The sequence below is a fragment of the Bubalus kerabau genome, chromosome 2, assembly GCF_029407905.1.
Source record: "Bubalus kerabau isolate K-KA32 ecotype Philippines breed swamp buffalo chromosome 2, PCC_UOA_SB_1v2, whole genome shotgun sequence".
In the NCBI taxonomy this organism is placed as follows: domain Eukaryota; kingdom Metazoa; phylum Chordata; class Mammalia; order Artiodactyla; family Bovidae; genus Bubalus; species Bubalus kerabau.
Window position 1 is genome coordinate 133,944,930 of NC_073625.1, and position 121,757 is coordinate 134,066,686.

The following is a 121,757-nucleotide window of genomic DNA, read 5'->3' on the forward strand; positions in this document are numbered from 1 at the left end:
AGGATTAGAGCCAACCAAATGACTTCATTTTAACTTAATTTCTTTAAAGACCCTATTTCCAAATATAGTCATATTTTGAGAGGCTGGAAGTTAGGATTTCAGCATATGATTTTTTTTTGTGGGGAGCACAGTTCAACCAATTTGTATGTGTGTATATATATATATAAACACACAAATATCTGAACCTAATTAGATGTAGGGCATGCTAAGTTGCTTGAGTCGTGTCTGACTCTTGCAACCCCATGGACTGTAGCCCACCACACTCCTTGAATGTCATGATGAACACACCGAGGAAACCAGAACTGAAGGAGACATGTGTACCCCAATGTTCATCGCAGCACTGTTTATAATAGCCAGGACATGGAAGCAACCTAGATGTCCATCAGCAGACGAATGGATAAAAAAGCTGTGGTACATATACACAATGGAGTATTACTCAGCCATTAAAAAAATACATTTGAATCAGTTCTAATGAGGTGGGTGAAACTGGAGCCTATTATACAAAGTGAAGTAAGTCAGAAAAAAACATGAATACAGTATACTGCTGCCACTGCTGCTAAGTCGCTTCAGTCGTGTCCGACTCTGTGCGACCCCATAGACGGCAGCCCATCAGGCTCCACCGTCCCTGGGATTCTCCAGGCAAGAACACTGGAGTGGGTTGCCATTTCCTTCTCCAATGCATGAAAGTGAAAAGTGAAAGTGAAGTTGCTCAGTCGTGTCCGACTCTTAGTGACTCCATGGACTGCAGCCTACCAGGCTCCTCCGTCCATGGGATTTTCCAGGCAAGGGTACTGGAGTGGGGTGCCATTGCCTTCTCCGTGAATACAGTGTACTAACACATATATATGGAATTTAGAAAGATGGTAACAATAACCCTATATGCGAGACAGCAAAAGAGACACAGATGTATAGAACAGTCTTTTGGACTCTGTGGGAGAAGGCCAGGGTGGGATGATCTGAGAGAAGAGCATTGAAACATGTATATTATCACATGTGAAACAGATCACCAGTCCAAGTTCAATGCATGAGACAGGGTGCTCAGGGCTGGTGCATTGGGATGACCAAGGGGTGGGATGGGGAGGGAAGTGGGAGGGGGGTTCAGGATGGGGAACACACGTAAACCCAAGGCTGATTCATGTCAACGTACGGCAAAAACCACTAAAATGCTGTAAAGTAATTAGCCTCCAATTAAAATAAATACATTTTTAAAAATAAATAAAAAAAAATAAATGTCATGATGAGTGATTTGAAAAACAAAAATGTGATTAAGGTTAATTATAATCCATAATTAGAGGATAATTTCCAATGTCAATGGCTGCTGCTGCTGCTGCTAAGTCGCTTCAGTCGTGTCCGACTCTGTGCGACCCCATAGACGGCAGCCCAACAGGTTCCCCCGTCCCTGGGATTCTCCAGGCAAGAACACTGGAGTGGGTTGCCATTTCCTTCTCCAATGCATGAAAGTGAAAAGTGAAAGTGAAGTCTCTCAGTCGTGTCCGACTCTTAGCAAACCCATGGACTGCAGCCCATTAGGCTCCTCCGCCCATGGGATTTTCCAGGCAAGAGTACTGGAGTGGGGTGCCATTGCCTTCTCCGATGTCAATGGCACTCCTATCTTAATGCAATATACAAGAAATGTCCAAATTCTGGGCATGTACCTGGAGAATATATTAATAATTCATCCCATCATGACCAAATTATTGCCTTTTTAATTCTCCATTTGATTTTATAAAGGAAAGTTTCCATTTGGTACTAATGTTTTTGACACCACTAACCTTTTAAAATTGTCCCTCTTAACAGAGAGCCAGGCCTTAGGCAACAAAATCTAGGTAGAATATAATCCATAGTTATACCTGTGATTGCCATTTAATTGACAAAGGACTTACTTTCTATTCATAGTCATAACATTTTTTTAAAATGTAAGTTTGAAAAGGTCAAATTAAAGAAGATATTAAGTATATATTATATGTGAAAGTAAAAACAGAGACAGATGAAAGTGAGGACTGCAATTTGGAAATAATTATGAGAGAAGAGATTGAGCCCAGGGAATTTATTGCTATACTGCTAACTCCTTGTGATCTCCAGCAGAGAGTATTTGTTTCTAATAAAAACAGTGGTGAATTTACATTGTAGAATTTTATACATTTGACTTTTCTGTAACCTGGAAATAATTTTAAAAACATTGCTCATTGGCTGTAGTCTAACTGTAATCCCATTACTCTTTAAAGTCAACAGGACTGAAGCCGAGATAGTGTGTGTTATTCAGCAATTTTCTTGAAAAAGGATGCAGCATCTCAATCTTTAGTTGACCAAGGTCTGTATCACCTATTACTTAAGTTTGAAAAGGTGTGTAGTAGGCTGTTGTCCCCTTCTCTTCCCACCTTCAATCTCTCCCAGCATCAGGGTCTTTTCAAATGAGTCAGTTCTTCACATCAGGTGGCCAAAGTATTGGAGTTTCAGCTTCAGCATCAGTCCTTCCAATGAATATTCAGGACTGATTTCCTTTAGGATGGACTGGCTGATCTCCTTGCAGTCCAAGGGACTTTCAAGAGTCTTCTCCAACACCACAGTTCAAAAGCATCAGTTCTTTGGCACTCAGCTTTCTTTATGGGCCAACTCTCACATCCATACATGACTACCGGAAAAACCATAGCTTTGACTAGACAGACCTTTGTTGGCAAAGTAATGTCTCTGCTTTTTAATATGATGTCTAGGTTGGTCACAACTTTTCTTCCAAGAAGCAAGCATCTTTTAATTTCATGGCTGAAGTCATCATCTGCAGTGATTTTGGAGCCAAAAAAAAAAAAGTCTGACACTGTTTCCACTGTTTCCCCATCTATTTGCCATGAAGTGACGGGACCAGATGCCATGATCTTAGTTTTCTGAATGTTGAGTTTAGCCAACTTTTTCACTCTCGTCTTTCACTTTCATCAAGAGGTTCTTTAGTTCTTCTTCACTTTCTGCCATAAGGGTGGTATCATCCGTGTATCTGAGGTTATTGATAATTCTCCCGGCAATCTTGATTCCAGCTTGTGCTTTATCCAGTCTAGTATTTCTCATGATGTACTCTGCATTTAAGTTAAATAAGCAGGGTATGGCATCACCGACTCAATGGACATAAGTTTGAGTAAACTCCGGGAGCTGGTGATGGACAGGGAGGGCTGGTGTGCTGCAGTCCATCAGGCTGTAGAGTTGGACATAACTGAGCAATGGAACTGTAACTTAGGTGCTTTACATGCGTCATCCAGTGATCCTCACAACAGTATTGTAGGATGAAGAATTCACATTTTAGAGATAGGGCTTAGAGCAGTGAAGGAATTTTTGCAGTATGAGATAGAGGGAAGATTAAATATAAAGCTTCTGGTGTCTGGCTGGTGCAGCAGATAGCAAATAGATTAGTCATGATTATTGTCACAGTGTTTGGCAAGCTCAGGACTTAGTCTTAAGTCTGTTTAGTTCAAGCCCACGTCTTTATATACCACCACAATGGGCCCTATAGAAACACAGGAAAAGAAAAAACGTAATTTAAGATTCATGTTAAAGCTATGAATCATTCACTAAGTAGATCTTTGTCCCTGTCTACTATGTTCCAGATGCTATGGAAAGAGCTTCCAACCATCCCTTGTCTCCGTGGACTAGCTCAGGATGCCACGAGTTGCTATAGTGCCCTTTCTCCCCAATGCATGTAATTTCCTATTTAATGCCTATTGCCGGTGCTGAAGAGTAAACTCTTTGGAGGAAAATGTCGACTGTGATGACCACTTTATCTCCAGTGGGTATCTTCGTGACCCACTGGAGATAATAAAAAAAGTTTTATTAACGTTTTCCTCCAAGAACACTTTCAAACTGCTTTTAAAAAATCTCTCCATTATATCTGTATATGACCCCAGCTATGCTAAAAAAAAAAAAAGATTCAAGAAAATTTCTCAGATTTCTTTATGGATGGTGGGATTATCAGTATTTCTTGTAACACTTTCTATATCTTCTAGAAGTTTTTGTATATAATAATAGAAAGGAGAAAATAAAAGTTATTAGTGTTGAAAAATAACATGTGAAGTCTAAAAATACTGAACGTAAAGGTACGTAGGTGTAGCATCATGAACAATGTCCTCTGACAAGACTTATCTGCTTCCATGCTCCTTCCCCTCCTACAAAACTGAATGGTTCCTGCAAGCAGGGGCTCAGGGATAGGACATCCTTCTCCCAAATACTCTGGCAGAATTATGAGGTGGTAATTCGATTGCTTCAGGAATCCTCATCAAAATCTGCAAGTAAAAAAAAAATCTGCAAGTAGCTGGGTGAGGCAGCCCTCTTCTGGGGAAATAAGAAAATGCAACCACACCAAAGGATGATGGCTGGATTGTAAACGGCCCTTAGGGCACAAGGTTATTCAAAAGCTATTCACTGAACATGAATTTTGGAAGCTAAAAGTTCATTTTGGAAGTTGAAGCATTAAGTATGTGTCTAAAGTCTCTGAGCTTCAATTTCTCATCTGTAAAATGCAGAAAGTAATAGTACCTCCTAAGGTCATTTTGAAAATAATGTGAGTAAATTCAGTTATTCAGCACAGTGCTCAGCAGACAGTAAATGCTTAATAAATGACGGCCATTATTTTAGCTTTTACTCATTTCACAATTTTTGCAGTGATAATTTTACCTTGTGGAACCCCTCCAGTGTTTACAAAAAAAGACCCTAAGGAATATTGCATATTGCATCTTAAAAAGAAATGAACACGTGTATACATTTAAAAAGAACAATTTATGGCTAAAAACCATGAAAACATTAAACTTTGAGATGTGTTCACTGAAAAATTGTTTATTAAGGTGTTAATGTTTTATACAGTTGATTCAACATTTGTATAACTTAAAATTCTGAGTTGCCCTTGAGTAATCTAGGTATCTACAACACTCACATGTATGTAAATTGCATATTTCCTGATATTCAACATAGGTTTCTCTAACTTCCATTTATCAGACAAGTAAAACATTACACCTTTATAAGTTCACAAATTCCGATTTCTCTGAATTTTTTTTATCATATTCAAACCTTCTTAAAAGAGGAAACTGAAAGCCCCAAACCAGAAACCTGAATCTGCCTTTCACAATATATATCAAGTCATCATGATATACGCTTTAAACATCTTACAACTTCATCAGTTACACCTCAGTAAAGCTGAGGAAAAAAATGAAATCGCACACAAAACAGCCTTAATCTGAACCAATATTGAGAAACAGAGCATTGAAAATGATCTTTCATTTATCACACAGAAAAAATACAGAATATATTTAGTAATTTATTTTCACCTAAAGACAATATACTTTGTACTTAGAGAAACGAAAGATTAGTTGTCAGGGGTTGCTTTTGGAGAACGATCAATAAGTTCCTTATCGATGGTTGGATAGTGAAACCAGGGGCCATCACCTCTTGCTCTCATTAATCTTCGTACTTCCAGCTCCTTTAATCTGTAAGAAATAGAATAGTGATGTTGTGATTACAGCATTTCCAATTATAAATTTAATGAATTATCTCTGTAAAGAACAACCACTTGAGAGTCTTGCTTTTGTGTAAAATATAATGTCCCTCCACAGACCCATGTGTATGCATATATCTGATACACACCTATAAGCAAAATTTGGGACTTATTTTGGCTTTTATTATCTTGCTTATGTAGTTAGCCAATGAATATTATTTTTAATCCCTCAAGCATCACTTGAAATGATAATGAATTCTCTCCTCCTCTCCCTGTTGCTTGTCTGGGCAAATCACTTTCACTTGAACAACGGTAATGCATTTCCTGTCTTCTTGCCTTTTAAATTTTAGGAGACTCATTTACATAATGTCTACTATTATGACTATCTGTTGTGCCAAATGCTAGGAATTAAAAGAGGAACAGGCCTTCCTGAGGAGCGCACATGCCGTCTACACTGGCTGCCCATCACTATTAGGACAGAAGACCTTTTAAGAGCAGGGACGGTGTCTCATTCACTAGCCACCAACATCACACTGAGCCTGGTCAACACTGGACAGACCATCAATACTGGTAAAGAAAAGGAAAACCAGGATAAAGAAAAACGTTCTCCAACTCTAAGATCTACTTATCCGTCCTCCGCCTTCTTTACAAACTGAATAATCTCTGCTCTAGAAAGATAGGTTTTTTTTCACAGCCAAGCCTTTGTGTAAACTACCACACATTCCTGGAATAATCCCTTTTCAATCAGGCCTTTTACTTTCCATTTTTATAGACTACATAGATACTAACTTTTTATATCACTGGAAATTTATCATAGTTATTTATTAACTTTATTAACCTTAACCAGCTTACCAACCCAATCTATGACAGATAATGTATCTTTGCGGTGGTATAAGATAATATATTTATATTTATTAAGAAAATATATTTCTCTTTTGGGGGGATTAAATACAATCTTTTTTACTCTTTAGAATGTAATTATTCAAAATGAAAGTAATTAAAATATTCATCACAGAGACTGGTTAAACAAATTATGGTTCACCCATATAATCGACAGCCTATGCACCTGTTAAAAAGAATGAGGGAAATCTACGTAAATAGTAACATGGAAAGGAGGGGCCAGATATACTGTTAGGTTAAAAAAGCAAGGTATAAAATGAATATGTGCACCATCTTCCCATTTCATTAAAAAACAGAAAAAAGCATTTGTGACTGTGTATATATACACATGAAGAAAGTATTAAAAATTGTGGAGGGTTGAAACTAACAGTTATCTCCCTATGGAAGACAGTCCCTTCCTATTTTATGCCTTTCATTTACGCTTCAGTTTGCTATACACCTAAACATGTATTTTTTAAAAAACTGTAGATACTCCCCATTCCATGCTCACACTGGCATTTTTATTTTAGGGGTAAAAGTCAGGGTCCTGCTTTTATTTTTACTTTGTTTTGAAATTATTCACAATCTCCATATGTCTAAGAAATTTTAGAATCTTGTGTTTTACCAAAGGTATATGTCTGAAGTTCAAAAATGTCCAAAGTTAACCAAATATGAGGCATAATGCTGAACACACTCTTAAATACTTAATAACAGTTCTATATGGTAACTACATATACATGTAATTTTACATCCAGAAAACAAGCTAATCATATGTTCATTTAATCATTTAAATATTCTTCAATATCATAGCAATGTTTGTAAACTACAAAGTTAAAACAGAACAAATGGGAAGTAGATCGGTGTAGCCTGGGGTCAAGAGTTGAGGAAGGGGGTTGACTGAAGGGACAGGAAAGGGACTCACTAGGTGATCGAAATGGCCTGATTGTGGTGATTTCAGTTTATTTTTGTCAAAACTCACTGAACTTAATGGGTACATTTGATTGTATGTAAACCTCACTCCAAACAGCAAAATAAATCTCAAATAAGATCATATTTAAAAGTAGCCAAAGGAAATATGAGCAAACATTAAAAAAATAATTTGGCACTTGTATATTTACTTATTTTATTACTCACAAAGACATATACATGACATAAAATTCTGGAAGCTAAAGAAAAAGACTGACAAACCTAACGATAATTAAACAAGTAATTTATATAAAGTAATTAAAGTATCAGTATCTAGTAAGTGTTCAAAATATATTAGGTATTACTGCACTTTTTTAATCTGAAACATAAAAACACTATGTTGCAAAAAAATTCTATACTGTCAGAAGACAAATGACAAGCCAGAGAAAACAAATCTGCAACAAAAACAAAAGGGGTTATTTTAATCAATGCACAAGTTAGTAGAAAAATGGGCAATTTATAAAAAAGAAATACAAATAGCCAATAGATGATGAAAATATGCACAACTCTGCCAAAAAATACAGAATTGAAATGATGAGATAACATTTTCAATGACCTTATGAGCAAAAATACTTAGGTTTGATAAATTCCTTTACTGGGAAAGGTATGGAGAAACAGAATTAATTACTATGTATTGATGACAGAAAAGACAACTGGTACAACTTTTTAAAGAGGAATCTGACAAGAGCTATCTGAAATGTAAAGCATGGGCTTCCCTGGTGGCTCAGTGGTAGAGAATCTGCCTGCCAGTGCAGGAGATAAAGGTTCAATCCCTGGTCTGGGAAGATCCCACATGCCTTGGAGCAACTAGGCCTGTGTGCCACAACTATTGGACCACTGCTCTGGAGCCCGCATGCCCCAGCTACTGGAGCCCACGCACCCTAGAGCCCATGCTTTACAAGAGAGGCTACCACAATGAGAAGCCCATGCACCACAACTGGGGAGTGGCCCTGCTTGTCACCAACCAGAGAAAAGCCTGTACAGCAAAGAAGACCCAGCACAGCCAAAAATAAACAAATACATTTTTTAAAAATGTAAAGCATAACATGTGGTTAACAGAGCCACTGCCAGGAATTTATATTCCAGATATACTGAATAAATATGCAAAATATATATGTAAGGATATTCAGCACAGCACAATCTACAATATCAAAAAACTTGAAAAGAACCTAAAAACCAACAAGAGGTCCCCTACTGGTTAAAAAAATTAAGGCACATCCATGCAGTGCACTATTGGAAAGAATGGAGTATATGCTATTACAGAAGATCATCAAGATAGAGTAGGCCCTCCCTATCCTCGGAGGGCTGACTGTTCTACACCATTTTATACAGAGACTGGAGCATCCTCAGATTTCTGATATCTGCTGGAGGTGCTGGAACCAATCTCTCACAGATACCAAGGGATGACTATGTATTTACATGAAATGAAAAAACACACAGAACAGTGTTGATAACAGGATTCCATTTGTGTTAATACATTTTGTAAATGATATATACAATATATATTTTTAATGTAAAAACTTTTTCCTAGGAATGTATACAAGAAATCATTATTAAATAGTGGTCACCTTGAAGGATCATATTGGGTGCAGAAGAAAAGGGAATTGCAGGGAGAAGGGGAAGGAGAGGGCTGCTTTGCACTTAAAAGAGTCAGGACATTTCAAAAAAAGAATTCCTTGTAATAATGTGACAGATATTATCCCAAATAGTCTCCTAGTCTCCAATGCATCATCTCCACTCTAAAGATGGTGAAGATCCTCTCGCCATCTTCACCCTTTTACACAGAGCATCTTACAGTGTTGAAGAAATTGTTTTATTAAATTTCTTCCAGTGGTTTGCAACTGTAGCAAAGGATTTTCTTCCCTGCACTCCACCCCCCACCCTTCTTTTACCGTAATTCAGCCTTTTCAGCTTCAATTTGTAGGATAGCCATTGTTCTTTCATAATTCTTTTCAGGACCATCAAAGAAAGTTCGGGCAATCCATCTTGATATAGGATGCTACAAGAGAAAATTTGTTTTAAGATTAGTGTCTAAAAAGTACATCGCTTTTCCAGTGTACTGTTTTCCTAAAAGGACCATCTCAGGTTAATCAGTAATACTTTTATGTAATCCGTTCTGTAGATACTGTATTTGTCTTCATTTACAGGTGAGCAAATTCTACAAGACTGTACAGTTACTAGGTTGCAGTGTCTGGACTCAGGCCAGTCTGACTCCAAAACTTGTGCTCGTTCTTATTACACTTTGCTCTGAGTATCATAAGTGGCAGATTTCAGCGTGAAAGCTGGGGTTTGGTGATCCCAAAATGGAGCTGTTTTTACCAGTGAGCAAAGATAAGCTAATTGTATGGCTTTACCTTAAGATTTAATAATGAAATATTTCTTTTCTAAAATGTAATTCATTCAGATAACAAAACATGGAAACACACTGTAATCAAGGCCATCTTACTACAACACTTATAAAGACAAGTAACAGAATTAATCTGGGACTTTAGTAGCAATGACAGTATGGTAAAATGATTAATTCATAGTGCAGGTGCTGCAGTCAAGACCCTCTAGGTTCCAATACTGACCCTATCCCTGAAACAGGTCACCTACCTCCTTTTAAGATTGAGCTTCCTCAGCTTTAAAGTGGGAAAAATAATAGTACTATTTACGTGGAATGAGATAATATTTGTAAAACGCTATCAAAATGCCTGCTACACAGTGAGTATTCAACAAATCACAGCCAGCATTAGTATCAGGACAATTTTTCCTATGGTGTAGAACACAGGATAAATTTTGTTACTATGCTAGGTTAATAACATAGTACAGAGTCGGTCTTTAAAAAATCATGAAACTTAAGGTAATATAACAATGCAGATAATTACCCAAAGAAATTGCTTATAAAAAGTGAATACAAAATGCATCATCTATTTGATATAAAAAACTGAATTTAAAACTGTATCACAATTGCTAAATTAAGCTATTAACCAGTACACTGACAAGGCACCTAACCCTGCAAATAACTCTTAATGACCTATACCAACCTTGAAATATTCCCAGTGTTCTGGGACGTAGCCTTCTGGAATTTCTGCCAACTCAGCTTCACCTAGTAAGAGAAAACACTGATGTTCAACTTTAGTAACAGGAGTTTATGTTAATTTTTCACCATTTAAATAAAAAACCTATCTCTTGTGGTTTTAAAGAACCTTTTGTTTTGTAGCAATGAAGATGTCTAATATTTTAAATTCACTTCAATCTGGTGGAAAATCATTCACTATATATTTTTTTAGATGTCTTCTATGTGTAAGGCTTTGCATATAGGCATTATACAAGAGTTCTCATTTTGTTTTTATTTAGTGTAACGATATAATAAAAAACAAATTATTCCTCTGAGTTTCCCTAAAACTCCTAAACAAAATATTCAAGGATTCAAGTTTTAGAAGTACTTCGAGCAGAATTTCCCAGGAAAACCTAGTATTTACTGTCATTCACAAATCCATTCTTTTAAGAAGATTATAACTTTCTATATTCCAGGATGGATAAAAAAATTTGTTCTATCCCTCAGCTTGTTTTCCACCTGTATTTCTGTTTTCCTCATTCAGACTTATCAAAGCTGGTTTGAGAAGGAGGAAGAAGTCAGGTCTTTAATGTGGTCTATAAAGTCAGTGACCTTAAAGGTTTTTGGGGGAAAAAAGTTAGAAGAAGAACCACCATACATTACTGCAGATTAAGATTTGGTTGACATGAATTCTCATGCGTAAGTTTTTTATTTAAAGAACCATCTCTTCAATATCCATAATTTCTTTTTTATATTAATGTACACAGGTCTTAAAAACTTACTAGTCTAGTTGGAGGGGAAGATACTCACCAATGAATACATTTATCAAAGTTATGCCAATTGCTACTGGAATCCCAGTCAATAAAATGTAGAATCTCTGTTAAGATTAAAAAAGAAAAAAAAAGTTTTCACATAACCGTTTCCTATCTTTCCTCACACTCAAACTACCCTCATTACATGATTTCCTTATATTTCTTATAAAATAAACTTGCCAAATTGGAGATGTGATATAAAGCGATATATTTCTATAATTTCCTTTTGCTCTAGTTTTTAGATGCCTACATTTAGCATCAAAAATTAAAGGAAAAAGTCAGATTTCACAAGTATAATGCAATATATATTTAAGTGATTTTTCAATTTCTAGTTAAAGCAATGTATTAAAGGACATTGATTTATTTAGCTGTGTTTGTCCAGTCTTAGCAGTGGCATACTGGATCTTCCTTGAGTCATACAGGACCTTGTTGCAGAGCATGGACTCTCTAGTTGTGGCTTGCAGGTTTAGCTGCTCTGCTTCACATGAGAGATCTTAGTTCCCTGACTAGGGATGGAATGCTCATTCCCTACATTGCAAGATGGATTCTTAACCACTGGACCACCAGGGAAGTCCCAGAAATTTTTATATTAAGAATAAAAATATAAGAAGATGAAGATGATTTCTAGAGTTTGAGTTGGTCATCACAAAAAAAGGGGGAGGTCAACCACCGGCAAGAAGAAGGGCATTACGTACAATAGGAGGCAGGGGAGGGTCTAAGGGGCAGCCAGTGGGTCATAGCTTTAGGAACAGTGGCAGAGTCCAGACAATCTTCCACCTTCTAAGTCTTTACTTTTCCTTATAGAGTCTTGAGATACAAATATATGGTTAATACCCTGCTTCACTCTCTGAGATCAATGTTCTTAAACAACAAAGAATTAAAAAATCATCTCAAAATAATGGAGTTACATATTTAAAGAAGTCCTTCAATGAGTTCTTTGCTAATTTAAAGAATATTTTAGTAATATAAATAATTATTACCAAATGAATCCATTTTCAGTTTTAAAATTTATAGACTTGGAGGGGGGCAGAGAACACAGCTGATTATTTCAAAACCCCATAATCTTGAGAAGAGAGAAATAGCTCAATTTATACCTCCAATATGTCTGAATTTTTCTTGAAAAAAGGAAAGTCTCACTAATTTAAAAATAAATTCAATAACAAACCAGACCTTACTACAAAACCTTGGTATTTTCTGAGAAAAGGAATATGCATTTACAAAACAGAATCTTTTGTAAAAGAAAGATGTTTACTGAATAGGAAAAAAAAAAATTCCTATTTATACGTAGAGTTTAGTTCAATAAAAGTTTTAACTCACCAGTAATTTCAAAAAACGTTTGTCATAGAATCCGGAAGGCTTGATAATAAACAGTCTTTTCCCATGGTCTCCACTGTGTCGCACAGGAGCTAAAAATATTAAGTTACCCTGTTATATACAAGGCTTATATGGATATATTGTTATATTTGGAGATAAAAATCAGATTATAAGAAAATGTACGTGCATAAATGTTTAATATGAATCATGATAAAGCATCCCTTCTCTGCCAAAATATATATGTGTGTGTTTAAGATGTACTGTTCTAAACTTTAACTCTCCTCATTTTTATTCAACATTGTCATTTTTATTCATCAATATTCAAGACATTTATTGAAAAAATATCTAAATGATTATTAGAATTTGTTCCAGTAGCAGGTAGGAAGATCAGAGACTCTTGGTGGATCACAGAACTCTTTACTTATCTCTGCAATAAATATTTGCTAATGCTGCAAAAGAATTTAAATTGTCTGATATGATGAGGCAATATACATTAGGGACTTGATGCAAAATAAATGGAAAGATAATTATTCAATCCAGCAGGAATTTGAACTATTAAAGGAATTTCAGTCATAATAGATGTCGGAAAGATTGTACCCACTGCTCAAACTTAAATGTCAGGGACGACCTCCACCCTCCTGAAATCTACTGTTTAGACCCAGATGACATCTTATCCTCCAAAAAACCAAACGCTTCCCAGCTAAGACGAGAGCTCTCCTACCTTTGAACTGCTGTATACTCTACTGGTGTGCAAACCTGCTTTAATTGCCCCACTGAAATCTAAGTACCTTGAAAACAAGAACTGCCTTTTAAAATTTGCTATTACCTGCAGCAGCTTGCAATGAACTTAGAAGGTTAATTCACAAGAGAATTAGAAGCTAGCATGAATTTACTAAGTATAAATCACACTACTAAGGCCTCTAAAATAACAAGAGAATTTGACAAGGTAAGTATGTAGTTCGATAAATCATTCGAAAGATACAACAGAAATTTTTGTGGAGGAGATTAAAAAAATGGGCTGGATAATAGTACAAACCACTCACTAATTCAATAAATATTTAAGTGCCCACTATGTACAGGTCTTTGCTAGGTATATAGCATAAAAGGTATATAGATCCTGCTGGGAGAGAAAAAGTAGATAACAAAATTACAAATCTATAAGGACAACAAAGGAAAGAAAGGAATACAGTATCAGAAAAGAACAGGCCCCAATTAAAGTTCCTCTTTAGACAGGTTGGTGGGGTCTTAGGGGAGTACAAGGAAGGTACATTATAAACCCAGAGAAGTAGCAAGTTAGATAAAACTGGTAATGGGTAACTGGCTGATCATACCCAAAAGCTACAGATTACTCATGCAGTAACCTGCCAGAGGGTTCTCTCACGATTTCTATGAATGGCCTAGATGAGGTGGAGATGGTATTCCTGACATTACAGAGCTACTGCTATAAGAGTGGCTACCACACCAGTGATGAAATAGGATCCTCCCCAAATCCCTCCTACTGCATTTACAAAAGGCTGAATCTAAAAGGATTAAGTATAGTAAGTGGGAAGTCCTGCCTGAACCATCCAGAAATTTAGTTGCTCACAAACTTAAGAAAAGTCATTGGTGGAAGTTCTCTGATGGTCCAGTGGTGAGGATTCTGGGCTTTCACTGCTGTGGCCCAGGTTCAGTCCCTGGTCCGGGAACTGAGATCTGGCAAGCCCTGTGGTGCGAGCAAAAAGAAAGAAAGGAAAAGAAAAGTCACTGGTGTCACGTGGTTACCAAAAAAAGGTAATCCAATCTTAATCTGATGTACCAGAAATACAGGGTCAAAACAGAAGGAGCCCTCAACCCATCTCTTAACTAGACCTGCTGAAGCGTGTCCATCCTCGAGTACACTGTTTTAGAGGGACAGTCTGGAGCATGCCCCAAGTTAGGCAACTAGGATGGCAAACACGCTGGAAACTGACCTGCTGAAAACATGGAAGCTTACTGGTCTACAAAAAAGAAGTCAGGGCGGAGACCAGACAAGTGTCTCTAAATAGCTGAGGGTTGTCAACTGACAAGGGCTGTGCTGAACTGAAAGGAAGAACTAGGATCAATGTGTGAAAGAGCATTTTTAGCTTAATACAAGAAAGAAGTTTCTGACAATTTTAGCAGTGGAAAATAAAACTGAACTGCCTCTCCAACCCCCACTCTGAAGTTATTTGAGTGTCAATAATGGAATATAACAATGCATACTACAGGGGGTTGGCCTAGAAGATTTCTAAGATCTTTTCTCTCAAAGAATCTGACAGATGGCTCCTCTTAGAATAAAAAGACATATCTTTCCTACTGGTCAATCTGAATGATTTCCTTCCATCATTAAGAACTCCTTCCTGCCTTCATGTTTTTGCTCTTACTTTCTCCTTTGCCTGAAAGCTTTTCCTTAGGCTCTTTGAATGGCCACCTCCTCATCCCATCCTTCAGAGATAAGATCAAATGTCACCTCTTCAAAGAAGTCTTCTCTGACTACCCTATCCAAAGCTGGTCGCCTACTTATTCTCCTTAATGTCATCTGGTTATTTCCTTTAGAACAATAAGCGCTAAGCTGAATTATTCAGTACTGTATCTCCAGTGCTCTTTGGTGTCTGCAAGTGGCAGGAGCTCCCTATCATCGAATTTACATTTCTTAAGTAAATAAAAAGTTGGGAGGGAATCTTTTTTGGGCCCTGAAAGTAAATTCAGAAGAGACAGTATAGTCTCAACTTTCCCTTTCAGACAGAAACATATACACACAAACATACATACAAGGATTAAACTCTATGTGGGGTTTTAGGGACAACTGTTTATGAATGCAAGTATTAACAAATACAGAAACTATAACAGAAAAAAAATTATGGAGGAAAGTTTGGACTGGCTGCATTCTAGCAATATTAAACAGTAATGTAAACTTCTTGCTTTCATCACATATAATTAACTCTACTGTTGAACAACAAATATTCATGTCATTAAAATGTACCAGATAACTGTTATACTATTAACTGTTCTAAAAGATACCTTATAGTACTAAATTCTTTTCATGATTTGTTGTTGTATTAACAGTAGGACCATCTGCTTACAGTCTAAAATCATTAGCGTGAACACTGCTTACAACCAGCTGGCTGGCAGGATTTCTGGAACTCAGATCCTTCTGCCACAAAAACAGGCATTTCCTACCACTCTCTAAAGCCTGGAATTTCTCAATTAGGTATTCATTAATTATGTGAAAGTAAGGTTTCAATAACCATTTTTTTTTAATGTAAATAACTTCAGGAAAGTTATGTTGTGGACAACTGTGATACTTGTGAGGATCAAATAGTTCAATGTAAGATTTTTGTGTGTGTCTCTAAGACAACCCCCAAAACTAATTTTCTTTCCCTCATTCTCTGACTATTCCCAGTTAATTGTACCACCAACTCAATTACCCAGACTAAAAATCTCATTTGTCTTCCTACACCTCATCCATCAGTTGTCAAGGCCTCTTGACTCTAAAATTCAAACTTTCCATTCTCTCCATGCCCATTTCACCTCACTGGCTAAGTAATCAACACGCTTGATAAGTCAACCACATATTCAGATGCATCTTCCTAAAACATACGACTGATGCTGCTCTTCTGCTAAATACTCTCGGCTGCCTACCAAATTGTTAAGATACTTTGGCTTTGTATTCAGCGTGTATGTGCTAAGTCGCTTCAGTCATTCATATCTGAATCTTTGCAACCCCATGGACTGTAGCCTGCCAGGCTCCTCTGTCCATGGGATTCTCCAGGCAAGAATACTGGAGTGGGTTGCCGTGCCCTCCTTCAGGGATCTTCCAACCTCCTTCAGGGATCTTCCTAACCAGTGATCGAACCAGCGTCTCTTATATCTCCTGTATCAGCAGGCAGGTTTTTTATTTTTACCACTAGCGCCATCTGGGAAGCCCTTTTGTATTCACCCGCTCCCCTAATGTGGTCCTGACTTCCCTTTTTGCAGCCTTCTCTCTCAGCACCTACCAATTCCAAGAGCCCCATTTTCAGATGTATCAGAAAACACATCCTTTACCTTTCTGACAATTACACCTCTTAAAACTGTCCCTAGAACCTATTAACATGCCCCATCATCCATGTCTGAACTAAGTCCACACTGCTTTGTTTATAAAATCATTTTAATACTCTTCTCAGGTTTTCAAGTCATAATATACCAACATCAGCCTTCAACACAAAAAGTTCTCTGCAGCTGAGGAGAGAACTTAAGCTCATTTCTAGAAACTTAATAATTTAATTAAATAGAATACTTTATGGCACCCCACTCCAGTACTCTTGCCTGGAAAATCCCATGGACGGAGGAGCCTGGAAGGCTGCAGTCTATGGGGTCACTTAGGGTCGGACATGACTGAGCGACTTCACTTTCACTTTTCACTTTCATGCATTGGAGAAGGAAATGGCAACCCACTCCAGTGTTCTTGCCTGGAGAATCCCAGGGACAGCAGAGCCTGGTGGGCTGCCATCTATGGGGTTGCACAGAGTCGGACACGACTGAAGCGACTTAGCAGCAGCAATCTGTGCTGAGGGTGATGATAACATGGCAGCACTAAATGTTTAAGAAAGTTGCGGCCACGGGGCCTTGAAGAAGGTAATGCTCGGGGCTGCAGACCCTCCCCACTCACTCTTTACCACTACCTTTGAGGTAAGTTAAAATTATCACTCTTTTTTTTAAAACAGTTCTTATGGTAAGAGATGTTTACTTCAAAATAACATTTCTAGAAAGATGCAAAATTATGCAGAAGCACATCTCAGGGTTATAAATACTTGTCAGTGAGAATGAGACTGGTTTTATTTCCCTGTCAAGTCAACAGAATATAAGCACATTTGTAGTAAAAATCCTCTTAAAAATAAAATCCTCCATTTTTAAAGATGAAGAACTGTAGGTTCTGAGTAATTAAGAGCCTTTTACTTAATTTCCAAGATGTGATGACCCAAATTCACAAAATTATTGAATTCTGGAGCCAGAATTGAAACCTAGGCAGTCCAGCTCCAGAGGAAACAAAAGCAGCAAAGGCTGTCTACTCTGCTGGATCTTACATTCTCAGAGAGGCAGAGAATGTGTGCAGGTGTGCCTGCATGCACTCAATTGCTTAGTCGTATCCAACTCTTTGTGACCCCATGGACTGCAGCCGGCCAGGCTTCTCTGTTCATGGGATTTCCCAGGCAGGAACACTGAAGTGGGTTGCTATTTCCTTCTCCAGGGGATCTTCCTGACCCAGGGATCAAACCCACATCTCTTGCATCTCCTGTACTGGCAGGCAGATTATTTACTACTGTGCCACCTTGGAAGCCCAGAGGCAGGCATAAACAATATAAAGCAGATTATGAACTTTTATTCCACAGTGACAGATTAGGCTTCACACGCAAGATACTTTTGAAAGCAGGTACACAGCTAAAACACAGTAACACTCACTACAGCTATTATATCCTTTTCTGCTCTCAGTGGAAAGGGTGTAGATTACCTGCAAGGATCCTTCCAGAACTTCAAGAACAGGGAGTAGCGTATAAACAGAATCTAGGAGTGAAATTTTACCTCTGTTTAGGGAAATAGATGGGGAAACAGTGTCAGACTTTATTTTTGGGGGCTCCAAAATCACTGCAGATGGTGACTGCAGCCATGAAATTAAAAGACGCTTACTCCTTGGAAGGAAAGTTATGAGCAACCTAGATAGCATATTGAAAAGCAGAGACATTACTTTGCCAACAAAGGTCCGTCTAGTCAAGGCTATGGTTTTTCCAGCGGTCATGTATGGATGTGCAAGTTGGACTGTGAAGAAAGCTGAGCGCCGAAGAACTGATGCTTTTGAACTGTGGTGTTGGAGAAGACTCTTGAGAGTCCATGGACTGCAAGGAGATCCAACCAATCCATTCTAAAGGAGATCAGTCCTGGGTGTTCTTCGGAAGGACTGATGCTGACGCTGAAACTCCAGTACTTTGGCCACCTCATGTGAAGAGTTGACTCATTGGAAAAGACTCTGATGCTGGTAGGGATTGGGGGCAGGAGGAGAAGGGGACGACAGAGGATGAGATGGCTGGATGGCATCACCGACTCGATGGACAAGAGTATGGGTGAACTCCGGGAGTTGGTGATGGACAGGGAGGCCTGGTGTGTTGCAATTCATGGGGCGCAAAGAGTCGGAGACGACTGAGCGACTGAACTGAACCGAATCTCCAGATAGGCATGATCAAACACTATGGGGCAGCAGCGGGTATGTGAAGAGGGTATGTGTAATCAGAAAAGACTTACAAAGGACTTTTATCAAGGAATGTGAGCACACGTGGCTTTGTAGCAGGTTCAAATTTCTGCTGGAAATTCATTGAATACCATTGGTCCTTTCCATCATTTTTCCATTAAGTCTCTATGTATAATGCCTCTTCATGTGAAATGACATAACTCAAATTAAATTGGGAGAAGAGCAGTAAACAGAAAAAGATATTTTTAAGTTGGAGAGGAACCTTTCTGCCTTTAAATTTCACTTCTGTATCTACATCTATTGTATAGGACAAATAGCTTACAGCACATTTTCGATCAAGAGGATTAAATGAATATCATTAATATCTATATGATGTCCAGCACATAATACATGCTCAATAAGTGTTAGCTGTCATTATTATTATTAAGTTTAATACAGTAGTGAATTATTTTTGTAATAATTGAGTTACAGTTTCCTCATCTGTAAAATGGGGATAACATTGTATTCACTTTGCAGAAACCAAGAGGGAATCAGACTGAATGCAAAGCATTTGATGCTTTGCTATTAATATTATGATTATTCATTCCCCTTGAGTTCAATCCACAGTCTCCAAGAGGCTCCAAAAACCCTTCCACGACTGCCCTGACTTTCCTAGGACCTAGGAAAAGACCTAAGATCTTCATATAGGTCCCTTCCTCTCTAACCAAACATTAAGAATAATTATTTTGTGACTGCATTGATATAAAACGAATACAATTCAGGCTAGATTTACCATCACATACGCATTAACATTACAGTCCTTTACCTTCTGATTTTAAAATAAATGTAAATGAAAATATTTTCGTGGACACCTGAAAGTATTATGAAGACGGATCACTGTGCCTAGAGAAGGAATTAGCTCCGAGCTCTTCACATGACCATATATTAGAATTAGCATCGGCAGGATCCTCAGCAACATGACTTCCCACCTTGTGAGAGTAAAATCTAGCGCAGGTGCAAAATACAAAGAATCGTGTGCCTGAGAAACAGAGGTCTTAGTTCTTTGCTTTCTAACCTCTTTCTAACCTCAGCTTCATCCACAGATTAGCAACAGGATAGGTGAATGACAAAGCGTCTCAAAAATTCTAATTAATTACTTAAATACGATCGACCTGATTACTTCAGGAAAGCCCTCAGTTTCCTCATGCTCCTTCTCACAAACCCCAAGTCCTCAATTTATTCCCGGCTCCCTCCGGATTCCACCAAGGTCACCCGGGAAGAGCCCTCCATCTCTCCTCCCGCGTTCCCTAATCTCGCTTTCTCCCAGAGCTAGTACTCACCGACAGTCTTCGGAAAGTCACGGGTGAGGAAGCCTCCGAATCCAAGTCGAGTGCCAAGACGGCGGCCAGACAGAGCGGCCACTGCAGAAACCGAAGCCCGATGCAAAAGACTCATGGCCGCCATGGCTACTACGGGCAAGAGAACACGGGGGAGAGTAACGGAGGCCGAGAGAGCCAATCTTCCAAAGAGGGCGAACCCGGAAAAGAGCCATGTTGACTGAGGGCAAAGTCAATTCCCGTTCTCGCCTTCCGGTCGGCGTGAGACTCCGGAAGTGACACCGTTTTGGCGGAAATGCGGTGCGCTTGCTGATGCGAAAAGATGGCTGCTGCCAGTTTGGCTGTTTTCTGCAGAAGAGTCTCAGCCGCTCTGAAGGCTTCTACGTCGTTAATAAGTTCTCAGGCCCTTGCTAGCACAGGGTAAGTTATTTGAGGAGTAGGTCTGTCCACTTCCCCAACTTTGGATCTTGTTTGGTTGTTGACATGCTGAAAACGCTTTGGGCTGGGAAGGCGGCTTTGATGGCTGGACGCGAGCCCACCATCGTGAGGAGTCAGTGACCTTGGAGAAGTCTCTCACCTGCGACATGTCCGTGTCTTCCTCAAACATTTTGTTGCCACTTACTGTAGACCAGGCAGTTCTCAGGGTCTGTAGAAACCCAGTATTTGTTTAATTAAATGTGGAGGTGCGGAAGCATCCTGCTTGACTGAGTTTTCAAAAAAAATTCACTGAAGAGCTTTTGGCTATGGAACTGAGCGCTCTGTCAGGTTTCAGTAGATTAAAAAGTGGGGAACGGGATGTGTACTCCCAGAGCCTGTCAAAAAGAGGTGTTCAGTAAGTTTTGAGTAAATAAATGAAAGCCGAGTGAACTGAAAGTCGCCTTCCAGGTGTGAGAAAAGAATATACTGCGCACGGTGGTTATTACTAGAAAGACCGCTTGTCTTCTGGACAGAGAGATCACGTTTGACGTTAAGCTGTACGATTACCTTCCTGTTATTAGCTTTTGTTTTTAATGAGTTGAATTTTACAAATTATTGGGGGGTTTTTTTCCCCAAAAGGAAGTAATGTGTGTGCTCTTGAATCCAGCACAGTTATTGGGCATCTCTCAGCTATAATGTAATTCCTTACATTAGCCTCAGAGATAAGCAGTGGTTTGGGTTTGTTTTTTTTTATTTGCAGAGATTCAGGGGTTGTAACTTGAAAAGTAGCAGACTTGAACCTATTGTCTTTTCCATCTCATCATCCTTTTTCCTTAAAAATAAGTTTAGATTTTTATCATTACTATTAAGTTGTCCGTTCAGTTACAGACACTTTGGAAAATAAGGGCTTCCCTGATGGCTCAGACGGTAAAGCGTCTGTTTACGACATGAGAGACCAGGTTCGATCCCTGGGCTGGGAAGATCCTTTGGAGAAGGAAATGGCAATCCACTCCAGTACTATTGCCTGGAAAATCCCATGGACAGAGGAGGCCGGTAGGCTACAGTCCATGGGGTCGCAAAGAGTCGGACACGACTGAGCGACTTCACGTTCACGTTCTGTTGGCCCAGATGGTAAAGCGTCTGCCTGCAATGCAGGAGACCCGGATTCGATTCCTGGGTCAGGAAGATCCCCTGGAGAAGGAAATGGCAATCCACTCCAGCACTCTTGCCTGGAAAATCCCATGGACGGAGGAGCCTGATAGGCTACAGTCCATGGGGTTGCAAAGAGTCGGACACGACTGAGTGACTTCACTTTCACTTTCACTTGGAAAATAAGGTAAAGTGTTTTGAAAAGAAAGTAAATATCAACTGTTGTTTTACCATCCAGAGATAAACAGGTTTTCTTCTTTTTCACTTTCAGAATATACACATACATGTAATTTTTAAATAAAGTCATGATCATATTTACATGCATTTTTATATTCTACCCTTGTTTTGCCAACTTTTTTTTTTTCAATTTCCAACCAGAAGTAAAGTTGTAGAAGTAGTACAAAGAATAACCATATACTCTTCACTTATATTAATCACTCCCCACTATTTTGTCACATTTTTTATACTTTTTATATCCGTGCTTTTATTCTTCTGACATATTTGAGGCATGTCAGAGTTGCAAGCATCGTGACGTTTCAGCATGAATTTCCTGAAAACAAGAAATGTCTTGACCACAATACTACAATGATCACACTGGGAATATTTTTTCTTTCTTACTTTTTTTATTCATGGTCCAATCAGTGATCATTTATCATGTTAATTGTCATATCTTTTTAGTCTAATCCAAAAGTTTCTTTTTTTCTCTTTCATGTTATTAATATTTCTTTAATAAGGTCAACCTTTTTAGAATATTCCTTCATTTGGATTTGTCTGCTTGTTTGTTCATGATTAGATTCAGGTTAGATTTTTTTTTTTTGGTAGGAATACAGCGCTTGTGATACATTTCATTATTGTATTTTAAATTATTTCTCCAGGTCATTAAATATTGTTTATAAGTATGACTTTTAGATTGCTACATAATAAATTTTCATGCAGATGCACAATAATTATTTTAACCATTTCCAAGTTGCACATTTACATTATTGTCAGCTTTTTGTTCTCATATATAATGCTTTAGTAGACTTTTTAAAAGTGTAGTTGACATATATTAGTTTCAGGTGTACAACAAATGATTTAATATTTTCATACATTTCAAAATGATCACCACAATAGACATTTTGATTTATCAATTCCCATATGTGATCATTTTCTTTAGTTGAAATTTCTAAATCCAGTGAAATTACTGGCTTAAAGGAGGAGTCACTGGGCCTCAGATGTGTTGCAAAATTAAACTTCAGAATACTTTTATCTACTTATATGCCCACCAGCAGCATATGAAGGAGCTAAAAATGTTACGGTAAAATATAATTAGTCAATATATTATCTCTGAAATTATGTTCTAAATTACAGGATAGCAGCATCTATACTGGGGATATTAAAAATAATTTTTAAAGCATTTTATGAGTTTATTGTTTCTTGTGCAGAAACCCTAAGTTGGTTTTTGACATTGTAAATGAGGAAATGATTCCCTTTATTGCCTATAAAATCCAGATGTCATGAAACTTTAATCACTTGTTCATATATGTTCAGTTGCAGGTTTTCTCTGAGTCTATTGACTAAGAATACACCAAATGTCACATCTTTTCACCAGTGTAGATTACTTCAGACCACATTGTCTAGGAGAGGACTGGAAGAATTTTTTGACGACCCAAAGAATTGGGGGGAAGAAAAGGTGAAATCTGGTGAGATATTTGGGTTGACCAGTATTAAATATATTTATTAAACCTTCTATCATATTTGTATTATTTATCCAGTTTGGGAATTACTTATGTTATGTTCTTTTTTCAGTTCCTTTGGGAATGTCTGTTAGAGAAAAATAGAGGGACAGTATAATAGTAAACTATTCCTTGGCAGGTTGACAAAAGGTTTAGAAGAGAAGTGGGTTGATACATTAACTGAAGTGAAGTTTGGGGTTTGTTTTAGATTTCACTCTTTTAGAGATAATTGAATATTAATTTATAAGAATAGTATTTTGACATTAGACTGAAAATATATTTTATACTAATACTGACATGTTTTGAATGCTATTGCCAGTCACATTACTAATATCTAATTTAATCACAATTAAGTCCTAATTATATATTGTACTATAGTATAGAAAGCTATTATATATTTTATAGATAAGGAAACAGGTTTAGAGAGATTAAGTAATTTGTCAAAGGACACGTAACTAGAAAATTATTTCACGTTATGAGTTTATCACTTTAATAGGAGCTTCATGGACCTGTCAGCAGTTAAGGAACAAAAGTAATGAAGATTTACATAAACTTTGGTAAGTATTCTGAGTGCATTAACATCTAAGAGTTTGAGGCAGTTATAGTATAATAATGAGATATAAACTTGATCTGATGTAAGAAATTAAGTGAAATGATTTATAGTACCATTGGTGATATATAAGATCATTGAAATTTTTATAAGTACTCCAGAGGTTAAGTTACATTATGAGAGACGTGTCAGAGTGAGTTGGGAGTTCAGAAGTTTTACTGTAACTGCTACCAGTCATACTACCAATTCCAGGGAACTAATGAGGCAGAATGGGGATGAATTGGCCACATGTCGGTCTTCTTCCTTTTAATTATTTTGCATGGCCTGGAAGCTTTAGCTTAATTGCTTTGAGAAAGTGTGTAGGAGGATGCACTTAACTAGAAATGTAGGTAGGTTTTGCTGGCAGGTTCTCCTGATGAATTAGAGTTGAGAGGATTTAAGACAGTTGGTTTGTATATATACATATATTGAATATAAATTGAGGTATGATTGACATAACATTATTTTAGTTTTGGATGTGCAGTGTAATGCTTCAGTATTGGTATATATTGCAAAATGATCACAATAAGTCCAGTTAATACTGTCACTGTACATAGTTACAGCAATTTTTTTTCTTTGTGGTGAGGATTTTCAGGATCCATTCTCTGAGGTACTTTCAGTTATGCAATATAGTATTACTAACTATAGTCACCATGCTGTACCTTACATCCCCATGACTTTTTCCTTTTATAACTGGAAATTTGTACCTTTTGACCCCACCCCCACCCTCTGCATTCATTGACTATATTTAGCCCAAAGATACATTTGTTTGGACTGTACTGTGTTTTAAAAATTGGGAAGTTTAACACCAAAATAAGGACTTCTGGCTCTTCTTGTAAAATCAGACCTGTGGTGTTGCAGCACTGAACCTACATTCCTACATGTAGGTCACCGACATGGGGACACTTGGCTGGTCTGAATGGAGCGGTGCCTGCCACTTCTTAGCCATCTTGTTCTCTCACCACGCCCCGTTCACTCAGCGCTGCTGCTTGTCCAGGCACTGTAGTAGGCGGTTAAAGTTTTATCCCTTGATTTAAAGGGTGGTTTATCTTTCATGGCAGATTAAAGACCTGTAAAATGCTTATAAGATCACTAATACTACAGGCTTGTTCTTGTGATACAATAAGAAATAATATACTTTGTCTTTTGTCTCTGATGGCTTAACACATAGCTCCTTAATTCCTTGTAATTGCCTGAGTGATGTAAGTGTCTTTTGTTCCAATTAAACAACTCTCAGAGGTGAAGTGGGCAGGGAGGGCGTTGTGCACAGCTTCAGGAAAGACCAAGGCATGATTAGAGGGTGAAGAATTCAGCCTCACTACCATGCCCACCTCTGGGAGGAGTTGGGAGAGGGAGGGTCTAGAGATTGAGTTCAGTCACCAGTGGCCAATGATTTAATCAGTCATGCCCGCATGATTAAAAGACCCTAAACAACTAGGTTTGTAGACCTTCTAAGCTGGTAAATACATGGAAGTTCTGGGAGGGTGTTGTGCCCTGAGAAGGCAGGGTAGCTTTGCACCCCTTGTCTGTTTCTTGTCCTGTGCGTCTCTTCCACCTGGCTGTTTCTGAGTTGTATCCTTTATAATAAACCAGAGAGTAAAGTGCTTTCCTCAGTTCTGTGAGCTGTTCTATCAAATTATCAAACCCAAGGAGAGGGTTTTTGGAACCCCTAACTTAGAGCAGGTCTGTCAGATATATGCAAGACCTAGAAATCATTATTGGCATCTAAAGTGGGGCAGTCTTTCTTGTGGGACTGAATCCTTACATTTGTGGAATCTGGCACTAACTTCAGGTAGTTAGTATCAGAGGAGTTGCAAAAGTTGTGTTAGAAAAGACAATATAAGAAGGAAAAACCCTCATTTGGTGTCAGATATGTTACATGTAACAGCACAGATTCATTATAAAAACTGTGTTGTCTTACAGCATGTTTACTGCCGCTTATTGGTAAAGAGTTAAGGCAGTTTCAATCCATCCTGGCTAAAACCAAATCATTTATCTTCTGCCACTTTTCCCCTCCAAATTGTCTTCTTCCACACCAAAAAGTAGCCCAGTTCCTTTGTGTCGTGTTCTCTGCCCCCCATGTTTATTTCCTTTCTTCCAGCTCTACTTCTCAGTCAAACATAATTTATTCACAAAACTCACTCCCATTCAAGCTTTGCCACTTCATGTTTTGATCTCAGTATTTGTGTTTGCTTTGGTTTTCTTTCCAGCCTAACTTATCCCATCTCTTTGATGCTTTCCCTGACCATCTTGGCCAGAAGGAATGTCTCATCTCTCCCACTTAATTCTCTGGTACTTGTTGTCTATACCACTTAATACACCACAGCACATTACAGTTGTGGAGGGGGCATACGGGCTAAAAATAGAATGGATTTATACACAAGGAGTTCACGATTTGATTTAGCTGAATTAGCTACATGCCCCCCAAATACCTTACTTGTCTTAGCTTTAGTTTCTTCATTTAGAAAGTGGAAATGATTCCAACCTCAGAATTATTGTGAGAATTCAGTGAAATAAATGTATGCTATGCTATGCTAAGTCACTTCAGTTGTGTCCGACTCTGTGCGACCCCATAGACGGCGCCCACCAGGCTCCCCCGTCCCTGGGATTCTCCAGGCAAGAACACTGGAGTGGGCTGCCATTTCCTTCTCCAATGCATGAAAGTGAAAAGTGAAAGTGAAGTCGCTCAGTCGTGTCCGACTCTTAGCGACCCCATGGATTGCAGCCTAACAGGCTCCTCTGTCCATGGGATTTTCCAAGCAAGAGTACTGGAGTGGGGTGCCATTGCCTTCTCTGGAAATAAATGTATATAATATGCTTAAAATAGGAATTGAACAGGTGTTAGTTGCCTTCCATCTGCTCTTTCCGCTTGGAATGTGGGGACTATATTGTATGCTTGTTTGTAACTCTTCTGGTACTTCCTTAATACAGTATGTGGCACTTGGAAAATTTAGTGAACAAATGAGTGAGACTAGATATAGCTCTGTTTAAAGGATTATTCTAAAGGACTTTTGAGTACAGATTATTAATTTTGATGTCAAAATCCACAATTTTATTAATATAACTACAGAATAGCATTACTAGTTCTGTTTTTGATATAGGTATGTTCTCCTGAAAGAAAGAAACATGCTTCTAACTCTAGAGCAGGAAGCTAAGCGGCAGAGGCTGCCAATGCCAAGCCCGGAGCGCTTAGAAAAGGTGAGAGTTGTGGGAGTCTGGAGACTGCTGATTGTGGGGTAAAAGCTAAAAGGTGTGAGCATATGGTTCCTACAATTCTTGGCAAGTAGGTTTCTTTCAATTTTTGCTTGATTTTTAAGAAATCTACATTCTTAAGCAACTATTACTACTATCTAATTTAGAACATTTCCATCCTCCCAAAAGGAAATCTCAGACCCATCTTCAGTCATTCCCGTTTCTACCTATAACCCCCAAATGTGCATGGACCTATCTTAGGTAGATCCCTAGGAGTCAAATTGCTGTGTTGTGTGCTAAATCAGTGTTTAACATTTTAGAAAACAGTCCAGCTGTTTTCTGAAGTACCTGCACCATCTTAGATTTCTAATTCTGGTTTAACTACTTCTGCACCCACTAGGTCAAATTTGTTTAATGCTTTTTTAATAATTGGTATAAAAAACCTACAACAGAAGTGTTATTATCTTAACCATTTTAAAAAAATATTTACTTATTTTTGCCTGTTCTGGGTCTTTGTTGCTATGCAGGGACTTTCTCTAGTTGCAGTACATGGGCTTCTCTTTGCTGCAGCTTCTCTCGTTGCAGAGCACGGGCTCTTGGGCCCGTGGGATTCAGTAGCTGTGGCGCATGGGCTTAGCTGCTGTGCAGCATGTGGGATCTTCCCCGACCAGGAATCAGACCAGTGTCCATTGCATTGTTGCAGGGCAGACTCTTAACCACTAAACCACCAGGGGAGCCCCATCTTAACCATTTTAATTAAGTTTTTAATTGAAGTATAGTTAATTTATAAAATTGTTTCAGGTGTACACCATAGTGATTCAGTTTTATATATATATTTTTCTTTTTCCACATTGCTTCCCATTGTTATTATAGAAATTGAACATAATTTCCTGTGCAAGACAGTAAATCCTTGTTGCTTATCTATTTTATGTATAGTAGTTTTTGTCTGTTAATTCCATATTCCTTATTTACTTTTCTCCCCACGCCCTCTCCTCTTTGGTAACCATAAGCTTGTTTTCTGTGTCTGTGAGTGTGTTTCTGTTTCATATTAGAGAGTAATTTGTATTATTTTTTAGATTCCACAGGTAAGGGATACCATAATTGTCTTTTTCTAACTTCACTAAGTATATTTCCTAGGTTCACCTGTGTTGCTGTAAATGACAGTATTTTGTTCTTATTGTGTCTGAGTAATAACTCCATTGTGTCGTTGTGTGTGTATACATGTATATCGCATCTTCCTAGGCCAGTTGTCTGTTGGTGGGCACTCCAGTTGCTGCCATGTCCTGGCTGTTGCAAATAGTGCTGCTGTGAACATTGGGGTGCATGTATCTTTTCAAATTACAGTTCTTTTTTCCAGAAATATGCCCAGGAGTGGGATTGCTGGGTCATACGGTAGTGCTGTTTTTAGTTTTTTTTTAAGGAAAAGTATTTTCCATAGTGGCTGCACCAGTTTACATTCCCACCAAGAGTTTTGAAGGGTTCCCTTTTCTCTACACCCTCTCCAGCATTTATTATTTGCAGACATTTTGATGGTAGCCATTCTGGCCAACTTGAAGTGATACCTCACTGTGGTTTAGATTTGCTTCTCTTTAGTCATTAGGGATGTTGATCGTCTTTTCATGTGACTGTTGGTCATCTCTTTGTCTTTGGAGAAATGTCTATTTAGGTTTTCTGCCCCATATTTTGATTGGGTTGTTTGTTTTTTCGATATTGAGTTGTGTGAGCTCTTTTGTATTTTGGATATTAACCTCTTGTCAGTCCCATCATTTACAAATATTTTCTCCGGTTCCATATGTTGTCTTTTCATTTTGTTGATGGTTAAAAGCATTTACATTTGATTATGTTCCATTTGTTTAGTTTTGCTTTTATTTCCTTTGCCTTGGGAGACTGACCTAAGAATATATTGCTACAATTTATGTCTGAGAACATTTTGCCTGTGATCTCTTCGAGGGGTTTTATGATGGCATGTCTTTTATTTAGGCCTTTAAACCATTTTGAGTTCATTTTTTTTTATACAGTGTATTTTTTATATGGTGTATGAGTTATTTTAGTTTTTGCTACTCTTCTGAGAAATTCCTTCTCTTTCTATTCTAAATCATAATCTTGCAGGGTGGAATACCTGGGTTGTAGGATTTTCACCTTTCAGGGCTTGAGTATATTGTGGCACTCCCTTCTGGTGTTAGGGGAGCTCCATGAATTTTTGAGTAACTGACTTTTCTCTTGCTGCCTTTAAAATTCTTTTAAGTTTTGTCATTTTAATTATGGTATGTCTTAGTTTGGGTGTGTTTGGGTTCATCTTGTTTAGGACCCTCTCTGTGCTTCCTGTACCTTGATATCTGTTTCCTTCTTTGAGTTTAGGAATTTCATTGGTAATTTCTTCAAATAATATTTTTTGATTCCCTTCTCCCTCTCTGTTTTCAGAATCCCAATCTGTTAAGGATTCAGAATCCCTGTTATGCACAAGTTGGAACACTTTGTGATCATCCCATAGACCTCATAGATTGCTTTCATTTTTTTCATTTGTCTGTCTGCTGTTTTGATTGGGTGTTTTCCATTATTCTGTCTTTGCAGATTATCCAGCAGGCTAGAGGGCTTGACTCCTCATGTAGGACCCTAGGACTGGCATGGGAGTGCCCAAATTATAGGTTGATCCACTCCCTCTCCAGGTTGAAGGTCTGCCCATGTGGACCTGCTCTTCCTTATAGATCCCTCCCAGGGGCACAGATACTGGACCTGATGCCTTCTCTCTGGTTACGTGGAGATCTTCCATGCAGCTTTGGTGGTACAGGAGATCTGCAGTTGCCAGTTAGTTTTCTTTGAGAATTGTTCCACATTGTGTGTGGGGGGGTGGGGAGATGAGCTCCACTTCCTCCTCCTCCACCATCGTTTCCCTCCTGTATTCAGCAGTTTGAGTACTTTCCCATTACTGTGAAAAGGTCACTGTTACTTAAGTTAGGTTTTCTTCATCATTAACAAGAAATCACTTGGTGTCTTTATTTCCATTCCTTTATTTCCATTGAGGTAATCAATCCTGTGTATTTCCTATATATCCATCAGAATTTTTCTCTGCATATAGAAATGTGCCTGATTATTTTTATTTACATACATTTATTTATATTGTATATACTCTTCTGAGACTTACATTCTCTACTAATATATTTTAGAAATTTTCCCACATCAGTAAATGCAGATCTGCAATTATTTCTTCCATTTAGAGGTTTTGTTTTATTTAGTTAGATTTGTTTGTTTATCCGTAAAGCGCTTTCAAGGTCAGCTCTTTATTGGTGTTTTTTCCATTCCATAGTAAGGCAGTGAGATTGGAACCCAGCTTTTTGTAATTGCTTCAGTCTTGCTTCCTAACCTCAACTGCTTCAGGTTTCTTTCCCCACACTGCTCACCACTGTTAGGATCTGGGTATCCCTGCAGAGGGTCAAAGAAGGGGTGGGATAAAATCTCAGTTATTTACCCTAATTATGGGGAAGTTTAATCTGCCTTTATAAAAATTGAGTTGCATCATATTTGGATTTTTTTAACTTTATTTTGATAAAATATGAGACTGACAGAAAAATTATGAGAACAATACAAAAAGGCCTCCTTCAGCCAGATTCCGTGTGGATACTTAACCAAGTTTGCTTTATCCTTCTCTGCCTCCTCTCTACAAAAATACATTTTTCCTCAGCTGTTTAAGAATAAGTTCTATATGTGATATCCCTTTACCTGTAGGTATTTAAATGTATATTGCCCTGCCCCCCAAAAAAGATCTTATTGAAATTTCATGTTATCCCAATATATCCTTTATAGCAAAGAAAATCCTGACTGATATGTTTTCAGTTTTGTCTCTTGACTCTCCTTTAATCTGATTACTCAGTCTTTCTTTGTGTTTCGTGACATTGACATTGTTGAAGAGAATGGGCCAATTTGGGCTTGTGTGATATTTCTCATGATAATAATCATGATTGGCAGGAATGTCATAGATGTGATGCTGTATTCTTCGCAGTGCATCAGGTGAGGAGGCATGCAGTGTTGATACATTCTGTTATTGAAGTTCTTAGCATTAGTAGGTTGGTTATTGTGGTGTCAGGTTTCTTCACTGTATAGTTACTAACTTTTCTTTATTTTGAGAACATGTAAATCCTCAAACTTGTAACTCATTGGTTTTAGCATCCATCCATTGAGGCTTGATGATTCATGCCTCAATCAGTTATTACTGTGATGTTTGCTAAATGGTGATTGTCTAATTTCATTGTTCATTCTACTTATTAGTTAGCTTTCTTCTGTAAGGAAGGGCTTTTCCTTTTCTCCATTTCTTCTATCTTCCTTTCCCTTTTTTTTCTTGATTCATGGATTCCAACCTGATTCAGTGAGTTAAAATCCTTTAGTATTGTCATTCCAGATTTGGCCATTGTGGGTTATTGCAGCTGGCCTCTGTGTTCTCATCAGTCTTTGATGAGGAATAGCAGGATATGCTGGATTCATCTTGTACTTTTTCTGCCTCAGCCCTGGAATCAGCCATTTTACAGAGGAACCCTGCTTCCTTTGAATGGAAAATGGTATATTTAGAAACTAAGGTCTGAGTTGTGGTACATGTTTTCATTGCTGCAAAACATTTGTAAAGTAATGTGATTTTATTTTTAGGTATGTTTGCCAACTCTGCTTTTAAGGAAAGTTATGCTTCAGAGACTCTTTTAAGTGGATTGGCTGTTTATAACTAGCTCATTGTTTGTTTGATGAAAAAACTCTTGCTAGAATGGTGCTGTTCTAAGACTTTTATTAAACTTCAATAGTAGATGATTCCCTCTCCTTGCTTTCAAAGATGTATTTTAGAGGTGAACTTCAGCCCAGTAGATCATATGTACAGTATTTTCTTAATTAGAATTTAAAATATAAAAGTTTTCTCCAGATAAACTGAAAGTGATTATAATTTTTAACATCAAATATATGCAATTTTCTCAGCACTTTTGTGACATACTACTAATGAAAATTTATCAAGAAAAATTTTAAAAGAATTATGCTCAATTTAAGATATAAGCTGAAACTTTGGGAACTATACAAGGACACTCTTGCCTCTGGGAAAGTTATAAACTAGAAAAGAAAGCTCTTTGAGAGTGACTTTTTTGAAAGAGGTGTATCTAATTGATACTTCTGATTTTCTTTCTTATCTGTTAGCAGTAACATGAATAACTGGATGTTAGCTCTGTGTTCTTAGTAACCATTTATTTTCTGTCCGTGTGAGCTAACATTAGATTTCAGTTAGGAGCCTTAGCTCTGACCTTGGGCAGACTCTTTAATGTAGTCAGTCAGCAGCCAGGTTTACTGAGTTCCTGAGGGTCAGAGACTTTGTATTAGGCTCTGATCACTGTGATCCCTTCGCTCCTCTAAGTTTGTCCTCAAAATAGGATTTGTTGTTCTTACTCATCTTATTTCTCATGAATTTTCATGTGGTTGAAAGGAAGTAGCATGTGGATTCAGCTGTTCAGTGTGGCTGTGAGTTAAGCAGGTCAAAATATCCGTGTCAGTGTTTGGGACACACTAAGGCCAGAACACAGGTTTACTATCTGAAAGGCACCAATTGTTAGCATTTGTAATAGCTCATTGAGTTTTGAAATGATGAGTCAAATTGGGTCTCCAAAGGAATCTGGGCAAGTGTATCCTACTCAAAAAAAGTAACATACGGAAATTTGAGCTCAATAATTTTTAATTAAACTTTAAAAAAAGTTACAGAAAGTGATACTACAGACACCTATGTATATGCATACCTAAGCCAAAAATATTTTTAGAAAATATTTGACAGAATGGTTCTTTGACAAAAACATTCATCATAGATTTTCTGTAGCATAGTCCTTATGTGTTCTCTTTCTTTGGAATGCTGTCATGGATGATTGTTGAAACTGTATTTCTGTATTCTTTTCTCAGGTAGTAGACTCCATGGATGCATTAGATAAAGTTGTCCAGGAAAGGGAAGATGCCCTCAGACTTCTTCAGACTGGTCAAGAAAAGCCTAGACCCGGTGCTTGGAGAAGAGACATCTTTGGAAGAATCATCTGGTACATAGTAGCTCTTCTGAGATGAGAGTGAAGTCCCATGCCTCATCCTCTGTCCAGTATCTTTTAAGAATATCTGGATACATTATAGAGATGTAGCTAATATAAACAGAGGTCCCCAGATCCCTTTGGAACTTCAGGATGTGAATGAAGGTAGCTTTGTCTGGTATCCCTTGGCATCCCCATGGCATTCCCATGGTTCAGTTATTTATAGGTTCTTCATAGGAGTGGTTCTTAATCTTAAGTGAATCATATGACCTTTTGAGAATCTGATGAAAATTATAGATCCTTTCCCCAGAAAACTTTACATATGCACGTGTAATTTCAGAGGGTTATAAATCCCATGAAGCTCATTGTAGGACACACCTATCCTCTTCACCCATTGAGAACCTGAAACTATTTGAAGAAGTTCTCGAGGAATAAGACCATGTGGACCAGTCTCAAGTTTGCCCCATTGCCCTTAGGATAGGCCCTAGTCCAAATGTTGAAACAATTTATTTTCATTACATCTTTCCACTTCTGTGACATCTTGTCTCCTGGGTCCATTTCCAAAGTCCTGTCAGACTTTGGGAAAGAATCTGGTAATAAACATTCACACTGAGCTATGAGAAATTGAGAAGACCCAGTGTATTCTGTCTTCCAGGGGCTTATTTGCATTTGGGTTGAACTGCCGAAAGGAAGCATCATTAGAAATTTAAACATCAGTCAAGATGAGGAAGGAATTTTGGTGGTTGGAGACCTTCTCTGTACTCTTGAAATTACACTGCATAATAGTGCTTATGCATTTGGTAGATTATTTTGTTTTTAATTAATTTTATTTTTGGCTGAGCTGGGTCTTCTATTGCTTCACATGGACTTTTCTCTAGTTGTGACGAGTCGGGGCTACTCTTCGTTGCAGCGTGTGGGCTTCTCGTTGTGGCGGCTTCTCTTGTTGCAGGGCACAGGCTCTAGGCACCGGGGCTTCTGTAGTTGCAGCATGGGGGCTCAGCAGTTGAAGCTCACAGGCTCTTGAGTGCGGGCTCAGTAGTTGTGCTGCACAGGCTTAGTTCTGCAGCATGAGGAATCCTCCTGGACCAGGGATCAAGCCCGTGTCCCCTGCATTGGAAAGTCCGGTAGATTCTTTTAACTCCATGTAATTCTTTTAATGGAGTTTGTGGTAACGGGGTAGCTTGGAGCCAAATTTAGGTGAGTGGCTGTGTAGTCTGTAACTGTGTGATTCAGTGCAGAAAAGAGAGGAATTGCCAAAATATCTGCCTAAGAACTTTGATCTATTTTCTACAAAAATGTATTGAGATTAATCCAAGCTGAGGTTAGATAGAAAGGGTGAGGATAGGGGATAGAAAGTGTCAATTTTAGAGTCTGTAAGAGTGCTAATCTTGTTAAAGTTTAAAAATTCTTGCTTTTTAACTTTTCTGGAGTTAAAGTAGTAAACAAAGCAGTTACGTCATCTTATTAACCAATGTAGCTTATTAAAATCAAACATTACAATTCCAAAAGATTGGTTAAATGCCCTGAAATTAATCCTTCTGTTACTTTTTTAATTGAAATATTTTCCAATGTTATAGTATGAATTCACAATTTCCTTTTTTCCCACTTAGCATTATTTTTTAGGTTTTGTTATGTTGAGGCATACATAGGTAGATACTTAAATCACTTGGTGAAATTTATTACATTTTAAAAACATAAAATGTATACATGTGAGTATCAGTGTTTCAAATTGTATGTGTATATACACGTGTATGTGTAAATATATAAAGTTAGTACACACATGTATGTATGTAGGAAAATTACAGAATATATCTGGTAATGATACACTCCAGTTTATGACTGGAAGCTATTGTGAAAGTAGAGAACTTTTGTGTTTCTAAACTTATTATATATGTATTTTTAAAAGAGTGATCTGAAGCAAGCATTGCAAAATATTAATGTTTGCAGTTTTATAGTGGCTTCATGAGTGTCTGATACTTAGTTTAGAATATTTCATAATGTGAACTGTATAAAAATTTTAAAATCTTTAAAAAGCCAATTACAATTTATTGAAAACATATCTAGTCCAAAGAAGGCTAAATCTGTAAAAAGTGAAAATCTGTTACATGTTTTCTGTAGAGTGATACCTTTTTGTTTTCGTGGCAGGCACAAGTTCAAGCAGTGGCCTATACCTTGGTACCTAAATAAAAGATACAATAGAAAACGATTCTTTGCAATGCCCTACGTGGAACGTTTTGTCAGGTGAGCACAAGTACCCTTAGCGCTAAAACACGTCTTTACATCAGACAGTGTGTGTTAAGCTTTTATATGACTAATACATGTTTGTTGTGGAAAAACTAGAAAAATAGGTTAAAAAGTCTTACATAATTTCACCATCCAGGAATAGCTGCTAACATTTTAATGTATATCCTTTCAGAAGTTTTACTTTCTCTTCATCAATATATGTAAGTAGTTGTTTAAATCTTTTTGTAATGTTAAAGTTCCATACACTTCAGCTGCATAGAATGTGAGCTCATGTTATTGCAGGAATGATGAAATGAGAGGGTGCTTGGGTGAGGAAAGGAGCCGATTGTAGTATATCTGAATTCATGTTATCCTGCAAAATGGTGATTTCCAGATACTTTGCATAGCAGGTTTGTTATTGAAGAGGGAGAAATAGGGCTTCTGTTGCAGTAGAGTGCAGTGGTTACCTGGGTGATGAGTGAAATGGTTACAAGCTGAGAACTATAAAAACAAGATTTTTAGAAACAGCTATTTGAAAACACTGGATCCACATCCAAAAACAGACAGAAGCCTGAGAAGAGTTTTAATCCCCAGAATTGCAATTGAACAGGAAAATAATCGCCAGTGTCTGCTTTCTGGGGTGAGAGTGCCACTTAACATCCAGGACTGTGGCTGCAGAAACAAGGTGGGGAAAATTGCCTGGTTACTGGCTAAAGGTGCTACAGATCAGAATTCAAGGCAGAAAAGCAGCTGGAAATTTAAGGGGAAAATCCTAGCAGAACAAGAACCACAGCTTTTAACAACTGCCTTAGATAATGCAGCCACCTTTCAGCATTAATTCTTTTAAAGATTAATTTTTTCCTCTCAAAGCTTGTTTCCATAATGAAAAAACAAAAGGACCTTTAAAAGCATAACCTTGCATGTGAGATGAGCACAATTATACGGTAGTTTGAACATTCTCTGGTATTGCCCTTCTTCAAGATCGGAATGAAAACTGTCCTTTTCCAATCCTGTGGCCACTGCTGAGTTTTCCAAATTTGCTGGCATATTGAGTGCAGCACTTTAACAGCATCAACCTTTAGGATTTTAAATCGCTTATCTGGAATTCTGTTACCTCCATTAGTTCCTAGAAATGCTTTATATTCAGTGATTTAACTTCCTGCAAGAGTGTCTCCAGAATTTGTCCTTTCTACTCTCAGTTTCTGCCCTAGTGCAATCTGTCTTCATCAAATTGAATTATTGAACATTCTCAAGAATAGTAAACCTTGCGTAGGAGTCTCAAGAGGGCAGGGATATGTATAGTTGTGGCTGCTTTTCATTGTTGTATGGCAGTTGAAATTCAATACCTTAACTGCATTGTTATATTTCAGTTTAAATACAGTAGAGGCCTGGCATCCATGAATTTATTATTTGCAATTTTGATGATTTCAAAATGACTCTAGAGGTCAGCATTTTAGCTGAGGCATGAAGGCCTAATGTCCCAGGATGCTGATAGGTAGAGGCCAACTCAGTGGCAAGTCCAACAAGCACTAAGCATCATCTCTTAGCATGGTTTTATTCTCTCAGCATAGGGGAAATGATGCTGGACTGGGTGCTATTTGAAATTAGGAAATTTCTAAATGTCTCAGGATGTAGGACATAAAAAAAATCTAATGTATTCAATAAAATTACATTATTTCTAAAATAAAGGAGAAAGCCCTGTTTGTTGCAGACTCATGAGATCTGTTCTTACTTTCCAGTTATAAAGTAGCAAAGAGAACTGGTGCAGGGTTATAGATGCAATCAGTTTCTGTGGCCGCACCAAATGGCATTTGGGATCTTAGTTCCCCAAATCGAACCTGCAGTGGAAGCACAGTCTTAACCACTAGACCTCATGCTTATCTTTGACTTGTGTAGGTTTACAGTGGTTATTCAAGTTTAATAATAAACATGGCACACCTAATACAGAGACTGGCATGATTGAGGTCTTTAAGTAATTGATTTGGACATGTTGACAGTACTGAGTAACAGGGAAATCATTTTGTATAAACTGCTGTTATGCTTTTATTTTCCTAGATTGAGAATTGAGAAGCAAGCCCGCATCAAAGCAAGGAAGATAAGTTTAGCACGAAAGAAGGAAAAGTTTCTTCAGAAAAAGTTTCCACATCTTTCTGAAGCCCAGAAGTCAAGTGCTGCCTAAGACATCTTAACCATAATTTACCATTTTGTTTTTCTTGGATTACATACAAAAGTAAATACTAAGTGGTTTATAAATAACTTGTGTTTTTAGTCAAAGGACTGTCGATTGTTTTAAGAGTTATTATGGCATGCTAATTTTGGAAGTGGTCAAAATCAGATATAAAGTTCAGATTAAATTTCCATTTTATAAATGCTGTGTCTAAGCAGACTTTTAATTAATTGCCTGCATCTTAGAGTGGGAAAGTGATACCAGCTGCTATAACAAATAGGCAAAATGGTAATTTTGGAATTCAGGTAACCTTAACTACTATTGTTACTAGATATGAAGGAGCTATGAATTCTGTTTAAATAAACAGTGGGTACAATGATAAACACATTTAGTATTTAAAGTAGCAAGTTACAACACAACAGTCCAAAAAAATATTTCTGGAATGGCTAGTAATTTTTATTTAATTTTAAAAGCCTAATGTAAAAAGCATAGGCAATAAGTTTTACTAGTCAATAAAAAGCAATTCTACCAATCCACTGGTAATATACTAAACAGAGTTGGAAAGCATTTTACTGAAAGCAAAATATTTAGAGAAAATAGACATTTATACAAAATTATAAAATGCTTGTAATAAGAATAAGTCCATTTCAAGGAAAGCACAAACTTATTTTAATTTATAGAACCAGTTAAAGCCTTAAAAAATTTAAGTGGAATTGAAATATGCAAAAATGTATAAACATTCTACAAAAGATGGTGGTTCTTTTCCTGAGTATACTAAAGCTATGAAACGTAAGGTGACACAGAAGGTAGAGGTTTGGGAACTTATCAAGGGCATTTCCTTTCTACACACTGCTTCCCTCCTTCTTCATATTCTTGTTTGGAAATCCACATCTGCTGAAAGGTGCCCTGTGAAAGGAAAGAAAAATTACATATATGTACTTTTCTATTGGGAAATAAATATTTCCCAAATAAATATTGGGAAATAAATAAAGATATTTTTTTAATATCTTCATTTTCACAATTCTGAATCTTTTAAGAGCTCTTATACCTCTCCCCAAATAGTACTCAGATTACACCCTTCTTATTTCTGCCCTCCTCTAGAATACCCAAAGACACTATTTAGCCTTACCTAAGTTTACATAGGATATTAAATCTTTCTATACGGTCTTGAGGACTTAGAAAATGCCGGGAAAGGAAGATGAAGGAAGAGTTTAGCTATGATGGCTTGGTTAATGGCAACAACAGAAATTGTTGGAAGGCTTGATCCTGGTACAGTGTTTATGCAATGTTCTAGCATTTGATTAACGGTAACATTTAGAACTCAGACTAGGATAGTGTTTTGCAAGTACACAAACAACAGTATACATGCACTATACAAAATAAACAGAAGGTGAAAGGAAAATGACCAAAGGGGGAAGATCCTGGACTACGTTACTATTCAGACGTGTAAGCAGGAGAAATCCGTTCCCTGTGACTATTCAAGTGGATTCGTACGTATTCAGTTTTGTACTAAGAGACTAGAAATAAAACATAGACCAGAAATATATAAATGGGCAGTTAAAAACATTTAATAGTTAATCGCTTTTAAAAATATTTAGCGTAAGTACTCATTTACTTTGGCTGCTCTGAGGTGAAGGGGAAATTTTCTAAATTTAGGATACAGGTAAGTGCAAGAATTTCCTCCTGATTTCAAGGGTAGGAAGCCAGTCCAAGCAACATGCAAACCTCAATAGCATGACTTCACCATCTGCCCCAGGCACCAATTCCTGACTTCTACCTCAGCAACAGGCCAGGGAGCAACCAGAATCTAAGAAGAATGATTTAATTTTAAGTGGGCTGCAGATAAGTCCTGACCAGTGCTAATGTGAGTAGTGTTAGAAGAGGCATGGATAAGTTAACAGATTCCTACCTTGGAGAGGGAAACTGTAATCAGACTGACAATACCCACTAATAAGGCAATGAGGCATTTTTGTCATTTCAGAATAGGTAAGACTAGCATCAGGTCCTCTACAAATGTGATAGATTTAAAATGCAAAGATAAATGATGCATAGGAATTATTTTAGTCTTTTTACTAAATTTAGTATTTTAAGTGATACATTCAAGTTAAATAAGAATCTTAAACTATTTTGCAAAGTAGATAAACTAACCAAAGAAGCTAGAATGGAGCCACCAATCCATGAACTAAACCTCCGTTCCACTGTCGTATTATTTGCAATCAGTTTCAACCGCATACTCTAAAACAGAAAAGGAAGAATAAGTATTAGTGTGATCAAATAGAACAAGGGCCTCAACTTAGGAAATTCAATTTTGATGACTTATTAGTGGCTCTGGTTCAAGCACTAATTATACATGATTATTTTGTAGTAGCTAGGTTAATAATAGGCATATGTTGAACTACTGTATAGGATTTTAAAGTACTTTGTCTTGTGTAATTTAATAAATTATATAAACCTTAGAAAACTGCATGCTAGAGTATAGTACTCAGAATTTCATCTTAAAACAGCAAATATGTACTTGAACACTTACCATATATCAAGTAGTGTGCTAAGTGCTTCATAATATTATTTCATTTTATCAACACCGAGTGTAATTACTACCCCAACTAGCTGCCCTTTCTGCAGTCCTCAACTTTCTAACTTATTCTTTGGGCCTCTGTACTATCTTGGTTCACCCCCTCCTCACATTCCTTCCTGCCCCCATCCAAATCAAAATGCCGACGTCAGACTCAGGGAAGTTTATTCACACTGTTTTCTTTTCAGATTAGTGTTTCTGTTACGCTTGAATACCCTCTCCATAAACATGGTTTTATGGCTCAGCACTACCCCTATCTCACTTCCTGTATGGAGAGAACTCCAGATTGTTGATACTTACAGTTACTCTATATATGAACATTCAGTTTGAGTCTGTGCATGCAGCAGGGGTGGAGTATGTAGGATGGCAAGGAGGGGTGCTGGGAACAGAAGAGATGAGCACGGGGTTTTGTAGGTGAGGAACTGCTCAAATCCTATTACAATGGATTTCATTAAATTTTAATTGCCTCCTGAAAGACAAGGATAGCATCTACCTGGTCTTGATCAGACCTTGGACAGCCCATGTCTATATTCATCATTCTGGGACTTTCTATGAAATCTAAAGTACTATAATCAAGGTATATTCCAGATCAGTCTGTATCTCCAAAAATGTAAGGAGGTGTCAATCTTGTGCCTGTATCAATACTTAAATATAAAGATTGTGGCACATGTAAAACATTCAAATACACAGATTCTATAGATTCTGTTAGGGCCTATGTAACCTCTAGTAAATTTTTTAAAATGTATTTATTGCAGAATACCTTACAAAAAACTACTTGATGGATGTTTAAAAATCTAAAAATTCCTCTGCTACTAATGTACCATGTACACTACCTTCTCTCTAAACCAGATTCTTCTATCCCTTTGAAAGTTATCATAGTGTACCAAGGGATGTTTTTAATAAAACATAAAAGCTCTTCAGTCCTCTGCCAGATTTTACCCTGTAAATTTTCTATGTAAGCGATATGACTGGTACCTATCTTTCTGGGTTGAACTGTATCTTCCAAAGAGGTATGTTGATACTCCCCAGTTCCTGTGAATGTAACCTAATTTAGAAATAGTCTCCAAGAAGAGGACAGACCCACAAGGGAGAATGCCATATGAAGATGGAGATAGACATTAAAGTGCTATAACTGCAACCCAAGAAACGCCAAGGATTGTTGGCAAATCATCAGATGACGGAAAGAGGGAAGGAAAAATTCTCTTCTGTAGGTTTCAGAGAGCACGGCCCTGGTAACATGTTGATTTCAGAATTCTAGCTTCCAGACAGAGGTAATAAATTTCTGTTGTTTTGAACCATCTACTTTGTGGCACTTTGTTACAGCAGCCCTAGGACATAATACACCATTGCATTCATCTTTTCAGCCATATAGCATGCCCCGCTTCTATACAGACTACAAGCCAACTACTTCAACATGTTAGAATATACCCTCTTCCCTTCATATTTTTGCACATATTTCACCTAGATGTTTCATAAACTGTCAACCAACTGAACTCATTCATTGAAACAGCTCTTCAGGAGGATTTCCCCTGACACTCCAAAGTGCCTGGCTGACGACATACTGAACCACTTAGCACATTACAGGTTTTCTTTTTTGCAGGTTTAGTCCTAGCTGACTAAGCCCTTGGTGGGAAGGGACTATATTTTCTATCCCTAGTGCCTAGCAGACTGTAGGCACTTAAGTATGGAATCAATGAATAAAGTAAGATTCAAATAGTAATGGAGAGTAATGGGAGTAACTAATAGATGTCATCTAGAAAAACGTTATTAATAAGGAGTATTAATACTATACCAGGCACACACAAATACCATCAATCTACTGAAAAACAAACTATCTACATAGATTTTCCACCAGTAGGAGGATAATGACTGAAAAATACCACTGAAGAACACACACAACTTACTGGGGGTGTTTTCTGAGAGAGTTCTCTGTTCAACCTGTCGGTAAAGCTCTGTATTAGCGTGTTTCCTCCTGCCACTATCACGCTGCCATAGAGACCCTGGAATGAAACAAAAATAAATGAGCTCCAAATGTTTCCAACCATTTTAAACACAACTACAGATAAAACCATGTGTTCCACTACAGTTTTCGCTTTTTAAATTTTTTACTTCTATACACACCAAGTAGTTTAATCCAGTGGTTTTCAATCCTGGCTGCACATTTGACTCGTTTAGGGAGCATTTAAAACACCAGTGCTGGGGGCAATTAAATACAAATTTCTGGGGATGGAGTCTAGGAAAAGTTTTGTGTTGGTTTGTATAAAACTCTCCAGATGATTCATGTATTAAAGTTTAAGAATCACTAATTTAAGGCAACTATTCTAAAATCCAATCATAATTTTTTGGCAGATAGCAGCCAGTATTTAACAAGTTTATTTCCTAATTACATCATCTCAAAGTTCTCATCTAGAAGCTATGGCATTTAAAATTGGACAGATTATGGTGGACAATACATACTCTGACAATAGTCCTGGCCAAAATGACTGCTACCTTTCTCTTCTGCAGGGATGACCTTTTTCAAAATCCATATGCTGAGGCTTCCTCCATCAAAAACAAATTCCTAGTAGTAAGGAGTATGTGTGCTAAGTAGCTTCAGGCGTGTCTGACTCTGCGATCCCAGAAACAGTAGCCCACCAGGCTCCTCTGTCCATGGGATTCTCCAGGCAAGAATAATGGAGTGGGTTGCTATGATCTCTTTCCAGCCCAGTGACTGAATGTCTCCTGCATTGGCAGGTGAGGTTCTTTACCACTAGCATCACCCGGGAAGCCCAAATAAGGACTATATTTTACCTCTAATTTGCATGTATGCATCAGAAAGTTAAATATCAGCCTGCCTTTTTAGTGGCTAAGCTCATATTTAAAAAATTTAGTCCATGTTTAAAAAAATGTATTCCAAATGTCTATATAACCTTAGCTATTAGCACTAAGCTCTAAGCAAATGAAGGAACTAAAAAACTGAGGTAACACGTTGGCTACAAATTAAAATCTAGGGTTTAAATAAGATATGGTCTATCTAATAGCATGGTATAGAATATAGAGTTGTGTCCAACTCTTTGTGACCCCACAGACTATACAGCCCACCAGGCTCCTGTGTCCATGGGACTTCCTAGGCAAGAATACTGGAGTGGGTTGCCATTTCCTCCTCCAGGGGATCTTCCCGACTCAGGGATTGAACCTGGGTCTCCTGCATTGGTAGGCAGATTCTTTACCATCTGAGCCACCAGGGAAGAGGTACAGAATATGGACTCAGTCCTTAAAACTTGGCAAGAAATAAACTGATGAAAAAAAAAAAAACCTTGGCAAAGTAAAAAAAATACGAAGTTTATATCTAAACTCCATGTGAACGTTACATAATTTAAACCACACCTTCTTAAAAAGTAAAACTGTACTACATACACTAAAACCACTAATATAGTTTGGTTTGTCACATTTTAGGAAATCTCTAGACCAGCACAGTCCAAAAGAACTTTCCATGCTGATGAAAATGTTCTAGCTACATTTATAATGTGGCTCGTGCAACTGAAGAATTGAAATGTATATTTCTATTTATTTTAGTTGAACTGCCATACGTGGCCAAAAGCTAACTACACTGGACACGACAGCTTTTGAGTTTTGCATTTTCCCTTTTCTAGTAGAACTTCATTTTTTTACATATTCTTTCTTTATTAAAATGGACTTTAGAGTCAGTGGCCAAAGTTGCCAACTTAAAAAAAATGACGGCCATAAATACCGGGGGCACTGGTTTGCCCTAAAAGATACCCTTATGCCATAAACAAGAGTGGCACTTACTGGTCTGATATCAATATCACACATTCCAACACTTGTTGTGACAACATGACTGACGCCCAGCATTGTATTTCCTGATAAGCCCTACAACAAAACAGAAACCAGCAGTCACACAGAAGACCTTCAAACCATAAAGCACATCGAAAAAAGTTTATAGTCTTATTTAGCTTTTGTAATTACAAGAGATCTTTAAAGGAAAAAACCAGGCTGATTATGAAATAAACTTTTATACCTTTACATTGGAAGGGTCAAATAATCCTTCAGGAATCTTTAACCGTTCTGCTCCAAAATCACAGTTGTAGCCATTGGGGAATTCATAATGAACAGTTGGCATCTGTGCAGCTACTCTGAAAGTGTATCAGACAATATTAAACAGAGACAAACATCCTCTTCAGAATTACAAACTATTATAAACAATATTGAGGAATTATCAGCTTGTAAGAAAGCAGAGTGGTAAAATCTTATTTTCTTTCAAAATGTTATTCAGTATTTAACCTTTTATCTTTAGACCAGTTAAGCATATTCTACAAATTTTTAACTAAACAAATCAATTTCTCTCCTCATTTATGAAATACAGTTTTTTTAAAAAATTGAAGCATAGTTGACTTACAATGTTGTGTTAGTTTCTGGTGTAGAGCAAATTGATTCAGTTTTATATATATATATGAAGTATACAGTTTAAGTTTTAAGTCTTGTACAAAAAAAACAAAAAAACGTACTGTTCATCGTAAGTTGAATCTGATACTTGAAGTACTGAGGCTTGAAAATCCTGGATAACACACTATGAATTTAAAAAAAAAAGGTTAAGAAACAAGATTATTGAGATCTGTCTTTATAATCTATACTTTCATAAGATTATTTTCAAAACATTTTTCTTTTTTTTTTCTTCCCTTTCCCATCCAAAATATTTTTCTTAATGAAACTGGACCACATTCCTGGATGGCTAACCCATTTCAAGGGTATAAATCTACCCAGCCAAGGACTCTGAGCATCAAGAAACCTAATTCTTAACACCTGTATTATGAACTAAATTATATAACACTTAAATTACAACTGTTATGGAAAAAAAAATGATGAGATAAAAATAAGTGGAAACCCTTGTATCACAGTTCTGCATAATAAAACTTTTTTTTACTTAAAAAAATTTTTTATTGGAATATAGTTGATTTACTGTTTTTCCCTTTAAAATAAGCTTAAAAACAAGACTTCATTAACTGAATATACATACATAAAATGCATATACATTGTATCTTACGGAACTTTTAATGACTGACATAGTATAAAACAGTTACAAAACATGCAGGGAAATACATAGGACCTCTGAGCTGCTAAGGAAAAATCTTAAGGTCTAGGTACAACTATTAATCATCTTCACAATTTTTCCCTGTATCAAACACCCACAAAAAATCTTTATCCTTGGGTGTAAAAAACTTGTCAAATATGTTATATCACTGCCATATGAGGCTTCCCTGGTGGCTCAGTGGTAAAGAATCTGTCTGCTAATGTAGAAGACGCAGGTTCGATCCCTGATCTGGGAAGATCTCACATGCATCAAAGCAGCTAAACCCGTGCAACTACCAAGCCTGTGCTCTAGAACCTTCAAGCCGCGACTACTGAAGCCACCACGCCCTAGAGCCCGTGCTCCACAACAGGACAGGCCACTGCAATGAGAAGCCCACACATCCAGTGAAGAGAGCCCCTGCTCGCCACAACTGTGTGCAGCAGCAAAGACCCAGTACAGCCATAAGTAAATATTAAAAAAAAAAAAAATGCATATTGTGGTGTGAGAGGTTGTTTTACTAACCTCTCCCCCATCACTAAGTCATTCATGGTCAGAGATGGATTTTCAGTAAAGAAAACCTTTCACTGGCTCCTTGCTATGAACAATAATACATTTTTTTATGTAACTGACTCAAGTTTAAGAAAGAAAATGTTAACGGAGCCACACTAGTTTGTTTTTACCCCAAAGCTCCTTTCAGGTCTCACCACAGTAGTCCAAATGAATACAGAGTAGTTTGTTGATATCTGACAAGCATGAAAAGCATACCCTTCCCCCAGCTCCTGACAAAAGCTATTAATTTTGTTTGCAAATATCATTAAAAATACAAGTTTGAAAATATAAAATGCTCATACTCTGTTCAAAGACTTACAGCCTATATAATGCTTTTGTGACGAAAACAGGATTACTTACGTTACACATGTAATTGTGCCAAGACCTGGTAACCTGAGGCAGCTTCTCTTTTCTTTTCCAGTTTGCTGGAGACCCTTCACGAACAGCTTCCTAAGTGCCAAGAACAAGTGCTAGGTTAAGAGTTCACAACATGGGGGTGCGGAGTTGAAGGTAAGCTCCAGAAATAAAATTCACTCATCACTTACTTTTGATGCAATCATATATGGAGGAATCAGTTCTATATTCATTTCTTGGAAGAGTTCCCTGCACTGCATAGTGATAAAGTCTCCAGCAAGAGGGGACTTCACAATGCCTATGAAACAGATTACACAAGACTCAGTAAGAAAGCATTCCATCCAAGCTCTTTGGGATGAATTTCCTGTGTTTTTACACGATTAAGTTTTTTCAAGTAGAATTGACGGAAGTATCCTCCAAGCATGAATGAAGCCATGCATCAGTTTTAAATATACGCTATATACTACAGATTTAAAAAAAAAAACATGACTTGGAAATGACTTTGATAGCCCAAGTCATTGCTTTATTTCATGATCTCTGTCCTCAGTGAACCCTGGTTAAAAACTTACCTTGCTGAAGAACATAGCCATCGTGAACAGGAATTGCAGTGGTGTGAGTGGCTCCACTGTCCAAAATAAGCCCAGTAGAACGACCATTAGCAAATCTAGTTTAAAGCATTAAGGAAAAGAAAGTATCAAAGTTCCTAAAATAATGTTTATTTGTAAAGGGAAGGTTTTTATTATGGCATTTTTAAAACATGCATCATGGCTTAAAAATGTGTTAAAGTAAACACAGGGATGAAAGTTGATATCAAATAATAACTCTGGTTTAAAAAAAAAAATGACAACAGGCAGGACTTTCAGAATGGTGGTATGAGAAAGTCAGAGAAACCTTTATCCCAGAGACAGACATCTGTTAAGCTGGTCAAAATTAGCACAATTATTCAAAGTCTCTGGCACAGATCAAAAGGGCGTCCAACAAATTGAGAAGCATTTAACAAAATCTACAGAAACTTGATAAGAGCAGTGGGAGGCTGTGCCATCTGAGCTAAAAACTGAAACCATTCTCACATAGGATTAAAGAACCATTTCAGCAGTTTGGCAGCTGAGTGGCAGTTATCATCTCTCCCAGCTCAATACGAAGAGCTATTCCAGGTATGATTCAACAGCCAGTGAATATCAGCAGACAGAATTTATCCCATTTTCCACAGTTCTGTGCTGCAGAAGGCCTACATGACATGAACATCACAAACGACATTTAGGAGTGCAGCCATTCATTGGGTCATCCAACATTTACTGAGCTGTGTGCCTAGTGATGAGTCTGGTGCTCAATAAAGAAGGGAAGCAGTCTCTTACTAGCATTCCTTAAGCACAGAAGAACAAAGGGGTGAACCAAAGCTGTCTGTGCCCTGAAGGATATCCTGTTTAGTGAAGAGGAGATCAATAAAGCTATACAAAGAACAGTTCAGGATGCCCTGGGAGAGTATAAAGGAGTATAACCCGTCCCTAGGAAACCCAAGTGAAAGCTGAGGAGGGGGGCATGGCGAAGAGTTGAAACGTGTGGGAAGGCCAGGAGGCAAGAGCCTGGGAAGAGGTCTGGGAAATGCAGAACAGTTCAGCAGAGCCTGAAAGAATAAGAAAGGCAAGACTGTGGGAAATGATTAGGGCTTAAATCAGCAGGTTGGCAATTAACAAAGATGATTAGAGCTGCAGTGTGAATAATGGGCAAGAGGAAGGGCTACACCTAATATAATGGCAGTGCACAGAGAAATAAATGGATTTGTGGGTTTGGATTGGAGTCAGGGGAGGCTGGATTACACAGGGCTTGATTACTACTTAATCTGAAGGATTAATGAGAAAGATTTCTGGTCTAGACAACTGGGAGTAAGATAAGACACAAAGGAGAAGGAATAAATTTGACGGGAGAGAAGATGAATTCAATTTTGGATATATTGAGTTTAAAGTGCTTAAACAAATAACTAATAGAAAAAGTTCTAGCAGGCAGCTGGACATGGGCCTGGAGCTCACAAGAAAGATCTGGGATACAGATATGATTTGGAATTGGTCAGTGTATAACTGGTATCTGAAGTCAAGGAAATAGTTAAATCAGAAAGAACATGTCAAAATCAGAAAGAACATGTCAAGAGAGATGAAAGACTAAGAGCAGAAAACCAAAGCATGGGCAGGAATGAACAGAGAAAAGAGATCTGAGAATAAATGGCCAGAAAGGTAGGTTAATAATTTATCTTTGCTATTACTGCTACTTCATTATCTCTGGTGGACTATATATATAAACACTAATTTTATCTCTATTAGTACAAAGTGATACAGTAACACCAGACTAAAAGTATGTAAGCCCTCCTACAGATGACAATTCTAAAATCTGGACAAATTATTTTCAGTGACCATTTCAAAACACTGCAAAGTATTTAAAAGTAGTCAAAATTCAGCCAAAACTAATTCTCATGAAACTGCAACTTGAAGGAGTAAGAACTGCAAGTCTGCAGCCTCCTCTCCTGAAAGTGCTTCCCAGCTTCCAGGCTACAGCTCAAGAAAACAGTAAAGAACTACAGCCTTACCACCTAAGTCTACACAGAGAGTTCAGAGCTGGAAGAAAAGCTGGACATTAAAGGTAGAAACTCTGGAAGCAAGAGAACCACAGAATGGGCAAAACACAAAACCTGAGTATAGAATCTACCCGAATGTTTGGTTGACAACTGAACTATTCAAATGCAGGACTTCAGGGGAACCAATAAAATGCAAAGAGAACAGGAGAATAATGCATTCTTGAAAAATGAGGGGCACCAATGATTTTGCTACCTTTGTAACTAAGTGAATTTTCCACAAGTATGCAGCTCCGCCAGCAGACAGCTAGCTGAAGCCTGCCTCTCAAACTGAGGTGTCAGGAGGGCAGAGCCTGAGGCTGGCAGATGAGAAGCCAGCTATCAGTTAAGTCAGATAAAACGAACATTAATCTTTTCACTAATGTTTTTGTTTTGGAAAAACAAAAGTTGAAAAAAGTTATTTTTTTCATAAAACTGTTACTTGTGTTGACATTAATATATCTATCCTTTTTTTTTTAAACTAATAAGAAAATGTTAAAAAGAAGTCTTAGTTTTAAATTCTTAAACAGTAATATTGATAGCTATAACCTATAAAAACAAAAGCTCTATGGCATCCTTAGTATTTTTTCTTGCACTTTTCCAGTGTCTTGTTTTTTAATAATTTTATTTATATATTTATTTTTCGTTGAGCTGGGTCTTTGTTGCTGCGCTCAGGCTTTCTCCAGTTGTGGTGAGCGGGGGCTATTCTTCATGGTGCTGTGGTGGCTTCTCTTGTTGCGGACCATGAGCTCTAGGGCAGACGGGTTTCAGTAGCTGCAGCACATGGGCTCAGTAGTTGTGGCACACAGGCTTAATTGCTTTGTGCCATGTAGGATCTTTCTGGACTGGAGATCAAACCTGCGTCCCCTGCATTGGCAGGCAGATTCTCAACCATTGGACCACCAGGGAAGTCCCCCAGTAATTTTTTAAAGTGTAAAAGAATCCCAAGACCATGCTTGAGAAGTCAAAACAATCTTTAGAATAATACTAAAATGTTATTTGCCCTTTTCACTGTCATTCTCTCATGAATGTACAAGAGAGTTTTCCAGAGGCTATGTCATATATGATACACAGCAGACTGAATCTAAAGGCTAGATATGAGAATCCAACTTCTGCTATTAAGTCCAACGTTAAAGAGATTTGAAAAATTGCAAAACGAAGCCACTCTTCTTATTAATGCCTTTGGTTTTGGAAAACAGTTATTTGTCATTAAAATATTTTATTTATATTAACATGCAATTGGCTTATTATTAATTTACTTAAAATAAGCAAATATAATTTTTTTAAGCTTAATTACTAATATGGCAAATATATCCCAATATGATCCACATAAATAAAAGCTCTAGGTATAAAAGTTTGAGAACCACTGGGCTAGAAGAACATAGTAAAAACACCAGTCAACAAAAGCCAGAAATGTTATGAATTCTACAGGACAATCTACTTCCTTTACCAGATAATTACAAGATGGAAAAAAGCAGGGGGTGAGGCAGTGGTTACAATCTAGACCAGCGACCCAAGGGACACATCAAACAAATACAGTTTATGATCCTTGTTGTTTGGGTACCGATTCAAATATGTTTTTTGTTTGTTTGTTTTTAAATAAATTGTGGCTGTATCTTTAAAAAAAAAAAAGACATGGTGAAATCTTTTAGAGAGACATGCTTAATGTCTGGGATTTATTTCAAAACCATGGAAGGAGGGGGGAGTGGATATGGTTATATAGCTAATACAACTTAGCTTTGTGTTGAAAATGATTGAACCTGGGTGATGGGCACATGGCAGTTCAATATAATGTTCTATCTTCTTTTATATAAGAAATTTTCTATAATAAAAAGTTAAAAAATAATGCCAATTCCATTTACATACTCCTTGTAAGGAAGCAGCCAAACATATCTTATGTTCAAATTCATAACTGCCATTTTGAAGCTGTGGACTGGGACCAGTTTGCTTATCTTGACTCTGACTCCTGACAGGGTTATTATGAAAATTAAGTGAGATAATGCACACAGAGAGTCTGCTAGTGCTCTCCATCCTCTACTCAAAACCTGCAATGGTTCTCTCAAGTCTAAAGTTCACATTTTTAAAATACAACATGCAAGGCTTCCACAGTCTGACCTAAACCTATTTTTACAACTCTCACTAAAGCTGAATATAAATCTTCAACTCTAAACTCACTGTGAGGAATGCTTACCCTTTCCACCTCCACACTTTTGCTCAAGTCATCTCCAAGACACAGCACGACAGACAAATGTTAGATTAGAGCTACCACAGTGATTCTCACACATGTAAAATCCACTTGGCTATTATAGCAATCCAGGGAGGTACACAGCATAAATGTGTAAAAGGTGAGGCTGATTTTAAGTACCTAATTCAAGATCAGTTTATAAGCACTTTTACTTGAACTCTAAATACAGGTCTCCTTCTCCTTCACCTTGCAACTAAATTCCCTCACTTTTTTGGGGGAGGGGGAGGGGGAGGGGGGGGCGGGCGGGCACGCTACATGGCGTGCAGGATGTTAGTTCCCCAATCAAGGATTGAACTCATGTCCCCTGCACTGGAAGTGCGAAGTCTTTAACCACTGACTGCCAGGGAAGTCTCAAAATTCTCTTTCCTTTACAAGGTCTGTAAGGCTTCAATCTTCCCCCACTGAACTATAATTGCTATTTTAAAATTTCAAATGAATCATGTACTTCTTTATGACTTTTGCCCATGCTATTTTGAAATATTATTTAAATCTGTTATTTAGTTTTCAACAAGAATATTACATTATTCTTTGAGGTCAGGACATAATATTTCCTTGTCTGTCCCTTAATATGCTCATAAAAAATATTTGGTGATTAAATCTTAAATGAATTTACAGACAACTTCCACTTTTCTCAGGTATTGGTGAGGAGGAAAGAAATGACACTCTTTGAACTCATCTAGGCCTTCTCTTCACATTCCCCTTCTAAAAACAGAATTTTTTAAAAACTTTGTTAAATTAACGAGCTGAATTTGAGTGTTTCTTTCCCATCTCCCTCTCACACTTTCGTGCACATCAGTTCCAGTAAGAAATACTGAAAGACAGGTATCTAAAAAGCAATAGGGACAACCTCCTCAACTTCTGACAAGCAAGAACTGACTCCTGTCTTCCTGCTGAGCACATCACCTTTAGCAACACCACAGTTATTCATGAAGAGAAGCTGAGTATTACTCTTTCAAGGATACGCTGTCAAAACGGCAGTTTTGCAAAGGAAGAATGCAGGAATGTTGTAGTGTTCAAACATTAGCTCTGTCAGTTTCTCTCTCTTTGCTCTGGTATTCCACTTGAGAGGAGGGAAAAAGAAATCCAAATTACTTATTGTTTAAGATGCTGATTTATCTTAAAATTCATTTCAGTACTGTATTAACAAAAATGTAAAACATTAAATTACCATGGAAAATCTTCATAATATCTTTACAACATTTATCTCTATGTATTTGTAATAAACTTAATAAAGTTTATTATTTGAAAAGTAAAATTGCTGCTATGAATTCTAGAAACATAGACTTTTCAAAATATAGAGTAATCAGGATTCTTATAAACATGAAGTATTAAATCTTAAGAGTGAATCTAGTCACTCCTAAGATTGAGTATAAAAGCAGATATACACTGCCCTTGAGGGATAAGGGACAATTCATGAACCAAAATGGGAAGCAGTCAAGGGAAATTAGATATTCAATTCCTGGAAAAAAATAGATAAATAACCACTAGAACCCACAGGGTGCTTTACTGTTGTTCTTTGAGTATTTTTATTATTGAAATAATAAAAGTTGTAAGAGTATTTAAAAAAGAATCCCCCTTTCCCTCATTTTCAAAATACGAATTTCTATACTTCTTTAAAGAAAAAGAGTAAAATGAATAAAAAAACAACCTAGAAAACTTGAAAAAGTTTGTCTTACCGGTGCTTCTGACATGAGAACAGGATGCAGACTGGCTTCTGATTTGACATGCATTTTGTAGGTATGATCCAAAATAGCCTGGAAACTATCCCAATCTTCAACTAGAATATAAGATAAATACCTTGAAAACAATACTTAGTTGAAGATGAATACAGCATCTTCTGAGAGACTGTTTCTAATGGTTTAGCACTAATACTTTAATATACAGAATTGACTTATTTTACAGCTCTACCTCATAAAACAGTACTTCATATAGACATTAGCTTTGTCTTCTAGATATGGCTCCTCCGGCCCCAACAGTACCATAACCCCTAGACCTGACCCAGATAAAATTAAGGTATCTAACCGACCTAAAATACCAAATAAATAGTATTCAGTTAAGTACTAACTATAAAGCCCAAAACACAATTCAAATTGTAAGAGGAAACAGAATTGCATGATTTGGAGCTAACAGCTACAATCTGTATGAAAAAAGACTCTAAAAACATCATAAAAAATTTAAAGAAGAATATGTTTTCAATTTGCTTTCCATTAAAACATTACACTGAAACTGCTCGCATAAGTCACTGATGATCTTCTAACAGGTAAATCCAGTGGATCCTTTGCATCTGTAATCTCATCTAACCTCTCTAAATTACTGATACCATTCATTTAAGAGTTTACAGACTTTTTCTGCCACAGACCAACAAAGAAATGGCATCATTTGTACATCATATTAATATTTTTATAGGCCTATCAGGATGAGTTTTTTTAATTCACTGTTTTGTTTTTTGGGCTGTGTTAGGTCTTCGTTGCTACCCATGGGCTTCCTCTATTTTTGGTGAGCAGGGGCTGTTCTCTAGTTGCAGCGCTCAGGCTTCTCACTGTGGTGGTGGCTTCTCCTGTTGCAGAGCACAGGCTCTAGGGTGCACGGGCTTCAGTAGCTGCACCACATGAGCTTAGCTGCCCTGCAGCATGTGCAATCTTCCTGGACCAGGGATTGAACCCACGTCCCCTGCGTTGGCAGGCAGACCAGGGTAAGTCCAGAATGGGACATTTTGCTCAAGGCACTTCCTCTATAGCTTTAACTTCTCTTTCCCCTTCTTAGCATAAATCTCAATGCCACAGTTAAGAACAATGAGACTCACTGGACTTCTTTACTTCTCGAAGTTTTTCTTTTCTTGGTGTTCTCCTGAGTTTTCTCCTACTTCTCTAATTGTTCATCTCACTCCCGTTCATAGGCACCTCTACTGGTTAAATACAGAGTAAGTTTCCATAAGGAATCTCACCCTCAATCCTGTTTTCACATCCCAAACTCTGGGTGGAAAAAAAAATCAATTCCATGTCTTAAAATCATTCTCACTTGCTTATTAAACCAGCATCTATACTCAAACACTTTGAACTAATAAACTCACTTGCTATGCAGAACGAGTTAACTTAGCAAACCTGAGAAATGCCTGCTTGCAAGGCTGACCGACCCTTGGCTGGCATCTGGGAACTTCTCTGGTAAACAGTTTCCTACACTGATATAAAACTTTCCCCAAATAAAAGTAGATCACTGTGCCTAAACCATTTATACAAACAGTGTGGTTTATACTGGGAGTCTGGGGTTTTGGAACATGTTGGGCACAAGGTACCTACATGACCAGTCACCAATAAAAACCATGGGTACTGAGTCCTTTTTTTTCTGAATCCAAAAGATAGTTATTTATTCCAAGTATCAGGATAATATAAGAAATAAAATATTTGTAACAAAAAATATCCGTCTAGTTCTTTAGCAGTTCTACAGAGATATAATGAATTTTATGTGTACAATGAAGAGATTTTCTTCTGTAAAGCTACACAGTTGTGTGACTCTTATTACAACATAATTTTAGAATAGTTCCATCACCTCAAAAAGAAACTGTATGCTCTTTAACAGTCACTTCTCATAATATCCACAGCCCCAAGCAACCACTACTTTACTTTCTGTCTGTATAAATTAGCTTTTCCTGGTCATTCCATATTAGAGTAAGTGATTCCACATTATGTGGAATTTTGCATCTGATTTCCTCCATCTGGCATAAGGCTTTTGGGGTTCATCAAAACCCAACTGATACTTTGGCTTGCATCAGTTATTTTGTTTCTTTTATTGTCAAATAGTATTAACACTTCATTTTACGGATGCAGCACACTGTGTACACCCATCATCCAATGACGCACCTTTGGACTATATCCACTTTTCAGTTAATACGGATAATGCTGCTATGAACGTTTGCATTTAAGTATTTGTGTGGACATAGGTTTCAGTTCTCTTGTACTGACACCTAGGAGTGAACTGTTTGGATTATAAGGTGAATTTATATTTAACCTATTAAGAAACTGTCAAACTATTTTTCAAAGCTGCTGTACTATTTTATGTTCTCTCCCAGAAATAGATATGGAGGTTTCAGTTTCTCTATATCCTCATCACACTTGCTATTGTCTGTCTTTATAATATAGCTATCCTGTGAGTGTGAAGCAGGGTGCTGAGTCGTTAATGTCTCCCCTAGTAGACCATGGATTTCCCAGGTGGCTCAGTCATAAAGAAACCATCTGCCAATGCAGGAGACTCAGGGGACACAGGTTCGATGCCTGGGTCGGGAAGAGCCTCTGGAGAAAGAAATGGTAACCCACTCCAGTATTCTTGCCTGGGAAATTCAAAGGACAAAGGAGCCTGGGAGGCTACAGTCCATGGGGTCACAAAGAGTTGGATATAACTGAGCACGTATAATAGAACACACACACATGTTCCTCGCTGCTGGAAGGTTTAAGCACATCCTTTATGACTACACTGTAAGCACTTGGAAGCTTGCGCTGGTTTCCTTTGGACTTCACTGCATGCCCTTTTCTTCCTTTTGCCAATTCTGCTATGTATCCTTTTGGCATAATAAATCTTAGCTATGGGTACCATTACATGCTGAATCTTGTGAATCCTTTTTAGTAAATAACTGGACCTATTTCCAGTAGTCATGTATGGATGTGGGAGTTGGACTGTGAAGAAAGCTGAGTGCCGAAGAATTGATGCTTTTGAACTGTGGTGTTGGAGAAGACTCTTGAGAGTCCCTTGGACTGCAAGGAGATCCAACCAGACCATTCTGAAGGAGATCACCCCTGGGTGTTCTTTGGAAGGAATGATGCTAAAGCTGAAACTCCAGTACTTTGGCCACCTCATGCGAAGAGTTGACTCATTGGAAAAGGCTCTGATGCTGGCAGGGATTGGGGGCAGGAGGAAAAGGGGACGACAGAGGATGAGATGGCTGGATGGCATCACCAACTCAATGGACATGAGTCTGAGTGAACTCCAGGAGTTGGTGATGGACAGGGAGGCCTGGCGTGCTGTGATGCATGGGGTTGCAAAGAGTCGGACACGACTGAGCGACTGAACTGAACTGAAGAGTGACAGTGGACATTTGCTTTTTAAGACCATAAAGCTTGCCCCTTCCCTAGTGCATGGTACCCCTTATTCAGTAACTCCAAAAATCTAGGAAACTTTTTTTTAAACTTTTCAAAGTTTAAATTCTTAGCACCATTTGTCCTGGATATCTCAGACAGCCACCTCAGGATCTTTGCCATCAGTGTTAAAATTTAAAACCTCTTCATTTCTCATTTGGACTCACCTCCCTAATTATCTTCCTGTTTCTAGTATCTCCCTACAATCACGCCTATGTATTACTGTTAGAATAATCTTTCCATTTGGCATATATGAGCGTTTCACATCTCTGTTTAAAAATTCCTTTAGGGTAATATTTCAGTTACCTGCTTAATATACTCCTGGCATTCCAAGCCCTTTTAAGCTCTCTGCCTGCCTTTCCTGCAACCAGCCCTAATGCACCTCCTGTTATAGCCATACGTAACTGATGACATTTCCAAACATGCAAGTTTCTCCCACAATACCATCTCTTCACACATGCTGGTTGCTCTGCTTTACCCAGACTTGTCAGTCAGGCTAATTCTTATTCCGTGATCAAGATTCAGCACAGTTACCTCCTTTGTGAAAACCATCTCCGACCCCCATAGAATTAAATATCTCTCCTCTGTAACCCCAGTGCTTATCAAACACAGTTATATTTATATACACAAATCTACCTTCTATACCTATAAGTTTCTTAGGAAAAGAAACACGTTTTATGCATCTTTGTATTCTTAGTGCCTGGAACATCAGTTCATGGAATAAAAACAAGAAGATAGCTGATATTCAACTTATAAGCAGCCACTGCTTTATATCTGAAATATACTATACATACTCTACATTTATAATAAAATCCATAGGAAAAAATATCGTACCCATCCCATTTTTCAGTGGTGAGATGGCCTCTGTGTTCTCCCTCGGAACTCGCAGGGCATTAGTATCTATGTAATAGGTGGGACCGCCTTGTTTGCCTTTATCACCATCGATTTCCATCAGTGTGCTTCCATCATCTCTTTCTACCACCATACCAATAGCCGTAGGGAAGTCCACCTGGAAGAGTCAAAAACATGATTTGCAAGTTTTACATGCTCTTGTCAAGGAGTCATTCCCACCAACTAATGTCTTTTACCATATTTGAGTCAGACTTTCTGCGTGAATTTAACTCTGCATGAATGGCTCCTGTATATCCGATTAACTCTAACATTACACTGACCTTGGGACAGTCTTCACCAGCATAACCAGCTCTCACAGTATAGGATCCAATGTCAAAAACAAGGGCTCCAACTTCATCTGAAAAGATGGAAAGATAACTAACATAAACAACTTACAAGTACCATATGAAAATTAAAGAGTACTTAATGTGCTTATATTCATGTTACTACTACTTTGAACCTAGTTTTAAATATGCCTTAAAGATTTATTTAATTAAAATATAGCAAGTCAAATATAGTATATTAGTAGAGGTTCAATCAGCAAAGAGACGATATGTTAAAATTAGGTAATTTAAGGAGAGTTTTTCTCCAAGCCAGGCTTCAGCAACATGTGAACCGTGAACTTCCAGATGTTCAAGCTGGTTTTAGAAAAGGCAGAGGAACCAGAGATCAAATTGCCAACATCCGCCAGATCATGGAAAAAGCAAGAGAGTTCCAGAAAAGCATCTATTTCTGCTTTACTGACTATGCCAAAGCCTTTGACTGTGTGGATCACAATAAACTGTGGAAATATGCAGGTCAGGAAACAACAGTTAGAACTGGACATGGAACAAAAGACTGGTTCCAAATAGGAAAAGGAGTACATCAAGGCTGTATATTGTCACCCTGTTTATTTAACCTGTATGCAGAGTACATCATGAGAAACGCTGGGCTGGAAGAAGCACAGGCTGGAATCCAGATTGCCGGGAGAAATATCAATAACCTCAGATATGCACATGACACCGCCCTTATGGCAGAAAGTGAAGAGGAACTAAAAAGCCTCTTGATGAAAGTGAAAGTGGAGAGTGAAAAAGTTGGCTTAAAGCTCAACATTCAGAAAACGAAGATCATGGCATCCAGTCCCATCACTCCATGGGAAATAGATGGGGAAACAGTGGAAACAGTGTCAGACTTTATTTTTTGGGCTCCAAAATCACTGCAGATGGTGATTGCAGCCATGATATTAAAAGATGCTTATTCCCTGGAAGGAAAGTTATGACCAACCTAGACAGCATATTCAAAAGCAGAGACATTACTTTGCCAACAAAGGCCCATCTAGTCAAGGCTATGGTTTTTCCAGTGGTCATGTATGGATGTGAGAGTTGGACTGTGAAGAAAGCTGAGTGCCGAAGAATTGATGCTTTTGAACTGTGGTGTTGGAGAAGACTCTTGAGAGTCCCTTGGATTGCAAGGAGATCCAACCAGTCTATGCTAAAGGAGATCACCCCTGGGTGTTTTTTGGAAGGAATGATGCTAAAGCTGCAACTCCAGTACTTTGGCCACCTCATGTGAAGAGTTGACTCATTGGAAAAGACTCTGATGCTGGGAGAGATTGGGGGCAGGAGGAAAAGGGGACGACAGAGGATGAGATGGCTGGATGGCATCACCGACTCGATGGAGGTGAGTCTGAGTGAACTCCGGGAGTTGGTGATAGACAGGGAGGCCTGGCGTGCTGCAATTCATGGGGTCGCAAAGAGTTGGACATGACTGAGCAACTGAACTGAACTGAACTAAAGGAGAGTTTACTTATTAAAGGGTCTACTTACAAAGATACAAGAACAATACAGGAAAACCAGAAAGGACAGTATGATATCCTAGGACGAGTGATAAGAGAAATCTGTTGCCACACTTAGAACTGAATAATCACGAGGGAAGAACTGTTACTAGAACCGGGAGAGAGACCTGTGTTGGGAGTGTACCTGACAAGAGCTGCGATCTTCAGTTGAAGATGGAGTCAGCCTAACACATCTGCCAACCTCTCCCCACTGGCTAGGGTGATCATATCATTTCTCATCCAAACGGAGCTACTTCTAAACGTGGTAGAAGCCGCTGTAAACAATCAAACTAGGACAAGAGGCACAAAGCAGGAAGCCCCGTTACCATGTGTGTGCTCAGTCATGTCCGCCTCTGTGCGACCCCATGGACTGTAGCCCACTAGGCCTCTCTGTACCACGGGCCAAACCAAAGGTTAATAGTCCACAGATAGACTACCAGGGTCAACCTTTAAGGGACAGAGCGGGCGGACATAGGAGTAAAGTGGATCTGGAAGGGCCAAGGAGAGATATCCAGTACACAGAGGTACACCATTTTTTTCATACGTTAAACAACATTATATTTCATGGAATTTGGGAAGAAATTTAGCAAAACCCCAAGAAAAATAAGGAATCAGAGGTAAGGTATAACGTTATAAGGTATAACGTGGGCCATGAAAATGAAGGTACCAAAGTTTACACATTTCACAGATTTGTAGGAGATAAAAGTTTAATGCTGAGAGAGAAAACTGTCTTTTTTTTCATATTCAAATTCAGAGAAAAGCCTCTAATTATACTTTAAAAATGTGTGTGCATATATGCGTGCTCAGTCACTTCAGTCATGTTTGATTCTCTGCAACCCTACGGATTGGAACCTGTCAGGCTCCTCTGTCTATGGGATTCTCCAGGCCAGAATACAGGAGTAGATTGCCATTTCCTTCTCCAGGGAATCTTCCCCACCTAGGGATCCAATCTCCTGCACTGCAGGTGGGTTCTATACCACTAAGCCACCAGAGAAGTGCCATACTTTAAAAATACTTCACTCAAAACAGCACACCTCCTAAAAGAAAGCACTTGGGTTTTCTAGGTATTGATTTTTGAAAGAAGGAATTTTTCACTGAATTATTAAAAATAAATATTGCTTAGCTCGATTAAATTGACAAGGTCAAGTCCGGTAAGACCAAGTATTGTCAAAGAAGTAGAAAAAAAGGAGCTCTTACATATTTACCAGCAAAAGTTGTAAACTGATACAAACACTCTGGGGAATTTAGTCATATCTACTAAAGTTGAAAATGTGCATACATAGCAATTACACTTATTATCTTCTCTAGAGAAACCCTCTCATGTATATCACGAGCAGACATGTACAGGAACCCTCACTAGCTATATATGTGACCTCAGGTGATTTACTAACCTCTCTGCCTCAGTTTCCTCATATGTAAAATGTGCGCTAACAGTTCCTATCTCAGTGGATGCTCGAGTATGGAAGCACTTAGGACAATGCCTGGTACCTGATAAGCACATAAGTGTACTGGGTTATAATTATCATCACACTGCTTGCTGCAGGAAAAGGTAGATTAAACGGTCTCTCACCAGGGAAGTAAACTACAGCTTATTCATACAGTGAAATATTTACTATTGCTACACAGCAGTTAAAAGTGAATAGTCCAAATCTGCATGTATCAACATGGATAAATCTCAAAAGAATTCCTTTAAAAACCTAGTTACTATGCACACATATTTTAATACTATTTAATTCATTATGGATTCACACACACTTAATGAAAGTATAAAAATATGTATAGGGTTGGGGAATATTACATTCCAACTTCAGCTCACTGGTTACCTCTAAGGAAGCAGAGAGGAGGAATCTATACCAACAACATCTTATTTCATAAAATATCTGAGGCAAATATGACAAAATATTACATTTATTTAATCTCGGCAGTGAATACAGAAGTATCATACAAACTTACATAAATTTTATTTTTAATATTATTCAAAAACTAAAATAATAAGTTTTAAAATAAAGATTATTACACTGCAATGATCACAGTTGAGAGATGGTTTCTTTACAGCACAGTAACCTCATTTTTGTTGAAATAAAATGAAGAGGCACTTATGTTTATTTATAATTTGAAAGGAATCTTCGGCATTTGTTACATTTCCCAAAGTAATCAACTTTTCTCTACACAATCTCTGATCCAAATTATTTTGTCTTAAAGAAAAGGCCCTTAAAAGCAGTACACTGCAATTGTTTTCACCACAGCATGTAAACTTAAGTATAAAGTAGGTAAAGCAGTATTCCAATGAACATGAATTGGTAAACTCTAAGACTGTAATTAACCAGAATACTCTTGGGTAAAGAAATATCCTAACTAAATGAATTAATCGCTTGGTTAACCAAAACTTTCTACTCCTGCTCTCAAGGATCAACCTTTTACCTTGCACCAGGGCTTTTGACCTCTTATGTGTCATGGACCCTTGAACAATGAGAGAGGCTGTTTCATCCTAAAATTCATATGCTTAAGTCCTGCTGTTGTTCAGTCATATGGGCTGCAGCATGCCAGGTTTCCTTGTCCTTCACTACCTCCCAGGGTTTGCTCAAACTCATGTCCTTCGAGTCGGTGATGCCATCCAATCATCTCATCCTCCGTCACCCCCTTCTCCTCCTGCCTTCAACCTTTCCCAGCATCAAGGTCTTTTCCAATGAGTCAGCTCTTCACATCAGGTGGTCAAAGTATTGGAGTTTCAGCTTCAGCATCAGTCCTTCCAATGAACATTCAGGATGGATTTCCTCTAGGATGGACTGATTTGATCTCCTTGCTGTCCAAGGGACTCTCAAGAGTCTTCAACTCCACAGTATGAAAGCATCAATTCTTCCGCGCTCAGTCTTCTCCATTAAAGGTCCAACTCTCACATCCGTACGTGACTACTGGAAAAACCATAGCTTTGACTATATGGATCTTTGTCAGCCAAGTGATGTCTCTGTTTTTTAATATGCTATCTAGGTTTGTCACAGCTTTTCTTCGAAGAAGCAAGCATCTTTTAATGTTTGGGTGCAGTAAACATCTGCAGTGATTTTGGAGTCTTAACCCCAAGTAACTGAATGTTTGGAGATAAGGTATTTAAGAGATGACTAAGTTAAAATGAGATCATTAGGGCAGACTCTAATCCAGTATGACTAATATCCTCACAAGAAGAAGAAACCTGGACACGTGTATGTACAGAGGGAAGACCATGTAGACACCAGGAATGGCCACTGTAAGCCAAGGAAAAAGGTCTACAAGGAAAATAACCCTGGCAACACCTGATCTCAGACTTGTACCCGCAAAAACTGTGAAAAAATTAATTTTTGTTGTTTAAGTCACTCATTCTTTGTTATGGCAGCAAACTAATACACACAGCTCAGGACACTTATGAATGTCTTCTTAGAATGTTCTCAGATAGACTATTAAAAAAATAAAAAGATGAATATAGATAGTTATATCCATCGACTCCTTAGGGAGGGCAAGGACCCCCTATCAGGGGCCCCTCCTCTAACTCGGCCTTTGTAATCTGCTCCACTCCTACAGCCTCAACTTCTACCTAGTGATGCTTCCAATCTCAAATTTACCCCTCAAGCCCTCACACCTTCACCTAATCCATATCTCAAACTTCTTACTGTACATTACTTCCACCTGATGTCCCTTGGGTCCCTCAAATTCAATATACCTGAAGTATTGTCTCCTTTCCCCCACCCTGCCTAATTTAATCTCAGCGGTGCTTATCACAGTTAGTGGTCCCAGTCATTAGAGGCAACAACTTTCCTGAACACCTTCTTATTTCATATCCCTCATCCAATTCCGGAAAAGGCAATGGCACCCCACTCCAGTACTCTTGCCTGGAAAATCCCATGGACGGAGGAGCCTGGTAGGCTGTAGTCCATGGGATTGCTAAGAGTCAGACACGACTGAGCAACTTCCCTTTCACTTTTCACTTTCACGCATTGGAGAAGGAAATGGCAACCCACTGCAGTGTTCTTGCCTTGAGAATCCCAGGGACAGGGGAGTCTGGTGGGCTGCCATCTATAGGGTCACACAGAGTCAGACATGACTGAAGCAACATAGCAGCAGCAGCAGCAGCAGCATCCAATTCTGCCAATGATTTCTGCCAACCATTTTTCAAATCCCTTCTTCTTTAATGCCATTGCCACTGCCTGAGTCAAGTTCTTATTGCAACTGGGAATTACCATAATTCCCTATGGTACTGTGCTTCCCTCTTTACCTTCTGGCTCCACTTTTCCTTTCAAAACTGTAACTCTGAACATTTTGGTACATAAATCCTTCAATGAAAAGAAAGGGGAGAATCATGCAGTGCTTTATCATCATCTGCAAGATAAAATTCAAATCATTCCACCCAAGTGATATACAAGACCTAGCATAATCTGGCAGCAGTCTCTCCTCCCACTTCATACACCTGCATTACTGAAGATTATGTTGTCTTCTAAACACACCATTTACTCCTCATATGCTGTCCCTCTCTATTCCTCTTTCATCATCCTCATAACCTCCCTTGTAAGGTCCCTTGACTCCTCCACATTAAGAACTTTCTAGTCTGTGCTATCTTTGTACCTGCTATATACTGTCATTACTGAACATACTCCACTGAAATAGTCAATATCCTTTATCATCAATAAAAGACTTTTCACGTACCACTAAGAAAAAAAACATGCTGCCAATTAAACTCTGCCATGCCACCAATATTATTCCAACTTCAGCTCTTTAAATGTATGCGGGGTGGGGTGGTTGTACAACTAAAACTACATGAAATACAGTGTCTGTTTATTTGACTGACTTACCTATAAGACTTCGAGCTTCTTGAAGACAGAAGCTATACTCTGCATATAACCAAGCACTCAAAAAATTTTTGTGAAAAGAAAAATCTAACAAGTCAGTTATACCTGTGTTTAGGGAAAGGAGTACATCAAGGCTGTATATTATCACCCTGCTTATTTAACTTATATGCAGAGTACATCATGAGAAATGCTGGGCTGGATGAAGCACAAGCTAGAATCAAGATTCCAGGCAGAAATATCAATAACCTCAGATATGCAGATGACACCACCCTTATGGCAGAAAGTGAAAAACTAAAGAGACTCTTGAAAGTGAAAGAGGAGAGTGAAAAAGTTGGCTTAAAACTCAACATTCAGAAAACTAAGATCATGGCATCTGGTCCCATCACTTCATGGCAAATACATGGAGAAACAGTGGAAACAGTGACACACTTTTTTTTTTTTTGGCTCCAAAATCACTGCAGATAGTGACTGTAGCCATGAAATTAAAAGATGCTTACTCCTTGGAAGAAAAGTTATGACCAACCTAGACAGCATATTAAAAAGTAGAGACATTATTTTGCCAACAAAGTATGGTTTTTCACATCACTTCCATGGATGTGAGAGCTGAACTATAAAGAAGGCTGAGTGCCAAAGAACTGATGCTTTTGAACTGAGGTGTTAGAGAAGACTTTTGGGAGTCCCTTGGACTAAAAGGAGATCCAACCAGTCCATCCTAAAGGAAATCTGTCCTGAATGTTCACTGGATGGACTGATGCTGAAGCTGAAACTCCAATACTTTGACCACCTGATGCTAAGAACTGACTCATTGGAAAAGACCCTGATGCTGGGAAAGATCGAAGGAAGGAGGAGAAGGGGACGACAGAGGATGAGATGATCAGATGGCATCACTGACTTGATGGACATGAGTTTGAGCAAGCTCCGGAAGTTGGTGATGGATAGGGAAGCCTGGTGTGCTGCATTCCATGGGGTCGCAAAGAGTAGGACACGACTGAGCAACTGAACTTAATTGAATTAGTGTGGTAAACTGGACATAGTAGAATTTTAATTTGAGGAAGACTCTCTTGATTCTTGGAAATTTTCCATATGTTCATTTTCCTTTTTTTAGGGATGAGAGGTAAGTCTATTTCCTGTAGTTCTATTAAGTCTATCAGTTATGTCTATTCTGTAATCCTGTATAGGTCTATTCTGTTAAAAACTAAGGCTTCCTTCATGGTTCAGTGGTAAAGAATCTGCCTGCCAATGCAGAAGACTTGGGTTTGATCCTTGGGTCGGGAAGATCCCCTAGAGAAGGAAATGGCAACCCATTCCAGTACTCTTGCCTGGAAAAATCCCATGGACAGAGAAACCTGGTGGGCTACAGTCCATGGAGTCACAAAGAATTGGACACGACTGAGCATACACACGTTTTACTCCTGAGTAAATGGCTTCCAAGTTTAGGGGTGAAGTAATATTTCTGAGAAAACATGGAGCAATGAGGGCCATTTTCTAACCTGGTTTTAAAAACATTTCAACACGATACTGGAAGCTAATGACTGCGAGGAGGTGAGAAAGTTGTTTTACTTTTTTGTTTGGACAAGGGTGCCCAATTCACAGGGAAGATGATTTTGAGAAATTTTTAAGATTAGAGATGGGGAGGGGGGCGGTGGAGTGATAAAGTAATGAAGTATCAAAGATGGACCTGTAGTATACCTGTTTATTTCTGTCAAGGAAAGGAGACTGAAGCAGAGGAGTACCATGTAAGACAAACACAGGAGCAATGAGTAGGCCCAGAAACCAATTATGGAAAGTATGAAAATCTGGATGAACTGTGCATTACATCTAAAGCTGAGTGTTAGATCTGATCAGAAATAAACATTGGAATAAGAGAGCTACCAATTTTAAAAATTAAACTACAAACATTGATTTTATAAGCAAGTTTAAGTTAAAAATACAGTTTACTAAGTTAATTACACACAAAATGTGGGTGGGAGGTTTCGTTGCCTTTCACAGTAAACCGTTTGGAAAATGTGACCCACTATAAATACTGGTCATACAGTAGTAGCTCAAACACAAAATCATACACTTATTTTTGTCAGTTTTAAATACTTTATATGTGAAACAGGCTTTAAGATATACTCCTCTACATGAACAAAGGGACATTCATTCTGAATATCTAAATCATACATGAATATGCTATGGTTATATACTTGAAAAATGACTTAAAATTTTTTTAATGAGAAAAGGTTTTACTGAAATGCCTTTTCTTTATCCCAGAAGTTCCTGCTGCCCACTTGCTAGAAAGTTAATGATGCTGTGAAAGTGCTGCACTCAACATGCCAGCAAATTTGGAAAACTCAGCAGTGGCCACAGGACTGGAAAAGGTCAGTTTTCATTCCAATCCCAAAGAAAGGCAATGCCAAAGAATGCTCAAACTACCCCACAATTGCACTCATCTCACACGTGTGTAAAGTAATGCTCAAAATTCTCCAAGCCAGGCTTCAGCAATACGTGAACCGTGAACTTCCTGATGTTCAAGCTGGTTTTAGAAAAGGCAGAGGAACCAGAGATCAAATTGCCAACATCCACTGGATCATGGAAAAAGCAAGAGAGTTCCAGAAAAACATCTATTTCTGCTTTATTGACTATGCCAAAGCCTTTGACTGTGTGCATCACAATAAACTGTGGAAAATTCTGAAAGAGATGGGAATACCAGACCACCTGACCTGCCTCTTGAGAAATTTGTATGCAGGTCAGGAGGCAACAGTTAGAACTGGACATGGAACAACAGACTGGTTCCAAATAGGAAAAGGAGTACGTCAAGGCTGTATCTTGTCACCCTGTTTATTTAACCTATATGCAGAGTACATCATGAGAAACGCTGGACTGGAAGAAACACAAGCTGGAATCCAGATTGCCGAGAGAAATATCAATAACCTCAGATATGCAGATGACACCACCCTTATGGCAGAAAGTGAAGAGGAACTCAAAAGCCTCTTGATGAAAGTGAAAGTGGAGAGTGAAAAAGTTGGCTTAAAGCTCAACATTCAGAAAACGAAGATCATGGCATCCAGTCCCACCACTTCATGGGAAATAGATGGGGAAACAGTGGAAACAGTGTCAGACTTTATTTTTCTGGGCTCCAAAATCACTACAGATGGTGACTGCAGCCATGAAATTAAAAGACGCTTACTCCTTGGAAGGAAAGTTATGACCAACCTAGACAGCATATTCAAAAGCAGAGACATTACTTTGCCAACAAAGGTTCGTCTAGTCAAGGCTATGGTTTTTCCAATTGTCATGTATGGATGTGAGAGTTGACCATGAAGAAGGCTGAATGCCGAAGAACTGATGCTTTTGAACTGTGGTGTTGGAGAAGACTCTTGAGAGTCCCTTGGACTGCAAGGAGATCCAACCAGTCCATTCTGAAGGAGATCAGCCCTGGGATTTCTTTGGAAGGAATGATACTTAAGCTGAAACTCCAATACTTTGGCCACCTCATGCGCAGAGTTGACTCATTGGAAAAGACTCTGATGCTGGGAGGGATTGGGGGCAGGAGGAGAAGGGGACGACAGAGGATGAGATGGCTGGATGGCATCACTGACTCGATGGACTTGAGTCTCAGTGGACTCCGGGAGTTGGTGATGGACAGGGAGGCCTGGCGTGCTGCGATTCATGGGGTCGCAAAGAGTCGGACACGAATGGGCAACTGATCTGATCTGATCTATGTAACTCTAAGCTGGTTAATCTTTTCTATGTCTTATTTTCTTCTTTAATAATATGGGGAAAAGTAGAACCACCTCCCATGTCTGTTGTGGATTAACTGACAATGCATGTATTAAATACAATGCATTACAAGCCTCTGTCATGAAGAACAGTTCCTGGTACACAGGATGCACTCAATAAATGTTAACTGTTGGAATTATTAGTATCCATTTCTACCTTAGTCACATTAAACAATGCCTTGTAAGGGAATACTCAGTGGACAACCTTTAGGTCCTTGGATGAGTGAACCTGAGAGTCAAAACAATCAGCAGGGTCTTCCCTGCTGCTGCTGCTAAGTCACATTAGTCGTGTCCGACTCTGTGCGACCCCATAGACGGAAGCCCACCAGGCTCCGCCATCCCTGGGGTTCTCCAGGCAGGAACACTGGAGTGGGTTGCCATTTCCTTCTCCAATGCATGAAAGTGAAAACTGAAAGTGAAGTCGCGCATCGTGTCTGACTCTTAGCGACCCCATGGACTGTAGCCTACCAGGCTCCTCCGTCCATGGGATTTCCCAGGCAAGAGTGCGGGAGTGGGATGCCATTGCCTTCTCCAAGGGACTTCCCTAGTGGTCCAGTAATTAAGACTCTGTGGTTCCCATGCAGGGGGCTTGGTTCTGTCCCTGATCTGGGAACTAAGATCCCACAGGCTGCATGGTGAGGCCAAAAACAAAACAAAACAAAAAACAGAGTCTGCAGCCTCCATGAGCACGTATACTCAGCTTTTTTGTCAGAATTACATCTTCAGATGGGGAAAAAGTAAATCATGAAGATCCACTAGGCTTTCTCCAAAGTAAAAATGAAAAGCTGATTCTCACACTTCAGAAATCAAAACCAAAAACATATATGGAGAAGGAGAGGGTGAGGGCCAGCGTGTCACCTGAGCAGAAACTCAAGCTTCACTTCAAAACTACTAAAAACTTTGAAAAGTTTATTTTCATCTCCTATCTATAATATTCCATCCGTTCAGAAAACAGTATCCTTACTAAACACAATAACAAAAGCACGACTTTAGGTTTCTTTCTCCTCTAATTCATCAAACACAAAACATGAATCATATACATCAATGCTTCATCTAGGCATCTCGAAAAAACGGAGGCTCCGATTCGGTAGATTTAGAGTGGGGCTTGCACTCCAGTGTTCTTGCCTGGAGAATCCCAGGGACGAGGGAGCCTGGTGGGCTGCCATCTATGGGGTCGCACAGAGTAGGACGCGACTGAAGCGACTTAGCAGCAGCAGCAGCAGAGTGGTGCTTGAGATTTTACATTTCTAAACAGCTTGCAGGTGCTGCTGCGGCTGCTGCTCCTTGGATCATACTTTTAGTAATAAGTGTAGCATTACCCCCGTTGAATCGTCACAACCACCCCAATGGGTAGGAATTATCATTCTACAAACGACGAACCTGAAGTTGGCAGAAGTTAAGTAACTTGCCGAAGGCCAATGAGCTTACTAAGTGGTGAGGCTGATATTACAACCCAGGCCCGTGATAATCTTTCACTACACCGGATCCCACCCATCTTTAAGCAACCTTAAATTGCATATGTTCCTAAATTATGCCGGAGCAGAGTCGCCCACAAATAACTCCGGATCATCCACAGTCAACAAATAGGGAGAAGTTATTGAAAGGCGTGAGGCTGCGTGAGCGCGGATAGAGAAGGAGGCTGTGTCCTGAGTGGCCACGACTCCTCCAATCAGTTCCACTCCTCGCGGCTCGCTGTGCCACCTCCAAGACGCCGCAGAAACCCTCCAGCCACGCCGACGAACTGCTGGGACCTCCCAACTTTAAACGGACGCGCACACCGCGACAGAGCCGGCTGGGAGAGAGGTGACCCCGAGGCCAGTCACTCCAGCCGCGGCTCACCGGGCCCGCTGCCCCGCCAGCCCGGGACCGCGCGCAGCCCCAAAAGCCGGCTCCTCCGCGGCCCGAGGCTGGAAGGGGCCGTAGGGGGCGGCGACTCCAGGCGCCGGTAGCCATCGCCGAGCCGGGTGGGCTCCGGAGGCGGGCAGAGCGCGGGGCGGGGATAGGGCGGGGAGGCCGGGGTCCCCAGGGGGAGACCGGAAGGGCCGCCGGGAAGGGGAGGGCTGGGGGCGGCGGTTACAAACCCCACAAGCTAAAAAGGCGCGCTCTCCCGACCGACCGCACTCACCTCCCCCGTATACCCCGCCGCTCATGGTTGCTGTCGACGAGACTTCTACTCGTAAAGGCCACCTGGCGAAGTGACTGCAACGGCTGCGACTGCGGGTCTGCAGAAGCGCTAGCCCCCGACTCCCTTAACTTCCACCACCACCCCCCTCAGGCAACAAAGCGGCGGCCACACACACCCGGAGCGCAGTCACACTTGCTGTCTCCTTCTATCGGCCAATCACAAGAGGCCCGGCTACACTTCAACCAATAAAAATAAGGCTGTGCTGCATCCTTGTCGCGGCACAGCCAGTTTAGCCAATCGAAGGCAGCCATAGGGGCGGGGAGAGAGGAAAGCGACGGAAGGAGGGAAGGAGTTGGGTTGCGGAACCGAGGAGGCGGGGCTTCTCCAGTGGGAGGGAAAGTGGGGCGGAGGGAGCTGCAAGGAGAGAAGGAAGCCTGGAGGCAAGAGTCGGGCTGGCTTACGGTGTAGCGGGGCGCGGAGGAGAGGTGGGAATCCGGTAGAGCAAGATAAGCCTCTGAAAAAAAAGTCTGGAATTTGAGACAGTGTCTCCACCAGGAGTACCCATGGTTTGGGCTTGTAGTGAATGAGGGTTGGTGTTTTTTTTGTTTTTGTTTTTTTCAGAAAAAGTATTTTCAACTAACTGAAAAACTTGAATGTTATGCTCCACTTTGGGGTAGAGGGCATCAGTAAACCAGACAAACCGATAAAACCCTGAAATTTTAAAAGTGGTTACTAATAATTAAAAGGAGATGATATAGTATCCCAGTTAACTTTAGTAGCGCTTTAAAATGTGTCATCAATTCCTTTTATCCTGTGAGGCAGGTGTAATGCAATGTAATCAATCAGTCCTCACCTGAGCGAGCACCTCATCCTAAATACGTCTCGGAACGGTCTGTTCTTAGTCCCCTGCGTCTACCAACCCAGCCAGATCACCGTTGTCCCTCCCCCAGGATTACTACAATTTGTCCCTTTGCCTTTTGGCAGGCAGCTTGATCTATAAAAACTCCCAAATCACGGTCATGTCACTCTGACTAAAACTCTTCAGATGGGTTGTAAATCCTTGAGGTTAATAGCCGTCCTTAAATTAGTTTGTCTAGAGTCTAGACATATAAGTAGTTTTTAACCTTAAGAACAATTGAATAACTCCATCAATTTCAGTGCCAGCAGGGTGGCAGAAAGTGATTATAGGATAGGGAACAAGGCTAGTGAGAAAACCCTTTACTATTCACTTAGTATAATCTTGGTTGTTCACTCACTAAGTTGTGTTTGACTCTTTGTAACTGCATGGACTGCTCGCACTAGGCTTCCCTGTCCCTCAGCATCTCCTAGAGTTTGCTCAAACTCATGTTCATCCAGTCGGTGAAGTGAAATGAAGTTGCTCAGTTGTGTCCGACTCTCTGCGACCCCATGGACTGTACCCTACCAGACTCCTCCGTCCATGGGATTTTCCAGGCAAGAGCACTGGAGTGGGTTGCCATTTCCTTCTCCATCACTAGATGGTGATGCCATCCAGCCATCTCATTCTCTGGCCTTCCCCTTCTCCTCCTGCCTTCAATCTTTCCTAGCACCAGGGTATCCCAATCATTTAGAAACATCGTTTACCCAATGAGATAATGCATAAGTCAGCAAAGTATGGTCACAGGACCAAATTACCCTGCCTTGTCTTTGTTTGTTTTAATGTTAATTTAAAAAAAATTTTAATTGAAATATGGTGGTTTATAATGTGTCAGTTTCAGGTGTGCAGCAAAGTGGTTCAGTAACATACACATAAAAATATTCCTTTTTACATACTCTTCCATTATGTTATTACAAGATAATGACTATACTTTCCTGCAATCTGCTTTGTTTTTGTATAGCCAGTGCAGTGAGTTAAGAACAATTATTCCATTAACATTTTAAAAAATTATTTTTCTGTGGCAGATTCATTATGATATTTGGCATAACTAATACAATTTTGTAAAGTTTAAAAATAAAATAATATTTAAAAAAATTATTTTTAAGAAAAACATTTTGTGACATATGAAAATTATATGAAATTCACATTTCTGTGATGATAAACCAAGTTTTACCGGAACACAGTGGAGCTTATTCATTTATGGCTGCTTTTGCTGTGTAAGGGCAGATTGAGTTTTACTACAGAGGCTGTGTGGCACACTAAGCTGGAGGATATATTTACTATGGGATCCCTTATAGAAAGAGTTTACTGAGACAGTGCATGTAACACACATACCACATGCACCAGGTACTATGTGTTAACTGTGGTCCCTGTGACTGCAACTCTCACTGTGGATACATAGAAAACCCCCCAAATAATTTCATTTGGATCGAACTCAGGTCTCCTGCACTGCAGGCAGACTCTACCATCTAAGCCACTGGGGACTTACCATTTCCACTCTATGTTTTTATATTGTGTTAGACTAATAAATGGCACCCCACTCCAGTACTCTTGCCTGGAAAATCCCATGGACGGAGGAGCCTGGTAGGCTGCAGTCCATGGGGTCACAAAGAGTCGGACACAACTAGGCGACTTCACTTTCACTTTTCACTTTCATGCATTGGAGAAGGAAATGGCAACCCACTCCAGTGTTCTTGCCTGGAGAATCCCAGGGACGGGGGAGCCTGGTAGGCTACCGTCTATGGGGTCACACAGATTTGGACACGACTGAAGTGACTTAGCATAGCATAGACTAATAAAGCTGATGAGTTGTAAAAATGAATAAAATATAAAAACTCTTCCTTTGGTAGTTAAATATTGAAGAGATACTATATGTGTTTATCAGTTCAGTTCAGTCACTCAGTCGTGTCCGACTCATTGCGACCCCATGAATCACAGCACGCCAGGCCTCCCTGTCCATCACCAACTCCCGGAGTTCACTCAAACTCATGTCCATTGAGTCGGTGATGCCATCCAGCCATCTCATCCTCTGTCGTCCCCTTCTCCTCCTGCCCCCAATCCCTCCCAGCATCAGGGTCTTTTCCAATGAGTCAACTCTTCTCATGAGGTGGCCAAAGTATTGGAGTTTCAGCCTCAGCATCAGTCCTTCCAATGAACACCCAGGACTGGTCTCCTTTAGGATGGACTGGTTGGATCTTCTTGCAGTCCAAGGGACTCTCAAGAGTCTTCTCCAACACCACAGTTCAAAAGCATCAATTCTTTGGCGCTCAGCTTTCTTCACAGTCCAACTCTCACATCCATACATGACCACAGGAAAAACCATAGCCTTGACTAGATGGACCTTTGTTGACAAAGTAATGTCTCTGCTTTTGAATATGCTATCTAGGTTGGTCATAACTTTCCTTCCAAGGAGTGAGCTGCTTTTGATTTCATGGCTACAGTCACCATCTGCAGTGATTTTGGAGCCCCAAAAAATAAAGTCTGACACTGTTTCCACTGTATTTATAGTGCACAATAATCCATTTTTATCAATTTACCATTTAAATGAAGAGTAATTCATATAGCGCAATATCAATAGATTATACTGATACCTCAGTATTGTCTCTAACATTTCCCATGGAATTAAGATACCATCTGGGTTGAAAAAGACTGAAATATTTGTCCCACTAGTTGAGAGTCCATCAGAAAACAAAAGAGTTCTTAGGGTTACAAAGGACCACATCACTAGCCTCCAGGGAGGCTTGAGATGCAGTTTCTGTCTCCTCCTACAGATAACACACTGGAGTGCTGGGGACTCTTCAATCTGACAGCACAAAGAGATTGCTTGAGAAAATACTGAAAAGTCACAGTTAGATGTTTTTACTTAAAGTAAGGGTTCTGCTTCATTTGTTAATTTGGAAAGTTATTGGAAAACAGATAAAAGCAAGGACCAGCCAACATTTTATGGTAACTTTAAATGGACTATAATCTATGAAAATTTTTTGAATCACTGTGTTGAACATCTGAAGCTAATATAATATTGTAAATCAATTATAATTCATTTTAAAAGAACCAGATCATTTGTAATTTCAGGTCAGCTTATTCTCTTAATGTATCAGTGGAGACACATTGTTTTATAAAATACATGAATACACTTCCAGTGAAATGAACTTAAGAATACATTTGATATGTCAAGACTGCTGCTGCTGCTAAGTCGCTTTAGTTGTGTCCAACTCTGTGCGACCCCATAGACGGCAGCCCACCAGCCTCCCCGGTCCCTGGGATTCTCCAGGCAAGAACACTGGAGTGGGTTGCCATTTCCTTCTCCAATGCATGAAAGTGAAAAGTGAAAGTGAAGTCACTCAGTCATGTCCGACTCGTAGCAACCCCATGGACTACAGCCTACCAGGCTCCTCCATCCATGGATTTTCCAGGCAAGAGTACTGGAGTAGGGTGCCATCACCTTCTCCGTATGTCAAGACTAATCACATGTTAATGCAGATAAAAGGGCACACATAAGACTTTAATAAATTTTAATCAGCAAAATAAGTAATAGGACAATGAATGTATTGGTCCTCATGTATTGGAGGAAGGGACTGCTGAGAAAGAAAACCTGTTCAGCATCCCAAGAGAGCTGTGCATTCTCAGAAGTCATGACAGTGTTTCCTTTAAGGCAAGACTTACTCCATGGCAGCTTATTTTCTTGCATTCTTCCATAATTAGGAAAAATAGTAAAATATACATTAAAAGAAAAACACTAACCCAGCAGAATCTACTTTATGAAATATAAAATATCTGAGCGTTTTTTTTACATTAATATTTCTCCTTGATAGCCTAATATATTTTCTCTAAAGTCTTGGCTCAGCCTACATTATTGTTACTGATAGCTACTCAGATTAAACAACAACTTGAGGTTATTGTCTGTGTGTCAGTTCTCAAGAGCATAATATACCAAAAAACACTTGGTATTTCCCCACCTGAGCCAGCATGTTTTGTATGTCAATCTAAAAATAAAAGATACTGAAGTAACATGTATGTAAATTTATCTACCCACAGTAGATCCTCAGTGGTTGACTCTGAATCCAGATCTATAAATTTAAGTGCCCTTTCAGGAATCCTTTGTAATCTCCAAGCATCAAGAATCTCCTGTGTACTTGGTGCAACCCTCGGTTTTGCCTCATTGGGTCGCTGGTCTTCTATTATTGTAACGCTGCCCCAGAAAAAATCTAATGCTGTATCCTAACTCCTTTTCACCAGCTCTGTCAGAATTCAGATTAGAGAAGTCATTACAAAATGTTACTGCTCTTGTCCTCTACCTTAGCCTTTATCAAGTTTACAGCTGAAAAGAAGAAATGTAACTGTTATCCATGCAAGTTAGGAAACAAATTCAAGGGATTATCATCTATTAAGAATAACATAAAAACTTACATACATTTTAGAATTATTTCATGCTGCAAATTACATGACATAAGCAATTATGAAAACAAACTTTCAGTGTAAACATTTTTATGTGGACATGTGTATGTATAAAGAGTCATCATAAGTACCCTCCTCTTTTTATGGAAATTCCCAAAATAAAACATTCATGCAAGCACTACTGAGATAAATGAATAAATATCTGGAGTCTGGAATTTTATTACCAACTGACATATCATCAGTCAGGTTCATACATCTATTTGCCTTTAGAATAGTTAAGAGATCTGCTAAACATTTCAAACAATATGACCAAGACAGAAAATGAAATTATATTTGATCACGGTTAGTACCTCTATACGGAGAAGGCAATGGCACCCCACTCCAGTACTTTTGCCTGGAAAATCCCATGGATGGAGGAGCCTGGTAGGCTGCAGTCCATGGGGTTGCTAGGAGTCGGACACAACTGAGCAACTTCACTTTCACTTTTCACTTTCATGCATTGGAGAAGGAAATGGCAACCCACTCCAGTGTTCTTGCCTAGAGAATCCCAGGGACAGGGGAGCCTGGTGGGCTGCCGTCTATGGGGTCGCACAGAGTCGGACACGACTGAAGCGACTTAGCAGCAGCAGTACCTTTATAACATACTAATAGGTTTGTTATAGTATTAACAATGTGACCCTGAAAAGACAAAAAAGGAAAACAGATGAAGTGCTGGATCCTCTCTGGATTTTACAAGTCTTTACTGTTTCATTATCATTTAAAAAATCTCTGTATTTGATGGGAATGCAAACTAGTACAGCCACTATGGAGAACAGTGTGGAGATTCCTTAAAAAACTGGAAATAGAACCACCTTATGATCCAGCTGGGCATACACACTGAGGAAACCAGAAGGGAAAGAGACACGTGTACCCCAATGTTCATCACAGCACTGTTTATAATAGCCAGGACATGGAAGCAACCTAAATGTCCATCAGCAGATGAATGGATAAGAAAGCTGTGGTACATATACACAATGGAGTATTACTCAGCCATTAAAAAGAATACATTTGAATCAGTTCTAATGAGATGGATGAAACTGGAGCCTATTATACAAAGTGAAGTAAGCCAGAAAGAAAAACACCAATACAGTATACTAACACATATATATGGAATTTAGAAATATGGTAACAATAACCCTGTATACAAGACAGCAAAAGAGACACTGATGTATAGAACAGTCTTATGGACTCTGTGGGAGAGGGTGAGGGTGGGAAGATTGGGGAGAATGGCATTGAAACATGTAAAATATCATGTATGAAACAAGTTGCCAGTCCAGGTTCGATGCACGATACTGGATGCTTGGAGCTGGTGCACTGGGACGACCCAGAGGGATGGTATGGGGAGGGAGGAGGGCGGAGGGTTCAAGGTGGTGAACACATGTATACCTGTGGCGGATTCATTTTGATATTTGGCAAAACTAACACAATTATGTAAAGTTTAAAAATAAAATTAAATTAAAAAAATTTTTTTAATAAAAATAAATTAAAAATAAATAAATAAATAAAAAATCTCTTTGTTCATTCGATACACCTTTTGTGAGAAATCACAAGTAAACGATGTCAGCATTTAATCAACTGGTGACATAAAGACGTATTATGCTGCCTTGGGTTGCTTTGCAGCAACTCTTGGGCTTCCCACTTATATAGGTCAGTTATGTTATGGGACTCTTACACAGCCCAAGGAACTGAACAGAGTCCAAGCTTTATGCTCTTCAATTGCTTCACTAGAGCAATTGAAACCATTTTGGAATCAGAAGAATTTCATCCATGTGATAATAATGACTACAAATTACTGACCTCCTAATAGATGCTAATAGATCCTAATAGGAAATGTGCTCTTACATATATATTTTCCATGTAATCTACACAACATCCCCATGAAGGTTTTACATAATGGGCCTAGAGATTCAGCAAGTTGCCCAAAAAGACACAGCTATTAAAAGAGTCAGGGCTTACCAGGTGGTGCAGTGGTAAAGAATCCAAATGCCAGTGCAGGAGATGCAGGTTCAATCCTTGGGTCAGAAGGATCCCCCGGAGTGGGAAATGGCAACTCACTGCAGTATTCCTGCCTGGAGAATCCCATGGACAGAGGAGCCTGGTGGGCTACAGTCCATGGGGTCACAAAGAGTCAGACGTGACTGAGTATGCTCACAGTAACAACAGTGATTGAAAGAGTCAGGATTTTAAACTACCAAGCACGCTGTTCCTACTTCCTAAGATACATTTTCCTTTCTATTTCCACAACATTTTCTGTATACTTTAAAAACAACAAAAGTGTTCATTTTTATTATATATATATATATATATATTTTAATGAAAAATTACAAAAAGAAACATCTGCCTCCTACTTGAGTCCCCAGCTGCCAAACCTCCTCTTCAGCCATGTTCTATGCTTCTATAAGTAATTATGTAGGTACACACTCCCCTCTCCAATTTTTCTGATATAAATGGTAACTCACATTATGCTAGTGAGTTTTAAAAAGCACTCTCCTTGGAAACTAAGATGTTTACTTTTGAACATTTTTATTTTTAAAAATTTAGTGGATAGTCTATACACATGGCTAGAAACTGAAACAATCCAGAGTGAAAAGCAAGTCTCTTCCTCCAGTCCTTGAAATTCTTCAATTTCTCCTGCCAGACTGAACCACTGTTACCAGTTTCCTTTGGAACCTTCCATATATCTTCTTTTCAAATAAAAACATGTATTTGTATCCCTTCCTCCAGCATATTTTGTTTATTTACATAAGCAACAGCAAACTGAACACATTGTTCTGCACCTGACTTCTTTCACTCAACCATAATATCTTGAAGATCATTCTATGTTAGTTTCTATAATTCTATCTTAATCATTTTCAACATCAGACAGAATTCTGTTACATGTGTAGACCATAATTTATGTCACCAGTTCTCTATGCATGGACATTTACATTATTTCTTATCTCCTGCTAGTGTGAAGAATTCTTCGATGACTATCCTCTTCTGTGTACATATGTGAGAAAGGTTTTATGCAGGATAAATTCTCAGAAGTAGAATTGTTGAGTCATAGGGCATATGCATTTATTTCAATGGTCGTTGCCAAATTACAGAGGTTGTACAGTTTACATTTCCTCACTAACATGTTTGAAAGTACACTTTTTCATCCAAACCTCACCAACACAGGACCTTATCAAACTTCTGTCAAGATGGAGTTTCATTCCTTTATGAGCTGTTTAGGTAGAGTTCCTGATTTTACAGATTAAATCTACTGTTTCACTGTGTACCAGACTCAGGAATACATTCATGAGACAAAATTCATTCACTCTGGACGACAAAAGCAAAGTGAACCTTTGATCAGCTAATTTATTTAGTACCTACTCTAGGCCATGCAATGGGAATACAGGGATAAATGAGCCCTGGTTCCACTCAGGGACTATAACTGTCCCCACATTTTGGTGAAAATGGCTTCAAGCACGTTTCAATTGCTACTTGGAGAATGGATCCCAAATACTCATTTAGTCACTCAGTCGTGTATGACTCTTTGTACCCCATGGATTGTAACCTGCTAGGCTCCTCTGTCCATGGGATTCTCCAGGCAAGAATACTGGAGTGGATAGACATTCCCTTCTCCAGAGGATCTTCCTGACCCAGCGATCGAACCTGGGTCTCCTGCATTGCAGGCAGATTCTTTACCATTTAGGCTTAGACTTCCACCAAAGCTTGAGAAGATGGCGGGCGGCAGAGGGTGGTGGTGGTGTACAACCCTCCCACTTGATGCCTTTTATCTTCACTCTGTCATATGAATAAGACAGTTACAAACAAAATAGAAAGCATTTGGTATACCTAATAGGTGGTACTCACATTTTAATTGCAGTATGCTCTGTATCTCTAGCCTAGGAACAAGCTATAGGGTTTATGTTCTTGGAGAGTGGGGAGAAAGTTTTTTTTTTTTTCCTTTTTGGGTGGCAAGAAAAGGATATCAAAGTTTGGTTTTGTTTTTTTTTAACATATGAGAAACAGAAGAAACTAATTGTGAAACCATCAGTATTTGAAGATGATTCTAACAACTGCCATCTTCCAGCTCTCCCTAAACTGACTACAGGAAAGCCTTTATTTTGTGGGAAATTATTTTCATATGTTCCCTTGATAGTTTATATAGAATCACACTACACCATACTACTCTAAGATTACTCACTTTGGTTACCAACTGTTAGACTCTGATAATGTCAGTTCAGTTCAGTTCAGTCGCTAGCCATGTATGACTCTTTGTGACCCCGTGAACCACAGCACACCGGGCCTCCCTGTCCATCACCAACTCCCAAAGTTCACCCAAACTCATGTCTATTGCGTCGGTGATGCCATCCGATCATCTCATCCTCTGTCATCCCCTTCTCCTCCTGCCCTCAATCTTTCCCAACATCAGGATCTTTTCCAATGACCCTGGGTCTTTTCAGCTTTTTGCAGCAGGTGGCCAAAATATTGGAGTTTCAGCTTCAACATCAGTCCATCCGATGAACACGCAGAACTGATCTCCTTTAGCATGAACTGGTTGGATCTCCTTGCAGTCCAAGGGACTCTCAAGAGTCTTCTCCAACACCACAGTTCAAAAGCATCAATTCTTCGGTGCTCGCTTTCTTATACTCCAAATCTCACATCCATACATGACTACTGGAAAACCATCGCCTTGACTAGATGGACCTTTGTTGACAAAGTAATGTCTCTGCTTTTGAATATGCTATCTAGGTTGGTCACAACTTTCCTTCCAAAGAGTAAGTGTCTTTTAACTTCATGGCTGCAATCACCATCTGCAGTGATTTTGGAGCCCCCTCCCCTCCCCCCCGCCCCGCCCAAATAAAGTCATCCACTGTTTCCACTGTTTCCCCATCTATTTGCCATGAAGTGATGGGACCGGATGCCATGATCTTAGTTTGTGAATGTTTAGCTTTATGCCAACTTTTTCACTCTCTTCTTTCACTTTCATCAAGAGGCTCTTTAGTTCTTCTTCATTTTCTGCCATAAGGGTGGTGTCATCTGCATATCTGAGGTTATTGATATTTCTCCCCTCAATCTTGATTCCAGCTTGTGCTTTCTCCAGCCCAGCATTTCTCATGATGTACTCTGCTGCTGCTGCTGCTGCTAAGTCACTTCAGTCGTGTCTGACTCTATGCGACCCCACAGATGGCAGCCCACCAGGCTTCCCCGTCCCTGGGATTTGCCAGGCAAGAACACTGGAGTGGGTTGCCATTTCCTTCTCCAATACATGAAAGTGAAAAGTGAAAGTGAAGTCGCTCACTTGAGTCCAACTCTTAGCGACCCCATGGACTGCAGCGCGCCAGACTCCTCCATCCATGAGATTTTCCAGGCAAGAGTACTGGAGTAGGGTGCCATTGCCTTCTTCAGATGTACTCTGCATATAAGTTAAATAAGCAGGGTGACAATATACAGCCTTAACGTACTCCTTTTCCTATTTGGAACCAGTCTGTTGTTCCATGTCCAGTTCTAACTGTTGCCTCCTGACCTGCATACAAATTTCTCAAGAGGCAGGTCAGGTGGTCTGGTATTCCCATCTCTTTCAGAATTTTCCACAGTTTATTGTGATCCACACAGTCAAAGGCTTGGGCATAGTCAATAAAGCAGAAATAGATGTTTTTCTGGAACTCTCTTGCTTTTTCCATGATCCAGTGAATGTTGGCTATTTGATCTCTGGTTCCTCTGCCTTTTCTAAAACCAGCTTGAACATCTGGAAATTCACGGTTCACGTATTGCTGAAGCCTGGCTTGGAGAATTTTGAGCATTACTTTACTCGCGTGTGAGATGAGTGCAATTGTGGGGTAGTTTGAGCATTCTTTGGCATTGCCTTTCTTTGGAATTGAAATGAAAACTGACCTTTTCCAGTCCTGTGGCCACTGCTGAGTTTTTCAAATTTGCTGGCATGTTGAGTGCAGCACTTTCACAGCATCATCTTTTAGGATTTGAAATAGCTCAACTGGAATTCCATCACCTCCACTAGCTTTGTTCATAGTGATGCTTCCTAAGGCCCACTTGACTTAACGTTCCAGGATATCTGGCTTTAGGTGAGTGATCACACCATCGTGATTATCTGGGTCGTGAAGATCTTTTTTGTATAGTTGATAATGTCACACAGGGGTTAAAAAGCTTCTGATTTTACCCTTTATACCATCACAGCTGCACCAAATCCAGGAGAATGTTTAGGGGTTCTAGACTCTGGGTGACAAAAACAAGCAGAATAATTTACAACCTGAAACCTTTGATCCTTTTGTATTGTTCTGTCAGCTGTTGGAAGGATCCATGCCATTCCCACTGTGCCAGCTGGGCTGCAGTAAGAAAGAGACAGCAATGCTCCCTTTCTGGTGACTGTCCCCTGGGACCCTTGAACCAGGAGATTCTAAAGGCCTCAATGCAATATCCTTTCTGAAAGTTTCCTAAGAAACACTTGACAATAATAGTTTTAATTACTAGTTTGAAGTCTTAGTCTAAAAACTTTACCTAAAATTGCTTTACTTCACCTGAGTTATCACCATGATCATAATCAGAGCAATTAACTAACATTTATTAAGCTGTGTTTATTGCAAACTGCTGCCTCTGAGTGTACAATAGGAATAAGGCAAAGAAAACCAGGAAACCTGACATACCTTGCTGCTGCTGCTGCTAAGGCGCTTCAGTCGTGTCCAACTCCGTTCGACTCCATAGACGGCAGCCCACCAGGCTTCCCTGTCCCTGGGATTCTCCAGGCAAGAACACTGGAGTGGGTTGCCATTTCCTTCTCAAATACTGAAAGGGAACACAGAGAAATGAAAAAGGTTGCACATGACTAGCAGAGTTATGTGTAGGTTTTTAAAAGTTTTGTGTCCTAAATTTGTTTTAAACATTCAGTTCAGTTCAGTTCAGTAGCTCAGTCGTGTCCGACTCTTTGCGACCCCATGAATCACAGCACGCCAGGCCTCCCTGTCCATCACCAACTCCTAGAATTCACTGAGACTCACGTCCATCGAGTCAGTGATGCCATCCAGCCATCTCATCCTCTGTCGTCCCCTTCTCCTCCTGCCCCCAGTCCCTCCCAGCATCAGAGTCTTTTCCAATGAGTCAACTCTTCGCATGAGGTGGCCAAAATACTGGAGTTTCAGCTTTAGCATCATTCCTTGCAAAGAACACCCAGGACTCATCTCCTTCAGAATGGACTGGTTGGATCTCCTTGCAGTCCAAGGGACTCTCAAGAGTCTTCTCCAACACCACAGTTCAAAAGCATCAATTCTTTGGTGCTCAGCCTTCTTCACAGTCCAACTCTCACATCCATACATGACCACAGGAAAAACCATAGCCTTGACTAGACGGACCTTTGTTGGCAGAGTAATGTCTCTGCTTTTCAATATGCTATCTAGGTTGGTCATAACTTTCCTTCCAAGGAGTAAGCGTCTTTTAATTATTATTACTTTTAAAAACACATTTAAAATTTTACCCTAGGAAAGTAATTTTACACTCCTAAATTTGGGTTTTAATCTCCAGGGTAACATTTTGGTGTGCATTATTTCAAGCTTTTTTCTTTTGCTTATATTATCTATTTATCTCTGCTGCTAAGTCACTTCAGTTGTGTCTGACTCTGTGCGACCCCATAGACGGCAACCCACCAGGCTGCTCCGTCCCTGGGATTCTCCAGGCAAGAACACTGGAGTGGGTTGCCATTTCCTTCTCCAATGCATGAAAGTGGAAAGTGAAAAGTGAAAGTGAAGTCGCTCAGTCGTGTCCGACTCTTCCCAACCCCATGGACTGCAGCCTACCAGGCTCCTCCATCCATGGGACTCTCCAGGCAAGAGTACTGGAGTGCATTTTAAACAGATATAATTTATATAATTATAATATTTTATTATAAAATATTATAAATATTATTTACATATTATAAATATATTATACACTGTATATTATTGTAAAATATTTTAAAATATAATTATATAGTTACACATAGTTCTATTTATATAACTTGACACATAATATTTAATAAGGTAGCAACATATGATGTAAGTACATATTCTGTTCTGAAATGTGCATTTTTCACTTAATATATTTGGACAGGTTTCCACCGTTTTATATATATGTGTGTGTGTTAGTTACTCAGTCATGTTCAACTTTTTGTGATCCCATGGACTGTAGCCTGTCAGGCTCCTCTCTCCATGGAATTCTCCAGACAAGAATACTAGAGTGAGTTTCCATTTCTTTCTCCAGAGGATCTTCCTGACGCAGCTTTCAAACCTGGGCCTCCTGCATTGCAGGAAGATTCTTGAGCTACCAGGATTTACGTACTTTTAAAAAATGATTTTTCCACTGTTTCCCCATCTATTTCCCATGAAGTGGTGGGACCGGATGCCATGATCTTCGTTTTCTGAATGTTGAGCTTTAAGCCAACTTTTTCACTCTCCACTTTCACTTTCATCAAGAGGCTTTTGAGTTCCTCTTCACTTTCTGCCATAAGGGTGGTGTCATCTGCATATCTGAGGTTATTGATATTTCTCCCGGCAATCTGGATTCCAGCTTGTGTTTCTTCCAGCCCAGCGTTTCTCATGATGTACTCTGCATAGAAGTTAAATAAACAGGGTGACAATATACAGCCTTGACAAACTCCTTTTCCTATTTGGAACCAGTCTGTTGTTCCATGTCCAGTTCTAACTGTTGCCTCCTGACCTGCATACAAATTTCTCAAGAGGCAGATCAGGTGGTCTGGTATTCCCATCTCTTTCAGAATTTTCCACAGTTTATTGTGATGCACACAGTCAAAGGCTTGGGCATAGTCAATAAAGCAGAAATAGATGTTTTTCTGGAACTCTCTTGCTTTTTCCATGATCCAGTGGATGTTGGCAATTTGATCTCTGGTTCCTCTGCCTTTTCTAAAACCAGCTTGAACATCAGGAAGTTCACGGTTCACGTATTGCTGAAGCCTGGCTTGGAGAATTTTGAGCATTACTTTACTCGCGTGTGAGATGAGTGCAATTGTGCGGTAGTTTGAGCATTCTTTGGCATCGCCTTTCTTTGGGATTGGAATGAAAACTGACCTTTTCCAATCCTGTGGCCACTGCTGAGTTTTCCAAATTTGCTGGCATATTGAGTGCAGCACTTTCACAGCATCAGTGAACTCCGGGAGTTGGTGATGGACAGGGAGGCCTGGCGTGCTGTGATTCATGGAGCTGCAAAGAGTTGGACACGACTAAGCGACTGATCTGATCTGAAAAAATGATTGTTTAAAATAAGGGTCAGCAAACTATGACCAGTGGATCACCCACATAGTCTTGTAAATAAAGTTTTATTGGAGCACTCCATGTTTTTTTTTTTTTAACTGAATGGACTAAGTTCCTTGGTTGGGTTAATAGGTATAGACTGCCTGAGATAATAAAAAGTTCACCATCACATTAGGTTAATGCTAATGAAGGTCTTCTTAGTCCTGACAGGAGAAAAGGGTTGAGTGTCAACCTCATTATGAACTGTTTTCCATGCTTTTTTGTTTCCATATTTTCTATGGACATTTTCATGCTATAACTGCAGATTGAGTAGTAGCAAAAGAGATTTTATAGCCCATAACCCCAAAATATTTATTACTTGGCATTTTACAAAAAAGCCTTCAAATTTCACTGTAGGGATAGTGCATCATTAAGCAATTGCCTATTGATTGACATTTCAATCATTTATAATATTCTGCTGTTATAAATATTCATATAGATTAAATGATAGTTTGATCTCATATTACAGATATTTTGGACATCTGTGTCTTTGCACACTTGTGAATATTGACTGATGTATACAAATTTAAAACTTTTTTGCATTGATATTAATACATCAGTCATTTCTTTTATAATTTTTGTCTTTAGTATCATGCATAGAAAGGTGGATAGCTACTGGGAACTGGGGGTTTTTTGTTGTTGTTTTGCTTGTTTTTCAGCAAATCTAACCTGCTGTTGAATTCTCCAATATATAGTTGGATGGCCCTGCTCATTCTTTTTCCATTTATATCAGGAAAACGGCTCAAAACGAGAGCAGGAAGGGGAGAGCAGCTGCCCATGACACAGCCACTCTGATTGTGCTTTGACTGATGGCTGGGTTAATCTTCCCAGGCTCTGGCCAAACTCTATCTCCAGGCTAAATCCAAATTCTGACTGGCACACTGCCTCGGATCCCACCTTCCCATGACTCTGCCCACGCCTCTAGCTAGCCAGGCACAGCTGAACTCACAGAGTGCCAACCTCTCTGGGCTTCCTGAACGCTATACTTTTTCATGCTTTCCAAACTAGGCTCTCACCCCTGGGCTGCAACTTTTTAATGTTTGGCCTGCCTTGTTTGTTGTGTGGTCACCAGCTCAGACAGGCTAACAGAACCAATGCCAAATGAAATTCCCCTTCAAATAGTTCTCAGTGTATGGAACTTGGAATAATGTGTATTTGTTACTCAAGAAAAAAATCCATTATTAAGAAAAATCCAATTAGCCCCCCTGAAGTTAATGCCTCACGTGTACTTTGAAATATCAAAATTATATCACAGTATACGTCTAATTGGAGAAGGAAATGGCAACCCACTTCAGTATTCTTGCCTGGAGAATCTCAGGGATGGGGGAGCCTGGTGGGCTGCCGTCTATGGGATTGCACAGAGTCGGACACGACTGAAGCGACTTAGCAGCAGCATACGTCTAATACCATCCACAAAGAGATCTTGCAGAGGGCAAGAGAGAGAGGAGGATGTGTCTATATTAATAAAGTTAACTTTTGCAACTATCTATTTTTTAATGAAAATAAACTGATTCAGAAGACCTAGAGGATGCCATTACAGCATAATTTACAGAACAGTGCAGAAGTTTCAATAAACTTTAAAAAATACTCTTTCATGAAGTTTATGAGAATTCATTGCCACAGGTTGTTTTCTTGATCTCCTAAGAATTCATTTTCTCACAAATTGTACAGAATATCTTGTAAAAAGTAAACACATGGAATAGTATTTATAAAATGCAGTAATTGTTTTCTTTTATCCTCTCTCCTCTTTGTCATTTAGAACTTTTTCTTTGACTCTTTCAAAGAATTTCCAGTTTTCTTTGTAGACTGACAAAAATAACTTCAAATCACCCTGGAATCTGTGTATAAACATAGGGTCATTGCATTTCTTTTTGAGAGAATTTGGCTATGACTGCTATTAAATTTTAAAGATGAGGAATAGCAAATGATAACCTCTCATGATTTTGCCACCTAACTCTTGTTAGAAAACAAAAAGCCCTTGTTTTCCTGCTTTTTGAGACATTGGGATGTCAGAGTCTGGATTTTCCCTTAATCGTGTCTTTAGATGGTGATTAGTTTTCTATTACTGCTGTAACATTGCATCACAAAATTGATGGTTTAAAAACAACACAGACTTGTTCTCCTATATTGCTAAAGGTCAAAAGTCCAAAACTGAATCTTACGAGGAATAAATCAAGGTATTCACAGTGCCATGTTTCTTCTGGAGGCTCAAGGGAAGAACCCATGCTTTGTCCTTCTCAGCTTCAGCGGTTGCCTGCAACCCTTGGCTCATGGTCCCACATCATTCTGATTTCTGCTTCTGTCAATACATCTCTTTCTCTGACTCTGACACTCCTACCTCTGTTTTATAAGGACTCTTGTGATTATGTTGTGCTTTCCTAGATAATCTAAAATAATCTTCCAGAATCAAGATCCTAACCTTAATCGCATCTGCAAAGTCCCTTCTGCCATGGAAAGGTCCAGGGATTAGAATGCAGACATCTTTGGGGGGACCATTATTTTGTCCTAATCCAGGCACATGCGCATGCGTGCTAAGTCACTTCAGTCACGTCCAACTCTTTGCAGCCCTATGGACGACCCCAACAGGCTTCTCTGTCCAGACAAGGATAGTGCAGTGCGTTGCCATCCCCTCCTCCAGGGAATCTTTCCGATCCAGGGATCAAACCCATGTCTCTTACGTCTCCTACATTGGCAGGAGGGTTCTCTACCACTGAGCCACCTGCTAAGCCCAATCCAGTCACATACTTGAATCTATTTTATAATTTTGCCTGGATAACTCACTAATGGGAAAACACCATTAATATTTTTTGGTTTTAAAACTAGTATAAAGGCAATAGCTATGTCCATGAAAAGAGGCAGAAAAGGATATTAGGGCAAATACAGTTCTGTAATGATCTATTTCTGTAATTACACAACCACATATTCTCTCTGCCAGATGCCCTCTTTCATACTTCAATTCCATCCATTCTCATATCTGTCTGCCTGGCCTTTAATTGAAACTAAGATCTACTTTTGGGCATTAGGAACTCCCCATTCTAGGATCAACAAGCTCCCCTACATCCTTGAACATGGTTTATCTTAAATATAGTTCATGACTCAGTATGATTAGAGTTTGGTTTTCCACTAATACCACTGTCATCTCTAATGTAGGCCACATCCCATTGTGTTTCCTCATTGCCCACAGGGTAAGGAGGCATTGCTATATTTTATTTCATTGTTACTTCCTACTTTTTCTCCACCACTGCTCTCAGTACCATATTTGTTTTGGAAGGAAGCCCAAGCCATTCACTTATACATCCCTTCCCCCACCTTCTCTAATTATCTATGGAAATTCAGGATACTCTCCACTTTCCTTGATCATTTCAGGATTTTAGTCTTTCTCTGAAAGACTTTACCCTATCTACCAGCATCAACCTCAATAGCTGCATACAAACTTCCCAACATTCTAACCTCACAATTCTTCTGAGGACCAATATAATTCCTTAATCTTCACATGCCTCCTCCCCTTGCCAGCTGAGTGCAGTAATGCTCACACATTGATCCTGCCCTGACCTTCCATGGTCAAAGGCTTTGAGAAGCTTTGTATCATCATTTGGAAAGCTCAAAAGTAATGCTCAAAATTCTCCAAGCCAGGCTTCAACAATACATGAACTGTGAACTTCCAGATGTTCAAGCTGATTTTAGAAAAGGCAGAGGAACCAGAGATGAAATTGCCAACATCCGCTGGATCACTGGAAAAGTAAGAGAGTTCCAGAAAAACATCTATTTCTGCTTTACTGACTATGCCAAAGCCTTTGACTGTGTGGATCACAACAAACTGGAAAATTCTGAAAGAGATGGGAATACCAGACCACTTGACCTGCCTCCTGAGAAATTTGTATGCAGATCAAGAGGCAACAGTTAGAACTGGACATGGAACAACAGACTGGTTCCAAATAGGAAAAGGAGTATGTCAAGGCTGTATATTATCACCCTGCTTATTTAACTTATATGCATAGTACATCATGAGAAACACTAGGCTGGAAGAAGCACAAGTTGGAATCAAGATTGCCAGGAGAAATATCAATAACCTCAGGTATGCAGACACCACCGTTATGGCAGAAAATTAAGAAGAAATAAAGAGCCTCTTGATGAAAGTGAAAGAGGAGAGTGAGAAAGTTGGCTTAAAGCTCAACATTCAGAAAACTAAGATCATGGCATCTGCTTCCATCACTTCATGGCAAATAGATGGGGAAACAGTGGCTGACTTTACTTTTTTGGGCTCCAAAATCACTGCAGATGGTGATTGAGCCATGAAATTAAAAGACGCTTACTCCTTGGAAGGAAAGTTATGACCAACCTAGAGAGCATATTAAAAAGCTGAGACATTACTTTGCCAACAAAGATCTGTCTAGTCAAGGCAATGGTTTTTCCAGTAGTCGTGTATGGATGTGAGAGTTGGACTATAAAGAAAGCTGAGCACAGAAGAATTGATGCTTTTGAACTGTGGTGTTGGAGAAGACTCTTGAGAGTCCCTTGGACTGCAAGGAGATCCACTCAGTCCATCCTAAAGATCAGTCCTGGGTGTTCATTGGCAGGACTGACGTTGAAGCTGAAACTCGAATACTTTGGCCACCTGATGCGAAGAGCTGACTCATTTGAAAAGACCCTGATGCTGGGAAAGATTGAGGGAAGGAGAAGGGGATGACAGAGGATGCGACAGTTGGATGGCATCACCGGCTCGATGGACATGAGTTTGGGTAAACTCCGGCAGCTGGTGATAGACAGGGAGGCCTGGCCTGCTGTGGTCCATGGTGTCGCAAAGAGTCGGATACGACTGAGCGACTGAACTGAACTGAACTGAACTGAAAGTAAATAGACCTTCCTGCGGTTGAACTCGGACCTTTTTTCTCAGTTCTAGAAACTGAGGTTTGACTTGATGTCAAGAAGTTACCAAGTGACAAAAATGGTTTTCATCTTGCTCCCTTGTGTTTAAGACCTGTGACAGTCTTCTGTCCCTACAAGCCTCCAGGGGTCCTGACCTTGTTCCTCCCCCAGCTCGGGGCTGAGGTTTTATCTGTAACAAGTTTTTCTGGCACTTAAAACCTGCCATTCTGTGTCATCGTAAATTGGAACATTACTTCTGTCTAGAATCCAGCAGCCACATCCATGCTAAGGCTAACCATTCGCTTGGACCCTGAATTTTAAAGGTTCATGTATCTCTTGCCCACTATGTTCTGCCTGTCTAGCTAGATGTTCTCCCAGTGCCAACAGCTGGATCTTTATCCTTGATATCTGCTCACCCAAGGAGACTGGTCCAGCTTCAATTCAATCTACCCTACCAAGTTTCAATGAACTTTTCTGTGACAAGCTATGAAATGAGGTATGATAATAGCCCCCAAGCTTTCTGCCACTCTCTTACTGTTATCAAATGGGATTTTCCTTCTTCCTTTGTTCTCTAGTCACTTACCCCACAGGCTTTTTTCTTGCATTATTTCCTTCCCTCGTGGCTCCAGGACATTCCAAACATTTTAGATTCTCTCTTATCTTGGTTTCTCTGCTGTCTTCTCTTGGCCAATATTTCAAACTTGGTAGTTCCTGGGGTCATCATTAGGACCATCTGCAAAACTTCCAGTTGTCTTAGGTCTACGTAACTGGTAGAGTCTTACTTCTCTACCCTCTCTGCTCTGGCCAACAAAATGTATTTATGAAAAGTCTCATTTCCAGGAAGAAGCTTTAAGAGATAATGCTTCCTCAACCTAAATGTCAACTGATAAATGAATAGATAAAGAAGATGTGTACATATATAATGGAATACTGCTGCTGCTGCTGCTGCTAAGTCGCTTCAGTCATGTCCGACTCTTCCTGACCCCATGGATTGCAGCCTACCAGGCTCCTCCATCCATAGGATTTTCTAGGCAAGAGTACTGGAGTGGGTTGCCATTGCCTTCTCTGAATGGAATACTACTTAGCCATAAAAAGAACAAAATAATGTCATTTCAGCAACATGGATGGACATAGAGATTGTCATACTAAGTGAAGTAAGTCAGACAGAGACAGACAAATATCACATGATATCACATATGTGGGGGTCTAAAAAATGATACAAATTAACGTATTTATAAAACAAATCCACAGACTTAGAGAATGAACTTATGGTTACTAGCAGAAAGGCTGGGGATAGGGATAGATTGGGAATTTGGGATGGACTTGTACACATTACTGTATTTAAAACAGATAACCAAAAAGGACTTACGGTATAGCACAGGGAACTCTGTTCAATGTTATCTGGCAGCACCGATGGGAGAGGAGTTTGGGGGGAAATGGATACATGTGTATGTATGGCTGAGTCCCTTTGCTGTCTGCCTGGAACTATCACAACATTGTTAATCGGCTATACTGCAATATAAAATAAAAAGGTAAAAAAAAGTTTAAATAAAATAATATAACCAAAAAGCACCTACTGTATAGCACACAGAACTGTTCAATATTATGTATTAACCTAAGTTCTGCAGTTCATAGGGTCGCAAAGAGTCGAACACGACTGAGTGACTGAACTGAACTGACCTGAACTGAAGTGGGAAAAGAATTTGCAAAAGAAAAAATACATGTATGTGTATAACTGAATCACTTTGCTGTAAACCTGAAACTAACACAACATTGTTAATCAACTGTACTCCAATATACAATAAAAAAATTTTTTTAAGAGATAATGCTTCCTTTGCCATATTTTCTTTCCTTTTGCCTCCATGACCAACAACACACTCTGAGTGAGAAGAGTAGCCCCAGCCAACTTACAATGGACATGGAGCAATAGAATGAATAAATCTTTGTTGCTTGAAGCATTTGAGATTAGGGAGTTGTTTTTGTACAGATACTAATCTACCATCAATTTTCTCCACTCATATTCCAGTCTGTAGTGGACCAGGTATTTTACCTAACCAGTATGCCTTTGAAAACCACCCCTTTCCCACTTTGGGTTTATGTAGTTCGTGGCTTCAGGGGTGAGTATATGACTCAGACCCAGGCAATCAAACTATCCCATCCCTTTGGCCCCAGCGATTAGTCCAGTGTTGGTCACACTACCCAAGTTAGACACTGTAGTTTATATCAGGGTTTGGCTGGAAAATTGGGAGAGAATTTTTTTTTTGTATGGACTTGCTTAAGCAGGTAGACTGTATTCTTGGGGCTGTCAGTGGATACTTAGGAAAGTGGAGGCAAACAATGTAGAAAAAGTTTTCATTGCTGTTCTTTTTTTTTTTTTTTGGTGGTGCTGTATGGCATGAGGGGATCTTAGTTCCTTGACCAGGGATCAAACCCATGTCCCATGCATTGGCAGCATGGAGTATTAACCACTGGACCTCCAGGGAAGTCCAAAGAGTAAAATATAGTTTTGATGACATTGTTTGAGGCATTGGATTTAGCCATGCCATAAATCCTTATACTCTTCAGACTTTCCTGTGATGTAAGCCAATAAATTTCCTTTATTCTTTAATTTATTTTGAATTGAGATTTCTGTCACTTGCAACTAAAAAAAAATGCTGATTAAAACAGCTGCAAAGCATTAATGGAAACATCAGGAAACCACACAATTTTCCCTTATACTGTTACCCTAGAGAATATCAACTGAATTCTCACTGGGATCAGCACTCCTCTTGCTCATCTTTATTTACTTCCTGTTGTATTCCTCATGGCACCTTTTCCCAGACATTCTCTATTCTAAATTCCCTTCCTGTTCCCTAAGATGAGCTAGCCTTTAACTTCTCTGAAATCAAATTCATCTGTCTTGAACATCCTCCACTTATACCCTATTCCTATGCAGTTTCATCTATCCATCTCTTTCCAAACTTAACCATATCACTTGTTCCTTTCCTGGTGGTTTGTGTCCTGGTTTTCCTCTAATATCTCCAACCACTCCTGTGTCTCCATTTCCTTCCACTGCAACCAGGGAACAGCTGTTCACAGCGTCTACCTGTCCTTTCTTCCAGCGTGCAGATTCCTAATTATCTCTTCCTTTGGCTTTATCTGTCACCCACAGGCAAATGGCACTCAAATCCAGTTTTGGCCTGCTAGGCTTTTGCATTCACATGCCCCAGTTGGAAAAACACCTCACACTCACCATGTCCAAAAGTGAAATTATTCTGCTCTTTCAAAATTCAAGCTCTGAGTTATTCTGAGAAATCTCAGTTTCTCTCCTCTGAATTTTCAGGTCCAATTAGTTACTATGTCATATCAATATCACCCTACAGTACTTCTCCAAACTATACCCTCCTTACTACCAACATAGATACTAATTTGGGCTTTTATTACCTATTTTGCAGACTCATGCAATCATTGCTTCAGTATCCATAGAAACTGGGTTTCTGATCAAACTCTAGAAGGCCAAAAACAAAATTAAATAAAAATATACAAACTGAAATAAGGTTTTGTTTTCTACCTCTTGTCCAGGCACATACATCAGCTCAGAACTCTCAGATGAATGTCTGCTAGACCCCTGTTATTTGTCTTCACAAGTTAGATCTCAGTACTTCATATCTGCAATGATATCCTCAGGACATATGCTCAGGGGCCACTGCTGCAAAATTCTTTCAGAGTCCTCATGGCCCCACAGAAAAGTTTCAAACAAGCTACTGCAAAAGATTTTCCAGAACTCAGGCAGTATCATTTTTTTGTTAGAGAATGTTTGCCCAGTCTTGTCCCAGACTCTTTGACTTTCTTATTATACTACTATCCTGAAAAGGTTTTTGTAACAGAGCTCAACAATAAACCATAATATAAAATTCTCATCTATAGACATAGAAACCTATAAGAATTTCTCTAACAGTGATCATCTACCCAGCTTCCCACAGGCAAATGACTCTCAAATCTATTCACTCCAGTCTTGGCCTTCCTTTTTAGCTCATTCTCTTCAGAAAATGGTTCCAGTTCCTTTCTTGAAGGACAACATAGATCACTCTTTAAAAAATTCAGTCATCCCTACCAACTACAGAATCCAACCCAAAGTCCTTTACCTGGTGTCTCAGTCCATTTGGGCTGCTATAACAAAATACTATCAGATGAGTAGCTTAATACAGTTGACCCTTGAGCAAGGCAGGAATTAGGGGCACCTACCCTCTGTGCATTCAAAAATCAAGGTATAATTTATAGGTAGTCCTCCTTACACAAGATTCATCCATATATGTGGTTCTGCACCTGGAATTCAACCAACTGGGAATCGTATACTATTGCAGTATTTACTATTGAAAAAAATACACATGTAAGTGGACCCATGCAGTTTAAACCCTTATTGTTCAAGGGTCAACTGTAAACAACAGAAATGTATTTCTCATAGTTCTGGAGGCAGAGAAATTCAAGATCAAGGTGTTGGCTTCTCTCCTTGGCTGGAGGACCACTTTCTATCTCTGCCTTCACATGGTCCTTCCTCTGTGTGTGTATCCATGTCTTTGTCCCAATTTTCTCTTCTTATAAGGACATCAATCATATTGGATTAGGACCAATGAGTCTTAAAGACCTCATTTAACTTGATTACCTCCTTAATGAGCACTTGTCAGTAATCTTGTCTTTGAAAAGTAGATTTGACTTAGACATGCAGAAATAGGGGATGCTGTAAGGTTGCAATATTATGAACAAAGTCCCAAAACCTGGCAAGGAAACCCCATGGAGTAATCAGTGGCCAGTTTGGAAAACTGGCTAGAGAAGCAGGTGTGGGAGATGAGGATGGATAGGTGGTGTCACGAGCTGAACTGGGTCCCCCAAAATTTATATGTTGAAGTCCTAATCCCCAGGATCTCAGAATGTATCTGTATTTGGAGATATATTCTTTAATGAGGTAATTAAGGCAAAAAGCACAGATGTACTTGGTGGGCTACGGTCCATGAGGTCGCAAAGAGTTGGACACAACTGAAGCGACTTAGCATGCAAGCACAGAAGGTAAAACGAGGTCTTTAAGGTACACCCTAACCCTAACCCTAACCCTATCTTTTATAAAGTCTCTGCAAACACTGCATTACCTACTATTCTGAACCATTTCTCCTAAAGGAAATACAGGATTAGGTTCTTGCGAGTCTCTGATTACAACAGTTTCATCAACCAATGAACATATATTTGTTTTATGTGTGTTCTGTTTGTGCCTGCACATGCGCACATGCTAAGTCACTTCAGTCATGTCCAACTCTCTGCAACCCTACAAATTGTAGCCCATCAGGCTCCTCTGTCCATGGGATTCTCCAAGCAAGAATACTGGAGTGGGCTGCCCCTCCTGCAGGAAATCTTCCCAACCCAGGGATCGAACCCGCGTCTCTCATGTCTCCTGCATTGGAGACATGTACCACTAGTACCACCTGGAAAGCTCCCTGTTCTGTTTAAAGATGTCTTATTTAATATACATTGTTGATTCATTAACACTGAACTAACAACCAGCCGCACCATAACTCATGCCTGAATAAAGCTCATCTAACACTGTATTTTTTCTGTAAGGCACTTCACAGCCTTTTTGTACCAAGAATACCAGACAGCATTTCAGCACTATGCTTGGAAGTCATTTTAAATAGCAAAATCACAAGAAAAAGCACACACACACACACACACAAAACAACAAAAAAACATGCCACTAAATAGACCATAAAAGATTGCTTGTTTACAGTCTGAACTGAGCTGGGAACACACATGTTGAGCAACTCAAATTTTTCACTGCACTGCACATGTTTGTGAATGACTACACAAGTGCCTTAAGTATTGATCTTGGAGCCAGAGATAAATTCTAGCAAGTAGATGAATTAGAAAATATGAAATCTTGGACTTCCCTGGTGGTCCAGTGGTTAAGAATTCGCCTGCCAGTGCAGGGGACAAGGGTTTGATCCCTAGTCCAAGAAGATTCCACATGCCACAGGGCAGCTAAGCCCATGCGCCAGAACTACTGAAGCCTGCATGCCTTAGAGCCCATTCTTGCAGCAAGAGAAGCCCGCACACTGCAACTAGAGAGTAACCTTTGCTTGCTGCAACTAGAGAAAGCCCACAAGCAGTTATGAAGACCCAGCACAGCCAAAAATAAATGAATAAAAAAAATAAACTCTGTAAGTAACGAGGATCAACTGTACTACTAATCCCATTTTATAGATAAGGAAACTAAGACTTGCAGCAGTTAAGATCTTTCACAAGGTCACTGCTTGTGAAGTTAGCACAGCCAGGATTCAAATTTTACTTTGTAGAAGATTTTTTTTTCACCAGTACTGAGTCAGGATAGGATAAACAGAGTTGAGGAAATCAGTCAAGCACACTAATACAGAGGCTGCAAATAGCGAATAGCCTTTGCAAAAACTTGCCAATTACACGAATCATGCTTTCTGGGAATGACACCAAAATATTAGTGAAGAGCAGTTTCACACTTTAAACAAAGAGGATTGTTCTTAGAAATACAGTAGTAATAGATTTATCTGATGGCACTAGAGCCCAAGTGACAAAAATCCACAGCCTTTGTTTCTGCAGAGTTTATGTTGTTATCTTCTCAATACAATTCTGTTTGGGGAAAAAAATAAGTACATTCACACCCAACCATTACATAGTATACAAAAGCATAATCAGGGACATATTATAATAGGGCAATTCAAGGAATTAGTGGTCAAGTCTGTAAAGGGGCCTTCATGCACCAGAAAGCATAGTGTATAAGCCATTAAAAAAAAAAAAAAAAGCATTTATTCATCCAGAAAACCACTAAGCTGCCACTATGATATCAGGTCCTCAACATTAGGGTGAATATAAAATAGTTCCTGCCATGGCCATAATCACAGAATAGTTCCTGAGGCAGGTGTAATTGTGTGTGCCTGTGTGTGTTCCGTGGTGTTTTTACTCTGTTTCTCTCCCGCCCATACCAGGAATCCAAGACATGTCTCCTGCATTGGCGGGCAGATTCTTTACCACTGACCCACCTGTAAGAGAGCCCTTTCTTGCATGTTATGTTCCCAGAGCTGCTACCCAGACGTCACCACAAGTTCCTGATTTTCTTCCTGTCCCTCTGACCTCCCTTTGGGAAATACACCTCCTCTTTCCGGCCTCTAAATAAGATAGTCCTGGGAGTCAGTCCACAAATTTTTCTTCTATCTCTTCTCACTCCCTAAGTGATCTTATCCAATCTCAGGAGTTTTTTAATTAATTGTTTTTTCTGGCCGTGCCGCTCAGCATGTGAGATCTCAGTTCCCTGACCAAGGATTGAAACTGAACCTCCTGCAATGGAAGTCCAGAGTCTTAACCACTGGACTACCAGGGAAGTACCCAGTCTCAGGGTTCTAAATTCAGTCAAGGACTCAAGGAGAAACAGATGGCTCACTGAAATTACAGTAATTCAAGTACGGCTCACTACAGGGACTATTTGTAAAGGCATAAGGACAGCAATGGGGCTTCCCTGGTGGCTCAGATGATAAAGAATCTGCCTCTAATGCAGGAGACCCAGGTTCGATCCCTGAGTTGGGAAGATCCCCTGGAGGAGGAAATGGCAACCCACTCCGGTATTCTTGCCTGGAGAATCCCATGGACAGAGGAGCCTGGCAGGCTACCATCTGTGGGGGCAAAAAAGAGTCAGATGTGACTGAACAACTAACACTTCACTTCACAGACAGCAGTACTCTGAGGCCAGCAGGGGGAGGGAGGGGCTGCTTCTACCCCAGGACTAGAAGGGGTAAGAGGAGGGGGCAGTGACCACGTCTGGAGAGACAGCTGTGTGGAGGCCTGCCTGACAGGAGCTGTAAATTTTCATGGAGGGGCTCAGGCAGCTAAGGGGAACTGAAGGGAGGGAGCTGGGGAATAAGTCACCCCACTTTGCTCTCCTTTCTTCTGATGTGCTGCCGGTGGCTGAGTCCATCTGGACACCAGAAGGTTGGAGTCCACTGACTTAATCACTATGGATTAGCCTGTACGGAGGCAGGGAGCAGGGTGGAGCGGCATGGGGAAAGAATCTGGAAGGCCTGCAAAGATGTCCAGCATGCTGTCCTCTGTGGAAGAGTCACACATTTGATTAGTACCAACCTTAACTTTTTGAGTTGAATCACAGTGGTCCATTGGCCCCCTGAATTTTCACTTGAGGGTCCCATGCCCAGGCCTGGTCCCTACCTATTCTGTTCCTTCCCTACTCCTTCCCTACTCCCCTCCTAGTTTTACCACCATTCACTTGATAGCCTAGGCCCAACCCTAACTTTCATCCCTGAATCATTGATTTCTCTTACACCCAATTCATGCGCAAGTATGTCAGCTCCACTTTTTGTGTGTGTGACAGAGACATCAGTGGTTTAATGGACAGAATTCAGCTCCACTTTCAACTAATGTCCAGGGAGTTCCCTAGCAGTCCAGTGGTTAGGACTTGGTGCTCTCACTGCTAAGGGCCCAGCAGTTCCTGGTTGGGGAACTAACATCCCACATCCCACAAGACATATGATGTGGCCAAAACAACAACAACAAACAATCTGGAAACTCCTCATCACCTGAACAGCATCCAACCTCGTCCATACCCACATATATCTTGCCTGTATGAATGCAACAGATGGCTACCTGGCTTCCCCACCTGTTCTGGCTCCCAGTACAGTTGATTCCACTTTGGGCTCTGCTAGGTCCATATAGCGGAGAAGGCAATGGCACCCCACTCCAGTACTCTTGCCTGGAAAATCCCATGGATGGAGGAGCCTGGTAGGCTGCAGTCCATGAGGTCACGAAGAGTCGGACACGACTGAGTGACTTCCCTTTCACTTTTCACATTCATGCATTGGAGAAGGAAATGGCAACCCACTCCAGTGTTCTTGCCTGGAGAATCCCAGGGACGGGGGAGCCTGGTGGGCTGCCATCTATGGGGTCACACAGAGTCGGACACGACTGAAGTGACTTAGTAGTAGTAGTAGTAGGTCCACATAGTGCGGATTTCCCTGGTGGCTCAGAGGGAGGTCCACATAGTAGCTAGAGTGATTTTTCTCTAGTTACTCTCTAACTCCTTACCCTGTTTAAATTTTCTCCCCAGGAACTATCGCCACATAAATGCCTGTCATATGTCTATTCAATTATTTATTTATTGTCATTTTCTCCATTAAAATGTAGGTTTTATGAAGGCAAGGATCTTCTTGTCATCCCCTCAGTTGAAATGATTATTTCTTTTTTTAAAAAGAATTTTTATTTATTTGTTTATTGTTGGCTAGGGCACACAGGCTTCAGTAGTTATGGCATGCGGGCTGAGTAGTTGTGGTTCCTGGATTCTAGAGCACAGGCTCAATAATTGTGGCACATGGGCTTAGCTGCTTCGAGGCATGTGGGATCCTCCCAGGCCAAGGATTAAAACAGTGTCTTCTGCATTGGTAGGCAGATTTCTTACCACTAAGCCACAAGGGAAGCCCTGAACTATCTCTTGAGTGAAAAAAAAAAAAAAGAATACCTCTGCTAAAGACACTACTAAGAGAATGAGAAGACAAGCCACAGACAGGAAGAACATGTTTGCAAAAGGACATGTTTGATAAAGGACTATTATCCAAAACAGGCAAAGAACCTTTAAAATTCAGCAATTAAAAGACAACTTGATTAAAAAATGGGCCAACATCCTGCCACCTCACTAAAGAAGATACACAGATACTCTTCCTGTTTTCCATCACAGTTCAGCATCAGAGTGAAAAGGAGAGCCCCATGTGGGGACTTCCCATCTGTAAGCTCTGCCTCAACATCTCTGGCAGGGAGAGCAGACACAGACTGACCTGGGCAGCCTCAGGACGGGAGCAGCCCACGGGCCAGACCTCTGTGTTCTCCAAAGCTAGATATGCCATCAGGTCCTTTGGTATCAGCAGAAATGAAACGACTGCCATCCATTGTGTGGCCAAGGCAGAAGAAATCCTGGAGAGAGGTCTAAAGGCACAGAAGTGTAAGTTAAGAAAAAAAGAATTGCTCAGATGCCGGAAATGGTTTTGGGATCCAGGAACACATGGATCTGGCAATCAAATGTGACACAAGCACCGGCGTCTACGGTCTGGGCTTATGTGTAGTGTTGGGTTGGCCAGGTTTCAGCATCACAGAAGGGCAGAACGGGCTGCACTGGGGACAAACACAGACTTAGAACATAGGCCACGCTCTGCTTTCAGCAGAAGTATGATGGGATCATCATTCCTGGCAAATAAATTCCTGCTTCTTTCTGAAAGGCCAAGAAAGTACACCTGAAACTAATATAATATGTCAGATATATATTAACAAAAAAAATTTAATTATGAAGAAACCAACAGAACTTCCCTGGTGGTACACTAAATAGGAATCTGCCTGCCAATGCAGGGGACACAGATTTGAATCCTGGACTGGGAGGATTCCATGTGCCACAAGTACTGAAGCCCATTCACCTAGAGCCTGTGCTCTGCAATGGGGGAAGCCACCGCAGTAAGTCATGCACCACAGTGAAGAGTGGTCCCTGCTCACAGAAGCTGGAGAGCGCCTGCTCACAGCAATCAAGACCCAGCACAACAAAAATTAAAAAAAAAAAAAAATTAAAACAAAGCCAACCAAAATTTTTCAGTAAAAAAGAAAAAAAGATATGCAGATGGAAAATAAGAATAGGAAAAGATGGATGCTCAACATTATAGATCATTCAGTTCAGTTCAGTTTAGTTCAGTCGCTCAGTTGTGTCCGACTCTGCGACCTCATGAATTGCAGCACGCCAGGCTTCCCTGTCCATCACCAACTCCCGGAGTTCACTCAAACTCATGTCCATCGAGTTGGTGATGCCATCCAGCCATCTCATCCTCTGTCGTCCCCTTCTCCTCCTGCCCCCAATCCCTCCCAGCATTTGAGTCTTTTCCAATGAGTCAACTCTTTGCATGAGGTGGCCAAAGTATTGGAGTTTCAGCCTCAGCATCAGTCCTTCCAATGAACACCCAGGACTGATCTCCTTCAGAATGGACTGGTTGGATCGCCTTGCAGTCCATGGACTCTCAAGAGTCTTCTCCAACACCACAGTTCAAAAGCATCAATTCTTCTGCATTCAGCTTTCTTTGTAGTCCAACTCTCACATCTATACATGACCACTGGAAAAACCATAGCCTTGACTAGACGGACCTTTGTTGGCAAAGTAATGTCTCTGCTAGGAAATTGCAAATTAAATTGAAAATTGAAAATTAAAATTAAAATCACTACACATGCATTAGAATGGACAAAATCCAAAACATTGACAATATCAAATATTAGCAGGATGTGGAGCAACAGGCACTTTCTTTCATTACTGGTGGGAATGCAAAATGGTACAGCCAACTTTGGGAGATGGTTTGACAGTTTCTTATAAAATTAAACATAGTCTTAGCATATGATCCATCAGTTGTGGCTCCTTAGTGTTTACCCAGATGAGTTGAAACTTTTGTCCACACAATACTTGCACACAGGTGTTTTCTGCAGCTTTATTTATAATTGCCAAAACTTGGAAGCAACAAAGATGCTCTTCATTAGGTAAATGGTTAAATACAGCATGCCACATCTAGACAATGGAATGTTCTTCAGCACTTAAAAACAATGAGCTACAAGCCATGAAAAGATGTGGAAGAACCTTAAATACACATCACTGAGTGAAAGAATCCAGTCTACAATGACAATATCCTATATGATTTCAACTGTATTACATTTTGGAAATGTCTAAACTATGGAGATAATGAAAGGATCAGTGGTTGCCAAGGAAGAGGGGAAAGGAAGAGATGAACAGGTAGAACATGGAGGATTTTTGTTCTGTATCTAATGTTTGATACACACCATCACACATTTGTCATGGAATACAAAATACCAAGAGTGATCCCTAATGTAAGCTATGGACTTTGGGTGATAAGTAGGTTCATTGATGATAACAAATTTACCCCTCTAATTCACAGCGTTGATAGTGGGGGAGACTATGTATGTGTGGGGACAGGAGGTATATGGGAACTCTCTGTACTTTCTGCTCAATTTTGCTATGAAACAAAAAACTACTCTAAAAACAAAGTTTATTTTAAAAATAGCGTGTGTAGAGACCCTCGAGCAAAATGGACCATAAATCTAGAAAACCTGTCCTACTTAATTCTTAAATTAATCAAAACCCTGAAAAATCTTACTTTGGTTCTCTTATAAGATTGTAGTACAGGACTTCCCTGGTTCAGGGGTTAAGACACTATGCTTCCTCTGCAAGGGGCATGGGTTCCATCCCTGGTTCAAGGTGGCACAGTGTGGGGAAAAAAGTAAGGAAGAGGCTGGGAAGGTAATGCCTCTGCAGCTCCAAGCACAAAAACCATAGGGAAAATCTCCAGTTAGTCTAGCTTGGGTTACAAGACTCCTTCATGACTCAGGGAGAGTAGGCTACAAAGAAAGACTGAGCCAGATTCACTTGTGCCGGGGTCCAGCCCCGGCTGATCCAGGGTATTCGAAGCGGGGACGGCGTCGGGGAACCAATTTAATTATTTATTCATCAAAGATATAAAGAGTAATAGAATAAGGATAGCTCAGTGAGGAAATTCAGTGGAGAAAAGCGGCTGAAATAAGGATAGCTCAGTAGGAAAATTCAGTGGAGAAAAGAGGCTGAGTAGCTTGGTTTACGCGGGAGACCAATAAAACTTCAAGACAAGAAGTTTGCACCACTTACGTAGGCCGCAGGCGTCCTTCCGTTCTCCCGAAGGAGAGGAGACACTGAGGCCTCCCCGGTCGGATCTTAGAAGCCCAGGCATAATTAGCAAGCATGGCGGGTTCCGCGCTCCAGATGGAGACTCAGCCGGAAGTTGAAAGAGAGAGCGACATGGGGAGACCAAGTTTTGGTGAACAAGGCCCGCAGTTTATTTTCCAAAGTAGTTTTTATACCTTAAGTTATGCATAGAGGATAATGGGGGAAGGGGTAGAGTCATGCAGCAAGCCAGGCTTTCTTCCTGCAAACTTATCATATGCAAAAGTTCAGGTGATTGACATCATCTTCTGGCCCGGAGGCCTGTTAACATTTTAAGAAACTTATTTTTCTCTAAAGGTGATTATTCCAAAGTCAGGCACCAGCCTCCAAAAAAGCATTGGACAAAGCTGCATTTTACATTTCTATACACCCATTATATCAATCAATACACTGCCAAGGACACAGTAGGTAAGGAGTATGGAGACTTAGCAGCAAACATTGGCCCAACAAGTGAAAAACCCTTCACCAATACAATTTCTAATCAATTTTTTAACTACTCAAAGGAATCTATGTTTAGGCAGTTTAGAACATCTCCTGCCTCTCACAGTTGGGAGGCTCTGAACAATCACATGTGGCCGGAAAAACCCATTCAGGCAGGCTAGAGGATTTCCAAAGGAGTTTGTAGGTTGAAACACTGTCACATCCAAGAATTATTAACTGGAGCTGTAAGCTAACTCTTTTTTCAGAGAGAGGTAGTGGGAGACAGCCCCCCGTAAAGTCAGAGGTGTAGGTGAAAGCACAAAGCAGAAAGTAGGCAGACTCTGGTTGGGGTAGATGCTCGAGAATTTCCAGGGGGACTCCTGAGGCTCGATCCTGCCTTTGCGTATGCCGAGCCTCCTTCCTCATGACCTTTGTCATGGGCGGAGTGCCTCACGCTGGCTCCCGGCAGTGATAGAATTCCAGTTGAGCTATTACAGATCCTCACTCAATATGCAATATGCCGGCTCCCGGCACACTTGCCAGGGACATCTGCAGCCAGAGGGCAGCAGAAAGGCCATCTCCAAGGCTGAAACCCTGATACATCCATATATATTGTTATATATATATATAACTGCTGCTAGAATCCCCCAAGTACTTCTCTGCTGTGGATTACTCTGACCCTTTGCTAGATTCCCAGACCTCCGCTCACCATTCAACTTCTAAATGAGTAGCTCCACAACCCAGCTTGGTTGCTTTGGCTGCACAACACTTTGATCAATCGGTGGCACTGTAACAATTGTTCAATCTTTGACCAGGGCCAGCTTCACAAGTGTGTAACCTGGGCAGTCGAAAAGGCCCTGCATTTAGAAGGGCCCTGTATTTAGTTTAATGCTTGGCTGTCACTATGTTGACATTCTTAATTAATTTTGAACATTGGCCTTGCATTTTCATTTTGCACTGAGTCTAAAAAATTACACAGCCTGTTCTGATCTTGCCTTTCATCACTAGAGCAGAGGTTTTGTGATTACATGGTAGCAGTCAGGGGAAAGCTACAAAAGAAGAAAAGTAAATGCTGGCTATGCAAGTATTATGTGTCACTGAACATGTACACTTGCAATCTGAAGGACGGATGAAGTCCTTGCGACAGTTCAGGAGAAAAGGCTCTTAGAGGTAATAAGACCTAATACAAGGCTCTTTTTAAAAATTATTTTTGTTTGTTTATTTTATTGGAGTTTAATTGCCTTACAATGTCATGTTAGTTTCTACCATACAGCAAAATGAATCAGTCACACGGATACATATATCCCTTATTCCTTGGATTTCCTTCCCATTTAGGTCAAGTATGTAAGTGTGCTCAGTCATGTCTGACTCTTTGCGACCCCATGGACTATAGCCCACAAGGCTCCTTTGTCCATGGATTTCTCCAGGCAAGCATACTGGAGTGGGTTGCCGTTTCCTCCTCCAGGGGATCTTTCCCACCCAGGAATCGAACCTACATCTATTGCAGCTCCTGCATTAGCGGGCAGATTCTTTACCACCGGGGAAGCTCTCTTTTAGGCTAAAGCCCTGATTCAGAAATTAGAAGAGAGGTTGCCTGTGGAGGGTGGCTGGGGGTTGGAACTAAATGAGAAGAGTCACATGGGCACTGTGATTACAATACTGCTGTACATCTTGATGGGACTTTGTGTGCACTGTTCAAACCTCTGGCAAATGTACGTTTAGGATTTGTGCATGTCACTGTAAATGTTGTATCAAAAGAAAACCTATAGGAACTTCCCTGGTTTTCCAGTGGTTAAAACTCCTGGCTAGAACTATACTCATGTCTGTAATTCCGAAGTTTGAAATGCATCAAAAATTAGATGGATTACAGTATATATAAGGGGATGGATGAATGTACAGGTGGACAGATATACAGACAGACAGACAGGTATGTAATAGGCTAGTAAAGTTAAATGGTAATGGAGGACTCTGGGTGATGAGTATACGGGTGTTCACTGTAAAATTCTTTCAACTTCTGATGCTCTGAACCTTTTCATAATGAAAGTTGGGGGGGGAAGCTCTTAAAAGAAAAAAGCAGCTTCTGTTCGTTTTTAAGATTTACTAGTGACAAACACTTTAATGGGCTTGGCAGTTATCATGAGTCAGAACACCTAAGCTAATAGCTGAACTGTATTTTGCTTAAATTAAAAACTCGAAGATGCTCTTTTCAGATCTCTTAAGTCCTTAAAAAGTTTATGAAGAATGTTTGTAAAATGAGAGATTGCTTGTGCTCATCTCAAAGCCATTTAGTGCCTGCAAGAGCCTGAGGCCTCAGGATGATCTATAATGCATGGAGTGTATGCTCTCAGCGGTGTTTTTCCTCTTTTCTTGACGTCAGTTGCCATTTGTAAGGGTTGCCAAGGTAATGACCAGATACATCACAGGGCCACAAGAAAGGACAGCATATTTATTTTTTCTCTTTTAGCATCCAATATATTTAAAATTCATAACACATTCAGTTTGATGAAATTCGACTTCACAGAGAACCAAACTTCACTGTACAGAAAAGAACTCCCCTAATCCCTCCCACCCCTGCCCAGCCCTGTGTTTGCAGCTCTGCTTTTAATGACTGGAGTTATTTGAAAACTGTATACAGGCTTTTACATATGCCGTATATTTTTTCCTGGGGAAAAAAATCATTTTTTATAAAATCATTTTTGGTAAAGTCAACAGAAAGACTTAGTTTACCTCAAAGGCAGGCATGGGAAAAATTGAGATCTGTTTCAAAAAGGAAGATTTCAGGTTCCTTGGAAAGTATGTGATTTTTAAAACTTAAGAAACGATACTTGGGTTTATCAATCAGTATGATTAATTGACATGTTTCTAATGGGACAGATTTGTCATGTCACACTAATTCTAAGTTTTCCATCAATAAAAAGCATATAAGTGTTACAACTTTCCACGTTGACAAGTATATTTTTATTTTGTGGCAGCAATAAATAAACCACTGTGGGTTGAGAAGGAACTCATTTCAGTTCAGTTGAACTTCATTATGTTTTGAAATGAAGTCACCCTAATATTAGAAAATTACATGCTGGCATGAACTTCAATATTCTATTTCTGTTAATGGCTCATTCATTTCAAAATAAGTTCTTACTATTGTATACTTTTAAGTCTGTATATTTTGGCATTATTGAAATTCATTTATTTACCTTTAAAATGAAGTCCAAACATGAAACAAAAGTCATTTTCTAAGGAGATCTTTGCAAGATGCAGAAATCTTTTTATGTGTGAACAAACATTTTTCAATGTTTTATATAAGATACAGGATTTTTTGTTTATGAGCATGCTTGTCCTCTAGGATGCCAGTTATAGAGGGTGCGAAACAAATCTGTCCTCAAACACCTCTTGAGGTTTTTACCTTTTTTTGAGACAATTTCTATTTTCAGCCTGAACCACTTCTTGGGCAAAAGATTCCATAAACTTAGCACCAAGTTTGTAAGACTGTAGTATATCTCTTTTTTGTACATCTTAGAATTATAAGAGTCAAGCCTCAAATCATGTGCCCTTTTGCTATGGAGTTTGATGGAAAATTCTGCGTACACACCTCTCCTCATTTCATGGGATGGGATCATACCACTTTCCTGAGTCGCCACTAGAGGCCCAGGACTCAAAGTCCAAACCCCTGGAGGTCATTCTGTCTCCTTTGGTTATTTTGGAACTTTGCCAAGTCCACAATGTCTTCCTTGAGAGTGATCAGCATTTCGTGAGAGTGTGCAAATGGGTCCTTAAAACAAATGGACGGGTTAATAGATGCTGAATGCTAACATCTTCATGGGGTGGAGAAATTGCTGGTGTGGGAATTGGGCGGGGAGGAGAAAGTTACAATTTGAAATACCACTGGGTTGTATTGGCTTTCTCAAATTTTCTGAACCTCTGCTTTGCTTGAATTTTAAAGGTAAGAAACATCCATTAGTGCATCCCTTACAAGCAAACTTATGACAGTTAATCAATCGTTGAGCATGATTGAGCCCCTATTTTAGGGTCTGGCACTGCTCTGGAATATTACAGAGTTTGTGCCTTCCTGTGACTTTCCCAAATATCAAGCTTCAGAGACCATGTAAAGAAAACCTAACGGACTCTTTGGTGCAGATACAATATGTGCTTCCCTAAGCTCCTATTATTCACAGATTTTCTAGCTGGGTTCTTTTTTCTAGCTCTCCTTCTTACAGTGACATTCTTAGACCTCCTACCAGTCTTCACCAACCAGCTCTGCACTGCCTGGTTTGCTTAATACTGGCAGACTGAACCCACTGAGAGAGTCTCATGCCACTAGCCCCAGCCCCAGGGACCTCCCCTGGCTCACCTTCCTTCTCCACTCACTCCCTTTCCACCAAAGGAAAGGGATTAGATGTATTAACTTTACCAGGTAGATTTAAAATGCACTGTGAGTCACTGAGCAGAGCTCACAGAGTGTTAATGCTGCTGCTAAGCCACTTCAGTCGTGTCTGACTCTGTGTGATCCCATAGACATCAGCCCACCAGGCTATCCTGCCCCTGGGATTCTCCAGGCAAGAACACTGGAGCGGGTTGCCATTTCCTTCTCCAATGCATGAAAGTGAAAAAGTGAAAGTGAAGTTACTCAGTCGTGTCCAACTCTTAGCGACCCCATGGACTGCAGCCCACCAGGCTCCTCCATCCATGGGATTTTCCAGGCAAGAGTACTGGAGTGGGGTGCCATTGCCTTCTCCACACAGAGTGTTAATAATGGGAAGCAAAAGAGATGAGAGCTATGTGACCTTGGACAAATTACCTAACAATTCTGAATCTGTTTTCTCTTCTGTAAAATAGAGATGACAATGTTTACTTCATTGGCTTATTGGAGGGAATTAAGATAATGTACAGAAAGAGCCTTAAGCATAGCAAGCTTTTTTAAAAAACTGGTAGCCAAAAAAACTTTTTAATAAGAATAAAATAAAAAGATAGTTGCCATTACTACTTTGAGATTATTTCTGAATTATTGTCTGAGTCTAGGCTTACAAACAATAACAACAACATCACTACAGAGAAATAGATCAGTTTGGCCCACAGAAATTTAAAGTGAAAACGCAGGCAACAGAGAACAAACTTATGCAAATGGAGGGGAGAAGAGGGGAGGAAGGAGAGGGTGCGACGTATGGAGAGAGTAATATGGAAACATACACTGCCATATGTAAAATAGATAGACAGCCAATGGGAATTTCCTGTATGACTCTGGGAACTCAAACAGGGTAACAACCTAGAAGGGCGGGATGGGGAGGGAGATGGGAGGGAGGTTCAAGAGGGGCGGGACCTACGTATACCTATGGCTGATTCATGTTGATATATGGCAGAAACAAACAAAATTCTATAAAGCAATTATTCTTCAATTAAAAAATAAATAACATTAAAAAAAAGAAAATGAAAATGGGGCTTCCCTGGTGGCTCAGAGATAAAGAATCCACCTGCCGATGCAGGAGGCATGGGTTCAATCCCTGATCCAAGAAGATCCCACATGCCGGGCAAAGTAACTAAGCCTGTGTACCACAACCACTGAGCCTGTGCTCTAGAGCCTGAGAGCCCCAACTACTGAAGCTTGCTCACCCCAGAGCCAGTGCTCCACAACAGGAGATGCACCACAATGAGAAGCCCACACAATGCAACTATAAAGTAGCCCCTACTCCCTGCAACTGGAGAAAAGCCTGCACAGCAACGAAGATCCAGCACAGTCAAAAATAAATAAAATTAATTTTTAAAGTGAAAATGGAGAAATAGCCCATTAATGCTGTATTTATTTAAGCTTCTAATTTTTATACATATTCATTCAAGCAACATGTATTAAATGTTTTCTATTTGCAGGTTTATATAGGCAACAGATAGCTGAGTTGATGTTCCTCCCCTCCAGGGACTTGCAATCTAGCTGAGAAGACAAACATATTAATAACCATCTAGAGATATGTGACAAACATATTAATAACATATTAATAAATTTTTTTCCACTGTTATCTTTTTAATCATGATAACATGTATGCTCTCAAAATGATTTGGGATAGCTTATAACCGAGACACAGACATAAAAGTGCACAGGATAGCTAAAATAAAGAGTTAAAAAAAAAAAGAAATAAAAATGTCACACACAGAAGGTGGAGCAAGGGAGGGTTGAAACTGTTGTTGCACTTGTCTTGCAAATTGAGGTCTTGACTTCCGTGTGGGTCAGAGTCCAAAAAGGAAATACAGAGATCCTGGTTTCCATTTGGGTGCCGAATGTCAGGGAGAGAGCGATTCAGGGAGATTTTATCGCTGACGTAAATGTTAAATCCATTTTCTCGGTAGGCCTGGTCCACTCGCTCAGCATAGGTCAACGGGAAGGGCTTCCCTTGTTCTCCGTCTCCTACACGCTGAGCATCCCTCTTTCATGCATTGGAGAGCATGAGCATCCCTCATGCTCTCTAGATGTCTAGAAGACAAACATATTAATAACCATCTAGAGATATGTGACTTCACTTTCACTTTTCATGAGCATCTCCTACACGCTGAGCATCCCTCTTTCATGCATTGGAGAAGGAAATGGCAACCCACTCCAGTGTTCTTGTCTTGTCCAGGGACGGGGGAGCCTGGTGGGCTGCTGTCTATGGGGTCGCACAGAGTCAGACACGACTGAAGCGATTTAGCAGCAACAGCAGAGATATGTGACAAATATTAAAAGGGTCATTGCTGTGAGAAGCCCTTGATTCAGCCTGAAAAGGACTGGAAAGGCCAAACCCACGATCTCAGGTAACTGTAGATACAGCCATGCAAAGAGGAAACCTCTCCCACTGTTGCACTCTCATTAGAATTGAAAACTGGTGGCCTGTGGGCAGTATCAGGACTGAAAGTTTGTTTTAGTTGGTCCATACACGGGCTCAAAATCAGAAATATCATACACAAGGTTCCAGAATTATGGATTTTCCTGAACAATTACAAGATGTGATTTGGCAATTCTGAAACTGTAATCAACCAGATCCAGACTAGTTGCTTTAGTCTGTTTTATAACCAAAGCTCCTGACCCATCTGTCTGCCCTACTTGGCCTCTGTAGGCATTTGAGGTTGCAAAGTTTCAACCAGACACACCTGGGTCCAAATCCCACTTTACTACTAATCATTTTGTCTTCAACAGCTGACCCTCAGTTACCAGTCTGTTAAATGGGATCAATAATACCACTTTTGCCATTTTTAGAAAGTGCATTCTAGGAGAGAATGGATTGGAGTAGCACTTTTCAAAGCATAAAACAACAAACACTGCCTTATACCTGAAATGAACACAACATTGTAAATCAACTATACTCTAATTTAAAAAAATAGACAATTTCTGTCAGTATCATCTTAAAAAAGTGCCTCTCAATATTTACTGTTTATCTGAATCATGTGCAGATTCTGTAGACCGTGCTCTTTCAAGTCAAAGAGTCATGTCAAAAAAGGGGAGGAGGGCAGTGTCACCTAACATAATCTGATACAGAGGTCACTAGTCAGGTGTGACTATTTAAATTTAAATTAAGATTCAGTTCCTCAATTATACTAATCACACTTCAAGTGCTCTCTAGCTATATGTGACCACTGGTTATATACTGGACAGAGCAATTATAGAGCAGTTTCGTCATCATGGCAAGTTCCATTGGATAGTGCTAGAGACAACATCATCCAATAAGTCCACCTGAGGTCACCCAATTGTCTAGGGGAATGCAATTTTGATTTACTATGTTTTACTGATTAGGGTCCCAAGTCTTTAAGAGTAGATGTTAATATCCAGAAGATTGTTAAGTTGCAAGTGCACACTACAATCTCCTGTCCTCCCCTCTGAACCAGATGGTTCCGTCACAAATTAGGTCAGCAAATCTTGGACATTATACATTTTATGACTATCATATTTATAAGTTTTAAAAATGTGTACCTTTTTTTTGGGGGGGGGAGGTTTGCCAAGGGGCAAGTGGAATCTTAGCACTGGGAGCAATGAGTCTTAACCACTGGATGGCCAGGGAAGTCTCAATACTATTTAAATTTATACTTTGGCCAAACTATTTAACTTGGAAAGCCTCACTGAGGAATACTTTCTAAAACAGGGATTTTCCTCATAGGGTTCTTAAGAATTAAACGGATAATAAATATAAAACATTTAATACAGCTCTTGGCATATAAAAATTGCTAAATAAATGTTAGGTGTTGCTATTATTATTTAAGAATGCTTTATCAGTGTGTTTCTAGATATTTAAGCATCTCAATTCCTACTTCCATGTAGGTCCATTCAAATGCTGGAAGTCCCAAATGTATTCTGGGCACAAGGCCTGAATCTACCAACTTTGGCATTACTCAATCTGCACTCAGCGTCTTTTCATCCTTTCTGCAGCAACGGGAGAAGTTTTCTGGCCAATATTTGGCTTTAAATTGTGAAAGTCTTCCAGGCTGTGAACAACTAAAAATCCTCCCTCCTCTCCAGGCTCTCCTCCCCTCCCCTCTCCTCTACCTCTTCCTGCCAGCAGAAGTCCTGGACTCCACACTTCCTGCCTTACTCTATAAACACTCCCTCCAGCTGCTGCCTGCCTCACTCCAGGCTTAACTCTTTAATTGCTAAAGACCCTTTTCCCAGAACAATGTACAAATTCACAGCATTCTTAGCTTCTGGGATGGAAAACTCTTCACAGATTTCCCCTCCCGATTCCTATAAGCCTTCTTATGCATTTTACAATATCCATTTGTACCATTCATAAATAAAATTAAATTTTTGTTGCTGCTGTGAATACTGGGAATTGTGTCAGAGATAATTTCTTTGTAGCTCAGAACTGTTTACGGAGGATCTTCTATATATGTACAACACTGATTTCTTTATCATCTAAGGAACTACTTGACATAGAAAAGAGAGACTTTGTTCTCTGTTTTTCAAAATTTATATAACCAGACTAAGAAAATTCAGTCTAGAGTGTAAGTTGACAGGGTCTTGGCACAGAAGCACAGTTCAGACTTTTGCAATAAAGATAGCAGAGACAGTGTTGAGTTGGAGAGAATGAAATAGAGATGTCTGGAGAGAGGTCAGCAAATCACTCAGAGCTTTAGGGAAAGGCCTTCCAGGGTCCAAAGGTAGCCCTCAGCATTGTGGGCCCAGAAACTCCATTTTTTGTTTAGACATTAGAATTGTGAGGAAAGTTTCGTCACATATCTGCAAATTGAACTACAATATGTTTTCAGTGATACTGAGGAGGATTTTTAGTTGTTCTCAGCCAAGACTTTCACAATTTGAAGGCAAATATTGGCCAGAAAACTTCTCCCATTGTTTCAGAAAGGATGAAAAAATATTGAGTGCAGACTGAGTGACGCCAAAGTTGGTATCAGAAAGTGGCAAAGAAAGTTTAGATTCAGTTTGAAGCTAAATACTCATATCTTGCCTTAGACTCACAACATCACACATAGCACATAGTTTCATCACAAAACTTATATTCAGTTTAAATTTTGAGTTGCATCTGAAAATAAGCAAGTCATCCTCAACACATTGTCAAGTGGCAATACTTCCTATCAGGCTGCTAATTACATGGACAAATGTCTAGGTAAACTAGGTCAGTTCTAGCTGTATCAGTCCCAGTTTGCATTTCCCAGCTGTAAAACCTGGGATGAGTTATTAATAGTTAACCCCCCATGCCTGGTTTCCCCATCTGGGAAATGGGGATAATAATAGTAACTACCTGACAGGATTGCTGTGAGGATTAAATGAGTCAGTACACAAGGAACACTTAAAATAGCGTCTGAGGCACTATAAGCGGTGCTATTAACCGCTATGTTGATTTTATTGCTATTATTTTTATTATCAAGCCATTTTACCTAAAATTATAAAATTACTCAGTGTGCTAAGATTGTGACCTTTGATTATTTGTACAGAACTCAGCATGCTGAAAATATGAATGAGTATTCAATATCTGGCTGTCATACTAAATAACACACAGCAATGGTGTCTGCTGCTGCTGCTGCTAAGTCGCTTCAGTCGTGTCCAACTCTGTGCGACCCCATAGACGGCAGCCCGCTAGGCTGCCCCATCCCTGGAATTCTCCAGGCAAGAACACTGGAGTGCCAGTCTTGTTTAAATGGAGAAGCAAAGCGTGAAGCCATAAGGACACTTCATCATATTAAGATGTGACCATTCTAGAGTCTATTCTTCAGTAAAAACCAAGAAATATTCTAAACCAAATATGCTTAACTATTAGTCTGTTAGGGCTTCCTCCACAAAATACCACAGACTGAGTGGCTTAAACAGATTTTTTTTTTTTTTTTTTTTTTTTGCAGTTCTGGGCGCTGGAATTCTAAATCAAAGTGCCAGCAGGGTTGTTTCTGGTGAGGCCTGTTTTCTTGGCTTCCCGGTGGCCACCTCCTTGCTCTGTCTTCACCTGGCCTTTCCCCCTGTGCACGCACACTCCTGGTATCTCTTCTTCTAAGGACACCAGCCTCACTGGATTACGGTTCATTAATGTGACCTCATTTGACCTTAATTACTTTCTTAAAGGTCACATTGGAGGTTGCGACTTCAACACAGGAATTTGGTGAGGTGGGGAGGGACAGGGACACAATTCAATCCATAACACACTATCTTGTTCCCTTGTCTTAAAATTTTTATTTTCCTCCATGGCTTGAAAGTAGGTCCAATCTAAGTCATGATGACTAAGAGGGTGCCTTCCCACCACATTTCTAGGCTTCTTCCATGTCTTTAAAAAAAAAATTTATCCAGCTGCACAAGGTCTTAATTGTGGCATGCAAACTCTTAGTTGGCGGTGTATGGGATCTAGTTCCTTGACCACTGATTGAACCTGGGCCCCCTGCATTGGGAACATGGAATCTTAGTCACAGGACACCCAGAAGTCCTGCTTCTTCTAAGATTTAAGTAAAGTTCACCGTAAGTTGTTTTGCTTGAGGTATGTTCTTCTTTCTCTGTAGTCTTCCTAGTTCCTACTCTTAGAATGCCCTTCCCTACCTCTACATGTCCATATCACATCTATATCTCAGAAGCCAGCTGAGATGCAGCTTCCTCCAGGAAACCTGTCCCAATCGTCCCTGACGGAAAGCCTCTCTTCTCAGCTGAGCTCCCAAAGTATGGAGTCTCCCTTTCAGCACTTTTCATTTTCTGCATTTCATGTTAACCTGTGTTTTGGCTCCTCTATGAGTTCTCTGCGGAGAAGGCAATGGCACCCCACTCCAGTACTCTTGCCTGGAAAATCCCATGGATGGAGGAGCCAGGTGGGCTGCAGTCCATGGGGTCGCTAAGAGTCGGACACGACTGAGCGACTTCACTTTCACTTTTCACTTTCATGCATTGGAGAAGGAAACAGCAACCCACTCCAGTGTTCTTGCCTGGAGAATCCCAGAGATGGGGCAGCCTGGTGGGCTGCTGTCTGTGGGGTTGCACAGAGTCGGACACGACTCATGTGACTTAGCAGTATGAGTTCTCTGGGTGCCAACTAGTTCTGATTGATCTGCCATAATCCTTCCCCAGAATAAAGCCTTATTTAACATGTTGCTGCTGCTGATTTTGTTTAGCCACTTCAGTCACATCCAACTCTTTTTGAGACTCCATGGACTCATGGAGCCCACCATGCTCCTCTGTCCATGGGATTTCCCAGGCACGAAGACTGTAGGGGGTTGCCATTTCCTCCTTCAAGGGATCTTCCTGACCCAGGGATTGAACCCAAAGTCTCCTGAATTGTAGGCAGATCCTTTACCACTGAGCCACCAGGGAAGCCCCTTATTCTGCATAGATGTTCCCCAAAAATGAATCGAATGAAGTATCGATTGCATGCCAGTGAAAATCAGGAAGGAGCAGACAGAGTAGGAAGGATCCAGAAGTACAAACATTATAGTGTAACTATGGTTATTCTTAGAGGAGTGAGATTTCAGAGGTCTTTCATTTTATATTTTTGAATCATTTGAATTTTTGATTTACGTGCCTTACTTTTATATAATTGTATTTATTTATTTTTGGCTGTGCTGAGTCTTCAGTGCTGCTCAGACGTTTCTCTAGTTGCCATGAGTGGGGCTACTCTCCATTTGTGGTGCTTGGACTTCTCATTGTGGTGGCTTCTCTTGTTGCAGCGCACAGGCTCTCGGTCTTCTGGGCTTTGATAGTTTTGGTTCCCAGGCTCTAGAGCACAGGCTCAATAGTTGGGGTGCCCTGGCTTAGTTGCTCTGCAGCATGTAGGATCTTCCCAGATCAGGGATTTAACCCGTGTCTCCTGCATTGGCTGGAAGATTCTATCACTGAAGCCACCAAGGAAGCCCATGCCTTACTTTTTTAATAAGAAAAAGTACTGGCAATTTCAAACATCTTTAAAAAGAGGTAGGTGGGAGGAAAAAGATTAATGTCAGGAAACATGGCTATTACTTCTAAAACACATGGTCTGCGTGGCCAAGACAGTGAAGGAGGAGGACTTTGGAGGCAACTGAGGTGTGTACATGTGCAGAGGGGCTCATCCCCAAAAATAATTTACAAGGTTTTTAGAATTCCTTGATTATTTAAAACATCATGAATAATTGACAAAAATGAAAACTTGAAAAAAAATTCTATGCATGATAAATGCCTTATACTGACTTTCTGTGGTACTGAAAAAATTTTAAGTGTATGTAATGCAATCCATTTTGAAATAAAATTTTTGCCACATATTGAGTCTCCAACTTATTTTTCTTTTCTAGTCTTCATTGCTACATGGAAAGCTCTCCCAGAGTTCCAGAGACAAAACAAAGATTGTTCTTGAAATTAAAGAGAACAGAGTCTTTCAGTGATAATTAGAAGATAAATTTTATAAATGATAACACCAGTCGGGGGAAAAAAAGGTAAAACCTACTGCAGAATTTTCCTTCAGGTTTTAGGCATACCTTTAGAAGTATCAATACAAAGCTGAATTCACACACACATACACACCTCCTACCACATTATAGATATTTATGTTCATTACACATAACAACATGTAGCATAGAACCAAAAACGATGGTCGGTTACTTTCACTCTGCTTTGTGCCCAAAGCAGAAATGAATCCAGGGAAAACATGAAGTGTGCTTTCCCAAAGTTCAATCCTGCCACAGAACACAGTGAATGCTGTCCTCTGGAGTGAGGAAGCCATTTAAATTCAGAGAACAGATTCTCAACACTGGCAAGCTATTTTTAGCTCAAGCTGTAGCTTAATTTGGAATCCAACCAGTTGAGGTCTTGCTCTTTCTTGATTTTTTTTGTTTTTAATGGCAATAGATATCTATACGTACGGGAAAGGAGTTCTCCAAAAGAAGCATTTTAAATGTTCTTGAAGAATATATGTTCCAAAACCAGTTGAATAAAAGATTTATATTAGAGCTTTGAAAGTTTTTGTTTATCCATAAACTGATATTTTAACATTTGCAGTGTATGGCCCTAAAAAAGGAAAGATGTGTTTATTTAACCAAGGTCTGGGGGGAAGCCAACCTGCACAGCTACCTGACAGAATAGCAGCTCTGCCTGGATGCCAGGTGCCCGGTCGGGGAGGCCTGACCAAAATAGAGATGTGGGAAATTTCTTGGCTTCCAAGACACTGAGCTTCTCATGCTCAGAAGGATCTCCCAGGGTAGCCAGACACTAATTCCATCAGCCATGATGACTTGGCTGCTGCAAGCAACCAGCTCCTGACTGTCCCTCATTGAGTCTAAATTCAAATTCTAATTAATTAAAATAAAATTAATTTTCTCTATCATGCTAGCCATATTTCAAGTGCTCAGTAGCCACATGTGGCTAGCAGGCTACCATACTGGGCAGTGTAGAGCCTTTCCATCATGGCAGAAAATTCAACTGGACGGCATTAGTCTATCCCAATAACAAAATAATCTCAGGCAGTTTTGTAAAAAGCATTTAGGGAATCAAGAGACCCAGACTTTGGTCCTATCCCAGCTTCTGTTTTTTTGACAAGCCCTTATATAGTGCTTACTATGTACCAAGTATAATTTTAAGCACTCTATAAAAACCACTTTGGGGCTCTCAGGTGGCTCAGTGGTAAAGAATCTACCTCCCAGTGCAGGAGATGCAAGGGATGTGGGTTTGATCCTTGGGTCAGGAGGATCCCCTGGAGGAGGAAATGGCAATCCACTCCAGTATTTTGCCTGGAAAATTCCATTGACAGAGAGGAGCCTGGTGGGCTACAGTCTATGGGGTCACAAAGAGTCAGACATGACTGAGCAACTGAGCAAACACACACACACACAAAACAATTTAATCCTCACGACTAGCCCCATTTTCCAGATGAGGCTATTGAGGCACAAAGACATTAACTTAGTGAGCCAGTAAAGGTAGAACCTGGCTAGGAATCCAGGCACTGTACCTTGAGAATCCGTGGCCTTAACTACTACTTAACACTGTCTTTCTGAAAATCCATGTGACCTGGGGAAATTGCTTCATTTCGCTCATCAAATGAGGAAAGCAGACCAAATGCCACCAGAAGTCCTTTCCAGTGCCAATGGCCTAGAATTTATTCACTTATGCAGTGGCTGTCAAGTGTATACTCTGAGAGGAAGTATATGTTGGATATACATCAACAAACAAAGCAGACCTGGTCCCTCGTAGTGACAGAAGCAGACATTAATCAAACATAAATACACGGGACAATTGCCTGGAGAAGTTTGACTAAGGACTGGCCTTCAGAACTGAGTGTTTAATGGGATAATGAGATTTGACCCAGTCAGAGAGGCTAGGTGTGGCTCTTTTGAGCTGATGAAACATAAACAGTGAAATCAACACTCAGATGAGGGGAGGTCAGGGGGTCTCCACTGTCCTGGCACTGCCACTCGTGAGGATCAGCTCTGCTCCCCCTCAGTGATGTGTTCACTGTGGGTCTCTGTGGGAGAGGGAGGGAAGGAGAGGGTGAGATTGGAGGCTTGAGTGAGCAGGATCACAGAGAAACAAAATTTGCCCTTACTCAGGGCACTCTTTCTGGGTTGCTGTCTCCTGGACAACCAGTGTACGTGTCTCCATCAGAGTTAAAAATGGAACACAGGCTAATATCTGCAATGGGGACCAAAAATAATTTGGGGTTCAGCCTGTGCACTACTTAAACACAGAGGTACCAGAGCGCAGGCCTGTGTCAGTCATGTGTGTGTGACACAGTAAGTGTGTGCAAAACTCAGCGAGGAAACTTCACATTACAGATTTGCTTCAGGGCTTCTGACTTCAGACACTTTGCTCCAGAAGGAGCGCTGATTCTTAACTCTGTAAGCAGGAAATTTTGTTAAAGAAAAAAAAAAATTAAAAAGAACAAAAAGAGCAAATGGGAATCTTGTTCTAAAGAGGCTTCTTCTCTCTCACTTTTCTGCTGTGGGTTTCCCCCAGGCTCAGGCCTCAGTTTTTTTCTCTTCAGTAAAGTCACTCTGTTTCATGGCTTCAACCATCTCATCAGTAGATGGTACAAATGCAGACAGTAGACCAACAGGGAGATAGCCTAGTCTGGCCTTTAAGCTAGACTCTAGGAAGAAAGCTTACTTTCTGAGACTTAGCTACTGAACAAGGGCAGTGGTTCAAAAGAGTGACTGATTCTACAGAGGCCCCTGAAAATGAGAGCTGCAACCTCAGTGCCTATAGCAGCCAGACAGGGGACAGAAACGAGTGATGTGGGCTGGGTGGTTGTGTGGTGAAATGGGGATTTCGTGCTGCTCCTATTACTCCAGCTCATTGTTGCCCAATTCCTTTTTCCCATGAGACAAGCCAGAAATCTGTATTTTCTTGTGAAATGTGGGCAACTATGTTGTGCATTAACATCTGTGGGACAACCCACAGATCTGGTCTTTTGCTCCTAAGACTTGATAATCGCACCATATCAAAAGAGCTTGCTTGTGGGGAGAGGAGTGACCAGAAGAAAATAATGAAGGGAGAGTGAGTAGAGAGTGAATGGAGGCCAAGGGTCCGTAACACCACAATACCAGGTAAGCAGAGCACAAGAACCTGCTCCACGCTACAGGGGTGTAAGAGTCACCTGGTGGAGATGTCTGCCTCAGATGAGTATGGCTTGGTAACATCTGCTATGACTATCCAACTAACTCTACTCATTTGGGCTTGGTACTCCTCATGCTACTTCTGCTTATAATTGGGTTTCCCAAGATCTGTCCACAGATAGAGAATGTGAATATGAAATACCCAGTTTATTTGGTAGTTTCACGTCACCTCACCAAATAATAAAGAGGCATTCTGACTTTACAAATTCATGTCTTTTGGTTAAACTCAGGACCTCATCATCTAAGACATGCTTGATAATCATATTTCTTTGCAATAATCACACATATATGATACACACACACACACACACACACACACACACATACACATATATCTCAGGTCTTAGATCTGGAATCACTCATTCCTTCAAGAAGCCTTGTCTTCCTGAGTGGGAAATGATATTTAAAGGTCACAATCTGTGCTGTCATTACATCTAGGCCTTTTCAGTGGTCACAGCTATGAAACACATATTTATTTAAACTTAAAAAAAAAATCACAGGCACATACTGATATTTCCAATTCAAATTTAACATTACAGGGATATATAAATATATAGTACTGTGGAAAATCTTGACTCCTAACAACATTAACATAGCTAGTTGCTTTATCTTGCAATATAAAAGACAGCTGCAAGGTAATAGTACTGTTAACAATAAAACTACTTAATGCATGAAGTCTGTGATTTCTCTGAAGCTCTATCTGTCCCTAGAATATATTCCATTGATGACATACAGTTAAAATGCTGGATTAATAACTTGAAGTAATTATTTTCTCAATGTAGTTATATCACCAACTTGATATAGAGTTTAAAGCAATGAAACATTCATTTTAATTCTTTTTGAACTTTTAGAGATTGCTTTTTCTTTTTATCTATTTTTGGAAATTTAAAATATTAACAAGATGCTAAAACTACATAATAAAGTACACTTTGGGGAGAATTACTTTCATCTGCATTTTTATTGGTTTTAAGTTTGTAGCATTTTGTTTTGCTCATATAAGCAGATAGATATCTGTTTTAACCCTATCCCCTTCATACTCAGTTCTGAGTGATCATGGGAGACTTGCAGTGCCCTGGATGCTGCCTGCCACTCCAGTGAGGGATCAGCTTCGCCCACGTGTCCCCCATGTGGTATGTTTGCCATGGGTCTGTGTGGGTAAGAGCATGGTGGTTATGTAGGAAAATGTCCATATTTGTCTTTTTCATTTGGATACTGTCAGATGAAATTCATCATGTATAAAGTCAGAGCATCAGCCTTCTTCTCAGACTAACTGCCTCCAAACTCCCCTTTATGTTCTCAGCACCTCAGTTCTACTAATCACCTAGTATAAAAACTTTGGTCAAATTGGACTTCTCTATTCTGCTTAGTCTTCATAGTCTATCAATCACTACATTTGACATCATTTTTTTTTTGAGCATCGACTATATGCCAAGTACATGATAAATAAGACATGATTGGTGACTCCAAGGGGAAGCTTATATTGCAGTGGGGAAGTCACAGGGAAAAAAAAAAAAAAAAGATCCCAGTATGGTGTAAGGTGCTGTACTTGAAGTAGGCAGGGATGGTTTGGAAGAATAAAGTGAGTACAGAAAATTCTAATTAAGGAGAATTTCACAAAGAAGGTGATGCCTAAGTTGAGTTTTGGCAGGAAGTGCGAGTAGGTTTTGCTCATGAGAAGAAGAGGATGAAGATGAGAGAAAGAACATTCTAGGCAGAGAGAGATAAGAGATAAATGAAAGCAAGTTGTGTTTCAAGAACTGCACATTTTTTCAGTGTGTGTGGAGTATCACAGTTTGGCAGAAGAAGAAAGATAATTAAAAGCCTGATGGTGAAGAATTTTGTTCACTTACCATGTTACAGATTTTGGTTTTTTATCAGAACTCTCAGGAAAGCCCTTGATAGATTTTAAAGACTTCACTTTGACTTTTCACTTTTCATGCACTGGAGAAGGAAATGGCAACCCACTCCAGTGTTCTTGCCTGGAGAATCCCAGGGACGGGGGAGCCTGGTGGGCTGCCGTCTATGGGGTCGCACAGAGTCGGACACGACTGACGACGCGACTTAGCAGCAGCAGCAGTAGCAGTGTTATATCTGAATTGCACTTTTAATAAATCACCCTAAGATTGGTCAGGGAATAAGAATGAAATGAGTGAGGAAAAATCTGGAGGCAAGGCTAATGCCATAATTCAGGGAAGAAATGCTGAATCCCTGAACCAAGGGCCGTGGCAGAAAAGATGTGGGAAGAAAACTGGCTTGACAGACTTGAAGGAGACAGAACTGACAGGACTGGCAAGTGGATGGTGACTCGAGGACACTCTCAGACTTCAGGCTTTGACAGCTAAGTGGGTGGTGGCACCGTTCACTTAGAATAGGGGCACAAGATGAGAAGCAGCGGCTGCAGGATGGGGAGCAAAGATGAAGGTATCCAGTGAAATAACACTAGGAAAAAAGTACTCATTCAACACACACATATCTATTGATCTTCTACTCTGTGAAAGGCACACTGTTTTCTTGAGAGTTTGCAACAGATTATGATGTGCAGGAGTTTATTTACAATAGAGAGAGGATTAGAGAGGAAAAATGAGAGAGAAAAGAACAGATGGATGAGTATTAATGGGGATGAGAATATGGAGCCTGCATTTGAGAAACATGAAGAAAGTAACAAATCTCAAGGATCTCAGTATGTTGACCTAAAACTGCTTCAGCATGAATGGATGCTGAAGCCCTGGAGAGGTTCAGAGGCTGGTGAACCAAGTTCCTATCAATTCTTTTTATAAAGCTTCTTGTAGCTTCCTTTACATTGTCATTTCTATCACCAGAGCTCAGACACTCTTCCTGTTCCTTTAATTTGTGTATTTCTCATTCTTACTGAATTTTTTTTATTTTAAAATATTTTCCTTCTCTATATCATATAAGCAAAGAGAATAAAGTTAAAATATAGCTTATAATTCCATCACTCAAAGATAAATACTGGTAGTGTTTTAGGATAATTTTCCACTTTTTCCTAATGAAGTGGGAGAGAAGAGAAAACATTTTTTATTTACAAAAAGAGGTTCATATTGTATATTTGGGGTTTTAACATACTTTTTTAAAAAAACCTAAACACTGTAACATGGATCTCTTCCTCTGCCCTTAAAGACTCCTCTATAGCATAATATTTAATGACCTAATAGCATTATGTTGTATTTGACTGTCATTTCCAATTTTCAGGATTAAGAACAACTCTGACCATTTCAATATTATGTCATCTTTCCTTTGTCCAAATTCATAATGTCTGTCTGTGCACTTATATCACAATCTACTTTATGGTATCTTTATATTTTTATTTAACTTTTTTATAAGCTTGTGTTTTGGTTGGCTTAGGTTAGTTATGCTGCAGTAGAAAACAAGCCCCTAACCTCAGTGGTTACAACAAAATATTCATTTCCCCCTCATATTTCATGTTGACTACAGGTTGGCTGTGGATCGGCTTCACATGCTCTTTACTTTGGGCTGAAGCAGCCTCTATCTGGGACATGCCATTCTTATGGCAGGGGGAGAAGAATGCTGGGGGAGTCATGTAATGACCCTTAAAGCTCTTGCTTAAAAGTTTTGTACGTAACTCCCACTCCTATTTTATTGGCCAAAGCAAGTAACATGGTCAAGCTTGACATCAGTGAGTGGGGAAGTATAGTC

The 121,757-nt window shown here is 39.7% G+C and overlaps 3 protein-coding genes and 1 pseudogene across 5 annotated transcripts; 2 read left to right on the forward strand and 2 right to left on the reverse strand.

The window, feature by feature from the left end:
• Window positions 1-4,792: 4,792 nt before the first annotated feature.
• On the reverse strand, window positions 4,793-20,249 carry NDUFB5 (NADH:ubiquinone oxidoreductase subunit B5). Its single transcript, XM_055568983.1, has 6 exons — window positions 20,018-20,249; window positions 12,482-12,570; window positions 11,163-11,229; window positions 10,339-10,400; window positions 9,205-9,311; window positions 4,793-5,459 (listed from the first exon to the last, which is right to left on the reverse strand). The coding sequence occupies exons 1-6, from the start codon at window positions 20,139-20,141 to the stop codon at window positions 5,339-5,341; spliced, it is 570 nt and encodes a 189-aa protein (XP_055424958.1). The 5' UTR covers window positions 20,142-20,249; the 3' UTR covers window positions 4,793-5,338.
• A 17-nt stretch (window positions 20,250-20,266) lies between these two features.
• Window positions 20,267-37,697, forward strand: MRPL47 (mitochondrial ribosomal protein L47). 2 transcript variants are annotated; one of them, XM_055568980.1, is made up of 7 exons: window positions 20,267-20,434; window positions 23,111-23,262; window positions 23,792-23,852; window positions 26,986-27,082; window positions 32,990-33,120; window positions 35,251-35,346; window positions 37,384-37,697. In XM_055568980.1, exons 1-7 carry the CDS (start codon window positions 20,337-20,339, stop codon window positions 37,505-37,507), a joined length of 759 nt encoding a protein of 252 aa, XP_055424955.1. In that variant the 5' UTR covers window positions 20,267-20,336; the 3' UTR covers window positions 37,508-37,697. The 2 variants fall into 2 exon arrangements, with proteins under 2 accessions (XP_055424955.1, XP_055424956.1); XM_055568981.1 differs by lacking the exon at window positions 20,267-20,434 and having other exon boundaries at window positions 23,178-23,252.
• A 230-nt stretch (window positions 37,698-37,927) lies between these two features.
• On the reverse strand, window positions 37,928-69,652 carry ACTL6A (actin like 6A). 2 transcript variants are annotated; one of them, XM_055568979.1, is made up of 14 exons: window positions 69,591-69,652; window positions 57,184-57,260; window positions 56,846-57,020; window positions 52,562-52,662; window positions 51,848-51,945; window positions 46,608-46,702; window positions 46,230-46,336; window positions 46,045-46,134; window positions 44,573-44,634; window positions 44,086-44,200; window positions 43,857-43,937; window positions 41,972-42,067; window positions 39,644-39,730; window positions 37,928-38,401 (listed from the first exon to the last, which is right to left on the reverse strand). In XM_055568979.1, the coding sequence occupies exons 3-14, from the start codon at window positions 56,994-56,996 to the stop codon at window positions 38,321-38,323; spliced, it is 1,164 nt and encodes a 387-aa protein (XP_055424954.1). In that variant the 5' UTR covers window positions 56,997-57,020; window positions 57,184-57,260; window positions 69,591-69,652; the 3' UTR covers window positions 37,928-38,320. The 2 variants fall into 2 exon arrangements, with proteins under 2 accessions (XP_055424954.1, XP_055424953.1); XM_055568978.1 differs by lacking the exon at window positions 69,591-69,652 and adding an exon at window positions 69,416-69,574.
• Window positions 69,653-75,010: 5,358 nt separating this feature from the next.
• LOC129644480 (60S ribosomal protein L11-like) lies at window positions 75,011-99,117 on the forward strand (annotated as a pseudogene).
• The last annotated feature ends 22,640 nt before the right edge of the window (window positions 99,118-121,757 follow it).

Coding starts and splice junctions, on each gene's coding strand:
- MRPL47 (XM_055568980.1), top strand. CDS start 20,337: ATGGCTGCTGCCAGTTTGGCTGTTTTCTGCAGAAGAGTCTCAGCCGCT. Junction 23,853..26,985: donor GAAGATTTACATAAACTTTG/GTAAGTATTCTG, acceptor TTTTTGATATAG/GTATGTTCTCCTGAAAGAAA. Junction 27,083..32,989: donor GCCCGGAGCGCTTAGAAAAG/GTGAGAGTTGTG, acceptor TTCTTTTCTCAG/GTAGTAGACTCCATGGATGC.
- NDUFB5 (XM_055568983.1), bottom strand. CDS start 20,141: ATGGCGGCCATGAGTCTTTTGCATCGGGCTTCGGTTTCTGCAGTGGCC. Junction 12,571..20,017: donor TGACTTTCCGAAGACTGTCG/GTGAGTACTAGC, acceptor TAATATTTTTAG/CTCCTGTGCGACACAGTGGA. Junction 11,230..12,481: donor AACGTTTTTTGAAATTACTG/GTGAGTTAAAAC, acceptor TAATCTTAACAG/AGATTCTACATTTTATTGAC.
- ACTL6A (XM_055568978.1), bottom strand. CDS start 69,440: ATGAGCGGCGGGGTATACGGGGGAG. Junction 51,946..52,561: donor TTCTCATGTCAGAAGCACCG/GTAAGACAAACT, acceptor CCTCCTCTCAAG/TGGAATACCAGAGCAAAGAG. Junction 44,201..44,572: donor GATTCAACTTACGATGAACA/GTACGTTTTTTT, acceptor ATACACTTTCAG/AGTAGCTGCACAGATGCCAA.